The sequence below is a fragment of the Lygodium microphyllum genome, chromosome 2 (genome assembly GCF_053477565.2).
Source record: "Lygodium microphyllum isolate KBCC chromosome 2, Lygodium_microphyllum_v1.1.10, whole genome shotgun sequence".
Lineage (NCBI taxonomy): Eukaryota > Viridiplantae > Streptophyta > Polypodiopsida > Schizaeales > Lygodiaceae > Lygodium > Lygodium microphyllum.
In genome coordinates this window covers 175,092,007-175,236,185 of record NC_141136.1, presented here as the reverse complement: position 1 = coordinate 175,236,185, position 144,179 = coordinate 175,092,007, and the positions used below count along the sequence as shown (strand labels likewise).

General features: G+C 38.9%; 1 protein-coding gene across 6 annotated transcripts; it reads left to right on the top strand.

Moving 5' to 3' along the window:
* Positions 1-78,060: 78,060 nt before the first annotated feature.
* LOC148040638 (uncharacterized) lies at positions 78,061-132,126 on the top strand. Of its 6 annotated transcripts, none has more exons than XM_087701563.1 (2): positions 78,061-79,439; positions 131,771-132,126. In XM_087701563.1, exon 1 carries the CDS (start codon positions 78,321-78,323, stop codon positions 79,398-79,400), a length of 1,080 nt encoding a protein of 359 aa, XP_087557689.1. In that variant the 5' UTR covers positions 78,061-78,320; the 3' UTR covers positions 79,401-79,439; positions 131,771-132,126. The 6 variants fall into 6 exon arrangements, with proteins under 6 accessions (XP_087557689.1, XP_087557673.1, XP_087557703.1 ...); XM_087701547.1 differs by having other exon boundaries at positions 131,725-132,126; XM_087701577.1 differs by lacking the exon at positions 131,771-132,126 and adding an exon at positions 130,508-131,701.
* The last annotated feature ends 12,053 nt before the right edge of the window (positions 132,127-144,179 follow it).

Genomic DNA, 144,179 nt, shown 5'->3' with positions numbered 1-144,179 from the left:
TTGCATGCACAGCTATGGTGGATGGAGGTTGTTGATGAAGGAGGCTTGAGGATGCTTGAGCTAGCATCTAGGATCGTGGAGCTACCAGTGTGTGTGCGAGAGAGAAGGCAACTCATGTCGGCATCAAGGTAAGCTCACTTCACTTGTAGGATCGGCACGTCGGCTATATGAGAGGTAGCCATTAGAGCTCACTTGGAACGCTTGAAACAATAGGTGCTCAGTGGGTCTTAGCGGTTGAGCGAGAGCTCCCATATTTTGGTTCAGTTGCCGGGACAACGGATTCAAGCTTGAGCGCTTGTGCACCTCATATCGAGTATCAAAGTAAGGGGTTTATCCCCGAAACGGAGCTTGAGATAGGTAGGAAGTTTGGGTGTTTTGATCTTCGACACAAGTAAGTATTTTGGGTTAGTTAGTTTGTTTGATGATTGGAAAATAGGGAGAAATAATTTCAATTTGTTGCTTTCAATTCTTGTTGCATTTAGTGTAGGATAGGATTAGAAAATCGAATCGGAAAAGGGTAGGGTTTACTGTTGCAAAACACGGCATAAACCATGCAAGAAGTGGCAAAAAGCTTGCTTGGGATGCTTAATGTCAGAAAGCGAGTGATTGGGAGCATCAAAACCTTACTCGAGAGGGGGTTCAAGAGCCAAGAGGCCAAGGGAGAGCTCATTTGCAACCATTGCAGTGAGAGAGAGAGAGAGAGAGAGAGAGAGAGAGAGAGAGAGAGCCCGTGCAAAGATTTGATTCAATCTCGTCATGAGTCTACCGCTCACCTTAGGTATACCAATCACTTCCCTTGGTACCTTAGTTAGGATCTGGAAGTTTGTGCTTGGAGTGATTGCCTAAATCGGGAGATTTGATCAAAATCGTCGTTGCCCAGCATTCATCGCGTCACTTTTGGCCCGTCCAAGCTGCTATTTTTGAGTCTCAAACTCGGCCCTCGACCCTGCCATTCAGTCGGCTCAACCCAGAAACCATAATCGGCTCTCAGCCCATAGTCTTATACTCGGCCGTCCGAGTGGCGGCACTCAGTCCCTTGACCGACTCCGCACTCGGTCCGTAGTCCACTTCGCCCCATTTACTAGTTCGACCCTCAACCCAAGACCCGACTCGGCCCTCGGCCCAAGACCTGACTCGGCCCGTCCAAGTAACGGCACTCAGCCCTCGGCCCGCGAAGAGTTGTGTCCTTGGACCAGTGTGATTCGGCCCGTCCGAATCACCCACTTGGCCCCTGCAATTTGGACTAGTTGGGCCCAGTGTGAATTTGCCTCAACTTCTCAAAAATTTGACCTGACTCGGCTGGAGCTCAGTAGCGTAAATTGTCACAAGCCCTCCTGATGCTCAGAACTTGATTCTGAGGTGCGGAATAGACAAAATCATAAGGCACAGCCACTTCGCAGCTTGAGTGGGCTGTCGCGAGACCTAGAGACCTAAAGACCAAGAGGCAACCCGTTGAGCCGTAAAACCTTGATTGGACCCAAAAACGGGCAAGGCAACGTAACTGAAAATCTCTAAATCCCATCAAAACGGCTAGAGAATTGATCGACAAAGTCTATCAGGCCCAAAACGAAGCGAAGGTGCGTAAGACGCTTAGAGACTCTTTGCCGCACTCACCTTGAATTTCCGCACTTGAAGTTCACTTAAGAAAAACTGAAAGCTTGATTGAGCACAAGTGCAGTAGAAATAACAAATGCACTGAGTGGAGAAGAATTGAGAAATGTATTTAAATAAGTTAAGAAACTCACTCAGATAAGCCACTCAAGGAACCCACCAATAACCCACAGACGGAGACATGCGAAGTAGGACCAAGCAAGCGGCGCCAATGAAGTGGATCTGACAAACCTACTCAACCTGATCGATAGCTTGGTGGAGCACGAGAACTCGACTATGGCAGAAGAAAGTTCAGACCACAGGTCTAACAAGGAACTCAACTTAGGCGTCTTCCCAGAGGCTATTCAACAATTGGTCAGCAGCTACGATGTGCACGCTCTGTATGAGCACCGCGATCTGACAACAGATGCTATCATCGCAGACTTAGAAGAAGAGAGAAAGCTAGCCCACAAAGCATTGCAAAGCATAGTTGAATACAATAGAGACAAGCAGGCCACGAGCTAGAGGCAAAGCACGGAGTTATGAGAGGTGTAGCGAGTGCTGAACTTAGCCGGTAGAAACCGAACGGATCATGAGAGAGCCCTAAAAGGAGACCTAACGCTGAGCGAGCTTCTCATGAAGCGGTTGCTAGACAACACCGCAACAGAGTAGAGTGCCACGGCATTGGCAACATCACTGTTGGTAGGATTAGGAGCAACCCAAGGCTCTAAGAGCCAATCTAAAATCTCAGTGGGTCGCAAAGGAGCTCGACAAGTACCAACCCCACGACGATCCATACAGCTTTGTAGAGCAGTTCGAGCAAGTCTGTGAAGCCAACGGCCTTAACAACCTAACTCAGTTCTCTCAAGTGTTTGGGCTCTGCTTAGGTGACAAGGGGAGGACTTGGTATACAAGCTTAGAGATGTAGAGCGAGCAAATTTCAATGGCCTCAAGAATCTCTTCATCAAGAGATTTTTCGAGTGTGGATACTCCGACAATCTGCTTGTACGACTGATGAATGTCAAGCAGAAAGAGAAGGAGGACATTCGTGATTACGTAACCCACGTGAGGAATCTCTTCAAGAGAATCCCTACGAGCGAACGACCGACTGAAAGAGCAATTTGAATTGTGTTCATCAGTGGAATTCGAAATGAGGAACTATATAAAGCTTCGGCAGCCAAGTCGAGCTTGCAGCCAGGCGTGGTAGCTAGGGTTTTTGAGGAAGCCATCAGAGTTGATGATCAGCTGAAAGATTGGAGCTCCAGGAGATCCAACTTAGAAGAAGCCAACTCATGAAGTTTAGAAAAAGTGTCAACCTCTAGTCTACAACTAGCCCCATCATCCCAAGCTAAGGGGAAAGCCACCGAGACAAACCAAGTCTTGGCTGATGTCAAGATGGAGATAGCCAAGCTGCAAGACATGTGGAGACGACCAACACACCCACACATCCAATGTGTGTACTGTGGCAGAAACCATTTGCCGGCCAAGTGTCAAGACCCTCGGTTGAGACCTTGCGCTAACTGCGATAGGTTCAGTCACGACATCGTACATTGCAGATTACCCAGAAGACTTCCGTACTCCCAAACATATGGTCACCCTTACCTAGCGAACAGGCCACAACCACTCTTCGAAAGGGGAGCCCCATTGGCCCTTCTGCGCCTAACGACACTAAGCTGGTTGTCCCTAGGTTGGACATAAACCCTATAGGCATACCTAGACCGCCTGGTCCCTATGTGACCTATCCACCGAGTGATGCTCCAGTCCACTACGTGGAAGAGCCAAATGAGGAAGAGGCTTATTTATACCCTTATGTCTGTCATGACGCCGAGGAAAACACAGTCCTTATGGATTATGGACCAGTACTGGTGATGGCATTGGGGAGAGGATGAGATAGAGGCCTAGGAGGGCAGACGCAGGATCCAATCATCTGTTGGACTTGTGGTCACCCAGGTCATGTCTCATCACGTTGCCCCAAGAGAGAGCAGCAGAATAGAGACAAAACTGACCTAAGGAGCGTTGAGTGCAGAATCACCCATCTCTTCATCGATTGTCCAAAGCAGAAACCTTCTTCAAGTTCAGCCAATGTACCATCTGTCTCATTGGGGCTATTCGGTGTCAAGAACCTCGATGGGGAGGCCACACCTATCCCATTGCGGGTCATGACCCATGCCCAGATGAAGCAGGCTGGCATATCAATACCAGGACCTAGCAACCTTGATGCAGTCTCGATAGGGAAGAAGAGCCACATGCGGAGGAAGAATAGGTCGGAAGCTAAGTTCACACTGAAAATTGAGAGTGCTACGACTCTGCTTGTTGGAAAGAAGGTTACGGACGTAGAGGCAGAAACTTCAGTCCCCAAGACGGCCAAAAAGGGAAATGCCAAGGTAGGGGAATACTCGCATCGAAAGCGCCAACTCGAGGCCATATAGAAAGTGAAGGACTAGGTGAAAGAGACCCAAGAACACTTAAGGGACGATGAGCCCATCCTAGAGGACGAGATCGATGATCTCCCCAACATAAGCACACCGCTCTCACCCCCTCGACAAAAGTCAGGAGATGCAACCGCACCGCAGACAGCACCGCTTCGGCCAAGCCTTGATGATGCAGGCCCACAAATCAATCATGGCCGTTGGCCAGGACAACCTGGTTTAGGAGAGAGACGAGCGGCCAACAGCCTCCTTACCACGCTAGTGACCACCCCTATGACGTTGAGCTTGGGAGATTTGCTTAAGCAGCATTCTACCCTGTGGCAAGACCTCAAGCAATGGGTTGAGGGGTCACGAGAACAAGCTGCAAATCTGCACGATCATGATGTAAAAATACAAATACCAAGTCTAATGCTGTACTCTGTGCCAAAATCCTTGCATGTGAATTCCTTTTGGGAAGGCACCGAGGCGCATGCAGTATTACGAGTCCTAGCCTTAGGTGACACAACGAGAAAGGGGATCGTGGATGCGGGAGTCGAGGTTAGTGTGTTGAGCCAGGCAGTAATTCAGACTTGGGGAAACCCACCGGTTGAGACCACTCGGTTTAATGTCACATTAGCAAACGACATGAGAGTGAAGCCATTCGGGATACTTAAAAAGTGGCCAGTGAAAATCGCAAGTGTCCAGTTCTCTGTCGACGTTATAGTCATAAAGGGGGTGGACTACGATATCCTTTTAGGCCGACCCTAGATGCGCAATGCTAGAGTTATCGAAGATTGGGGTAATGGCTTGATCTTCCTAGGCAACAAATCAGAAGCTGTGAGGGTAGAGATAAACACTTGGAAGACCTCACCAGTCGATTTGGACACCATCTCCGTGATGCTCAAGGGTGACGCTCAAGTCAAGAAGTCTTATGGGACCTTGACCAACTATATCCAACTATATCCCATGCCCAGAGGATGAGCGGGATTGGATGCATGTCCTTGCTACACTCGATCTGCCATTGTCGGATCATGAGGCATATGAACAAGCCATCAAGATGAGGGGCAAGCCTGATGGCACGGCTGCCACACTAGTTTGCATGATGGTAGAAACCCTTCATGGGAGACCTAAGCCCGTCACCTTCCAAGTGCCAACCAACAAAAGGGAGCTCCAAGAGATTTTGGAATACTTAATGGATAAACTAGCTGACAACCCAGCAGCAAACTTCAAACCACTTCAGGATCTCTTAGGTGAATCCAAGTGGCAATGGACCAGGGTGCATGACTTAAACCTTACTTACAACTAGGCTCTAGTCCCTGATCCACGACAAGAGATATACCAAGCCCTAGGAGACGACGAGCAGTCTGACGTAGAGGACTCTGATAACGAGTAGAAGACTGCCAATCCTTCAGTGATGAAAGTGAGGATGGGATAGACACGGTAGAATACGACACTAAGGAACATGAGATAGAACATATAACCAAAGGCTTTACAAATAGATTGTCACTAGTGATGCTAAAATGCATCAACAAATTTGGGGTCTATCAAATATATAATGCTACTAGACAATGTCCTTAATGACATCACACTATCTGAATGGGCTAAAATCTCAGGTCATAAGTTAGTTTTCCTACAATAATTCACATTGTCAAATGCTCTTTCAACATCCAAGCATAGTTAATATCCAATCTCAAATTGAATGGTTAAAATACCTCGACATCTTGGATCATGAATTAACTATATCAAAGATAAAAGTAGCCATTCCAAAACAATGTAATTGTTGGGGCTTCGATCGACTGGCCCAGCTTCTAACCCCCTAGCTCTTTTTTGCTCCCCCACTTCATGCTTAGGGCCCATCAAGGACAGGAAATACCTAAGGGGGTACCACTCATCTATGGTTAGACCTGTCACCCTAAGCTCCTTGCACTGCACCTCCCTTTGCACGAATGGGGTCCTCAAGTGTGGGACATCACCCAGGTTAGCCTGTGGTTAACACAATACACTAACAATAAGATCGACACCCCCTTAGGTAGAGCACTGCACATTTTCCTTCTAGGCATCACAAAGGCGATAAACCACCAACTTCGGAGGCCCCTGTCATCCACTTGCTATCCATTTGGCTTCTCCAACAAAACTTATTACCAAGCTTCCACGAGCACCTGGGTTTACACGTTGCGCTACCCTCACACCACTACTTCGCCAATGGCCTCTTAAACCCCAACAGTAGCGAAGAGTGCCATGGGACTGGCACTCGTCTCTTGGAGGGGGGTAATGTTAATCCCAAGTCAAGAAGGCCAAAGAATGAATGAAAAAGTGAAAAAAGAATGGAAAAAGAGCAAAGGCGTAGAGGTGTCCTCTAAAACTAAACTGAGACAAAAAGAGCAATTTTAAGGAAAGGCGCCTCAAAAACTCTAAAAACTCTTGTAAAAGAGCGCCAGGCTCTCTCCGCTGCCACTTGTAAAATAATAGACGGGTATAGGCTTAGGGCATCGAGCAAGAAGAGGAATTTAGAAAAAGGGACCTTGCCACAATGGCCAGTCATGTAAAAAGGGATGGGCGCCCATGGGGGTTTTAGGGTTTGTATATATAAAGTTCAAAAAGTGAATGGAAGCTCATTCTTTGGTGTGTGGCTAACAAGAGCTCTCTTCTTCTTCTTCTCTTCTTCTCTTCTCCTTGCTTGTGTGTGCTCTTGAGAGAGGGAGTGTGAGAGTGTGAGAGAGTGAGTGTGTGGGAGTGAGGGATCAAGAGGTTGAAGCTTTACATCCTCTCCTCTTCTCTTCTTCTCTTCTCTTCTGTTACACGCGCGGCTATGGTGGATAGAGCTTGGAGATGGAGGAGGCTTGAGGATGCTTGAGCTAATATCTAGGATCATGGAGCTAACGTTGTGTGCGAGAGAGAAGGCAACTCATATCGGCATCAAGGTAAGCTCACTACACTCGTAGGATCGATGGCGCGTCGGCTATGTGAGAGCTAGCCATTAGAGCTTGCTTGGAATGCTTGAAACAATAGGCAGTCCGTGGGTCTTGGTGGTTGAGTGAGATCTCCTACTGTCTTCAACAAGCCTGGTGTCACAAAGCCTAATGTCCTTGTGCTTCTTTGTCTCTCACTCACTCTCACACTCTCTCTTTATCAATTTCTCACCGATGGGATGAATAGCAATATGGTTGACATCTCTAATGTCATTTTGTCTTCAACAAATATGGGACATGAAACATAATGTCCTTATGCTTCCTTGTACAATGTGAAGGGATTTCCACTAAGACACGAATTAGCCATCTCAATGAGAGAGGGTTGAATATCAAGCACTCAAATCAGCTTTAGCATATAATTACAAAAATAGATAATCTCCATCCTTGCCAGTAAAGCATATTCCTATTTGAATCTTACTTACCTCGATATATACTCCTCATCTTTTCCGTTCAAATTCTCCAAATTGATTGAAAATTTGAGCACATCAATATCAACAAGCATTTTCTTATAATATTACATCTGTAGTTGCGTCCTCAGGCATTAAGTGTATTGCCTGATCAAAACCACCTAACACAAGTTGATTGAGATGCAGGTTGATCATAATCTTCTACTATTATTCTATGCCTCTCAACCTTCTACCATTTTTCCCATCTCATATCAGCAAGCCCATTACTTTCTAACATATTCAACACATTTGAGACCTAGGTGTGTTAATATAGGGTGATAATCATAGGTAGATATATATCAACCAATTGCAAGTATTTACAAAATTTTGTACAATTATATAATTGCTAAGTGTAGGTACTCATGGATGTGCCAAAGCAAGTACACATGTGGGTACATACACTTCTAAATAGATTTTGTACATGTACGTATATATTTGACATACTAGTCCATATGTCCTATTTTGTCCATAACACCCATCATGACATCCTGAGACACAAAATACTTAATACCTTTGTTGATGAAGTCAGCATGCGTACATGAAGTGAGAACAAAAAGGAATGTGACCTCAACTAGCAGTAAGCCCCCTCCTTGCATCTTCTCCAATGCTTGTAATGTCTCGTCAATAATCCCTTCAGCACAGTGAGTTATAAATATAGTCCATGACAAGACATTAGGTTGAATCACTCTATCAAAAACTTCATGAGCATCAATCATGCTTCCACAACTTCCATAAATATGAATGAAGGTGTCTGACAAAACAATGAATTCATAGCTTTGACATACAATGCCAATATGAAGCTATCTCTACTATTCTCTAAGCTCTGTGCTTCCTTCCATGCTTGTAGAATACATGTGAATGTTACAATCCATATGTATAGCTTCTTGTATTATGGATTTGAACAATTGTATGACTATCTCTCTTTGACTTTTCTCTACATGTGCTGAGGGAATTCCATTCCATGTCACACATTTGGTTTGGAAAAGGCCATTGAATACTAGTTATGCTTCCTTGATACTTCCACACTTTCCATACATACACACAAGGGTGTCACTAATAAAAACATGTCTACTATAGCTGTCCCTACACACATCACTATGCAATGATCTTCCTATCTCAAAAGGCATGAGTTCATGTTTTTTCCATTTTTAGCATATACTCAGAGCATTACACTACATGAGACAACATCATGATTTGGTAAATTCTAAAATACATTCTCTACTTTCACAAGGCTTACCAATTTTCCATACATTGTTATCAAAATGAACTCCCAAGGCACCAAGTGACTCAAATCCTTTCAGTTGTGGCATAGCCATGCAATGCCTTACTAATTTTCACACATCACATATCGAATGAGCACACCTCAGTACAATCTGCTTATCTTTTTTCAAAAGATGACACTAGAGATGATGGAGGGGGGTGAGAGTATCTAATTTACGAAGGCATTGCTTTTGGAATCCACATATGAAGATATAACACTCATACTCATGATGGTAGATCTAAGTCTATGCATTATATGCAACAACATGACCTGCTTGTCATGGGCTCAAGAACCATTCCAGTGTGGGTTCTGTGCATCAAGCTTACCCACAAAAATTTTCCATGATGAAATTTGTAACTCTTACAGTAACTAGCAAGATATGCATCAAGTGGGCTAAGCTTTAAAAGCATGGGAGGTGCAATGTTGCCCATTCTTCCAAAAAATTGTCTTCACTTTGCCATCCTTGTCCTTGAGCATTGTGCTAATGAGAATCATACAACAGTCTATCATTGTCCATATCCGCTTATCATTATATGTGACATCAACATGAGTCATAGGGGACCCAAGAGACAGTAAACTCCACATCCAGGCTTACTTCTATAGTCATGTCTAAAATAATATGCATGTATAAATGTTGAAATAAATTTGTAGGTATATGCAATATTTAAAAAATCCAAAATGCAAAGTGAACCAATGTTTAACTTTTAGTGTAATGTTTACTTTTCTCCATGGCTTTAGAGCTTCATCAACCATTATTGTCCTATATTAGTTTTTTTTTAAATGAAGTAACAATTTGTTGCTAAATATTCCTTCACCATCATCTTTATGAATTTGGTACATATCATTGTGGCATGCTATCCAATATAAAATTTCCATTCCTTGAGTGGATCAAACTCCAATGCTTCATTTGCTACAAAGTATATTCTATACGTACGCTGTGGATTATGCTAAATAAATAGAAAACATGAAAAATGAAAGTATGAAAGTTTAATACACCAAATCAGATGGAGGGTAGAATAGTGGAATCTCCAATGAAAATACAAGAGATCAAAATGCTTAAGATTGGCTTGTAATCTAATCTGCTCATATGGGAAATGACAAGGACCCTTTTGAAGCAATGTTAACAAGACACAACATTTTAGTGTCTTTGTACCGAATGGACTTCTTAAATACTAGTTGGAATTTCATTGTAGCCATTAAAATACTCATGAACTTTTCAATTATTCTAGTTATAAGATTGGCATTTCATATAGATTTTGAACATCAAAAGTGGTTGCTTAGCGAATTGGCATTTATTTTTACTTGTCGAAGAAGAAGCTTTTCTTGAGCACTGCTTTGAAAGTTATTGCAACCATTAAAGTGGGGCATTGCTGTAATGGCATGCCTCAATTGTATTGTTGCTTTCAATGAAGAGTAGGAGGCTTGATCCAATTTAGTCCTGTCCATTGACATAAGCGTCTATTCTATGCGTATATATGCATTGTATCGTGTACATACGATTGTTGTGTGGAGTCACACCCTAGCTGTAGCTATCAAATCAGCTGGGGTTGACGTTTACCCTCCATCTTAAATAACTATCGCTATGGCTCGGTGTCCACTTCGGTGGTAAGAAAACTCCAGACAGAAGCAAGCTCAGGAAACCGACACGTGGCATAGTAAATTTCTCTCTTTCTTTAAACTGTCCTTTGCGGGAGTAAAGGCTGAACAAATCATACGGTGCTGTCTCGAGCTGGCTTGCGCAAATGCAACCTGTAACTGGCGCATAGCATGTGCAACCTTCCCTTTTGTAGGTGTTGTGTACAGTATGTGTGCGCGCGGGCGCGTGATTCCTCTCTCGTTTGTTCCTCAAATGAGAGCCGGATAAATAGACTAATGAGAATCTTTTCATAATTTGGCTAAGTTAGTGATCGTCTCGACCGAATAATCATTGAGCAGTGGGGGGCACTTCAGACGAACAAGAGTTCTTCAACAGGCGTCGAAAAGAGAGATATGCGTGAGTTTGATTACGGGGTTGACCAATCATAAAATCAGGTCCATTCTTTGCGCAGGTTGAAGGTCACTCACAGATGACACACCGCGAGAGAGAGAGAGAGAGAGACAGAGAGAGAAAAGAGACGTGGAAAAAGTTTCTAGACATGGACGTGCAAGCTGTCATGGAAAAAAAAAAGCGACAGAGCTGCTGACCAGCTTTTGTGTAGGTAAACGATTTTGTGCTTGTGAAAAGGAACATCGATGATTGAGAAGCCAGTCGCAATGACACGCATGATTAGTGTGCGTGGCATATATCGGGGAAGGACAACCCGAGATGTGATTAGACAGTGGGTAACCAAAAACCTTTTGGTACTGAGACGTTGATCCGAAAAGCCAAGGCAGTTAAAATTCGTGGTAGAGTCGGTACTGTGGTAAACTCTCTTGTGGATAGGGTGAGACTCAAAAGGTGCTGGTACGTGTGGAAAGGTGACGTTTGCCCGCGCGATAGAGAGAGAGAGAGAGAGAGAGAGAGAGAGAGAGAGGCAGCCAGGCGAGGCAGAACTTATCACGGGCGGGAGTTCAGGACAAGTGGACGTGTAGTCCGCAAATGGCAACAGATCATCGCTAGCAAGGGTTTATGAACTAATCAACGAAATTCTTGTCATAATATGGAGAAGATGCGGGACACTATTTTGGAGCGAACGAGACTAGTGAGCTAAGCAACCACTCCAAAGAACTGACCCGAAACCTTGGCCATAGGAAACGAACTGATCATATCCCCTCAGCATTTCTCCCCTCATAGCGGAGAGTTTGTAAACACAATGCCGAAAAACCCCACTTTGTCCTATACGATTCAGCAGATCATGTCAGCATCTGTTATCGTACTATCACAAACTCAAAACTCAATGTGCCCATTACCTTTCATTAAGTCTTATTTTGCTTCGATCACTGCAGAAATGTGAAAATTAAAACAAGGATGTGGATCTCGATAAATTTTTTAATGAATCAAACTTCATATTCCAAAATTAAACTTAACATTAAAAAGTTAAAACAACGATGTGGATCTTTACAATTTCTTTCATTAATTAAACTTAACATTAAAAATTTATTACCTTATTATTCTCGAGACTTGGTTCACCTTCATATCTATCAATTATGAGAATTAATCCGAACAATATCATGTTGAACTACGGTTTCGTGTATTTCACAGAAGATACACTCTAAAACACCGATTGTATAAGAACCATACAAGTGCATAACTTAGGATTTCATGTTTTAAACAATGTATTTTTACCTTGAATTCTTACATACATTGACATGCATCCCCGTTCAGAGACAAAACATAGCCATTAACTGAGCTTAGATTACAATAGAGCACTCAGAAATCCATTCAACTCATTTGAAACAAGATCTGGGTATTCTTCCTGAGGAAGCAGGGCACTGGATATCTCCACATACTTGGAGATACCCTTGGCCCCTTGCAAAGCTTCCATCTCTACTTTCGATCGCTTTGGAGCTTTGTTTGCTGACAAGATCAACACAATGACTTTTCCTTCCAGGTTTGGTTTCCATTTCAGGCTCTCTTCCAAAGACTATAGGCATTGGATCGGCCCATGTTGGTGCAATAGCAACAATAACACGTACCTTAATCAGACCCTTGGTAACAGCTCGAATAGCTACGCTGGGAAGGCCTGTGCAGAGTGCGGACGGAGACGAGGTGAGAGCAATGCTGTCGTGTGAGGGGGGTGCAGAAAAAAAAAAGCCGCGGTCCTCATACAGAGGAACAAGGTAGCGGGGCGGAGGCTTGCGATATCTTTGATCCGATCCCATCGAAATCCCTCCCAACCATCGCTTCTTTCCTCACCTGCAATCCCACAGCGGCTGCTGCATGTGCAATAGCAAGGGAAGCAGCAGCCGAGCCAACTGCAACAATTAGCTTCTCGTGCCTCTCTGCTCGTGTGTCTCTACTAGCAGCTCACAATATCGGCACGCGCTTGCAATTGCTCGTCTAGGGCCTCCCTTCCAAAAATTAGAGTCAATCAAGGGTGGCTAGATCGATGGGGGTTCGTGCACAGGCCGTGGTTGTTGAGACACAGGTCCCAAAGCCTAAAACAGGAACTTGGATATGGAAGCACAGCGAATACGATGTGAAGGTGTTTTTTTAGGAGTACACAGTTGCAAGCTTTGATACCATGTTGGAAACTGCGAGGAAGACGAGAGACGAAAGGAAGAGAGGAGAGAAGAGAGATATGAGACATCAGAAGTGGAACCCCAAAAGTGTGTCAAGCAAGCACACATGTTAGGAATATATAGAGGGGACCTAGGGCGCTATATATAGACAGACTATATATAGCTAACAGCATGTCCATTGTGTGGGCCATAGTTAGACTCCCAAAGGTCACGAACCATAAAGAATATGGTATATCAAGGACACACCGCTTTCTTGCCAGAGGGTCATGAACTCAGGGAAGGTTTTCTTGGATGACCTCCAGTGCGTATGAATGCCCAAAGCTAGTACGAGCTGAAAATGGTCCACACGGAGTCACATACGAACAAAATGGGATAGTTCTCAGTTCTCTACGAGTTGCCATATTGGACCAACTTACAGATCAACCACTTGTTGGATCCCATGCGTATTTTCAAGAATGTGGACAGCTTGCTATGGGACCATATCATAGGAAAGAGAGACGTTGTAGGGGCACGAATGGATTTGAAGAAGGTAGGCAAGATGGAGACGCTTTGGCCACAGTCAAGTGCTAATGGTTGCTTGCAGCTACCTCGCGCTCCTTGGGTTTTGTCCACTAAATAAGAACGCATTGTGAAGCAAATAGTCAAGTCTATCCGCACTCCGACGGGTATGATGTGTTCTCTCTGATCTGCGTTATCTAAAGACGATCAATTATCAAGGCTAAAATCCCATGATTGGCATAAGATATGTCAAGTTTGTACTACAAATGGATTGTAAGTGGCATGTGTATTTTGCTATTTGGAGTGTAGTTGTTATTTATAATTCTTTATCCTTTGTGGCAGTTTGTACTACCGATCGCGATCATAGGATGCCTTACTCTAGAAATATCCAGAGTGATTTACAGGTTGTTGACTTTAGTGCAATGGATGTCACTGAAGGAGATTAAGACGTCCTGTATTGAATACGCGAGACGGGCAGCAATGGAGACGGTCTGTCTCTTTGAGAAATACCTGCCTACCAGCATGCTCGCGATACAAATCCACCTTCTTATGCATCTTGTAGATGAAGTGGAGATTGTTGGACCTGTCCATACATGATGGATGTTCTTCTTGGAGTACTTCATGAAAACCCTAAAAGGCTTTGTGCGACAACGAGCTCGGCCAGAAGGTAGTATGGTTGAAGGTTGGTTGGTGTCTGAGGCGCTAATGGATATTTCACAATGGCTACCAACGATGGATTCAGAAAACCGTATGTTATGGTCGCTGAAGGACGATGATAGACTGACCAAAGATGTGGTCGTTGGAAATGGGGTAAAAAAAGAATGGAGCTGCAATGGAGGAGAAAGTGAATCGCTTTTGTATGTTGCACCATGCCTTTATGGAGACGTGGCTCACTAGGTACTAGCAAGCTAGGAAATACCAAGAGGAAGCGCGATCTAAATTTCGACGTAGTACATGCCATCGACCGATTCGATATCACAAGGGCATGGAGGAGATGCCCTGGTTTATGTCAACGCGATGGTTGTATGGAGCTCTGATCACAGTGTCTTGCGAAGGGACGGAGGTCTCAACTGAGGAGTGGGAATTCTCGAGGAGATGTAGTCCAAAGGTGATAATGTGTTTAGGGTTTGTTGTATCTATATTTTATATGCGAAAACTAATTGAGTGTTTCAATGTACAGTACAAAATATATAGTACAGTATGATCGCGCGGATGGCATTTTCATGTGGAGCATATTGATAAAATGCGCTCCACAATAGATTGTGGTATCATGGCAAGGTTCGAGCAAGAGAGCCGACGACGAGAAACGGATCCAAACACAGTTATAGATGAGATGAAGTATTTTGGGAACTTGCAAAGTATTGTTACGGTGGATTACCGTAGCTTCTCCATAATCCTATTCTATGTGCACTGGTTTAAAGTGATACTTGAAGGATCTAGAGCAACAGGTCGATGAGATCCATCTGGATTTCTCAAAATAGATTTTGAAAAGAAAGAGACGGATTTGCGTGATATGTTTGTGTTGCCGGCCCATTGTGAACAGGTGCATGAACGCATGTGTTTGTTTTTATTACGACATGGTGCATGTCACAATAGTTAAATCTCTCTTGTACGTAATTGTGAACATGTAATTTTCTATCCAAACCCCCGACAACCTCGATGGTGGTATGTTATACCTTTAGCTCCCCAAAGTGCGAGAGTATATGATCAAAGCGATATTCCGAGCATAGATGAGGATAATATGTAATCAGAGGGGTCGATATCGCAAGGGGTGGAGGCAACCGAAAGCTTGGAGCATATAGAGAAGCCAGCATCAGGTAACAATGATGTAAATACAAGAGTCCAAGAATTCTTTGAGAATGAGGTAGACTCATCCTTTTGTGGTGACATGTCTATCGATCTTCCAGTGTATGCGGAGTTGTGTCAAGAGATTGACATGGGACCATAGGGTACATAAGATATGTATTTTAAGTAAGATCATTTTTTAAAGATTTATATTACCGTACTTTGTATGATTTATATTGATTATGGTAACATCGTTTTTTGTCTATGCAGGTGACCTTTGTGGATATTTAGATCATCAAGATGAGTCAAGGGATTAGCGATGAGGAGCTACAAAGAGATCTTCATGCGTATGTCTCCAGATCAGATAGCGAGATTTAGAGATATGGAGGACCAAGAGCTGTCTCAGACACAGTCAAGCCGCTCTATTAGATCTACTTTGGCGCGCTCTAAGGCTTCAGTTTCTAGCAGACAAGGTTGATGCTCCAGACTTGGGCTAGACGGAGGGAGTGGTTCAGGGGGATGCTGCAGAGATCCGGATGCAATGAGCCTATGGTCGGCTCGGGATACAGGTGCTACTCCTCGCTCTCGTGGCAGTTTGAGAGAGTGTGGCTCAGGTGGTTACTATGGAGGTACGGACGCAGTGTCTCCGTCTCGTCCGTCTGTTAGATTTGCATCACCTCCAAGATTTGTCACACCTATGGGGACGTCTACTCCAATCACTCCGGCTTTTGCTCAGCCGTCCGCTGGTTGCACCCCTATGGGTGCTACTTCGAGAGATACTACCCCGGTAGGTACACCAGATGTACAGGGGTCTCTTGGATATGCCTAGGAGCGTGGTCGCAGGCAAGGGAGAGGACCCATCTTAGGCATACCCCTAAGGGGTATGCCTACCTTGTAGATGATAGGTCAAGAGCCATCATCATGAATGATGAGGGGAGAAGGGTGATGGCTCCCATGAGAGAGTTGTGCCAACAAGTTTTTCGACACAACGTCTTTTGGATCATTTGAACAACATACTGGAGGAGAGCAAGGACTACATAGTCACATCCTTGCATGAGGAGTTTCCGGTACCAGTCGTAGCATATAGGTTTTCTACGGACTGGATAATGGAGTGCATGCATGCATACATGTCACACAGACGATTGGACGTATGCAAGGCCCTCAAGAGTGGGGCTCAAAGCTCGAGTGGCTAGATACAAACGACTGGCGCCGACTGAGGGAGGAGGCTACAAATTCTCCAAGATGTTGGAGACAACAGCGCGAGGCGGCAAGGGCACGACTAGAGGCCGGAGTGGTCCATCATCTTGGGAGTGGCGGCCACAAGACATATCTGGAGGATTTTGTAAGTTTTTCTTTTATTTTGCTTGATTATTTTTTTTGCAATATCCTTATACGAACAATCGTGTTTCTAACAGTTATATATTTTTTTCTTTGTAGCACTCCATTACAAATCGCGATCCCACCGGCCTTGAGACTCGATATGCAGAGAGGCATGGTCTCACTATATTGATCGATCGATTGTATGGACACAATGGCCCTGTAAGTCACTCATCTTTCTTGTCCGTAGTTCCTATGTTTAATTAGAATACGTTATTATATGGTGGAATGATGTGTGGTTGTTTCCTTTTTTGCAAAGTTCGTGCGATGGTCCTTTGCGACGTGATAAGGTTTCCGATGGCGAGGATCTATAACTCGCCCTTGGCTCCTTGGAGCTCACATATCCTTCTTTTTTTATCACATGATCTATGTAGACATTTTCTATGTAATAGTAGTATCTTGCCATGATTGTACCAATCGATTTTATTATGTGATCATGTATTTATTTAATGTATCAATGCCATGATTTAAGTACACTTTGCCTTTATTTACACAAGCATTGTACACATTACTTAAACTATTGCTTCCCTGCCCCACAAAAAAAAATCCGTGTTACTATCGCTATTAGCATCGTAAATTTACTATACGTGTCGCTATTAGCGTTGCAAAATGCATCGCTTTTATCAACATCGCTATTTGCATCGGTATCAGCATCACAAATGCGACATTGATACTGATGCAAATAGCAACGCTGATAACGACACAGATACCGACTATTCTATGGCATCATCAATAACGATGCTTTTTGCGACGATGGGGGAAAATTTCTTTATGAACATTTCGTTGCTTTCAACGTTGGTATAAGGCCTATATCTTGTAGTGTTTGTGATCTCATATTTCACGTATTCTCTCATCTAGATATATCAAATTCTATAATTATCAATGGATTTCCTTCTGGACAACATTTTGTCCCACACTTTTAAGGACAAGGACTCATTGGAGTAAAGATGTTGCTAATTCTTGAAGGTGATGAGTTGCATGATATTGTTCTTAGTAATAATGAATGTCTGTCTCAACCAATTGACTAGACTCATGATAATGCCCTTGTAACTGAAGGACTTACCTTTGAAGAATGGAAAACTACTTATAATGAGGGGGTTAGGCATGACAAAGAAGCTCGTTAGTATATTCTTTCTTCTCTTCAAGAATCTCTTATGCTTGATGTATGCTATTTTTGTAATAGATTTCTTCTTAAAATTTGTATGCAAATTTTAAGAAATCTATTACAAAAATACTTTATCTTTGTAGCTAGCTCACCGAGTTACAATACAACATCGAAACTTCTATAACAATACATATTGAATCGTTCAAGAAAATTATCAATCAGCTTGCTACTCTACTAGTAATCCGTTTCCACAAGTAATCCCTTTCCACAAAAGCAATTGGTAACATAGCTTCTTGACACAATAAAGGATCATGCTTATGATAATAGTGTTACCCTATAATCTAACAAAGATTGCACCAATTTTGATCAAGATTTTTTATCTTTGATTGAATATTCACAATGACATGAACAACAACACACAAATCAATAAACGGCTATGATCTCACAAGAGGACACACAGTCAAAACAAATCAATTAAGCTTTACTTGCTTGAAGGTGACCCTTTTCACGCTTTATATATAGGATTCATTCTGGTTGTAGCTTCTTTCATCTTAAGTTTCCTAATAGATATTATTCTTATTGCAATAGAGATTGTCACACTATAGATGATTGATGGGAAAAACAATATGATGAAGAATATGGTATTACAAATAAACAATCACATTTATCCAAAGATTATTCTCCTCGTGACTATTGCAAAAAGAGTTATTATTCAACCCATCTATGTTTCAAGTGATATTTTGATTCAAATCATAAAAGAGTATATGTTACTACACATGACAACACTACAAAAGAAGCAAATTGTGTGAGTTGTTCTATCTCTCTAGAAAGGATGTTTCATGTTCATGATAGATCTCTTTTTATTATTGATTTTGGTGCTATGCGAAACACGACATATCAGTCCCAATGCTTACATAATTATCATTCTATTCCTATAAAGAAATTGGTTTATCTTGTTGATTACACAACCTATCAAGTCAAAGATATAGGTGATTTGTATCTCAGATATTCTTTCTTCAACAAGAATTTTTCACAGAGTTTTACATGTCCCAGATCTATAAAGGAATCTTTTTTTAGTTGTAACACTTGTGGATCTATCAAAAAGTCTCATTTTTATAGAATGATGGACAATTAGCATTACATCAACCTTATACTAATCTTGTTGGAGGTCTTTAATTTGTTGGCTCAAATTCTCACCTTGACATTCTTTTTAGTACAAATTTTCTTGGACAACATCTTACTACTCCATATCTTAAACATTGGTCTGCATAACTAAACAAGTTTTGAAGTATTTAAAATGCACTAAAGATTTTAGGTTGGTTTATCGATGCCAAGAAAACTATGATTCTCTGCATTCACTTCAACTTTTGGGTTATATAGATGTAAATTGGGCAAGCTCTCATTTATCTCTGCGCTCTACAAGTGAAAATTGCTTCTTAATCAATGGTTGACTTGTTTTTTGCACTAGCAAGAAATAACACTGTGTTGTTGTTTGCACTATAGATGCTAAATATGTAGCTGCATCTTTAGTAGCTCAAGAGTTAGTATGGATTTGACAAGTTCTATCAGATATTGGCCATCGTCCTCTCTCTAGCACCCCACTTTGATGTGATAACCAAAGTGCTATTAGTCTTGCTAAAGACTATATTCAATATAACAAATCTAAACATGTTGCAATGCATTATCATTATGTTTGATATGAAGTAAAGAAAGGGATGTTCATGATTGAACATTGTCCAAGTGATTAGATGACTATAGATATAATCAACAAAGGACTCAATGAAGCACGCTTCACTCTGTTGTGCTCAAAACTTGTAGTTATCTCAACTTCAATCTTTGGAAATTAAACTACTATGACATTGTAGTGTCATTGTATATACTCCTTGTAGGCACCATACACTTCACACATGCACACACACCTCAGACCTCTTGGTCATCTTTATACATATATATTCAGTTTAACTTCACATGCAAGAATTCACTTTACGTGCACACAATAATCCTTCTTGATCATGTTTGTATGTTTGTATATAGGAGATTGTGTTTTTCCCTTTTGCTCCCCAAGCATTTTTTCATCCACAACTAGAGACCTTTGTTTGAGTGGGGGTGCTGGAGCTATATATAGCTCACCCTATCTAGACTAGGTCTTACCTATATATATGTAGATTGTGATCAACATGAAATAGTCCTTGGGAGTATACATGGTGTGTCTCTTCTGTCTCTCTCACATCTCTACATATCTTCTCTCTCTACATCTCAATAACTATAGCCCATTGCTCAAAGCTATCCAAGTGCTCATACCTAAACTCAAACTGTGTGATAGTTGAGACAAATTGTTTACCTTTACTTAGTGTGATAACAAGCTATGCTACTCCAAATATTGTCATGTTAATATGGATTACATGTATCAAGTCTTTATTAAGGTAGGTGCAGTCCTCATCAACTTCTCTAATTTTTTCATGACCTTAGTGTGTTTTTTGTCCCATTGGAATTTCTCGCCCTTACACAATACTTGATAAAGATCATCAACCGCATGTGCAAAATTCACTATCCAAATGGCATAGAATACGCACGTGCCTAGAAATCATCTTACCTCTGAAACGAAAGTGCAAGTCTCCTACATATTGTCAATCCCATCAACCTTCACTTGAGATGGCCTTCTGCCATAAGGCCCACAGATATAACCAACAATCAACTTTTCATCAACTCCAAATACAACCTTTTGACCAGAAAGAGTCTGATGAATCTCTTCTAATTTATCCAAAATGTAGTCAAAGTCAATAATGTGACTAGCAACAAAATTCATGGAACCTTCCTTAGTCAGCTCTTTATCTTTCTCAGCCTTTGCACACCCATTAACATGCACATCATGCTAGAATGGCATACTCAAATGTGAGATATATTCCATTTATACCATGTTCATAATTGCCATCATGTCTGCCATCGAATTTGTTGCTCCCTAAAGAAGAGTATACACATGTACTAAACCAAAGGGTGTCTTCATAGTGGTAATATGCCTACTTTCCAACACTATTGTTGAAATTGATCATAGTTTGAATAGAAGTCTTTCAAAGAATAGATGTCTCTACTACAGAAAATGCTTTTGCAAGTACATCAACCATAGAACCTACACCAACATTCCGAATGTGACCTTGTTAGCTCGCTATATATATTGGATAAATCTCAAACTACCATTCTTGTTTGGTGAGACAAACCATTGATTCCAGTAAGGAGTTGATGAAGGCTCCAAAATATTCATTCTAATATTCTGTTTCAACAAATTCATATGCTTAGGCAAGCAAGCTTTTAGCATAGGTATCCATCACAAGTTCGATGGTATGTGAAGGATGGTAAAAATAATCATTGGAGACACAACACTTGGATCAACATAGCCTATTTTAGATGGTTAAAATGCAAAAGATTTGCCATATCTAGCTATCATTTCTTCAATTCATTTCCTATCTCAAAGTAGGACAAATCCATTACAACCAATCTTAAGCTCTTTCAATGATACCACAATAAATTTGTGTCCAACCTCCTCTCGATCTGTTAAACTAGATTACTTAGATACATTTCATTACTATTTTGTGGTAGTCATGCTACAACCAATTTCACTTTTGTGTCCATTTTTTTTACGTTATTTGCAATAATGCTTTGTTTTGAACCCTTCATTTAGATTCTTTTGTGTCTTATGGCAATATATTATACCTTAATGTATCTCTTTCATGGGATGATTCACATATAGCTCTTATTCCATATTTGCTTGGAATTCAAGTATCCGTCATCGAATACTTTGTTTCCATATGAGCAAAAATGGTATATGGCTATCCCAAAAGAACTCGATAAGAAGAATTGTCTTATAGAGAGAAATGTTGATCATCTTGTACCCTCTCTTCTACATCACCAATAGTTACCCTCACCTTTGGGCAAGATGCAAAAAAATTCCCTAGAGAGTTGTTTGTTGCTTGCATCCTCCATCCATGATCACAATCAACTAGCTATGTGCCATTTTGATATAATCTTTAATAGTTAGAGCTTTGGCCACTAAACACAGTACTTGGACTCTCAAGCTCCCCAATTTCACAGTTTTTATATCATTTCTCGAGCCCAATGATTGTTGAAAGGTGAGAAGGATCAAAGCTTGCACGCGAGCTATGGCGGGAGACTAAGAGCAAGAAAGAGAGAGACAAGAAATGGGAACTCCAACAATCACAATGTGTGACCGGGCCTTCCTTTATTTACTAGTCACTAAAATGAATGTAAAGAATAAAGTGACGTGACGGGCGCCCGCCACGTGCGGTGTGCAATGGTGGGTACTGTCAGTATAGTAATACACGGGGCGGCACGACGGAGATGCCTTTACCCCAACAATCTCCCACTTAAAGGCGAATCTGCCCCAGTGAGAGAGAAAAGGAAAGAAAAAAAGACAGTACAACTGTACATAGGTACAAGGGATGAGAAAAGGCAACATCTCATCCAACGCCCATCAATCGCCTGAGGAAGGCAAAGCGCTCAGTAGTGAGGCTTTTCGTGAGCAAATCTGCAGGATTCTCATCAGTGGATATCTTGACAAGGTCAAGAGACTTGTCCTCCACGACAATGCGTATGAAGTGATACCTCACCTCAATGTGTTTCATCTTCGCATGGAAGACCGGATTCTTAGCCAACTGAATGGCACTCATAGAATCCAAATGCAGTGTAGGTACAGCATCAATCCCAAGGTTAGCAACTAGACAGCCTAGCCATATGGCCTCCTTGCAAGCCTCAGTGTGGCTGCAACATACTCGGCCTCAGTGGTAGACAAAGTCGTACACTTCTGAACCCGGGACATCCAAGAGACATCACCTCTAGCATAGGTGAATACATAGCCAGAAGTGGACTTCCTACTATTTGCATGTCCTGCGTAATCAGAGTCAGTGTACCCCACGACCCCTGTATCCTAGTTGCCATAGTAAGTACACATATCTGTTGTGCCCTTCAGGTACCTCATGATACCCTTCACGGCATCCCAATGTTTCTTGCGAGGTGTAGCCATATAACGTGCCACAACACCAACTGCAAAGGCAATATCTGGACGAGTGGCTATCATGGCATACATCAAACTGCCCATAGCTGAAGCGTAAGGGATCTGGGCCATCTCGGCCCTCTGCTCATCTGTCTGCGGACAATCGGCCTGTGATACCTTCACATAAGAAGGCAATGGACAACCAATAGGCTTTACGTCCTGCATGCAGAAGCGCTCAAGGACTTTATGAATATACTCCCTCTGTGACAAGTAGAGGAGTCCCTGATGCCTGTCGCGTCTAATACGCATACCAAGTATGTGAGAGGCCTGTCCCAAATCCTTCATCTCAAAGCTCTTCTTCAGCTGAGATTTAAGAGCATCTAGCTCATCATGAGCTTTCCCTGCTATCAGCATATTATCCACATAGAGTACCAAAATAAGCAATGAACCATCACGGGCTTTCTTCGTGTAAAGACACGGATCCATAGCACTCTTGCTGTAGCCCTGTGACTGCATAAAGGCATCAAATTTATGATACCATTCCCTAGGTGCTTGCTTCAAGCCATAAAGACTTTTCTTCAACTTGCACACTAGGTGCTCTCTGCCAGGTTTTGCAAAGCCCTTAGACTACTCCATATAGATCTCATCATGCAAATCCCCATGTAAGAAAGCCGTCTTGACATCCATCTGATATAGATCTAAGTCAAGCTGAGCAACCAAAGCCAAGACCAAGCGCAGGGTGGTCATCTTAACCACAGGAGAAAAGACCTCATCAAAGTCTACACCACGCTCCTGCTTAAAACCCTTTGCTACCAATCTAGCCTTGTATGCTGGCTTGCAGTGTCTAGGGGTACTTTTCAGCTTGTACACCCACTTGCATGGCAAAGCCTTCTTGCCCTTAGGCAAGGCAACCAAATCCCAAGTCTCATTTTTATGCAAGGAGTCAATCTCAGACTGCATAGCCCTCTCCCAGGAGTGACTGTCACCCCTGCACATAGCCTCATCATAAGTGAAAGGCTCTCCTGCAACTGTAACCAAAACATAATGCATAGAGGGCTGAAATCTATCAGGCAGACATCTGTCTCTAGCAGACCGTCTCACTGCAAGCTTTGCTGCCTGCCCAGCTGCCTGTCCAACACCCTGACCATGAGCATCTGCTGACAGCTGTAGGCTGTCCAACTGGTTGTGCAGGAGCTCTAGGCTCCTCCTTAAAGATCACTCTACGAATCTCAACCACCTTCTCAGGCTGCCTGTGCATCTTGTCTTCATGGAAGACTACATCATGGCTACGTACTATTTTCTGCACCTGCGGATCCCATAGGCAATAGCCCATCTCTCCTGAATCACCATAACCAAGAAAGATGCATTTAATGCTCTTTGGATCCAACTTACTCCTCTTGTCCTTGGGCACATGGCAGAATGCCTCACATCCAAAGACACGGAGATGCGCATAAGAGGGTGGCTTACCAGCCCAAACTTCCTCTATGGTAGCCGGGATGGAGACCCAATGCGTGAAGGGAGTCGATGCGAAGGTAGAGAAGCACCGAGTCGAGCTCGAGCAAGAGGAAGGCAAGCTCTGATACCAGTTGAAAGGTGAGAAGGATCGAAGCTTGCATGCGAGCTATGGCGGGAGAGCAAGAGCAAGAAAGAGAGAGACAAGAAATGGGAACTCCAACAGTCACAATGTGTGACCGGGCCTTCCTTTATTTACTAGTCACTAAAATGAATGTAAAGAATAAAGTCACGTGACGGGCGCCCACCACCTGCAGTGTGCAGTGGCGGGTACTGTCAGTGTAGTAATACACGGGGCGGCACGGTGGAGATGCCTTTACCCCAACAATTATAGGTGTAATGACATCTAGGAATCAAACTTGAAGTCTCATCACTAGCATAATGCATCAGTCTCACTCCCATTTGTGTAATCCAATACTTCTTTGACCATTGTTTCAACTTTAGTATCATCAATCATTACTTTTTTAGCATAAAAATTTTCCAAAAACAAAACAATATCATCCTCATAGTCTCTATGTATGCCCTGCAAACCAAGCTTTTTTTTCTTCTACACCATAACAATTGTTGCTTCACCAAAGGACATTGTTATTTTCTCTTTATGATATTGACAAGTTTATTATGGACTTATTTTCTACAATACCAAGCACATTCCCAAAAGTAAAATCAACCTTGCTATTTAAGATGCACTATTATGGACTTATTTTCTACAATACCAAGCACTTTCGCAAAAGTAAAATCAACCTTGCTATTTAAGATGCACTACTCAACCACTTTCATCAAGTTGGTTGTAGTGTCAGTGTCCAACTGCGGTTTGTATTATAGTCGGTTTCCCTTTTTCTTCCATCTTGCTTTTTTTGTTGAGATACATCTTTCATCACATGTTCCAAAGTAGACCTAGTAAAAGCCTTAGGCTAATCCAATTTTCCTTAAGCCACTCTCTTAAAAGAATGTGCATTGCACTCATTCATTTCACTTTTCTCTTCCACACCCACATATGTGTTTTGCAACTTGGACAAATAAGCATATACTAAAAAGCAATCAATCGATGAGCTCCATCCGATTATCTCACAAATATCTATTGGTACACCAACGAATTTAGCCCTAGATACAATTTCAGATGTCTTTACAATTTGCAACCCAGTGTTGTGAGTCTCATCATGTCATCTAATATTTCTTTGTTTATGCGTACTAGTTAGCTCATCCCTAGACACCTTGTCCCTTTTACTTGTGCGCATCACATGAGCCCAAATCTTTGCTTCACCACTAAAATATTACTTCAAGGAGCCTTTCCAATTTGTAGTCCAAACATGGCAATTCTCACATCTACAAATGTATTCCTGCCAACGATATCATCAAGTGTTTTTTGCATTTCACCTTTCTTGAATTTCGGGATAAGTGAAGACCACGTCTTCCTTGAATGAGTTTTTCCCTCTTTATAAAAAAATAGATTTCTTTCTAATGCATCATCATATCATACTCTTGTTGTTCATGAAAAGGGCTATCATAGTAAATGCACCCATGCAAAGATCCTAAGGGGCTACAACTCACCCTTCTTCATCAAGCTTTGTAACCCTAAGTTGCAATTCACACATCCATTTAAGTACCTCATCCATAACATCATCCTTTATAAGAGGTATAGCCATAGGCATACATTATTTTTGCATGCATATTCATTGTCTCTTAACAAGAACAAAAACATCATCTTGTACATTCTACCAGTACATTTTTGGTCCTACAATTGATATAAATAGCTCAAACTCTGCCTACTGGGATAATATTAGTGCTACTTAATGTGTTTTACTCTATTTACAACAATGAACTCTTGTTATTCAATCCACAAAAAACCTCATATACATCAAAGATAGGGCTCAACCTTTTGTCATAGAAGGTTCCCTAGTGTATCCACCGTGTCTTGCCCCCCACTTTGCTTCCTTCTTTCCCCCTTCTTCCACAAAGCAAGGAATCCTAAATCAACCAATTTGCACCTATTTTTTCCACATCCACATACTCTCTTCTATATGTTCAAATCAACCCTCATTAAAACTTTTTAGAGCCACTACAAGTCTCTTCTTAAGTCTCCTACTCCAAGTCACAAGAAAACTTGACTTACCTAAAATTCCAATATACCTTACTACTTATCCCTTTTTATGACAAGCGCAAATCTTGTATTTTCCACACACAGATTACTTCCTAAAGTGGGTAAATTTCTCATAAAGCCATGTAATTTGTATCCCTCATGCATATCACCAAGTTCTTTAAGAAAAGGCTCTTTTGGTGATTTCAACTATTGGATGTCTAATTGTACAATACCACTCCCTTGTCAGTGAGAGCATCAACAACATGTTCTCTTCTTGCAACAAGTTTGACCCTGAGATAGTTAGAAAGTAATATCTCATTGTCTTGTGGATCTAGGTCTATAACAATCATGGAAAATAAACTTCTTATTTTATGAGTTTTTTGTAGCTTATAAGACTAAGGAAGTATATCATAGAATCATGTAACAGATATTATAGAAAGTACTATAATAATAATATGATATTAGATGTATTTATTTATTGATTCCCATTGTCTATTTATCACATGATTACAAACTTATTACGAAGTCAAGGTTAATCTATGTGTGATCAAGCTCTTGATAGCACACTACATGGAAATGTTGGTAAGTTATTTTATTAACAAAGAGAAGAGTCATGATCATGTTATTAAAAGCTAGCAGATGCATGAGGTATCTTTGAATAAGGATAAAATTGAATTTTACTTTCAAAGACATTTATTTTAGAGTAATACAACTAATAGCATGCATTGTTTTCTTATAATGGTAGTCCATATTTTCAATGTTCATATTTCATGATTATGATCTCCTTCAATGGAATTCCAACCTTGAAATTTAGGTTATATTATTATGTTATACATTATAAGGTATTAATTGCATTCAATAAAAAAGTAAGAGGCTCCATAAAATTTATTTCTAATCCATTGACTTCAACATGTCTTTCACATGTGTGTGTGTATGCATGTAGACATTTGATATGTGCATAGAAACATACATGCATACACATAACATGTACACATAGGTATCTATGTGTTGGAGGGGGGTGTTGGGTCTGGTGGTGGTAAATGTAGTGGTAAATGTATGCGTTCTATTGCGTACATACAAATTGTTCGTCATACTAGCCAGCTATCATATCGCTCGGGGTTGATGTTTCCCTTCAAATTAAATAACTATCGCTATATCCCAGGGTCGACTTCGGTGGTAAGAAAACTCCAGAGCATGAAGCAAGATCATATAGCCAGGTAAATTGCTTGCTATATTGTTCTCTTCAAACTGTCCTTGTGGAAGTCAAGGATGACAAATCATACGGTGTTATTTCGAGCTGTCTTCGCGAATGCAAGCATCTGGCGCATGGCATGTGCGACGTTCGCTTTTGTATATGGTGTGTAGTACCTGTGTGCGTGACTCCCCTCTCGCTTGTTCGTCAGCTGAGAACTGATAACCGGAGACTTTTTGATACTTAAGCGAAATTAGGCGTTGGCTCGACCTATGAATAATAATCATTGAACGCTTCAACCTAAAACGAGACATATGCGTGAGTTGAATGACGACATTGACCAATCGCTTAATCGGGTCCGTTCTCTGCACAGGGTGGTCACTCACCAATGACACTGACACAGAGAGAGAGAGAGAGAGAGAGAGATAGAGAGAGGTGGTAAAAGTTTCTAGACTTGGACGTCCAACCTGTGAGCAAAAAGCGACAGAGCTGACAAGCTTTTGTGTAGGTAAACGATTTCGTGCTTGTGAAAAGGAGGGCTGATGATTGATTAGCCAATCGCACGATTAGTTGATGGTGTGCGTGGCGTGTGTGTGGGGAGGGCAAACCGGGACTTCATTAGATAGTGGGTAGCCTGGAAGCTTTTGGTACTCAGAGGTTGATCCAAAAAGGCGAGAGTTAAAAGTTCCTGGTAGAATCGGTACTGTGGTAAACTCTCTTGTGGACAGAGCGAGTCACTAGAGAGGAGTTAGTCATGTGCCGAATTGACGCGCTTCTGGCGCGCGGAGACTTCTCACGGGCCGAAAGCGGATGCAGGAGTCCGCCAACGGCGAGCGATCCATGGGGTATCATAAACTTACGAGCCTTGCTATTAAAGACTTGAGGTTATAATACGACGCAATGTGTCCATATTTCAGTTAGTTCTATTTTGCTCAATCTCCATCGCCCAAGAATATAGGTGTCACAAAGTTACAATCGTGTAGACTATCTGTGGTTTTATCTAAAGACTAATGTCAAAGGAGTAGTTGCCATGCTATAACTTTGTTTTCCTCCTCTTTTTGTTCCTCCTCTCTCTCTCTCTCGTCATTCTTTCTCTAATTTTTTCTTTCCCCTCACTATCTAATTTCTTCTTTTCTTGCCCTCGATTTTTCCTTTAATAAATATCACCAATTTTTGCTAGTTTTATCTCTCTCTAAAATTTCCTCACTCTCTCTTAAAAATTTTCCCCCCTTTGTCTTTTAAAAATATTTGTTTCTTCTACCTCTCTTGCCTAAATTTTCTCTCTAAGTTTTACCCTCTCTCTTTTTTTTTGGCTCTAAATCTTACTAATTTCTATATTCTCTTGTTCTTTCTCTCACTCCAATTTTCTTTCTCTTTTTCTCTGTCTATCTATCCTAAATTTTCTCCCTCTAAATCAGCCCACATTCTCTCTCTCTAAAATTTCTTTTCACCCCTCACTCTTAAGATTCCCTCTCTCTCTCTCCCTTAATGTTTACTCTCCAAATTTATGTCTCTCTCCCCCCCTTCTCTATGCATACATACATATAAAATTTCTTTTATGACTTGCTTCGAATCATTTCGCTTAGTCACCCTCTAAATTTCTCTCTCTAAGTTCTTCCTTTGTCCAAGCTTTCCTTTGCTCTAAATTTTCTAATTCTTTCTCTAAATTTTGTCTTTCTTTTCCCTCTCCCAAGAAAATCCCCCTAGATCTTAGCAAATTTCTTCTCTCTAAATTTTTGGTATTTTCTTCCTCTTTCCCCCTTAAATTATCTCTCTCTAAACCTCTCCAAATTTACTCAATTACACGCACACACTCTCTCCCCCCCCCCTTGTTTCTTTATTATTCTCTCTTTTTCTCTCTCTCTTTCTCTTTAATTCTCTCTGTAACACATACACACAATCTCTCTCTCCCCTTCATTAGTTATATATCTCTCTCTTATTTGGTTTAGCTCATGACTCTCTCTCCCCTTCCTTAATTATCTCTCTCTCTTATTTGGTTCAGCTTTCTTTCATTTCATAATGACTCTCTCCTCTCTCTCTCTCTCTCTCTCTCTCTCTCTCTCCATGTGCAAAAGCTACCATCCATTGTTGCCAAGCTCATTGTCCCATTCTAGAGCTCCCGTCGATAGTGCTTGACCTCCCACTCTAACCTTCCAACCTCTTGTTGCCTGAGCTCTAGCCCATCCACCACTCACCAAGAGTGAGTTGTGAGTGAGAGATTGGACATGTTGTATAGGTTGAAAAGAAGGTGGAAGAAGTTGAATCAAAAGGCTTAATAATATTGAAAAGAGAAAAGGCCTTTTCAATTCTAAAACTCGCCTAACATGACAACTAATATCTATAGACACTTTTCTTGGACTGGAAAACACATTTTATTAGTACAAAGCTTCTAAAGATAGTAAGTAGATAGATCATGTTTGTCTAAGCTCTTCGAGAAAAATGCATGTGATAGATAGTTGGGTTGATGGATGTCTTGGTGCTTACGATGGGCCATGAAACTGAGCACTTATTGACCTTGGATGGATAAGTCTTGAAAGTTATAGTTTATTTTTATACTTCAAAATCATAGATTTGTTGAAGGTTGATGCCATGCTTGAATGCTTTGAAGACATGGCACTTCAATGTTTTGATGGTTCAAGGGGTTGAGACCTTCAGCACAAGTACATTGTGATGTCTTTTTCTTGACTTACATTTGATATTATTGTCACTGTGAAGTAGAAACAATCTTTATGGGGTCACTTATTGCTACCATTTCAACAACTAAATTGATGTGACTATACCTAAAGTATTATAGAAACTCACAATTGTTTAGGTCTAATGAGACATATCGACGGGATAGTTTAGGATATACCTTTTGGATTGTAGATTGTTGTGAAAATTTTAAAAGATTAGATGTAGGTATCAAGGTAGACCTCTTTAATTGTATAGTCCAATGACATCATTAGTGGATTTCCATGACGATAAGTAATTTTATCATTTCATCAACCAGGAAAGAGAGAGAGATTACCTTGAATCAAAAAGTAGAAAATTACTTGCTTGAAGTGAGCTAGAGAGTTTGTGCTAGTAACTTTTGGTAGTTGTTCCTGAGAACCTAGATAAGATGAAGAAAAATGTTAAGGGAGAAGAGCTCTACTTATTAACACTTCTATCACAAGCTAGAAAACATAGGGGTCATGTGAGTAGACAACCTTGTCACTATGGAGAGGATGATTGTTATCGTTATGGGTCTTTGGGGTTTGTTGTAGAATATTCTCATGATTGTAGTGTCTGAGATCAAGTCAGTTAAGCCTTGCACTAAGTCACTAAAACATTACCAATGCTCCATTAGTATCTAGACCGTGCATGTCTAAGAAAGTTTCCTTTATTAGGCAAGCATGTGTCAATGTATATCAACATGCTGAAAGACACGTATTCCAACATGGACATCCTTGCTTCTAGTCATGTATATTTTGCCACACGTAAACATAGTAAAAACTCCATATTGCATTGGTTTTTGCTTTGGTGACTTTCCTATCTCCTACACACATACACACACACTTCTCTAGATTCTCTTACAAAAAGGGCATAGCATCAAGGTAGGATTTCTTCTTTTTCCACACTAGCATCCATGCTTGTGAAAGCTATAGTTTGAGTGAGTGTGTGTGTAAATATATCAATTTGTTTGAGCTTATGAAAAAAAGGAAAGACATCAATGTTAGATGTTTAACATCATTCTTGGCTTGATGTTAATGTAAGTAGTATAAAAGAGAGAAAAGGGGAGGAGAGAAAGAGAGAAAGCGAGAGAAGAGGAGTGGTTACTAATACTGCTTCTATAGTACATGTCAAACAATGGGAGAGTTATGAAATGGCATTGTGTATGTTATGTTTAGATCTACTACAATTGACAATAGTTATTGCAGGTGAGAATATGTATTCAACCATATCTTGAGCCATTGCTAAGAAAGTCCCTATATCTCCAACATACAACAGAAATTTGAGATTATACTGAATATCAACATTAGATTTGGTCTAAGCAATGATTTATTATTAATGAAATATTTCCGGGTTACTTGTATACTATGAATGCACGGATGTAGTGTGAATAGGTAGTTTATACTAAGCATGGAAAGTTACTGAGATGTAGCTATTATTAAATGATGCCACATATGACTTGTCTATTAGCCCAATTTTATATATATGTGAGTATACAGATGGATTGGATAGTTAATAATTCATTTATCCACCTAAATTGAGCCATATGTATTCAACACGATTTCTCATTTGAGAAAACGTATATGTAGATCATCATCCATATTGCCCAACAAAATATTTTAATTGCAAAAAATATGTTGATATTTCATAAGTTTATTATGTGGAAACTAGCTGTAGACATATTAGATGGTGACTAGGATACAAGTTGTCTCTTCCCTCAAGGGATAAGTCAATGGTGCAACTATATACAACACATGACTCATCCTATGCATCATGTCAAGAGTCACAAAATTTCTTAGCTTGATCTTGAACCTTGTTAGAAAAAGTGCAACAATGGATGCTAATCATATGGTTGCAATGCTAAACATTTTAGTTTGTTAGTTGTTGGAGTGATAGGAACTTATTACATGTCCACTATCTTATAAATGTACTAATACCTTGTATACCATTTCTAACATGCTAGAGGTGAATGAAATGTTCTCAACTAGTTACCTTGGCTTAATCTCAAACTCTATTAGCAAAAATCAAGGAACAACCACCCATATTTTGTTTTAAATGCAACATATTTTTCTTTATTTCTTGCTAAGAATGGTATTATATTGCACTTAAATCAATCTGTTAGTGTATGACATCTTGGCAAGGAATGTCACAAATTCTTAGAGATCAATATTGTATTCTCAAAATATTCTTTCATTTTTATTTCCATTTATAATAGTGTTCCTATGTCCATGGCCATTTCTAGTGCATTTTTCCAATAGTATTTACAACATTCAAAGCCTTTCCTACACATTGCAATGGAGATAGGGACAACATTTGAACACTACAAAATACATGCCTTATACTGATGTTCAAAGTGACAAAAATGTTCATAAAGAAATTTGCCCCCCATCATCGCAAAAAACATTGGTATTAACGACACCATAGAATAATCGCTATCAGCATCGCTATTTGCTTCACTATCAGTGATGCATATTTTCGTCGCTATCAGTGTCGACACAAATAGTGATACTGATAGCGACACGTGTAGTAAATTGGCGACCCTAATAGCGACATAAATATGCAACGCTAATATCGACACAAATAGCGATGTTGATAGCAACATGTATAGTAAATTTACGACATTAATAGCAACGGTAATAGGGAAAAAAATTTGTGGCATAGCACTGTGTTTTATTTGGGCCATATAAAAGAGTTTTAGTAATGTGTACAATGCTCGTTTGAATGAAGGAAAAGTGTACTTGAATCCATAAGACTGATACATAAAATAAATACAAGATCGCATAATGAAAGCGATGGTATAATCATGGCAAGGTACGAAGGATGATAATAACATAGTACATAGAAAATGCCTACATAAATCACATGACCAAAAAAGAAGAGCATGTGTGTTGCACGGATCCAAGGGTGAGCTATAGATCCTCGCCATTTGAAAGCTCATCCCGCGCAAAGGAGCATCGAATGGACTTTGCAAAAAAAAGAAACAAGTACATATGAGTTCACCATACAATAATGCATTTTAATTAAAATTAGTAAGTACAGACAAGAAAGATAAATGACTTACAGGGCCGCCGTGTCCATACAATCGATTGATCAATATAGTGAGACTATGTCTCTTTGCATATTGAATCTCTAGGCCGATGGGATCGTGGTTTGTAATGGAGTGCTGCAAAGAAAACAAAATACAATAGTTAGAAACATGATTGCAAAAAAAAAAAAAGCAAGTAGAACAAAAGAAAAACTTACAAAGTTGTCCAGGTAAATCCTATGGCCGCCACTCCCAAGATGATGGACCATTCCTGCCTCCAGTCGTGGCCTCGCCGCCTCGTGCTTTTGTCTCCAACGTCCTGGAGAATTTGTAGCCTCCTCCCTCAGTCGGCGCCAGTCATCCACGCTAGCCACTCGGGTTTTGAGGCCCCACTCTTAACTGCCTTGCATGCATCCAATCGTACGTGTGACATGTACACATGCATGCACTCCATCATCCAGTTTGTGGAAAATCTATGTGTTATGACGGGTATCGGAAACTCCTCATGTAAGGATGCTACTATTTAGTCCTTGCTCCCCTCCAATATGTTCTTCCAATGATCCAAGACGTTGTGCTAAAAAACATGTTGGCACAATTCTCTCATACGAGCCATCACCCTCCTTCTCTCATCATTCATGATAATGGCTCATGTACTATAATTTACAAGGTATCCATACCCCTTTGGAATATGCCTAGGATGTGTCCTCTCCCACCAACAACCATGCTCCTAGGCATATCCAGGAGACCTCTATACATCTAGTGTACCTACGGGGGTAGTATCTCTTGGAGTAGCACACATGTGCCACCTACGGACAGTTGAGCAAAAGCTGGAGTGACTGGAGTAGATGTCTCCATAGGAGTGACTGGAGTAGATGACTCCAGCAGAACGACGAGACGAAGACACTACGTCGGTACCTCCACAACAACCACCTGAGCCATGTTCTCTCGAACCTGCATGAGAGCGAGAAGTAGCACATGTATCCTGAGCCGACCATCGGCTCATTGCATCCATATCCTCATAGTATTTTTCAGAACCACTCCCTTCATTCGGCCCAAGTCTAAAGCGTTGATCTCATCTACTGGAAACTAAAGCATTAGAGCGCATCGAAGTAGATCTAATAGAACGGATTGATGGTGTGCGAGATAGCTCTTGGTCTATTGTATCTATAAATCAAGTCATCTAATCTGGAGACATACGTGTGAAGATCTCCTATAGCTCCTCATCACTCATTTGTCGACTCATCGTGCTGCTCTAAATATCCACAAATGTCACCTGCAAAGACAAAAATTTATATTAGCATAATCAATATAAATCAAGCAAAGAATGGTAATATAAATCGGCTCATTGCATCCATATCTTCGTAGTATTTTTCAGAACCACTCCCTTCATCCGGCCCAAGTCTAGAGCGTCGATCTCATCTACTGGAAACTAAAGCATCAGAGCGCATCGGAGTAGATCTAATAGAACGGATTGATGGTGTCCAAGATAGCTCCTAGTCTGTTGTATCTATAAATCAAGTCATCTAATCTAGAGACATACGTGTGAAGATCTCCTATAGCTCCTCATCACTCATTTGTCAACTCATCGTGCTGATCTAAATATCCACAAAGGTCACCTGCAAAGACAAAAATTTATGTTAGCATAATCAATATAAATCAAGCAAAGAATGGTAATATAAATCTTTAAAAAATGATCTTACTTAAAAACGCATATCTTATGTACCCTTATCAGCGATTCATCAACGAATTGAATAGGTGGATGCTCCAAGTATGAAGTACTCTATGGTCCCATGTCAATCTCTTGACACAGGTCCGCATATACTAGAAGGTCAATAGATAGGTCACCACAAAAGAATGAGTCCATCTCGTTCTCAAAGAATTCTTGGACTCCTATATTTCCATCATTGTTACTCGATTCTAGCTCCTCTACATGCTCCAAGCTTTCAACGGCCTCCACCCCTTATAATATCGACCCGTTTATTTGCATACTATCATCATCTACACTGGGAACATTGCTTTGATCATATATTCTCGCACTTTGGGAAGTTGAAGGTATAACATACCACCGTCGAGGTTGTCGGGGGTTTGGATAGAAAATTATCTTTTTAAAATCACATATAAGAGAGATTTAACTTTTGTGACATGTACCATGTTGTAATAAAATTTTAAAAAACATGAGTTCATATATTTGTTTACAATGGACTGGCAATAAAAACGTGTAACGCAAATCCATCTATATTTTTTCGAAATCTATTTCGAGAAATCGAGATGGACCTCGTCGAACTGTTGCTCCAGCTCCTTTGAGTAACAATTTGAATCACTGCACATCGAATACGATCGTGGAGAAGCTACAGTAATCCACCGTGATAATACTTTTCAAGTTCTCAAAATACTCCATCTCATCTATAATGATGTTTGGATCTTTTGCTCGTCGTCGGCTCTCTTGCTCGAACTTTGCCATGATACCATAACCTGTTGTGGAGCGTAATTTGTTGATATGCTCCACGCTAAAATGTCGTCCGCACGACCACACTGCACTATATATTTTGTACTCTACATTGAAATAGTCAATTAGTTGTCGCATATAAAATGTCAATATGACAAATCCTAAACATGTCGTCACCTTTGGACTACATCCCCTCAAGAATTTCCACTCCTCAGTTGAGACCTCTGCCCCTTCACAAGACACTACGGTCAAAGGTCCATGCAACCATCGCATTGATATAAACTGCGACATGTCCTCCATGCCCTCGGGATATTGAATTGGTCCATGGCATGCATTATGTCAAAAATTAGATCACACTTCTTCTCGATCTTTCCTAGCTTGCTCGTACCTAGCAAGCCACGTCTCCATGGAGGCATGGCACAACATACAAAATCGATTCACTTTCTCATCCATTGCAACATTCATTCTTTTTTCTACCCCATTTCCAATCACCATATCTCCAGTCAGTCTATCATCATCCTTCAACAACCATAGCATACTGTTGTCTAAATGCACCGTTGGTAGCCACTATGAAATATGCACTAATGCCTCACACACTAACCAACCTTCAGCCATGTTACCTTTTGTCCGAGCTCATTGTCACACAAAGCCTTTCAGGGTTTCCATGAAGCGCTCCAAGAAGAACATCCATCGCATATGGATAGGTCCAGCAATCTCCACTTCATCTACAAGATGCACAAGAAGATGGATTTGTATCGTGAGCATGTTGATAGGCATGTATTTCTCAAAGAGAGAGATCGTCTCCACTGCTACCACCTTGCAGATTCAATAGAGGATGTATTAATCTCCTTCCGTGAGATCCATTGCACTAAAGTTGACAACCTGTAAATCGCCCTGCGTATTTTTGGAGTAAGGCATCCTCTAATGGCGATTGGTAGTACAAATTGCCACAAATGAAGAAGCATTACAAATAATGACGACACTCCAAATAGCAAATATGCAGGCCACTTACAATCCATTCGTAGTAAAAACTTGACATATCTTATGCCAATCATGGGATTTCAGCCCTAATAATTGGTCGTCTTTAGAAAATGTGGACTTGAGAGAATGCACAATACCTATGGGAGTGTGGATAGATTTGATAATTTGCCTCACAATGCGCTCTTCTTTAGTGAATAAATCCCAAGAAGAGGGAGGTAGTTGCAAGCGACCATTAGCACTCAACTACAGCCAAAGCACCTCCATCTTGCCTACCTCCTTCAAATCCATTCGTGCACCTGCAGTGTCTTTCTTTCCTGTGATGTGGTCCCATAGTAAGCTACCCACATTCTTGAAAATATGCATGGGATACAACAACTGGTTGATTTGTAAGCGGATCCAATACGGCAACTTGTAGAAAACTAAGAACCATCACATTCCATTTGGATGTGACTCCGTGTGGACCATTTTCAACTTGTTCCATCTTTGGGCGTTCATACGTGCTAGAGATTGTCCAAGAAAACCTTCCCTCAGTTCATGACTCTCGGGCAAGAAAGCGGCGTGTCCTTGATATACCTTCTTCTTCATGGTCTGTGACCTTCAAGAGTCTAATCGTGGCCCATACAATGGACAAGGGATTTCTTCTCTTATAACTTAACAAAATTAACGTTTGTAAAGTCCGCCCACCTACGGACGGCCTTTTTAGTATGTAAAGTATAATATGCTATGCATGGGGATGAGGGAGTAACTACCCTATGTCGAAGTGTTTCCCATCCCGTGGTATTGCATCGGACCTCACCACCTTTTTTCCTTTGTGTGCACCTTTAACAAAAACTCTCTTTACTACTATTACTACTATTAGTAGTACTTGCCCTCCTAAAGCGTTGAATATACCCAAGATGCATCCTAAACAAAACCTCTCTCTCTCTCTCTTTCTCTCTTTCTACTATTACCACTATTACTACTAGTACTCGCCTTCTCGAACACACCAAAGGTGTACCTTTAATAAAACCTCTCTCTCTCTCTCTCTGTACTACTACCACCACCACCACTGCTATTACAACCACCGCTACTACCACCAAGACTACTACTACTACTACTACTACTACAAACAAGAAAAGAAGAAGTTAAGAACAAGATCTTACCCTCTCTTTGTTTTTTATCCATTCATTCTCCTCTCTCCCTCTCTCTCTCTCTCTTTCTTTATTATGTTTCATGTTTTTTACATCTCTCTCTCATTCCTTCTTTCTTTTTCTCTCTTTCTCTCCCTTTCTCATTCCCTCTCCCTCTCTCATTTCCTCTCTTTCTCTCTCAATACACATCAATTTTAACAAAAACAAGCAAAAGAAAATGAGACAAAACAAAAACAAACCAAGAGGGAACAATGCGTTCACCGCGAAGGCCCGAGGATGGATTCAGCGACTCCTCTTCGCCCTCCATGCACTTCCTCCTCTTCTTCACAAACAGTGCTGGCGATGGCGGCAGTGGTGAGAAGCTCTCCTTCTCTCTCTTTCTCTCTTTCTCTTCCTCTCCCTCTCGAACACAAGATGCAGTTTGCTCTCCCTTTCATTCCCTCATTCGCTCTTTCGCGCAAAATGCCGCGCTCGGGTTTCAGCTCGCTTTTTGTCATCTGAGTACCGTCGCTATTTGCATTGCATTTGCGACGTCGACACAAATAGCGACGCCGCTAATTTGTGTCGAAAATGGTCGTCGCTATACTCCTATATCCTTGTAGTGGAAGTATAAAATTTAAAAACTCATGATAGCTTTAGCATGTCACAAAAATAACTCAAATCTTTGCGTGATGAGTTATACTACTAGTTATATGCTTGCATAGCCTCAAGGGATGCAGTCCAAAATATGTGACTCTATCATGTGGATTCATAGATAAGATTTTAAAATTCTATTTTTAGACATTTTATTGAATACAAAAAGGGTGTGTTTTATTTATAAAATATGCATAGATAAGTTGTTTTTATAATAGACCTTCAATGCACACTTTTGTAATTAATGATGCCAGGAGGCATATTCCACGGTGGATTCTGTGAGGTTTTGCGGTGGATTCTGTAAAATTTTATTATTACCGAGGCTCATACACAAAGTGGATTCTTTATGCGAGAAGTCGATGGGGACGCCTATCCTTTTTGGGTGTTTTGTTAATTTTATGTGTACATGGGTGATTCCATAGCAGGTGATTCCACAAAATACATATTTAAATTAATAAACGTTTATGAGTTTAGAGTGCGCACTCGTGATAAATTAAGGTTAGGATTGATTTCTAACCAATTTATTTATGTAGCTAAAGACTGCTAGGTATTCACTTTTGTCGGTTTAATTGTATTATTTTTCTAACAATTGTGAATGCTTCAGTTGATGTGTAGAGCAAGCAGCGATGGCAGTGGGAAGCATTGGAGGATAGCGTGTATTCAAATTATCGTCAATTTTTTATGGGCGCGTAACTTAGGCATGGTGCCTATATTTTGTCGCACTTATTTATGAAAGCGCTTGATATTTATTTATTATTTTTGTATATGTATGGACACTATTTAAATATTTGTATTGGACATTGTATTTGGGTACCGCCTGACTTCTTGGGTGCCCATTAGCTTTAATTCTTTATTGGCACAAAAGCAAACTCAAAAGCTAAAGCGTGTTATTTTGTAATTTGGGCTATTATTTGAGCTTGAAGATAAATAATATATGAAATACATGCTTTGTGGAGCGCTCACACAAGGCATGGGGGGAGATTGCACCCAATTGGTCTCTTGTTCATGTCGTGCAAGCTTTCTACATTGATTTGTGTACAAAAAGTGGAGTTCTTTTGTTCTTGGGGACCTTCTAACACTCACTACGCACGCATATGGTGACCGATCTGTGCACCAGTGGTATGAGAGCGAGAGCTTCCAATCGCTTACCATCTTACGCGAAGGCGGAGCTTCTAGAACGATCGAGCTCTACAGTCAGTTTCGTCGCAAACGGTCGATACCAGCGTGTTCCTGGCGGTAAAGAACCCCCTTCTGCACCCTCTAATCGCGAAAGACTAGCCTCTGTAGGCGGAGGACCACACGAATATCTCCTTTATTAAGTCATAAGTATACAGATAAGCCTCCATTGCTTTATACCTTCAAAGCTTTAAAAGCTTATTAAGCTTAATAGTAAGCTTATTTAAAAAGCTTATTCAACGAATTCGTCAAACGGCGGCAACGGCATGTCCTAGACGGCGTCAAAACGGTCGAGTACATACTGACGTCTACGAAAATCACTTTGGTGACTTAAGCTTTAAGTCATCTAAGATTTCCAAGTTACCCAAGCTCACTTAATCCTGCAAGTCACAAAGGTCACTTAAGTCATCTCGAACAACTCTCATAGCGGCAGTTCATACGCAGAAGCACATGAATCAGTCTATTACTCTCTGGTAGACCGTGTTCACACTTGCAGACTTGTTGAACTAGTTTCAGCAAGAATAGAAGGCCATACGCAATTTCTACGCAACACTATTCTTTTGGAAGACGGTTGTGACAACGAATACCGCAATTGCAAAGGAGAGGAACTACAAAAGCCAAACAAAATATACAAGCCTTGTATATCCGCCTTTGAGCTACGCTTATCCCACTAATAAGATTTCGAGAGTGTGAGGTCTTTTGAATTTTGCAGGATAACTGAACAAAACATGGACGATTTTATGGCTGAAGGTGATCTACCCGAACCAACAATGGAGCAAAAGTTGAATTTGATTATGATGCAGCTCGAAGAAGAACGAAGAGCTCGACAAGCTTTGCAAGTTCAATTGGCCAATCTGCAACGATCTAACACCGACCAAGATGGATCGCAACCCGAATATCTTATACGACGTACCATCGATGCAACACTTGAAGCCCAATCCATTCGCAAAGAAACAAAGATAAGTAAAAGAAACTTCAAATTTCGTACTTTCAATGTATCACGCAATGAAAAGACTGTACTTGCTTTTATCAGTAAATTTGATGATTACTTCCATGAAAAAACATATGCTGAGAAAGACAAAATTAAATGTGTCACTAACCATTTAGTTGATCGAGCATCCTTATGGTGGATTGTGGTCTGTAAGAGCGTTGATTGTCCCACTACATGGGAGACTTTCCAAAAGAAATTTTTGCAGAATTTCCTTCCTCCTCAATTCCATGAAAAAGCCATCAAGCAATGGGATCTTCTACAACAAAGAGATCGCGAACCTATTTCCCAATACACTGAACGTTTCTGGAATGCCCTACTGCAACTACGTATGCTCGAAGATGTACTTGAAGCAACTCATTAACGCAAGTTTATGTCTGGCCTACTTGGACATTTCTATGCGGAAGTCAATATGTTCAAGCCAACAACACTTGAAGATGCAATTTCCTTGGCTCATGACACTGAAGACAAGATTCACGGAAGAGACAAGCGACCACAATAATTTCCAACTAATGATAACTTTGGTTCCAAAAAATTCAATTCAAATTTTCGAAGATTCAATCAAAGTCATTTTCTTCCATTTTCATTCCATAAATCTTGGACACGACCACCTGTCTTGCCATCAAACACCAATCCAAACCCTAAGCCATCCTCACAGTCAAATCCCAATATTCCTAAACTTTCTGCCATTACCAATAATGTATCCAAAGCAAAACCCATAGTTTGTTACAAATGCCATCAACCTGGACATCTAGCAGCCAATTGTCAAACCAAAATGCCACCTGTCCATATCAATTATCTTGGTTCAATAGAAGAAGAAGAATGTGAGGAAATGCTGGACTTTACGGAAGATGATGACGACATTGGTACTACTTCGGATACTTTGCCAGGTATGCCAACTTCACATTCTTTGTCAACAATTAAATGTTTTGTACACGGTAAAGAAAAGACTATTTTACATGATGATGGGAGCACACATGACTTTATCTCTGCAAAGTTAGTCAAAGAATTGAATTTACAAACCGTTTCTACACATTATCGCATCAAGGCTGCATTCTTAGGAACGAGATATAATGGAACACAAGAAGTGCATAATTTAGAAATTAAAATTGGTGATTATACTGAACAAAGAAAATTTTTAGTTGTACCTTTGCAGTCTAGTGACATTATCTTAGGAATGCCTTGGCGTCATCAATATAATCCTAATATAGTTTATTCTACGCATTTAATTAAAATTATTTTCAAGGAAAATAAATCACATTGCATGGTATGCACGCCTCTAATAATTTTCCACTTCTTACTCATACTCAAGCTAAACGTGCATTATGTAAAAGTAACAAATCTTATTTAATATGGGTGAATGAAATTCAAGCTAAAGAAAAACAGATCCATCCTAGGCATACAAAATTTCTTGCCCAATTTCAAGATTGTTTTGCTGATTTACCACCTAGATTACCACCTTCACGTCCTGAAGATCATAAAATAGATTTAATTCCTGGAACACAACCACCATGTAAAGCACCATATAGACATAACCAAATTAAACAGAAAGAAATTCAAAATGAAATAGAAGAATTGCTTAACAGAGGATTAATTTGACCTAGTAGTTCTCCATTTGGTGCACCTGTCTTATTAGTGAAGAAGAAAAATAATACTTATCGCATGTGCATTGATTATCGTGCCCTAAATAAAATTATTGTTAAGAATAGATATCCGATTCCTAGGGTAGATGATCTTATGGATAAGCTACAAGGATTTGCCATATTCAGTAAGATAGATCTTAAATCTGGATATCATCAAGTAAGATTGGACAAATCTGATATATTCAAAACTGCATTTAGAACACAATTTGGGCACTTTCTAGTTATGCCTTTCGGTTTAACTAATGCATCAACTACATTTAGTCGTATGATGAATCGCATATTTTTGAAACATCAGCATTGTGTCATAGTATTCTTTGATGACATATTAGTATTCAGTAAAAATGAGAATGAGCATTATGAACATTTGTCTTTAGTTTTTAAGTTGTTAAAAGACAATCAATTATATGCTAATCCAGAAAAGAGTGAATTCTTCCAAACAGAAATTGAATATCTAGGACATATTATTTCATCAGAATATATTAAAATCGACCCTAAAAATATAGAAGTAATTTTAAATTGGCCCATACTCTAAAATGTGTATGAGTTACGTGCTTTTCTAGGTCTTGCTAGCTTTTACAGAAAGTTTGTAAGGAATTTCTCACTACTTGTATTACCTTTGACAAAACTTTTAAAGAAGGGTATTATGTATAACTTGTCTGACAATCAACAAAATCCCTTTGATTTATTGAAACATGCTTTAACTCATGCTCCTGTATTATAACTACCTGACTTCAATAGACCATTCTTCTTAGTAGTTACTGATGCTAGTGGATTTGGAATAGGAGCCATCCTTATGCAAGATAATCATCCCATAGACTACTATAGCTGTAAACTCAAACCATCTGAACTTAAATATTCTACATATGATAAGGAATTGCTAGCTATAATACAAGCCTTACGTCAATGGAAACATTATTTAATGGGATCTGAATTTATGATCAAAACTGACCAACAAAGCATTAGACATCTCCTTAGTTAACCACAAATATTTGACCGACACATTAAATGGGCCGATTTTATTCAAAGTTTTCATCCCCTTATACAATATCAACCTGGAAAAGAGAATATTGTAGTTGACGCTTTGAGTAGAAGACCGACAATTCATAATATTTATGTGATATCATTTGATTCCCTTATCCCTATGAAAGATACTTATCATCAGGATCTTACTTTTGAAGCTAATTGGAATAAACTAGTTGCAAATAATTGGATTCCTATTGATTCACTGTCTTACAATAATGGATTCATGTTTTATGAAAAAAGATTATGTGTGACTGTTCCATTTCGATCATTTGTTTTGCATGAAATTCATTGTCCTCCATATCAAGGCCATAGAGGAATTATATCTACTTTGCGTACATTGACTGAAGATTTTTATTGGCCACATATGGACACTGATGTATCTAACTTTGTATCTGAATGTTTAATTTGTCAACGAGTTAAAAGACACCATGGTAAACAATATGGTTTATTAATGCCATTATCTATTCCATCATGACTATGGGAGAAGATTTTAATGGATTTTATCACTGGTTTACCTAACACTAAAGCTAATCATGATATGATTTGGACTGTTGTAGACAGATTTAGCAAACAAGCATATTTTATTCCGTGCAAGAAAACTTTAACTACATCTCAAGCTGCTCAATTGTTTTTTAAAACTGTGTTTACTAACCATGGTTTACCAAAAGTCTAATAATTTTTGGATTACTTTGTTTGCTAACTTAAGAACAAAGATTGATTTTTCATCTGCATTTCATCCTGAAACAAATGGTCAAACAAAAGCTACTAACAATACTATTTTAGATCTTTTGCGTGCTTACACCATTTCAAAACCACACACATGGGATACACATCTACATTTACTTCAGTTTGCATATAATAATATACCACATACAACTACAAAGAAAGTACCATTTGAAGTTATTTATGGATATAGATTGCCTACACCTGTTGCATCATTATCAAACAAAACTCAAACTGCTGATGATATTGCTAATATGCATGCCACTATTTTTTATGAAGTTAAAGATATGATTGCCAAAGCCCAACAATCATATACAAAACAAGCAAATAAGAAAAGATAGGCTATGAATTTTAAAGCTGATGATTATGTTTGGTTACGCATAGAAAAACGAAGATTACAAAGTGTAGATAAGCATGCAATTGTGAAATTAGCACCTAGATTTTATGGACCATTCAAGATCATACACAAAATCAATGACAATGCATTTAAACTATAATTACCACAACATTGGAAAATCCACAACACCTTCCATATCAGTTTACTAGGACCTTTTAGAGGCCAATTACCTGTACATCCTATTTATGAAAACCCTCCTTTACTAGATGATGAAACTCAAATCCTTGAGCTTGAAACTATTATAGATACTGACTTTATGACCACTAGAACTGGTTGTAGATATTCTAGATATTTGGTCAAGTTTAAAAACCATCCTGTTGAAGAGGCCCAATGGATGCACGCTAGAGACTAAAATGCTTTCCCAACTCTGTTAACTCCACATTGAGCTAATAGCAATTGAGGACAATTGCTATCCCATCTCAGGGGTATAATGCTAGGAGGCATATTCCACGGTGGATTCCGTGAGGTTTTGCAGTCGATTCCGTAAAATTTTATTATTACCGGGGCTCATACACAAAGTGGATTCTTTGTGTGAGAAGTCGATGGGGACGCCTATCCTTTTTGGGCATTTTGTTAATTTTATGTGTACATGGGTAATTCCATAGCAGGTGATTCCACAAAATACATATTTAAATTAATAAATGTTTATGAGTTTAGAGTGCGCACTCGTGATAAATTAAGGTTAGCATTGATTTCTAATCAATTTATTTATGTAGCTGAAGACTGCTAGGTATTCACTTTTGTCGGTTTAATTGTATTATTTTTCTAACAATTGTGAATGCTTCAGTTGATGTGTAGAGCAAGCAGCGGTGGTAGTGGGAAGCATTGGAGGATAGCGTGTATTCAAATTATCGTCAATTTTTTATGGGCGTGTATCTTAGGCATGGCACCTATATTTTGTCGCACTTATTTATCAAAGCGCTTGATATTTATTTATTATTTTTTTATGCGTATGGACACACGATTTAAATATTTGTATTGGACATTGTATTTGGGTACCGTCTGACTTCTTGGGCGCCCATTAGCTTTAATTCTTTATTGGCACAAAAGCAAACTCAAAAAAGCTAATGCGTGCTATTTTGTAATTTAGGCTATTATTTGAGCTTGAAGATGAATAAAATATGAAACACATGCTTTGTGGAGCGCTCACACAAGGCATGGGGGGAGATTGCACCCAATTGATCTCTTGTTCATGTCGTGCAAGCTTCCTACATTGATTTGTGTGCAAAAAGTAGAGTTCTTTTGTTCTTGGGGACCTTCCGACGCTCACTACGCGCGCATACGGTGACTGATCTATGCACCAATTAAAGATAGTTTGAATATTTTACCTATCTAATATGCCTCAAGAGAGAAAGAATGCATGGATTTTTATCTATAAAACTTGATTGGCTTTTTCTAGAAGTGTGTCTGGACATAAAAATAGCTTATGTCAAATCTTCAAACCATGGTTGGAAATACATCTTATTCTAAGAAACTTTATTAATCTTGCATGATCCTAGTAGACTTTTGATAGCTCTTCTATTCATGATACAAGTTATCATGCATGCATAAAAGCCATAGTCCACTACAACAAAAAGGCTCCATAGACGCGCTTGTAGACGCAATATTTGAATTGTGAAAAAAAATATCGGACGTGTTTATTACCGTATGTATTTTTGTGTCTACCGTATCGCGTCTAAAAGCACGCTTATAGTAAGAGTTACACGCCCACGTAGATGCACATATAGACGCGTGTATTGACACGCGTATAATTGACGCGCTACGTAAATATATAATCATATTTATAAAAAAGTGGATATATTCATATTGTGCGTCTATTCACGCATGTATCTATGCGTCTAAAAACGCGTTTACTCTGCAAGTTTTTGACAAGAATAGACGTGCATTTATCCTGCAATTTAGACGCGCTGATAGACGTGTAAAACAGAGGTATGAAAAAAAAACCAGAGAGCATGTGGCTTGCATGCTCTCTGGTTTTTTTTCCCCCATCAACATCAAATTGTATGCTTAGGAAAAACAGAGAAAGATTATTTTGCAGATTGGATACTGAAAACAAAACAATGTATGTAGAACACGAAATTTCATATATATAGATGAAACGTTTTTACATTATGAGTTCTAGTGCTTGTGACGTCATGGTTGCAAACACTAGCTAAAAGTAATACATATCAAAAATGAAAATTACAAGCCAAGGGGAGGCATGAATGCATGGGGCTCCTCTATATCTCCTCAGAAGAGGCATCATCATCGCTACCACCACCACTGCCTGTGCCACTGCCGTTGCCGCCAACACTACTGCTAGTCCCCCCTTCGCTATCCTCAACTGCATCAGGGTTCGCCTACACAAAGGATTAAGGTATATAAATACCATTACAAACAATAAATTAGAGTTATCTATACTTTTCATGTAAAAAATAAAACATACCTCTTCTGGTGGTGGAATCCTCATGGCGCAATTATATTGCTCCTCCGTGATGAGTCCCTCCTCGTAGAAATGCTGCCAAGTGGACGCCCGATCATGACCTCGATGGTAGCCTACCTCTCTAGGAGTAGGCATCCTACTAACGATATGATACTACAAAACAATTTGAACATACAACGTATTAAAACACACTACATAATGAAGTGAAACAAATTATAAAATTTAATTTAAAAAAAGAAATCAAATAATACTTACAAACTCAGCCTCCCATGACTCCCTGCCACCCGATCCATAATGCGACGATCCCATGGTTGCCATCTGGATATGTCGTGCCTCTGCATGCTGGCAACTTGTCATTTTCTCCAGTCCTCTCTTCTTGGCCTCTTTCCACTCCTTGCGGTGGCAATTGGGTGGTTGGTTATATCGAGGGCGCCACTGCTCTTGTCTCCGCAATGACTCCTTGGCGCGCATCATAAGGTGAGACCTCTTGTTATGAAGCGTGTCTCTCACCTTTGACCATCCCCAATCATCTAAGAATCGTGAATTCTCGGGATTAGGATACCTTCTACGTACTGCCCACAGCAAAACATGTTTTTCAAAGCATACTCTTACTTACTAAGAAGCAAAAATGGGCAAGTTTGTTTGGTCTTGTTTTGCTCAATGAAGAGACATATGGGTTTTTTGAGGTTGCAAGCCTTATTGAAGATTATGGTGATCACAAGAATTAAATATATATTGGTGAATAAGAAGTACAGGAAGGCAATAATGAATAAAGTCGATATGCTTGAAACACTTCCACACAATAACAAAACAAGTTTCTTGTTGTAATGAGAGAAATTTGGCTCCTAAAAAAGAACGATCTTCCATGAAATACAATACTGTCTGCATTGAAATAATTGCAAGGAGAGAAGAAGACAGTGAGTATTGAGGAGGAGGATGGAAGCGGAGGATGACAGAGCATGGGCATGGCGTAATGACGGCGTTTCGAGGCGGATGGCATTACGAGCAAGTGACGTTTTGATGATACGAATGACACGACCATCGTTAATTACAGGCAAACGACGGTTGTCAGGATTGCGACAGTCTAATATGCTTGAGGACGGCGTTTCAAACACAATTCACTGACGAGATGGAGGCTTGATAGATGAGTGCTGAAGCACAGGCAATCTGAAACGGCATCGAATTGCAGAAGATTTGGCAGCTGACATGGCGTAAGGCCACATTAGACACGTGGCCTGACTGGTGGGTAGTTCGTTGATCATTGATGACGGCGGCATACGCGGAATATGCGGAATGTTCTGAAGAGGCAATAATAGTGAGACCGCAATGATGCCACTGAGACGGTGCTTTTGGAAAAACAAAGAACTAGCTCAAAAAGCTATACGTTTAAATTAAATGCCTTAAGGTTTTGGAAAGCTAAAGGCATAAAAGCCTTAGGCTTTTTAGAAAAGCAAAACACAATGTATGAGAGTATAGAAAACTATATATGAAGATGTGAGTGGAGTACTAAGCCTAGGCCTACCCCATGTATGTTTCTTGTATCTTGTGAGGAGAGTTGAGGGTCGCACGAACAAGTGTGGAGACTTGGTGTGCTATTTGTGGAGAATTGGAACCTGGTTGTAGATATACTAAGTGTCAGCTCAAGGTTATCAAGGTAGGAGATTTTTGTGCTATTGGATTTGTCTTTGAAGTTTGTGTTTGTTTGTTGGGTTTGTATGATGCTCTACGTGGAATTAAGTTTTCAATCATACAATGATATGGATGCCTCTCCTCTCAATGGATGAAATGACTTGGCATCCATGGGCAATAATGCATTGAGATCAATTCCTCTATCTCAACCTTCAAGATTGCAGGAAGGTCCAAAAGGTCCACCATCTCTTCTGGTGCATCGAGGATAGTGGTGTGCTCTCCCAATGGGTTATTAGCTTAGGTACTCCATCCATTGCACCTCCACAAACTCTTCTTACCAGCTTCAATAGGTAATACTAGGAGACATATTCCACGGTGGATTCCGTGAGTTTTTATTCCACGGTGGTTTCCAAGAGGTTTTGTAGTGGATTCTATAAAACTATATTTATTTGCCAGGGCTCGTACACAAGGTGGATTCCTTGTGTGAGAAGTTAACGGGAATGCCTGTCCTTTTCGAGTGTTATGTTAATTTAATGTGTACATGGGTAACTCCACATCGAGTGATTCTGCAAAATATATATTTAAATTAATGAATGTTTATGAGTGTAGAGTGTACTCGTATTAAATTAAGGTTAGGACAGAGTTTCAACCTATTTATTTATTTTACAGTTGAAGACTGCTGGGTATTCACTTTTGTCAGTTTAATTTTATTATTTTCTAACAACTGTGAATGCTTCAGTTGATATGTAGAGCAGGCAACAGTGGCATTGGGAAGCACTGGGCAATAACTTGTATTCAAGAAATTATCATTTTTTATGGACGCGCATCTTATTATTAAAGACGCGGCGCTAATATTTATTTAGGCGCGCTTATTTATTGAAGTGCTTGTAAATATTTATTATTTTGTATGCGCATGGACGCACGGTTCAAAGATTTCATTATTGGACATTGTATTTGGGCATAACCCAGACTTTTAAGCCGCGCAACTGCTATCGCAACGCGTAGGATTGAAGGTCACTATAGGGGTTTGGCAAGAGAAGAATATATTGGGGTTTCAGAGCCTAGACTCCAGAGATGATAGAGATAAGAGAAGGGTTGAAGGTTTCCAGCCAAGTTCTTGAAGATAAGAGACAGTAGGGTGAAGGTAGATTTAGGGAGAGGAGTAGATGGAAGAGAAGGGGTTCAAAGAAATTGAAGACATAGAAGAATACTCAAAATAAATAATTAGAAAATATAGAAGAATACTAACATGGATGAAGCCTGTCAGTTTCTTTCAGCATTATGAGAAGATATAACTCTAATACACAAAAACATGTATAAAATAATACCTTCCTCTATGCTGCTCAGATCGCCAATCTAATGCTTCCATTGGCTCTGAAAGGGGGATAAAATACCAGCACACTTGGCTAGAATTTTGCCAGATCACTCCTTCTTCATTTTTTCCTTTCGAAGTGTTGTTCACTGTGTGAAAATAGCGATCATACGTCGTGCGATTTTTTCAATCTCTCTTTTTACATAAAATCCTCTCAAATTGGCTGAAAGTTACATGCTTTCTTTTACATGTCATCCAAATCTAAAAGTTGCTAATATTTTGAACCATGGACACTAATACTAATACCTAAAGTGGCATTGGCTCTTTAAATCTAAAAGGAAGCCACACTCTAGATTTTTTTACATGGTGTGCGGGTAGCAGCACGACATCCACCCCCTCCTAACCTACACATCCTCTGCATGTGCCAAAGTCTTACGTATTTGTAGTGTCAGAAGAAGTATCTTCTACCATATCAATGTCTTCATCTTCTGCCTCTTCGTCTTCCACTATGTCTTCATGCTCTTGAATTATATTCAAGTCTTTTAACTCATATGTTGAATTTTCTGTTCATTTGAAGAGCTTGATTCTTTTTCCAGCTATGGGTATCTTTATGGTGGTCCCATCCAATTTAGCCAATTAATATGTGGCATTGTCATATTAAGCACTGTATTGATTGATTAGGCTGTTGTCATAAACAAGCACTCAGTCATTTTCTTGAATTTCTATTGGCCGAAGTCGATGTCGCTTATCAAATCTTCTTTTGTTCTTTAGTCTTACTGTCTTTACCTTCTTAATAGCTACTTGAACATCTTCAGGCCTTCTTTCTAGCTGCCATATGCGCAACGTCAGCAACTCTTCTCTACTGATGCATTTCTCCCAAGGTAGAAGACTTCATGTGAGAATAGATTCTTCAATTGGTATAATTGGTTGTTGTCCATGCATAAGTTCAGCTAGCATATAGCTAGTCATTGAACTCTGAGTAGTCCAATCAGCTCATAATGCAAAAGGTAGAATTTTAGGCCATTCTTTGATCTTTCCTCTACAAGACTTTGCTAGAGCTTTGAGAATTGGTTGATGACCTCTCTCACTCTTTCCATTGCCTTCAGGATTGTAGGCTGATGTCAAAGCCAACTTGATACCTAATTGATCAAAGAAGTTACGTACCTCATCAGCATCCAATTCTCCTCTATCTACAATTACTTTACCCACACAACCATATCTACAAAACAAAACTTCAAGCAAAAAACGACAAACAGCTTGAGTGGTCTTGATTGTCAAGACTTTGCCTTCAGCTTGATTAGTTAGATCCTCTCTTGCAAGCACTAAATATTGCATATTTCATATTCCTGTAGGCATAGTTATAAGATCAATAAACCATCTATAATGTATAGACAAGGGATAAGTCGGTTGTAACCCATCTCGATGCTTGACTATAGAATACATCTGACATACATATCAAGTTTCAACAAAATGTGCTATGTCATGATACATGTTTTACCACCACTATTTTTCTTTGACTTTACTAAAGGTTCCCCATATGTCTCTATAGCCAGCCGCACGCTTTCATGAAATTCCTTCATTACCTGTTGTTGCAATATTTTGCTACCTAAAACTTGGACATGCGCTTCTTTCTTCTTCTTTGTGTGCTTGCATAGATGTCATTCTTTAAGAAAAAAGCCATAAGCTTTCCTCTTGATATACTTGAAATCCTTATCAGTCCAAGTCTCCTTCTTCTTCATTTTGCTCAAATATTGACCGATCTTCTTCACAATCTTCTTCAAGGAAATGAACTAGAACTTGAGCAATGCAATGAGCATGTCGGCTTCTAGTTGACCACCATGTTGTTTTCAACTTTGGACTAGTATATGCAGTAACTAAAAATGTATTTTTAACAACCATGGAATGAAATTCAGCAAGTACAGATTCTTCAACTTCATCTTCTTCCATCAGCTCTTCTTCATTGTCATATCTTGAACGTGATAGCATGTCAGCAACAATCCATCTTAGCATAGAAATGTCGGGTGTAGAGCAGTTGGCAATCATGTCCAACAATGGAAGACAATTAGTTTCTACCACTATGCAAGCACCTATGAAGTATTCACAATCACACTTTAATGATGTTACAACTCCCCACAATTTCCTTTTTACTTGTGCATACCTTCTTTGACGTTCATTGAGAACTTTTACTCCAAAACGAATTACATACATGTTACCTTCAAAATCCTCTTGGCCAACGCCCATCCTATCCCAATGGGACTTGTATCCACATTAAGGATGATGGGTTGACCATTTGAATAATCAGCCCTTTTGAAAGTGGGGGCTGGAATTAACAGCTTCTTTAATTTACACATAGTGAGAGTATGCTCACTACCCCAAGAGAATCTTTGGTCTTTTCTTAATAATTGATAAAGATTTTCGACTACATGAGCAAAATGTGGTATCCATATGAGATAGAATATGCATGCGCCAAGAAATCTTCTTACTTCTAAAACATTTGTGCATTTTTCTTGCATTCTGCTGATGGCATCTATCTTGATTGGCGAAGTTTTGCCTCCATAGGGGCCACATAGATGACCGACCACTAGGACTTCTTCTACTCCAAAAATCGACTTAGCTCCAGAAATGGTAAGATGTACCTCTTCTAGCCTTGTTAAAATCCTGTCACAATCATGAATATGGTTAACTACAAATGTCCTGCAACCATCTTCGTCAAGCTCCTCATTCTTTTGATTGAATTCACATCCCTTGATAGGTACATCATCAAGAAATGGAAGAGTAAGTTGTGAAATAAAGTCCCTTAAGACTTTTTGCATGGCATTCATCATATGGGCTACGGAGTTTGTTGCACCTTGTGGTAGAGTGCACATGCCGACCAATCCAAGAGGTTTCTTCATTGTGGTAATGTCTTGGCTTTCTAATGAAAGCTAAAATTGGTCATATCCTGGATATAAATCACCCATAGAATAAATTGCTCTACCTGCAAAAGCTTCAACAAATTCGTCAACAATTGGACCCGAACCAATATTGTGGATTGTGACACGATTAACAGGCTATAGATCTTGAATGAATCGTAAAGATCTATTTTTCTTAGGCACTGTAAACCATCGGTTTGAGTAAAGTACTGTAGAAGGTTCTAAAATCTTCATTCTAATCTTCTCATTTAGAAGTTTCAATAATTTGGGCAAATGCGCCCTTGGAACAGGAATAGACTTGAGGTTCCAAGGCACATGTGGGACCGTAACAATGACCATAGGAGCCACAATATTTGGATCCACACAACCTATTTCACTTGGTTGAAATGCAAAAGCATTTCCATGTTTCATTAGCATTTGTATAAAAGAATGTTTTTTAGACGTTGAAAGGAAAGAATTTTCCCTTATTTTGAGCTCCTTTATACTTTCAGATGTGAACTTGTGACCAATGTTGGAAGGATCACGAAGACTTGGCTGATTTGCTGCCCTATCAGCTAGTCCTTCACTTTCATGAGGCAGTGGGACTACCACAGGCTTGGCTTTCTTATCCACCGTCTTATATTTTGTCTCCACTTGTGCTTTAGCCTTGTTGAGTAAACCAATGTCTTCTTGCTCAAAAAATTCTTGAATTGTTTGATAAAAATCCAATGTACATACTTCTATGGACTGATTTTCTATATGAGCAGCTGCATATATTTTAGCCAATGTGTCAGTAGTAATCAGTCCAAAAAAAATGCATGAAATATCTTCATTTTCAGCCATCATGTCATAAGTTTTCAGCTCCCTTTTTACATGACATAAGTATTTTCTTTCAGCTTTAGTCATGGTTAAAAGAGACTTATAACAACCCATACTATTGGCTGTACATACATACAAATGTTCTAGAGATACAGTTTCTATAGCATAAGGAGGTTCAATCTTTTTACATGATGCCCTACCATAGTCTTCTTTTATAGTAGTGCAGCTCGAAAACCCTTGAATTCTTGGGCATTAGGAGGCACAGGATAATCATGTAGTCGATCTTTGTTTCGATGATGATTAATACATATAGTAAGAAATTGGACAGCTCATTCATTATCCTTGCTTTGGATTCAAGCATAGGAAGAACCATCATCAAGAGCTTTTATTTCCAAGAGGGCTTCAGAAATGTAAGGTTGCCCAAGAATGATAGGGTAACTACAAGAGTCTTGAACAAAAAAGTGAAAATTGTCTTTTATGTCTCTAATAGTTACCTACACATTAGGACGTGTAGCATATAACTCTCCAAAAGAGTTGTTTGCAGCTCTCATTTGCCAACCTGGATCAACATCTATGGGCCATCCACCACTTTCATAGAGACTCCTTGCCATGACATTTATCTTCGAGCCATGGTCTAAGAATGCAATACATGGTGTTTCTTTTTCTACAATTTTGACGACTGTGTCCATTGTTACTCTTGCCCAATGTGTGTATTAGAGTATTGACTACTTGGAATGAACCGAGTCTCTTCCTCCTCATGCATGTGTTGTAGATGGCATTCTTTTTTAGAGGTGGGCCACCCAACTGGTTTGGACCAGCCGACCATTACATTTTCAGCTTTCACTTCTTTAATTTTTGCATTCATGCTTTCTTTATCTTCATCTTCAATTGCTGTAAGTAATTCTTTAACTACTTCAAGATGAATTACTTGTGAAGTCAGCTTCTCTTCATCCTGCACAAAAATTTGAAAAACTTGCAAAAAAGCATGCATTGTTTCTTCATCTTCATCACCAACATATTGTATTTTTCTTTTGATTACATTAATAATTACATCCTGGAATTCACGTTTAGCAATTCCAAGAATTTTACCTAAGCTGAATTTAATTTTACTTCCTAGAATTCGTTCTTCTAAGACTTGTTTGAGATCGGTTTTGCAGATTCTATGTCAGACTACAATTTGTAGCTTGGATGCTTGCCTTTCTTCTTTCTTTCGGTCTTCTTTGTTTGTGGCACGTCTTCCATCTCTTGATCTGGGGTTATATTTTCAGCAAGCTTTGGTTGTTCAAGCGTTCTTCTAGTTACCCGTTTCAGAGGGGCAGAAGAGGAAGGCACTAGTTTATATTCTCTTCTTCTCTTTTCTCTCAAGCAAGACTTCCTTATGATTGACATCAGCCAAGTGTGCAAAGGCAGAAAAGAATATATCGGTTCTTTTCATCCAGTTATTCCTCGAATGCACTCATTAGCATTAGCCAAATCTTCTTTGGTTGCTTTACCACGTTCCATTTGATCTAGTGCATGCATCTATACTTTAGATTACACATTAGCTTTACATGCTTTCAAACTTGATTTAGTTTGCTCAATTTATAGCCCATAGGTAGTTGCATCAATTACTGCATATGCATTCTTTACAACTAAATCTTCTAATTTTTTCTTCATTCCACCATTGCCGAAATTTGGCTCCAGTGGAAAATCAGTTTCAACTGCATGAATTTTTCTATTTTTCCAAAGACAAGCTATGTGCTTTAGCCTCACGGAAGGCAGAATACTCCCTCTTGTCATATTGTTGGCTGTCACACCAAATACACCGCCTCTTAAAGCCTTCTCTCATGGGTCTTTGAGTTTACGAACATCCTCGTTCTTCAAATTTGGCATCTAGATTCTCCACCTTGGAACTAATTTCAGTAAGATTGAGATGAAGGTCACATGCTTTTAATGAGTTTATCCACGATATCAATTTTAGAAGGAACAGAAGAAGAAAGAGTTGGTTGATTAGTCAAAGGAATAGGGGATTTTGAAGGTGGAACAAGATCCATCAATGGAGTTGTTGAAGTTGAAATAGAGAGTCCAATCTTAGTTGCATCCTCTTTCTTCGAGCAATCGTGTTAACTGCATCAGTAACATCTGTCCATGCAGTCTGGACTCCTGATTCGGAGGTAGCATCTTCTAGGCGATCAGCAAGCTTCTCTTGCAAAATGGGATCTATAGCCTTAAGGAATAATTTAATCTTCTGACCTTCCATACTTTGTTGGTCTTCAACATCAAGTTGTCCAAATTTACGTTCAATTTCATGGTATAAAGCAATTACAGCAAAACCTTTGTTTGATTTCTCAACCCAATTAGTGAAACTTTTCTTCGTCATTAGGCCAGAGTCTTCTAAGAAAAATTCTTCACGTAGGGATTTTTTTGAATGCAGCCCAATCCACATCTTGCTAAAAAAGACCATGGATTTTCTCTTGAAGACCATGCCTTGCTGGTTTGGTAAAGTAGCGACTCCATGCATATTGTGGTACACCAAAGAATAGTATTTTTTTCAACATACAAGTGAATAAAAACAAAGAAAATTTGACCATTAAATTGTTTTAATTTTCGCCAACAGAATATTAGTGAGTTTGGAAATCTCCCAATTTTCATTTTTTGAATACCAAAAAGGTGACACCCGGATAACATCCCCATAAGTTTCTCAAAACCATATGATGTGACCTATCATTGGAAAGTGCTTGAAAAATGGAATCTATTGAGTGATAGAGCGCTCAATTTGGAGTTATAGTGTTCAAATTATGACAAATTTAAATATTTGACCACATGTCCCAGACTTTTGGGAAACTCCCCTATTCCCTAGTATGGTATTCGCCCAACTTTCTCTAGGGCTTTGATAGCTGTGGAATCAAACTTCTCTTCGTCTTGCATTTATTGTTGTTGTTGTAACATTTGGATCTGTTGTTGCTGAGTTTGTTGTAGTATACCCACCAATTGTTGTAGAGTATCTCCTAAAGAATCCCCCATCTTGGAGTTCTCTTATACCGATCTTCACATTGGGTTCACCAATGTCACAGCGCGTAGGGTTGAAGGTCACCACACAAGGGTTTGGCAAGAGAAGAATGTATGGGGGTTCAAGAGCTTAGACTCCAGAGATGGTAGAGACAAGAGAAGGATTGAAGGTTTCAAGCCAAGTTCTTAAAGTTAAGAGACAACAGGATAAAGGTAGATTTAGGAACAGGAGTAGACCGAAGAGAAGGGGTTCGAAGAAATTGAAGACGTAGAAGAATACTCAAAAAATAATAATTAGAAAATGTAGAAGAGTACTAATAAAGGTGAAGCATTTCAGTTTATTTCAGCATTATGAGAAGATATAACTCTAATAGACAAAAACGTATATAAAACAATACCTTCCTCTATGCTGCTCAGATCGCAAATCTGATGGTTCCATTGGCTCCAAAAAGGGGGTAAAATACAAGCACACCTGGCTAGAATTCTGCCAGATCACTCCTTCTTCATCTCCCCCTTCGGAGTGCTGTTCACTGCTTGAAAACAACGATCGCGTATCGTGCGATTTCATCAATCTCTCTTTTGATATAAAATCCTCTCAAATTGGCTGAAAGCTACATGCTTTCTTTTACATGTCATCCTAATCTAGAAGTTGTCTATAGTTTTTTAGATTTTTATAAGAGATAATATCTAGAATATCAAAAATTGGCTAAAACCTTGTCCAAAAAAATCTAATATCCTGAACCATGGACACTAACACTAATGCGTAAAGTGGCATTAGCTCTTTAAATCTAAAAGAAACTACACTCTAGATTTTTTTACACAGCATGTGCATAGCGACACGACAACGCTTTATTCTTTATTTGGACAAAAGCAAACACAAAAGCTAATCATCTTTATTGTAAAAATTAGGTTTTTTTGAGCTTTGAGATGAATAAATTAAAAAATACATGCCTTGTGAAGTACTTACACAAGGCATGGGAGATATTGTATCCAATTTTCTCTTTTATTCATGTCCTGCAAGTCTATCTTTTTGCTTTTTGAGCTGAAGTAGAGCTTTTTGTTCTTGAGGACCTTCCAACACTCGCTACGTATGCAGCAGCATCCAATTTGCACACCAATAGGTATAAAGCATTCATGATTGATAACACTTTTCTTATTATAGCTCAAATTTTGAGATTACTTTGTGAATGATCTCCGATTGAAACTTGCCAAAGCATCGTACATGGTCTATAGACAAGCAATGCTTTCATTGAATTTCCAGCTTCAATTGAATCCAAGGACACAAGCCATACTAATTGAGATACGCCTTATGATCTTCGATGTCATGACCATCATTGTTGTCCATTTTATCTATGTTATGACATGCAATATTCTTTTATTTATCTCATTGTTTCTCTTCCTCCATTTTAATCTCTAGTCATATCTCCCTCTATTTCCCTCCATTCCTTTTCTTTCCCTTTGTCTATTTCTCTCCTCACCCCTCTTTCTCTCTCTTTTTCTATTTCATTGCTTGCCTCCCTTCACCTCTCTTTGTTTCTCTCTTCCCTCTCTTTCTCTCTCTCTTATTGTTTCTCTCCTTCCCTCCATCTTCCATCTCTCTCTCTCTCTCTCTCTCTCTTCATCTTTCTATTTTTTATGAAGCCCATCTCTCTCTCCTTTTTAATTTCTCCCATTCTTTTTCTCTTCCTCCCTCGTCCTTCTCTCTATTTGTTTCTCCTTCCCTCCCCACTCTCACTCAATGTCTTTACAAATAAAATTAAAGAGAGAAAATAAGTAGCTTAAAAAAGAAAGGAATGTAAAACATTGTCTCCCCCTCTCTTTATCTCTCTCTCATCTCTCTCCCTCTACCTTTTCTCTCTTTTTCCTCTCTCTTGCTCTATTTTTTTTCTCCATCTTTCTTTTTCTCACCTCTCTATTTTTATCTATCTTCTCTCTCTACTTCCCCCTCCATCTCTCTATTTCTCCCCATTCATTTTCCCTCCGGCCCTCTCTATTTTTATCTATCCCCCTCTTTATTTTTCTCCCCATCCCTCTTCCTCTCTTTCTTTTTGTTTTTTTATTTGCCTTCCTTCACCTCTCATTGTTTCTCTCTCCCCCTCTCTCTCTCATTGTTTCTCTCCCTCCCTCCATCTCTCTATTTGTCTCTATCCATTCTTCTCTCTCTTTCTCTCTCCATCTTTCTATTCTTTATGAAGCATCTCTCTCACACGTTTTTTATTTCTCTCCTCTCTCTTTCTCTCCTTCACTTCTTTCTATTTCTCTCTCTCCTTCCCTCCCGACTCTCACTCAACGCATCTCATTACAAATAAAATTAAAGAGAGAAAATAAGAAACTTAAAAAACAAAGAAATGTAAAGAAATCTCTTCCTACCTCTCTTTATCTATCTTTCCCCTCTCTCTTATTCTCTCATTGTTTTCCTCTCTCTCTCTCTCTCTCTCTCTCTCTTCTTGTCACTCTCCATCCTCTCTTTACCTTGCTCTTCATTTCTACCTCCTCCTTCTCTCTCCGTCTCTATTTTGCTCCCTAGCTCTCTTTCCCTTTCTTTGTTTTCTCTCTGTTTCTCCCTTTCCCTATCTCTCTCATTGTTTCTCTCACTCACCCTTCTCTCTTCCTCCATTCATCTCTCATTTCTCTCTTCCCCTTTCTCTTTCTTTTCTTTGCTCTCCCTCTTTCTCTCTTCCTCTCCCTTTCTTCTTTTCTCTCTCTCCCTCCCTCTCTCCTCTCTTCCAATGCATCTATTTGCAAAAATAAAAGAAAGAAAGAGAAAATAAAAAAACAAAGTAAGAAGAGGTAATATACCTACCTCAAAGGCTCGAAGATGAAACCCTTTGTGCCTCCTTTTTGTAGCTTCCCTCCATTCTCCCTCGCACCCTTCTCCTTCTTCGTGTATGGTGGTAATGGTAGCAGTGGTGATGAGCTCTCTCTCTCTCTCTCTCTCTCTCTCTCTCTCTCTCAAAGCTTTGAGCTCTCTTGCTCTCTCTTTCATTCTCTCTCGTAAATGTTTTCCGGAAATTCTGTGCTCATATTTTGGATGCTCTGTTCTTCTGAGAGTGGCATTGCTATTTACATCGCTATTACCATCATAAAATAGTGACACTAATTTTAATTCACAACACTAATAGTGATGCTATTAGTGAGGCTAATAGCAATGCTACCATTTTGCGTCGCAACACTGGCCATTGCTATTGTTGAATAGTGCGCGAGGGAGACGAGGAACGGGGAAAGAGAGAGGAGAAGAGAGACACAAGACACCGAAAGTGGAACCCCAAAAGTGTGTCAACTGAGCACACACTACAAGATATAGACCTTATAGTGACGTTTAAAGCGACGAAAATACAAACAACAAAATTTGCCCCCTTTGTCGCAAAAAGCGTCGTTATTGACGACGCCATAGAATCGTCGCTATATGCGTCGCTATTTACGTCGCTATATGCGTCGACGTAAATAGCGACGGTTACAGACAATTTGCGACGCTTATAGCGACGCGTGCAGTAAATTTGCGACGCAAATAGCGACGGTAACAGAGAAAAAAAAAATTTGTGGCAGGGCAGCAAGCTGCCCTGCCACATGTAGCACTATGTGCTGTATGAGAGCCATACAAAATAGTTTCTGCACTGCTGCATACAAAGCGTTTGCAAACAAAAAGAATGTATACTGAAATCATAAAACTGATAGATGAAATAAATACATGATATCGCATAAAACGCGATTGGTACAATCATAAAACAATATCACTAATACATAGAAAATGTCTACATAGATCGGGCGACTAAAAACTAAAGGTATGTGAGCTCTAAGGATCCAAGGGCGAGCTACAAATCCTCGTCCCCCGAAAGCTCTTCCCGCTGTAAAGGAGAATCAAACGGATTCTGCAGAAAAAGAAACAACATATCAATCCACCATACAATAATGCATTCAAATATCTCATGGTAACTACGGACAAGAAAGATTATTAACTTACTGGGCCGCCGTGTCTATACAATCAGTTGATCAATGATCTGAGACCGTGCCTCTCTGCATATCGAGTCTCAAGGCCTTGCAGATCGCGATTTGTAATGGAGTCCTGCAAAGAAAACAAAATCCTAACTGTTAGAAACATGATTGTCAGTACAAAGAATATCTCAAAAAAACAAAAAAGCAAAACAAAAGAGAAACTTACAAAGTCCTCCAAATATGTCCTGTGGCCACCACTCCCAAGATGATGTACCGATCCGGCCTCGATTCGTGCCCTCGCCGCCTCCCGCTGCTGACTCCAACGTCCTGGCGAATTTGTAGCCTCCTCCCTCAGTCGGCGCCAGTCGTCTGCATCTAACCACTCGGGCTTTGGAGCCCCACTCTTGATTGCCTTGCGTGCGTCGGATCGTCTATGTGACATGTATGCACGCATGCAATCCATCACCCAGCCTGTAGAGAATCTATCAACTGCGGCTAGCACCGGGAACTCCTCGTGCAAGGATGCTACTATGTACTCCTTGCTCCCCTCCGGTATGTTCCTCCAATGATCCAGGACGTTGTGCCGAAAAACTTGTTGGCACAACTCCCTCATGCGAGCCATCACCCTCCTCCCCTCATCATTCATGATGATGGCTCCTGACCTGCCATCCACTAGGTATCCATAATCCCTAGGAGTGTGCCTTGTATGGGCCCTCTCCCATCTCCGTCCACGCTCCTGGGCATATCCAGGAGACCCCTGTACATCCGGTGTACCAACGGGGGTACCGTCTCCCGGAGTGCTACTCAAAGGGGTGCCACCAAAGGGGGTGCCACCAAAAGGAGTGCCACCAAAAGGCGTGACATCTGCCGACGGCTGCGCAAAAGCCGGAGTAACTGGAGTGGACGTCCCCACAGGTGTGACAAATCCTGGAGGTGACTGAGCTCCAGCTGAACGACGAGACGGAGACACCGCGTCCGTGTCTCCACAGCAACACCCCCCTGATCCTCCTACAGTCGCAGTCCCTCCCTCTGGCCCAAGTCACGAGCGTCGAGATCGTCTACTCAAAGCTGAAGCATCTGATCGTGCTGAAGCTGATCTAGCAGAGCGCCCTGACGAAGAACGAGACAGCTTCTGATCTGCCATCTCTCTGAATCTCGCGAGCTGATCTGGAGACATGCGTGCCATCATCTCCTGAAACTCCTCATCGCTCATCCCTCGACTCATCGTGAAAATGTCGATACTTGCACAGATAAAAAATGATGTTAGAATAATCAATTTAAACTATACAAAGCACATTAATATAAATCATTTTTGAAAAATCCCTCTTAAAATGCATATCTTATCTACCTTTATGGAAGATCTAAACAACGAATTGAGTAATACAATTCTCCAAGAATGAAGTATTCGATGGTCCCATGTTAATCTCCTGACACAACTCTGCATACACTGGAAGGTCGATAGACATGTCACCACAAAAGAACGAGTCTGCCTCGTTCTCAAAAAATTCTACGACTTCTGTATTTCCATCATTGTTAGCCGATGCGGGCTCCAAGCTTGCGGTGGCCTCCACCCCTTGTAATTTCGATCCCTCTATTTGCATATTTTCTTCATCTATGCCTGGAACATCGCTTTGATCATATACTCTCGCACCTCGAGGAGTTGAAGGTATAACATAACACCATCGAGGTTGTCGGGGATTTGGATAGAAGATTACCTGTTCACAAACACTTACAAAGCAGCTTCAAACCATTGTGACATAAACCATGTCGTATTACAATTAGCAAGCAAATGACTAGTTGTACCTGTTCACAATAGGCCAGCAACACAAAGGTGTCGCGCAAATCCATCCATTTTTTTTCGGAATCTATTTCGAGAAATCCAGATAGACCTCATCGAACTGTTGCGCTAGCTCCTCCAAGTACCACTTTGAACCATTGCACATCGAATATTATCATGGAGAAGCTACGGTAATCCACCGTAATAATACTTTGCAAGTTTCCAAAATACTCCATCTCATCCACAACCGTGTTCGAATCCGTTGCTCGTCGCCGGCTCTCTTGCTCAAACCTTGCCATGACACCACAGTCCATTGTGAAGCGCATTTTGTCAATACGCTCCACCCGAAAATGCCGTCCGCGCGACCACACTGCAGTATATATTTTGTACTGCACATTGAAACACTCAAATTAGATGTAGTGAGCAAATTTAGATACGACACATTCTAAACCCCTCATTACCTTTGGACTACATCCCCTCGAGAACTCCCACTCCTCCATTGAGACCTCTGTCCCTTCGCTGGATGCTGCGGTCAAGGCTCCATGCAACCATCGTGTTGACATAAACCGTAGCACTCCTCCATGCCTTTGGGATATCGAATCGGTCGGTGACGCGTACTGCGTCGGAATTCAGCTCGCGCTTCCTCTCGATCTTGCCTTGCAATCTGGTACTTGGCGAGCTATGTCTCCATGGAGGCATGGTGCAACATACAAAAGCGATTCCCTCCCCCTCCCTCTCCCTCCCTCCCCCTCCCTCTCCCTCTCCCTCCCTCTTTCTCCCTCTCCCTCTCCCTCCCTCTCTCTCCCTCCCCCTCCCTCTTTCTCTCCCTCTCTCATTTCCTTCCCCTCCCCCTCCCTCTCCCTCTCCCTCTCCCTCTCTTTCTCTTTCTCTTTTTCTCCCTCTCCCTCTCTATCTCTCTTTCTCTCTCATTTCCTAAACAAGTAAAAAATAAAGTGATTTAAACATCCTCCAAGCAAAAGGGAGAGGGAGAGATACAATGCACTCTCCCTCTCTTTCTCTTTCTATCCCTCTCTCATTTCCTTCCCCTTCCTCTCCCTCTCACTCTCTTTCTCTCTCATTTCCTCTCCTAAACAAGCAAAAAATAAAGTGATTCAAACATTAAACAAGCAAAAGGGAGAGGGAGGGAGAGAGAGAATGCACTCTCCCTCCTTCTCCCTCTCTTTCTCTTTCTCTCCCTCTCCTATTTCCTCCCCCTCCCTCTCCCTCTCCCTCTCCCTCTATTTCTCTTTCTTTCCCTCTCCCTCTCTCTCCCTCTCTTTCTCTCTTACTCTCTCGTTTCCTCTCCTAAACAAGCAAAAAAGAAAGTAATTTAAACATTAAACAAGCAAAAGGGAGAGAGGGAGAGAATGCACTCTCCCTCTCTTTCTCTCCCTCTCTCTCCCTCTTCCTCTCATTCTCTTTTATTTCCTCTCCTAAACAAACAAAAGAGAACGATTTAAACCTTCAACAAGTAAAAGAAAGAGAGAGGGAGACTCACCAATGAGATATGGCGAGCGTGGGCGGCTTCCCTTTGCAACGAGGGCTCCTCCTCTCCTTCGCGAACAACGGCGGTGGCGGCGGCGGCGGCGGCGGCAGCAAGTCTCTTCCTCTTCTTCTCTCACAAAGCCTTGGCTCTCTCCCTCGCTCTCTCCCTCGCTCTCGCTCTCAAAAGGCGAAGAAAAGAAAATGAAAACGGCGCTCTGGTTTCGGCCGGTTTTTTTTTCCTGCGGCGTCGCTATTGGCATCGCTATTGGTGTCGCTATTTGCGACACAAATAGCGACGTCAGTTGCGATGCCAATAGCGATGCCTATAGCGACGCCAATATCCCCCGTCGCTAATCGGCGTCGCTATTGCCCCATTCCCTTGTAGTGACACATGATAGGAATATATAGAGGAGACCTGGGATGCTATATATAGAGAGACTATATATAGCCGGGTGCTATATATAGATAGACTATATATATAGCTAACATCCCTCGCTATATATAGACAAACTATATATAGCTGAGCACTATATATAGATAGACTATATATAACTGAGTGCTATATATAGACAGACTATATATAGCTAACATCCCCCGCTCAAATAAAGGTCCCTTACTATGGATGAAAAAACCCTTGGGGGCTCAAGGGAAAAACCCACAGCTCTATATAGGCCTACCGTTATATTAATATTCAAAATATAAAATTACAAAGTTGAACTTACAAGAGCCTATTCATAGGCATCAAACATCAATGGAGAAGGAGATACATCACTCAGGAGCTACATCACTCCTGAATTACAACAGCCTATTCAGAGGTATCAAAAGAGCTTTATCACTCCTAAATTATATACAACATGTAAAATAAGGATAAACGAACAGCCTATTCAGAGGCATCAAAAGAGCTTTATCACTCCTAAATATACATGTAAAATAATGATAAGCCACATCACTGCAAAAGATAAAATCTCCAAGAAATTCCTTCAACTGAACTTTGGATGTAAGCAGTATATCTGTCACATCAAAACTCAAAGAAAAACGTTACAGTGGCATTAGAACAACACAAGGTCTATAGAGATGGTTCGCGACGCCGCTCTATAGACAACATAACACATGTGGGGCCCCATGAACAGAATATAAATAAAACAATTTATCATCAGCTGGAAAGAATATAAATGAAATAATGTGTCATCAGCTGGAATATAGACCCTCATCAGCTGGAAAGAATATAAATGAAACAATGTATCATCACCTAGAATATAAACGCTCATCAATGGAATAACGAACGAGGACGATCATCATGAAGCATGGCAATATCAACATCCAAAAGTAATGTTGATGTTTGTAAGTATATTATTTTGCTCTATAACCAGGGATAGGATCAATCAGATTGGAGCATACAAGTGGCAGGCCCTTTCAAGTACTTTGCTATAGCCTCCACAAGAAAAGCCATGTTTTACACATGTACACTCTGTAGATAGAACCAAAAATAGTTTCAACATCCATGTCAAACAAGTAAACATTTCAAAATGACATAGCAGCCACCCATGAAAAAATGCATTTCATAGCATCCATTACAATGGAAGTCGTCAAACGTTGTTGGAACAGTCTCTGCACACAAGAACTGCTTGCTTATAAGCATCCAAACAAATTTTAAAATTGTCACCTGCAACAGATATCTATCTTGGCTGGGAAAATTACCATGCAACTGTTCCAGAAACAAACATGCAACTTAATGTGTGTGTAATAAATAATGTTTACATCAGGCGATTAGGTAGTTAAATTCTGTGGTGTGCATGGTTAGGTTCTCGAGTGTTCTCAGGCATCTTACCATGACAAGAATTTCAGAACCAGAAACGTAAAAGCAGACGCACAGAAGCAGGCACGGCACCACGAGGGGGATAAAAAACAAAGAGATCCCTCTTGACACAAAAAATGTATTTTCTTCTTTTATTGCCGGGAGATTCACCCCGTGAGCGTACCCCTAGGGGAAAGATTTGACTGCTCTTACCTTACGTTACTAGTGATACATAGATGTTATAAAGAGGTATAGCGTCGGTCTCGAATGATGTCAAACCCCTGGTTGGCGAAGACTGCCCCGGCGAAGGCTCCTCTCGTCCGTCTGTTGGCGTACTCCGACATGATGGTCACCGAGAGGGGTAGTCCCCGCCGATGCCGAATCCCAGCCAGAAGCAGAAGAATCCCAGCCAGAAGCGGAAGAAGCACAGCGTCCCAATAACCGCCCGCGACCGATGTCCGAAGGAGAGGCTCGAGGCGATGGAGCTGAAGATCATGAGCATGGCCGTGATGCCGTAGACCCTCTTGCGGCCCAGCTTGATGGAGCCGAGGCTCGAGGCGATGGCAGTCAAGGTAACCAATCAAGTAAGCCTAGAGGCTGAATCTTTAATAGTGAAGGCTATCGACGTGCCAGATCAAGGTTTATGCACAAACAAATGTTTGAACCTCCCATAGCGGCAAATCGATACAGTCTGGAGTAGGCAAAAGATCACAAGCCTTCGAGACGATCATCGGCCTAGAATAGGCTGCAACGACAGCAACTCCTGTATTGCTGCTCCGAAAAGAGATGGATCTGGAAACGATCAACACATGAAAAAAGCAGTATATATCTTTGCTGAGCTGGTTGATCACTAGCTACTCATTGAGAAACGATAAGCCATCAACGAAACGCTTCCCGCCAGAAGCTTAGGTTTGCAGTTCTTCACATACAAATGAAAGCGAATAGTCTTAGAAGCTCATGTCCGGCTTAAAACTTGTGACAAGCTTGTCCTCTGTCTCGATCCCTCAAATCCACATTAGCTCTAGGCTGGGCTCGACTGGGCTGAGCACGGCTCAGAGCCTGAGGCTTGGGATGCTGGAAAACTGCGCTCTCGATCATTGGAGTGGTTTACCAGAGCACAACACGCTCGGTCCAGGCAGGTTGAGGAGCAGCATCAGGTAGGGTTTTTTGGTCGGACATCTGGCGTAGAGAGAGGAAGCTCGCTTAGCCCTCAATTGCGACCAATCGGCCCTATTGTCTAGTCTAGCTCCTCGTCATCAGACGATTCTTTCTCATCCGATGTAAGCAGCTCTGATACCATGTTAAATAGTGCGCGAGGGAGACGAGGAACGGAGAAAGAGAGAGGAGAAGAGAGACACGAGACACTGAAAGTGGAACCCCAGAAGTGTGTCAACTGAGCACACATGATAGGAATATATAGAGGAGACCTGGGACGCTATATATAGACAAACTATATATAGCTGGGCGCTATATATAGATAGACTATATATATAGCTAACATCCCCCGCTATATATAGACAAACTATATATAGCTGAGCACTATATATAGACAGACTATATATAGCTGAGTGCTATATATAGACAGACTATATATAGCTAACAGCTATCACCCCAGTCCCTTATGATGTATCTTATATGGGCCCCTATATCTAAGCTTCAAGTTAACAAGATAATTACCAAGCTTTGCACTATAGATTATAATCAATTCTTCCTCTTTAAAAATATTACTCTTAATATGGTGGTTAACCCATGCTTTCCTTCTTATGTATTTGATTTCAAACAAGTAATGTAGAATACTCCAATCTTTTTCCAACTACATTAATTTCTACAATCTATTGTGAATCAATTCTTTGAAATATAATTTATCCCTCACAAAAACCCTTAAGATAGGTACAATCAATTCTATGTGAAACACTTCTTCCACTCCATAAACCAATATGAGTGGGACCAATCCCATTGTCACTTTAAAACTTGTCTAAAGGATCATAGAGAAAAATTCAATTTGCTGTCTCAATCTTTGTAATTCTCACTCACAATTTTCTTGAGAATGTGCAACCGTATCTTATTTAATATTTTTGTCTATCCATTAGTTTCCAAATGGTATGGTGTACATTTCGTATGTACAAGCATAATAGGTACACCTAAAACAGCTTGCTATCTTCTCTTGCATCAAGATAGCTTCTATAGCAATATTAGAGGTATAAAAAAACACATGAAATGATAATCCCATTATGGAGGTGATAGAATTAGATCTAATACCAACATTTATTTCAATAATGTAGTAAATTCTTTTTCCTAATTATCTTTCCAAACAAATTAGATGTCCTTCCTTGGTAGCATAGTTTAGTAGAGTACATATCTAAGATACCTGATATGACCAAAATAGCTCATAACTCCTTATATTGTTGTAGGAATCATAACTTTATAAAGTAATTGAATCTTCAAAGGATCAATGGCCATCCCTTCTTCACAGATTATGTGCCCAATCAATACTCTCCTCTTGGTAGAAAACACCAACTTGAATGGGTTTAGTGACATTCCAAACTTCTTGTATCTGTCAAAGCATAACATGAGATGTTATATAAATTATCTTACTTTTTGTGAGAAGCACAAAATTCATCTATGAGAATCTTCAAATTTGTGTTAAATATGGGTCAAAGGTTTTGTAAGTTGGTCCTTGAAATTCAAGTGGAGCATTCTTAAGCCCAAAATTTATGGCCATACTTACAAATGGCCCCCATTCCTTGATGAATACTATCTTCTCCATGTCATTGGTGCATTTTAATTTGGTTATACTTTGAGAATCCAACAAGAAAATTGTATATCATATCTCTAGTAACATCATATAATAGAGAATCACTAAATGGAAGAGGAGAAAGATCCATTATAGTAGATGCATTTAGCTTACTCTAGTCTACAAAGATCTGAATCTTTACATTCTTCTTTGGAAAAACCCTAATGGATGATAACTATGTAAATTAATTCATAGATTTAATGAATTAAAATCTAAGGAGCTTATCTCATTTTTTACTTTCTTTTCATTGGGATTCACCTCATACCTATTTTTCATTATTAGTATTGCATAATTTTTCAAATTATTTCAGTATTCAAGGTATACCCCCAAGGAGGTCACTCCATAAATATATGTATGTATCACATGGATTCAACATAAGGGAACAATTTATACACTTTTTAACATACAAAATGATTCCATATAAGGGGTTAGTTATAGATTGAATAGAAAAGGTTTATGGTTTATTAAGAAAAAACTCATCGATATAAGGATATTTATAAATAGGTGTTCAATGCGCATGATATAGAGGATATAATTTTAGTGAACTCCCCAAGGGTATACCTTAGTATTGAAGCCTTTCATATCAATGTACTCCAATACAAGTATGTACTAAAACTCTTATACCTACTGCTACTTATAATCTTCATCTACACAAATGCTCATTTTAATTCGTTTTGAACTGATAAACAGAGTCTTAATTCACCTCTTGTACATCATCTTCAAGTACTCTCTTGATAAATTTTTTTATAGAATGTTTGAATTTCAGTTACCCATGAATGATAGCTCATTAATTGGCCTTATCCAAAGCATCAAAAGACTCTACTTGTTATCCTACAATTCGTACAATTTCTCATTAGTCTTTTGACCTACTTACATAAGACTAATGATTACTTCCTCAAAACTATTGCTTTCCTACATGACATTATCACATCCTTATATAGGAGTTGCCATTTTCTATAGATGATTTTTAATTTTCTACAAAGGATATATTCCACTTTAGACACTAGGATGGCAATTAGATTAGCTTACATGTAATATACTATGTCCAATTCAAACACTAGGATCAAGTTAAATGATCTCATCATCAAGTGTTTCTAGTGCTTAATTAATTGTATGGGCTACCAAAGTTGAAACTTAGGTTTCAATTTTACCTGAGTGGTTATTAAAATATTTATCTCATTGAAACCATAAGGAAATATTACTATATTTTATCCCCAATCCTAGTTGTGATTGGACAACCTAAACCAAGTTTCACCTAATAATATATTATAAGAGTCATTAAACCCTTGCATAAGGAGTGCTAAAAAGGTGATTCTTAATTACAAACCTACTACTTTCATTAACTATTATTCAAGATCTCTAGAGGTTGGAGTCTGATGTGGTTCATGAACTTACTTCAAATGGTGCAAGCGCCAAGCCTTATACCTTATGAGTAAGGTAAAGCCTTCTAGGGAGAATGTTCACCTCTAATCCTCTATTTAGTAGAATATTATCAAATTTTCTTTCTAGATACTCCATTGGGATGGTGGGTACCTTATAATCTTGTACCTCTCCTTGCATACGAATCACTCACTAGAATTCTCATGTGCCCTTTGCATCTTTAGCAAACTGCTACCATACTATCCTTGGATGGCCATCATTCTTGATAGCAACTTCTCCTTAAAACATGGAATAAGATCTAGAAGTTTTTCTAAGATTAACTACAAAGAAGGCTTAGCCAATGCTTTAAATAGCTCACAAACGCCATATTTCTCCTCACGATGACTTAAATCTTCATCATTATCATTATTCTATTTGCAAAATCTCTTGTCAACATTATCATTCTTAACCAAATTCATCTCTTTCATGCATTCCTATAGTAGATCTACTGGTCTAAACTAATTTACTCCTCTATTTTTTTGCAATATTTGCATCTCCTTTGATACTACTTTCCTAGTTTTTTCCTAAGCATCCCAATCTATATTTCTCTTGCCTTTAGGTCTAATAATAGTTAGGACTTGTGTCTCCTTTGGATAGTCCTTCACTGAGCAATTATATCCTATATATTCTTCCAGGTTTAAGTGCTAGTTGTTGAAACATTGTGGAATTCTTATTTTTCTTCTTCAAAAGAGGTAAAGGATTGAAACTCAAATATTTCTTTGATGCTACCAGAGAAGTCTACAAGAGGATTGCACTGCCATGCACTAAATGTTATAACCTTTCTACCACTTGATGAGGTGGAGTAGTTTGATCTTGATGGATATGGATTGCTACCTCTTCATCCTTTGAACTATCAAGAGAATGGTACACTGAGGACACTCCTTAGGGATATTTGGATCTTGGTAATCCTTGATGTGATTTCTATACATTTCTATATCCAAGGCTGTAGATTCCCCTATATCTCCTCCATTTTATAGTGACTCATATTATTACTCTCTTGCCTATAATACTCTCAGCTCTTGATTTTCTTCTCATCAAAATGACATTTGATAGGTGAGGATAATTGTATAATATATAACTAGAAAAGAAAAACTAGCCTGTTAATCTACATCACCTTACTAAATAGAGTCTACCACTACTTAGAGACTTCCAAGATGTCAAAAATTTTCCATCGAATAGGTTCTTATTTCCTAAAGTTGGAAACAAAGGTATAGGGCATCATAGGTAGCATCATCAAAGTGTTACAATCAATATTCTATACATAGTGTTTTAAAGGAATGTATCACTATTGAAGGCATTACAACAAAAACTGTATGAGTGCATCAAGAACTAGAAAGATAATACATTAACATCATTGTGACTATATGTAGAGAGTAGACAATGATAATGATAACAAAAAATGAAGAAAAAATAGAGAATCAATAGAAAAGTCAAGGGCACAAATTGTAATTATGACATCAATACTCTCATATTTGATTGAAAGTGTGATCGAGAACCAAGAAGAATGTCTCTCTTTTGCATGCCACACATGTTGCAACCATAAAACTAGCACATTACACATGAAGTATAAAGTCCTTTTACATATATCAATGTTTATGACTAAAGAAGAACTAAGTCTAAAGTATGTTAGTAAATATCATGTGAGTAATGCTAAAGAAAATAACCTCCCATTTATTCAAGTTTTGGATATTCTCAATTTCCTTGAGAAGGGTAAATGAAGTATTTTCATTAATTATGGTCGATTTTTATTTTTTCTATATCTCTATGTCATAAGAAGATTAAATTATGAAATATATAAATGTTCATGTATTGTTCCTAATTACAATTCACGCGTAAAAAATATTACTCTTGTAATTTTGAGACTTTGTGGACCTCTATTTTTTGTAACAATCTATAATTACACTAATACGATTAGTAAGGTGCAACTATGCAATTTTTCATCTCATAAAAGTTGTAAAAATACATTTCTATAGGTATTGTTTTTGCACATCGCTTTGCAATAGCAATAGTAATGCATGTCATGTTTGATGCCAAACATGGCATCTCTCTCTCTCTCTTGATCTCTCACTTTCTCTCTCTCTCTCTCTCTCCCTCCACTCTTCTCTCTCTCTTCAGTCACTCTCTTACTTCTAGCTTGCTTCCTCTCTCCAATCTCTTCTATCCCCTTAGTGAAACAAAGGGGTTCAACAAAATAAACATTAGGAATGTTGGGGCCACTATGTAAGGTGAAGTTGTATAGATCTGTCCATACTGCAAGCAAGATGGAGTTGTGGGGCACCTTCTCAAAGCAAGAGATATGCAAGGTGCTATGGTGGGATATGGTATTCCATGTTAGCAAAGATAAGTATGAGATCTCCATGTGTATGAAACTTAGATGGCATGGGTTTAGAGAACACTTCTAAAAGAGAAATAGTACTAGGGGCATATATGCACATTCATACAACTTTAGAAAGGTAACCTCTTTAAAAACAAATTGGTCTATACATTTTTTGTATGATTACTAAAAACAAACATTGGGGTGGTGGGGAGCCCCATGGTGATAACCATTGAAGGCCAATCAAGGTTAAACCTCCTCGAGGCTCAATGTTTCTTTTATGTGAGAAAGTTGAACTAATGTCAAGCTCCCCTAAAGCAACTTTCATTCGAATAGAATATTAGTGAGTTTGGGAATCTCCCAATTCCCATTTTTTGAATACTAAAAAGGTGGCACCCGGATAACATGCCCATAAGTTTCGCAAAACCATATGATGTGACCTATCATTGGAAAGAACTTGAAAAATGGAATCTATTGAGCTATAGAGCGCTCGATTTGGAGTTATAGTATTCAAGTTATGACAAATCCAAAGATTTGACCACGTGTCCCAAGCTTATGGGAAATTCCCATATTCGCCAATATAGTGCTTTCGGCATTTTTTGTAATGCAAGCCCAGTTTGCATGCTTGCTAATCTTTCTTGATGATGAGAATGCATGTTAGTTGATTTGCTTCCTAGGGACTCCTTATCATTACCATTATCATTATGTTGTTGAAGTTTTGGGGTATACAGTAGCAAAAAATTATTGAGACTTAATTTGATGAATCATGTCAGATTAATTTGAGATTGCGATTTGATGAGTCCAATTAGTCAACCCTTCATGGACTACAAATAACAACTAGATGTGAGTCCTTTGAATATGTTTCATAGTTTAATGCTATTGTTTTAGAAAAAAATATTTGTTTTATTGAGGATTCAAAGTACCAAACTCATTAGCATACTCATGTTGAATAGTAGCTCAATTTTCAACCCATTGGTCAAGGAAGTGCTAATGATGAACTAGCTAATGAGGGATTGTTATTTGGAGGTAAAATAGTTAGTGTATGGTTCTTGAATACTTTAGATGAAAACTAGGGAATATCATACTCATGGTCTGTATGCCAGCATTATGCTACATGTAAGGGTACTAAAGAGTCCCTAGTAGACTGTTACCATCATTCTTTTGTGTGCAATGACTGACTGATCATTCTTGCGACTAAAACCCTCACTAGAGATAACTTGGGTTGAGTGTAGGGAATGATCAATTGACTCTTTGTATGCAACTCTCACTTAGGTTTAGTATTGATTAATCACTTCATTCTCTTCTTCCATTGCAATATGTTTCTTTTCTTCTCTATCCTCAATTCTATTTTTAAAAAAATTCAAAGATGAGCCAATTTGTAAAGTGATAGAAAGCTTTTGACTTCAATTCAAGAAAGTATGCCCATGTCAACATATTGTAATCATCAAATCAACATAAAGTAAAAAAATTGGCTTCAAGAACTATGTCTACTTAGGTCCACACAAATCTATAGAAACATGCTCCTTTCCCTATCATGGAGCCTTGCTTGGACACAAATAGATGTCATTTAAGAAAATGGTCAATGGACTGTATTTAATTTGGTTAAATTGCATCTACAAGGTAAAGTCGTCTATGTAGAAGGAATTGAAACTAAGGCCCTCAGAGACTTGAATGTCAAATCTAGCTTTACAAAAATATATAGTAGCTACTTGAAGTGACCTATTTGAAATGTTCCTTAGAACAAGGGCTTGAGGAATAATTGCTTGACATTTTATTTCCACTTAAGTAACCTAAGCAATGTTCAAGTGACTTGGAACACATGATAAAGTCAAAATAAAAGAGATATATGTAAATTAATATAGTGGTGGTTATTGGCATGCCAATAGCAATGCAATTGGTTGAGGCTATGTTATTGCTTAAAAGAATAGTACTTGAGAGGATGGTGGAAGGTCAATTAATGAATAGGACAACATGAATAATGTATCGATCCATTATGGAGCATAAGGAGCCGAGGGGAACTCTAAGCAATTAGATATCAATCAAAGGTCCTAGGATGGGAATGAGACTTGTCATGTGCCAAAAGAAAAACTCTAGAAGTTGAGAGGACCAATTCTATATGTTGGTTAATTAGAGTCTCAAGTGTTGGTGAAGAGTGTGTGGATGCATTCCCATGAAAAACGATTCATACCAATGGGTGGACCCAATTGGTGGATAGCTTTCCAAATGTCAGATGATAAGATTAATTAATACTAGATAACTCATGAATTTTTTTAAAGCAAAAAGTAGGTGCTAGAATATAGGTTGGAATGACCATGGAGTTATCCACCAATAGTCTCCATGAAAAAGTGTGAGATGTTCATCTCATGTGAGTGGTGTTCATGCCTGAGGATACATCACCCTTTAGATTAGATAATTGTCAAACAAAGGAAGTCTAAAAAACATGATTGATCTCAGTGTTTAGGGCCACATAGAAAAGCTTGTATAAGTTTGAGAAATTCAGGTGGCAATACAGAGAAATATTACAAATTGGTCAACTATCTATATTCACCACCCCTGCCAAGACTAGGTATCTTATACATGAAATTCTTTTCTAGTTGAGTTTATGCAAAATATCTTATTGTACCTATACAAAAAGCCTCAACGTTCGAATACAAAAGTATATATTTGATATCTAAGAAGTATGTGATAATAATTTTCTAGCTTCAAATATGTAATGTCTTGATACTTTGATCTTAATTAATTTTCTAGCTTCAAATATGTAAACAATGGGAAATCATTATCATAGATTCTTCATAAGATCTAGGAATGGTTAAACTATAAGAGAATTTTTTATATAGAAACATCCTTCAATAAATGAGATAATTTTTTTTGTATGTCTTACAAAATAGAGAGGGTATATTATTATGTTAGTATGGTCTACTTAGGTCTTTGCTAGCTTAAGCCTCTTGTATTATGTTTTAGTGCACCTAACCTCTCCTCTCCCTCCACCCCCTCACTATGACATCTCCTCCACCAAACAAAAAGAAAGGATATTCAATGTCAAATCCCAAAGGAGATGCAAAATGAAATATCTTAGACAATTGAAAAGATGTTTGCTTTTACGTGATTAGGGATTTTCTTCTCTTCTCTCCTATTGAGCTTCACTCTAATTACACAATAATTATCGAAGATCTTAGGCATTAAAAATGAAATTTTCTTTTACATGAGTATGGATTTGTTTCTCATCTTCTTGACTATCAACATTCAATGTAGTCTTACAAATCCACCAAAAATTTAAAGGAATGATAGAGAAAGGGACTAAGAGAGACAATAAATGCTTCATTTTGAGTGTTTTTCTTTCTTTGTTTCAATAAGATGCTTAGAATTTTCGCTAAGTCATGAATAATAAATCCAACCTTATAAAAATGATTGTCTTATTGTAAAGCCATAACTCTTACAAAAATAATAGATAATACCATGGACAAGGGCACAAATAAATCCATACAAAAATAGTGACCAACATAAAAATCTTGTACATCAGAGATGCTCCACTAATAAATACAAGAAATAATTACTTCTATATTACTCCAATTACTAATAATGTGCTTGCAAAAATGTAAAAGACATTAATTCACTACTTATCCACCTAGCACAAAATATAATTAGCACTACATGCATACTTAAGGAGTTTACCTATAAGAAACCATCCATATCACATGTGTTCGAAGGGCATGCAAAAGTACCCTTTATTTATATACCATAAGGTAATAAAATGATCCGTTTTTCTTAAGAAAATCACATGTTTTCTTTTAAATATAATTAAAGTTACCTTTCTATAAATGTCATCATTTGATTTTTTTAAATAAAATAGTCCTTCTATTGATTGCATGCCATACGCTTACATTTTCTGAGTTGCATAAAAAGATCGACTAGATAATATGCCTGGAATAATAATCCAATGGAGTGAATGCAGTGTAGTAGTACACAAAGAAATTCTTACAATAAAATTACTCTAGCTACTAATGATTTCCTCACTAGAATCACAAAGACACAATGATTTCTTGTTTGCCAACTCGAGACAATTCGAGTAGTGTGAAAACATATACGTGTAACAAGTCACTATTATGAAGAAATAGAAAATAAAAATTTAAATTCATAAAAACATAAAAAATATTATTCCATGGTAATAGATTGAATATGATAACATTCTCCACCATTAATCTTTGTTTGGCACTATTTGTAGGAAGTTTCTTCTAGTCTCACCTAGGACTATGGATGATGAACTGACTTCAAGACATAAACACAATGAGAGATAATAGAGACAACTGTGTGTCTTTAAGGTAAGAGAAAATTGGATGCTTCTTGCAATGAGAATTTTGGTTCCATAGGATAATACACCAATGTTATTTTGTGTGAGTAGTATGGTTTGTCCTTGGAGCTATGAGTACTATTCTGAAAAAAAGAGAATGTCTTAGGGCCTGGAACTTCAATATTGGAGTTCCAAAAGTAAGGGTATTATCATGAAGGATGATGAGATATTAGAAAGGCATGGACTTGAAATGTTTTGAATATTGGTGATATGGGCTTAGGTATGCCTATCATGAACCAAGACATACTGTGGTACTTGCATAAAAAATCTTATGGATGGCAATGATTATGGGACTAGTTTATAAAGTAAATGATGTTGCACATTGGTTGTAGGATGTGACTAGAGGCTTAGAGGCTAAGTAAAAATCCTATGGTAGCTTTTGAAGAGAATAAATATATGCTTTTATGGAACATTTATAATGTGTATTGTGGGCTACCATCTTCCTCGTGAGTGGATCTTGATACTCGTAATAAGTTGCCAAACTTTTTTTTAATGGTGGCAAGGTCTTTGATTATTCATGCCAAAATATGATTTTTAAAAGCTTGATAAAGCTACATCAGCACGATGATAGCAAAGAAGAATGACCAAAGTATCATAATATATGGTCAACTATACATGGATGCTTTTATGATGGTGCTTTTTGTGTTAGTGGAAAGTCGCTTATTACCATAAGCCAAGAATACTATCTCACGAGAAAGTGATTCATGGAGGAGGCAACAGAACCTAGAGAGTCGTTACCCCACTACTAAGGAGATTCGTGGAGTATGAGAGAAGCATGAAGCTGCTATCTTATTGTGTTCACCTTCAAAGAGGATGAGATTTCTAGAGTATCAAGACCATCCTACATGCAAAGTAGGTGTTCTTGTGCTTCTAGCTTGTGGCTAGGTCATCAAAGTTGGAAGTCGATTGCCTAGAATTAGAGTTTGGAGATTTAGAATGTTGTTGTTGTTTATCACAAGGTTGAATACAAAGATAGTGTGTATGGAGTTCTCAAGTGTTCGAGCTAAGGGTGCTCTTTGACAATCTACTAATCTACATGCTAGAGTGTTGAGGATATCCAAGTATCTTCATCTCAACCCAATCACTACCTAGCATCAAGCTACCGTTCTCAAAATTTGAACCGTGTGACATCAATGGGCACAATGTCATCACCATAATGAGTTAAGTTGTTGCTTTATTGGAATTCCGAGGCTCACATAGTTGACACTTGAAAAGCTTCTTCAAAAACCAAAATGTGTGGAGCCTTAGTCTTTAGAGGTTTGCCAACCTTCATAAAGTCTAACGAAGCATTTGCCACTTTGTGATTGATGGAACAGTCAAATGTAGTTTATAACTTCGGTTCGAGATTTTATGACAATGCTATTATCTATTTGCTGGGACAATTTCACATTTCTGCGTTTTATGAAACACCGCTATTTTTCTTAAAACATCCACGTGCAGTCACATTGACGCGGGACTGTTAGGCAATTATGGTGACGCGACTGTTCGATAACCCGTCAATCCGACATACAGTGCCTTAAACATGCAGTCGACACACAACCCTGCGGCAACGCATGCGGCTTAGGAAATGCGCGTGGTAGATATTCATTAATCATATGCGTATCCTCTAGCTGAGCTTATCGCTCTCGTAGACGGTAGGGGGTCTCACGTCCACGTTCTGTGGTTAGGGCCACCCGCTCCGTAAGACTTTTTATCACTTATATTACCGTAGCTGCATGGACTTTCGAGGCGCTTTTCACCTTCGTTCTTTTCGTCCCATCTGTCGCTGTCAGTACTCTACTTTCCTCTCCAGGCCTAGTGGTACTCTCGTTTCCACTCCCTTCCATCGCACTGCGCGTCACGAGCTTGATATTGAGGGTGGCGTCGCTGGCGTGGCCTCGTGGGCCAGCTTCATCGAAGGTCTGATTCTCCTCTCCTTTTCAGAGCTTGGCCGCAAGGTGAGCGGCAGAAGCAGGACAACATTATCGGCACATCAAAGTTGCTGTAGGGCCGAAAAAAAGGGTTTCCTCCATGTCTCTGCGGCGGCCATCTCTTCCACATATAAGGAAACCTAACCTACCTTCGCCCATGGTGAACAGCGCTGTGCAAATGTGTTTGTGTGGTTGATCGTCATTATTGGCCGGTATCGACCGGTAGGTGTGAGAGAAGAAGCATGGCCGCAGAAGGCCACCATGGAAGTAATCGTGATCATTATCATCGACAGTATGATCATGAGCTGCGGCCACAGGTGGAGCATCGAGGTCCGCCTCAGGATTCGAGAGCTCCGGGTTGGTCAGAGACGCGAATAACTGCTGGCTGGGGTGGCAGCGATGGCGGTGGCGCGGTCCTCTGGCATCCCAGATCCTATTCCTGCAGTTTCTGCAAGCGCGAGTTCAGGTCCGCCCAGGCCTTGGGCGGCCACATGAACGTGCACCGCCGCGACCGGGCTCGCCTGCGCGAAACCTCCCCTCCCACCACCTCTTCTTCTTCTAACAATTCCTCGGCCACCCACAGTACCGCAATACACGTACCTGATCATCAAGAGCATCACTCTTCCTTCAACATTAATCCTTCTGCCCCGCTTCCTCCTCCGCAATGTCCGAATACAAGACCGCCCCACGTCAGTCCACCAGGCGGCATTGACTCGTACAACCAATGCGGCACTGCCCTCTCCTCCTCACCAACGCGCAGCACGAGCTCAGTCGGAAACCTCTCAGCCTCCTCTAGTCTCTTCAAACCGGTACTGCAGCCTAACCGTATTCGTAATTACGATTACGGCGCAGCCCAGACTTCGACAGCAGCTTATAATAGCTCCAGCAGCTCTGCACACCTCGGTACATGTGTGCAGCTCATGAGCTCCTGTCCAGCGGTAATGATGGACACTGTATTGCTGTCGACCCGAAAAATTTCCCCTCTTGAAGATCAAATTTCGTCGCTGAGCCCAGCTGTCCGGCGAGATCATCATCGCAGCCCGGAGGCCGACGCAGCTAGTGAATTGTTTCAGCTGCCGCCAACAATTGCAACATGCAACCCGCACTCTTCACTTCCCGGCGAGAAGCGTGAGATTTTCTGGAAGAGTAGTGCGGCGACGGGTTTTCAGCCCTACCAGCAGCTGCAGGCCCGCCCTGAGTTTAACAAGCTGGGCTTCCACGAGATTGCCCAAAGTGTAAACGCCGTTGACGAGACCTTAATCCTAAGTCCCGTGGCTGGGTTGGACCTGGACTTGGAGCTACGCCTGGGCCAAAGACTATAATCAAATCCTCGACAACGACGCGGGAGGCCGCATCAATAAGTAGGCCTCTGAAACTGGTCTCATCGCATCTTGTAACTGTATTTATACACCAATCTTTCAGTTCATTCATTCTTTCAGAAAAAAGACACAGCAGCAGTTATTATTCATCTTATACGATAAACTTCGGGCTAGCTAGAAGCTTTTAACTTAGGTTATGCGAAGGATGTAGTCTTTTTAATGCGAAACTGTAACATCCAAATGTCAAACAGATGAGGCCAATTATAGCAGATCAACTAGCCAGAGTTCAGGAGTTCTCTTATGACTTTTAGTCGAATCATATAGGACCAATAGCTCAAACATACCTTCTCCCAAGATAGGATGTTATCAATATTGTCAGGCTTCTCTAGTTTCTGTGTCTTGACACGATGCATGTTTCGGGTCACGTCTTGTAGTGTAATTGTGCTAAAACAGCTTTGGCCAACTGATGTGACTAGACACATCAACTAGTCACAATCTAAGTCAACTTAAGTCTTACCATCATGATCTTAGTGAATCGGACTCTCAATTACCAATTGCCTAAAAATGTATATATTTTAAGCTTAAGTAGGTAAAGATCGAAACACGATCATTAGGGAGAGACATTTGAGGGAAAAGACACAATAGTGCTTATTATTCATCTTATATGAATAGCTTTGGAGAATTTCTAAACTTGCGGCTAGCTCAAAGCTTTTAACTTTGGTGATGAGAAGGATTTAGTATTTCTAATGCGAAACTGTAACATCCAAATGTCAAACAGATGAGGCCAATTATAGTAGGTCGACTAACTATAGTTCAAGACTTCTCTTATGATTTTTAGTTGAATTAGATAGGTCCAATATCTCAACCTACACCTTCTCCCAAGATAGGATGTTATTAGTATTATCAGGTTCTCTAGTTTCTGTGACTTTAATTGGATGCATGTCTTGGGTCACATCTTGTAGTGTTGTGCTAAAATAGCTTTGGCCAATTGATGATCGGAAAGATCAATTAGTCACAATCTAAGTCAACTTAAGTCCTACCATAGTGCAATGACACTCCTACAACCAAGTACTAAGTAGCTTCCTTACTATCTTAGTCGAACATACAACATTAGTAAAACTATTATGAACTTAAACCATTTCAAATCCTAACTATATACTTGTTAGGGAAAGGCATTATAGTAAATTGGACTCTTAAGTAGTGATTGCCAAAAAATGTATATATTTTAAGCTTAAGTAGACAGATCTAAACATGATCCTCGAGTAAAGGTGGTTGAGTTCAGTTGTCTATAGCTTTCCATACATTACATCTTTCAATGTTTCTTCAATGCCCAACAAAAATGATCGACATTGGTCAATTAGTTAGTAGGCAATTCTATATAAGTATTAGTCAAAAATCTTCATGAGGCACAAAAATTGTACATAGGAGATAATAGGTCAGATTCTAGGATAAAGGAGCTCAAAATGATAATTAAAAAACTTGTTAAAGCTCATTGATTGCATTTGTAGAATGATACTTTCTATAGATGCCTCCCATGATTCCACTTTGATTTGTATGATTGATAGGCGACATTGTTAAGATACGGTCTTAAAGTAAAAGAGAATAAGTTTTTGTATGCTTACCTTGTTTCCATTACTAGTGGTAGAAAGCTTATAGGGACAAAAAAATGTACATCTTTTCATATAAACTGTCATCCTTACTTCACTTCGAATTTGGTAGAGTTTTTGGTGATGTTTAGCAATGCTTGTTAAGTAAATAATCCTTACTAGGTCGATCAACTCTAGTGCCTTTTTTAATACCTTGTTGTATATAGAGATTCTAAGCTCAAGGATAATGAGATTCATACTTCAATGTTGGGGAGTCCATCTTTTCTTAGGATCTTCGCCATGGTAGGTGCATCAAATATATCAATGGGTTCTATTTATATCATTTTACTATCTAGGAACTTAGCCATGTTCATGGGGACCAATCTCTCTCTAACCCTTCTTATCTTCTCTTTTGCCATGGTAACTTAAGGATTTTCAAGGGAGGGGGTAGGGGGACTAAACATTGAAGCATATAAGTTTCTAGATGCTATTTCTAGGTTTTTAGTGTAGCTCATAACTTTGTTGTCATAGCTTCTTTTATTGTTCTTGATAATAGACAGCATTTCCTTTGTGGGCATATCCACTTTATTCACCCACCAAGCTCTTGTGCAAACATGAATTATCTTAGATTCCTTTTCTTTTAGATTTCTAAGTTCTTACTTAGTTTTAATTAGCTCTTCCCAAAGTTCAACTTTACTCTTTTGATTCTCATTCTAAATTTGGATACAAATCAAGTATATATGGCTCGTAATTTTTCTTTTCTTTTGGCCATTGAAATTCTTAATGTTTGTCATAGGAATTCTTGGGAATTTCTTCTGATTGCTTTTACTTTTTGGGCTTTCCTTGCAACTATGCATTAATGTTCTCCAATTTACCCAAGTAGTTTTTTCTACTCCTAATATCACTTGACATTTGTTTTGAAATTTTTCCTCAATATCATCTTGCATATTGAAATTCGTCTACCATTGTGGTTTGTTGAGTGCTAGGCACAATTGTTCTTTCTTTCATTTAGATTTTTCTTTCATGTATATCAATTGCTTTGTCACTTCTAGCCATTAAATATCATGACTTGTCAGGTTGTTGTTCACCCAATTCCTAAATATTTTAGCATTTTTGGGATCTACAACTCCCTTGTATTGAATGTGAAAATCTTAATTGACTTAGTCTTCACTGATTCTATTTCTTAGCTAATTTCCTTTCTATTTGGGTTTCCATGTTTTTGCCAAAGTGGTTGTAAATAGACAAGGTAACTTTGGAAAAATGTTGGTGGATGTGGCACGTCTTTTGACACCCTTGAAGTCCCTATATACCTATGGCCCTAAGTTTCAACATAAGCAAAGAGATAATAGGCCTCATACTAATTCAACAAGTGGTGGTAAGAAATTTATAACTATGGATCTCTTTGGAGAATGAAAAGAGAATCACCTATGCTTTAAATGTGGAAAAAATTATACAATTGGCTACACTTCGCAATGTAGTTTTGAGAATGCTAAGACCAAGAATTATAGCATAATTGTCATTCAAGATGTAGAACAAGAAGAAGTTGAGGATCAAAACTATGTTAGGCATATTACAAATGAAGATCATAATGGGGACTTTAATTAGGGATAGTCTTATGACCCATGTGATGGCTTTTCTTTTGACCTAGGTGAGAATGTACCATTTGGTCAAGGGGGGATTGATTTACATATTTTTTCCTACACTACGCTTTTCTTTTTTCTATGGATGTCTTTATATGTTCTAAGAGCCCCAATACACTTTCTATGCAGGGTAGCATCCATGGAAAACATGTTTTCATTTTGATAAACATCAGTACTACCCATAGTTTTCTCAATAAGTCAACAATTAACAAGTTGAAATGTCTTCATCTAGATGTATTTCATCCCATAAAGGTCTAAGTAGCCAGTGGTGAATAAAATATCATTGCCCAAATGTGTTCACAAGTTCACATACCACTGGTAGAAAATTATGAGGTAAAGGTGAACTTGATTGCTTTGGAAATGGGTTCCATAGATGCAATACTAGAATATGATTCACTGATGATATTGGGTAAGATTACTCTTATTTTTTCATAGTTATACATGGAGTTTGTTAGTGATGCACAACATATCCCTTTATAGGGAATCCATAGCAAATATAATTATTAGCTTATCATTACAAAGCCACTAAAGAAGGAGTTCAAAAAGCACTAACAAATTTTTGAATTGCACCTAAATAAGAGATAGCACATCAGTTCAATGATTCACTAGATAGTTCAACATTAGAGGCTCTTCTTGAGGAGTATATAGATTTGTTCTAGGTGCTGATGCCACAACCTCCTTAGAGGGGAGCTAATCACCCCATTGAGTTTGAGTGCTACACAGAAAGACTCAACAAGTAGTTGGAGACTTGTCTTATACACTTCCATTATCATATAGAGCATGCATAGAATTCTTGGCTAAATTTGGTGGAGTTTGCATACAATAATATTTGAGTTTCTCCCAAGCCCTATATGGCTATAAAGTGTCCCTTCCCACAATTCTCTTTAGTGAGAAGATTAACCCTCATGGAAAAGAAGATTTACAATGGATGTAGACCCTCATTCAATAGTGCAAAGTGAATCTTAAGAAAGCTCAAGAGCAAATGAAGATGAACATTGATGAGAAGAGGCCTCTTATGAAGTCCCTGGAAGGACTTTTGATCTTGTTGAAAGTGTCCAAGTCTTGCTACTTCACTTTGAAAAATGGCTTAACCAAGAAGCTTGCTCAGAGGTTCTATAGGCTATCTAGAATTCTTAAGCACATACAAGAGTTGACCTACATATTGAAACTTCCCTCTACTACTAAGATTCAGAAAGTACTCCATGTTAGTCAACTCAAGTCTTTCTTTGTGGTACCAAGGTTAACATAGTGAATGAGTTTCTCCCTCTTGATTAAGAAGGTCTTATACAATATGTCCTCGAGTAGATCATATGTTAACCTAAGAAGAAGCATTGCTCAAGGTCTGTTATTGAGTATCTGATTAAGTGAAAAGGATTGCCACTTGAGGAGATTTCTTGGAGACTTGTATCTATACTTGATGAGTCTCCCTACCTTCAAGATGCATGATAGGCTAAGGCATAGACATACTTGGGTGTGTTTTATTGCAGATAGTATCCATATAACAAATTGTTATAGAGATAATTTTATTATATCCTATTTTTAGCAAATTAGTGCTACTTACATAGCTTAAAATTACACTTTAAGAGCTTCATTCTAATATGTAGCAGGCCCTATTTGGAGCAACCCTTGAAAAGTTATCTCAGATTTTATCAAATGGGGCCTATTTATATAGCAAGCTATTTAATAAATGCAAACACTCTTCCATGAAAATTTTGTGGCTCAACATTAACACAATTGCAAAGCTTTTGGGTAATATTACATATTAGGACAAACATATGAAATCTTATTAAAGATTCCCTTAAAAATGCCAAAATTCAATACAATTTTGAAGGATCACACTTTTTTGAGTCATCTAGTTTTCAAAATGGCATTAAATCCAAGTAATTTTTGAATGTTCACAACTTTTGAAATTTAAAAAAAGGAAAGTTTTAATACACTCTCATAGTCTACACTTTAAGAAAGATTACATCTCTTGTCTTGAGTAGCTCATACTTTAACTTTAAAAGTATTGTTTGTAAAGCTTAGGAAGACCTTTTTTTAAACATGGAAAATTTATAACTTTGGTGAGAGTATATAATCTGGATAAAAAATACAAGGCCATAAAACTACAATAATTTGATCCTCTTCAAGTTATATAAATTCTCACTTATGGTTTTCTATCACTTTTGAGCCATTTGAGTTGCATTTGAGTTGTTGTTGACCCCATTATCGAACAAGATGATGATACATCATCCTTGATACAACCAATACTAGCATCACCAATGCATTATGCTATATTTTTTCAAATTTTGAACTTGAGTAATGCTTAAATAAATAGTTGAAAGTTAAGAGACACATAGAAATGAGATACATATTGTTTTTCTTTTGGATAAGAGATTAGTTTATGGAACAAGCCTAAATTCAAAAGGAAATGTTATCTTACAACTTATTACTTATATAGACAATGGAGACATTGAAGTGACATTAAGTGCTTAATGTACTTGGGCCATCTTCGCTCATATTATGGACCGTGGAGGAGAGGTGAGAGATAGAGGCAAAACTCCAATCTAGCTAGGTTTGATAAGTCCCCCAAACTAATTTCCCATTATTTTATAAGAAGAAAATTTTAGGATCTTTCAAGTTATTTGTAATCATTTTTTAGTAGGTTATATCAAGAGTAGATTGTTGAAGTATATGTGTGGGTCTTGAAGACTCTATTCATGCATAAATGTTTCGTTCTTGAAAGCACCTTTTCTCAACACATTTGAAATTCATTGACTTAATGACCCACATACTAGCCTTTCGAATGAAATGGTTGAGATACTTAACTCAAAATATTCTAGAAATGAACGGAATTTATTATGTGCGTTGATAAAAGGATCATGGCATGGCGGTGCACTACTACCATGGAAATGGGGTTGAGTTGCAAGCATGATGTGAATAGCATACGAAAGCTAATAGAATCATGAAAGATTACAATTTGCATTTTGAAATAAAAAATTGAATCTCCTCGAGATGCATGATTGCATCTTTTCGCACCTCCAAAACGAGAAACATGGAAAAACTTATGTAGCAATGCTTAGAATGCATATGATGAGGAGTATCTTCAGCAATAATAATAGTGTCACCCATCCCAATAAATGCTTCTTGCAAATGATTCTCCCCGAGGACCATTGCTACTTCTTGCACTAGGGCCTCATAATTGACAAGGTAAAGTCGTAGAAGCTAGTTCACTTCTTCACCTCTTTAGCTCCTCCATTGTGCCCAAAACATTAGGTACATTGGCCTTTGGGGTGTCCTGCACACTACCCTCGCATATGCTTCACTATCAAGAACTCCTATTGCAAACATAGGAAGAGAGGGACACCTCTTTGCAGCTTGTAGTCAAATTTATGTATACTTTTAACACAAATATGATCCAATGCATCAGATTTGCCAAAAAAAATGCATAGAGTTTAGCTCTTTCAATGATATTTTGGAGACTCCTCCAAGTATCTTAGAATCAAATTCGCACATACTTTTCACACAAATCTAGCGGAGTGTATCGGATTTGCCAAAAGGAAGCATAAGTTTCATCTCCTTAGATGCAATGAATCAAAATTGTGTGTTTTTTTTTCCACAAATCCGATGATTGCATTAGATAGGGGTACATTTACACCCATGTTTAAAGCCATTCATGTATTATATGAAAGCTAAGGATTACTAGAAATTTGATTAAATAACTTTTAAGCACAATACTAATTGGAAGTATTGTAGGCACTTGTTTGAGGTAGTAAAATAAATATACATAAAATAATATACTAATTCTAGTGGAATAGTACATACCTTCTTCTCTCATTTGAATAGCATAAAATATGAATATCGTAAAAAATATAAATTTTCAAAAGAGAGGATTAAGAAATCAAACATAGATTGGGAGAGTGCAAGATTATGTGCCTAGCATGTAAAAGGCCTTAAAGCATCTTTGCCATGTATATGTTATGCACATGACTGTTATTGTGTATACCATGCTAACATGGAATAAGGAATATATGGCAATCGTTGTTCAAAAGAGAAAGCACTCTAAAGTTCATCCTAAATGTAGTTAGAAACACATTTGTAAGAACCCCTTATGTATGTTTAGAATATTGTTTCCCATAATGGAATTGTCTCTAGGGAAAAGAAACCTCATTACTCTAACTCTGACTTCATACTACAAACATAAAGGCCTAGAATATGTGTACAAATATATTTTTTCCAATATAGCATAGCTATGAATCACTATAGGTTACAAAACATGCTAATTGTCAATGGAAACTTACATGGTTATATTGGAAAAAGTTCTTTAATCATAATTGTTATGTTGTTTCCTCTTGATAAGGGTCTTGATGTTGATCATAGCCACCTGATAACTAATAATGGATTTTTTTAAAAATGTTGGAAATTTTGTGATATATTATAAGACTTTACAGTAACAGCAACAAGATTAACGTAGAATTATTTACAATGCTAGTAGTGCCATATGACTAGATTTGAAAACAAACATGTGACGTACAAGCTTTTTTGTATGATTTGCATAACCACAAAAGATTCTCAATTGGCAATCATTGCTTAAGCTTGCAACTATTCACACTCACTTCCATATGAGAGCAATTTAAAAAATGGTTAATTTTTTATGTGCTACCAATTTCAAAGTGCCACAAGTTTAGAAAATGGTTAATTTTTTATATGCTACAAACTTCAAAGTGCTAGATTTTAAGATAAATATTATATTCTTACAAATAATATTCACTTTAAATAAACGTGATATTTGAATTATGAATATTTATTTAAAAATCTAGAAATTTTGAAAAGTCTTGTATGCTATATCACTCATTTTTTTATATGATCTCAAAACATATAAATTTTTGAGGGAATATTGAGGAATCTTCATAGGAGAAACATACAACTTACCCAAAAGATTTTCAACTATGTTCATTCTTTTTTAATATATTTGAATGCTATATATTATAGAGACTTCTATTTTTGTCTTTATTTTAGTAAATTTTAAAAAATTGCAAGTATTTGTGTATCATTTATAAGGTTATAGAAATAGTGTTACTTTATTGTGTTAATTTTTTCCGTCATTATAATAGCTTCATATTTTGCAAAAAAACCTTTCAACAGGGATGGAATGTAAAAATTTGGGAAAATATTTTTGTCAAAGAGAGAACTAGAGAGAGAGAGAGAGAAAGAGGAGATAGAAGACTACAGAAGAGAGAGAAAGAGAGTGACGAGGAGAGAGAAAGACTAGATTTGGAGAGAGAAAGACAGGAAAGAGAGAGAAGCCATGGAAGTTGTGAGCAAGATGGGAGAGAAGGACAATAATTGTATTAATGTGTCAAAAGATATGAAAAATTACATGTCCTCTCCTTTTATACCAATGTGAGTGTGACATGGCATAATATCAATATTATTTTTACACTAAGTTCTAATCCACAGCTTCTTACAATCCATCCCTTCCCAAAAAAAATTGTCCTAAAAAACAAACTTGAATGACTAGAAAAGGATGGATGAACAAAGTACTACTCTGTTTTGCAGCTTTAAAAATGAAAAAATAAATGAAGAATGATCAACATATGGACTAAATTTAAAGAACAATAGTAGGCCTCAACTATATACATGATCTAGAATACTTCAAAAGTATATGGAGCCATAAAATCTTCAACACATAATCTCAAAATGAAGTAGATAGCTTGCTGTGTAAACAGACCCTGCTGGACCAAATTAGCCATAACTTCTAGTAGAAGTGTCCAAATGAGGCATGCCATATATTAAAACGGAGCTCTTCAAGAGTACTTTAAGTCGATGTAGATAGATTAATTTTGAAAACTAGGCACAATAAAAACTATTCTAAAACAACGTGCTGTCCGAATCCTGTCTACATCATCACTAGCTCCATAATCAATATGCTTCATCCACCAATGTATCCCTTAAGAAAGAAAACTTATCCAATATAGAATCAGGCCTCCCAGAAGCTTCCTCAGGTGGTAAACCTCTCCATTTGATCAAATATTCCACGATAGAATGAGATCGAAGCTTCTTCTCACGCTGACCTATAACAACCTCTAGGATGTACTCAATAAGACCTTCTTCATCAATAGGTGGTAGCTCATCAACTTTATCCACTGGATCACCATAAAAAGGCTTGAGCCGACTAACATGTAAGACATTGTAAATCTTGGTGGAAGAGGAAAGCTGTAATTTGTATGCCAAGTCTCCAATATGCTTAAGGATCCGGTAAGGACCATAAAACCTATGAGCAAGCTTATTACTAGATCCATCTTTTAATGTAGAGTACCTAGACTTGGGCACCTTCAGTAAGACCAACTTTCCTTGTTGGAACTCTAAAGGCTGCCTTTTCTCATCAGCATACATCTTCATTTGGTCTTGAGCTTTCCTAATATTTATCTTGCATTGCTGAAAAAGGGTTTGCATTCTTTCTAACTCTTCCTTCCCATGAGGATTGATCCTTTCATTAAAGATGGCTGTGGGTAAGGGCACCTTGTAACCATACAAAGCCTCAAAGGTTGAAACTCCAATAGTAGCAAGGGTAGAATTTTTATAAGCAAACTCAGCCAAGTGTAACCAAGAATCCCATGAGGTTTGGACATCATAGCAGAAATGGCAAAGATAAGTCTCCAACCATTTATTGACTCTTTGTGTCTATCCATCAGTTTGTGGATGATACGCCGTAGATGGAGCCAATTTAGTGCCTATAGATATAAATACCACCTACCAAAAGTTACTCATAAACTTTGAGTCTCTATCATGAATAATTACCTACGGTAATCCATGTAGTCTAAAAATCTGCTCCATAAACTGACTAGCCACTTGAGAGGCATTAAACTTGATCTTGGTTGGAATAAAATGGGCTGCCTTGGTGAGTCTATCTACCACCACATATATACTATTCTATCCCTTCTTGGTAGTACGCAAACCAGTAATAAAATCCATAGTAATATAAGTCCATTTACCTGTAAAAATAGGTAATGGTTGTAACAAACCTCTTGGCTTATGGGTGCTGTCCTTATTCTACTGACAAGGCATACACTTCATGACAAAGTCCTTGACATCTTTCCATAGTCCTTTCCAATAGAAACTTTTGATGATCCTATCATAGGTCTTGAAAACTCCTAAATGTCCAGCTAAAGGTGAAGAATATAGTTCGTCCATAATTTTCCGTGTAAAAGAAGAGGTAGAAGGAATAACAATCTTGCCTTTCAACCAAATAAGGCCATTTTTGAATTGATAATATGAGTTTTCTTTGATAAGACCTTGCTGTAATTTCTGAAAAATATGGTTGAATTCTTCATCCAAAATATAAGCGTCCTGTAGTTCTTCGATCCAATCATTATGCAACTCAGTCATAGCTAAAACTTTGCAAGCCCACATACGAGAAAGAGAATTAGCCACTATATTGTCTTTGCCCCTCATATGAGTGATGTCAAAATCATAATTTTATAGTGTAGCTACCCATCGACTAAGAAAATACTTAAGAACCCTGTGATCACTGTGTACTTTGAAAGTGTACTCTGAATCGGCTGCCATACAAGTAATGGTGCCACTTCTTAATTGCATGCAAGATAGCCAACATCTCCTAGTCATAAGCATTCATGGCCATTTCTTTATTTGTAAGCTTACGGATCTCAAAGGCAATCACTCCATGCTCCTGTAACAAAAAAGCCCCAATGCCACGGCCACTAGCATCACACAGTATGGTAAATTCTTCGAAAAAGTCTAGGCATACTAAGATAGGAGCAGAGGTGAGGAGTCCCTTTAACTGTTTGAAGCTACTATCTGCAAGAGCATCCCAAAAGAAAGCCTCCTTCTTCAAGCTATCAGTTAAAGGAGTTGCAATGGCTGCATAATGCTTGATGAATCGACGATAGAATGAAGATAAACCAAGGAATCCTCTAAGAGAAGTAGTAGTAGTGGGTGTTGACTAATCTTTTATACATTGCATCTTCTTGGGATCAGCCTGTATTCCTTTATCACTGACAATATATCCCAAATATTCCACTTCAGTCTGCATGAAAGAACACTTCTTCTTCTTAGCAAAAAGCATGTGATGTCTCAATATATCAAAAACTCTCCTCATATGTGCCAAGTGATCTTGTAAAGTCTTACAGTAGATCAGAATGTCATCAAAGAACACCAAGGCCAACTAAAAGAGGAAAGACTACAATATTATTCATCAGGCTCTGGAAGGTAGCTGGAGCATTTATAAGCCCAAATGGCATCACTAAGAAATGATAGAGCCCTCGATCAATCCTGAAAGCAATCTTGACTTCATCACCCTCTCGCATGCGAATCTGATGATACCCTGACTTCAAATCAATCTTCGTAAAGAATCAAGCCCCCTTGAGCTCTTCCAGCAAAGCATCAATCCTGGGTATCGGATACATGTTCTTCAGTGTGATCTTATTAAGATTCTTGTAGTCAATGCACATTCTGAAAGATTCATCTTTCTTTTTTGACTAATAGAACTAGAGATGCATACGGTGAAGAACTTTGTTCAATGAATCCCATCTCAAGAAGTTCCTTGATCTGCTTGGCTACTTCCTCTCCTTCACACTTAGATAATCTATAAGGTGGCTTATTGATTGTCTTTGAGTGAGGCTCCAAATCAATAGGGTGATCTACTACTCTCTTGGGAGGCAATGAAGTAGGCACCTCAAACAAATCCCTATACTCCTCAAGAAGAGCTGTCAAGGCTGGATGGTTTGCTGAATTATTGGGCTGATCTTGCATCTCTTTATTCAAATGCAAAACAAATATTTGTGAGCGCCTCTTGTACTCCCTTTTGAGTTGTTGAATGGTAATAAACTGAAAATCTAATCTACTAGGAATTCCTTGTAAATGGATGAGCTGTCAATTGAAGATAAACTCCATATACAACTGTGAGAAATCCATAGTGATCCTACCTAATGGCATCAGCTAATCACAACCAAGTACGATGTCTATAGGCCCCATTTCCAAAGTAATCAGGTTTACTTTTGCTTCAAAATTTTCAGCCAGATGTAAAGAAACTTGTGGGCATATTTGTGTGCTGATTTCCTCTTCACCATTGGCCACTTGAACTCTAATGTGCTATTGTAAATCTATGGGAATACAATTAAGCTTGTCCATGATGGACTTATTCACAAAACTATGGGTACTACCACTATCTATCAGAATGAACACTGGCTTTCCATGAATGTTACCCTTCATACGAAGTGTATTAGGGCTCTTAGATCCTGTCCAAGCATCCATGGAAATAGAACAACTAGTGGCAGCAAGTGTGTCATTACAAGTCCCACCTGGATCAAAAGGTACACTTCCAGCTCGATCAAAAGGAAAGGAGTTAGCTGGATCATAGAAATACTCTTGCCCGACCTCTTCCTCAAGATCTTCAATTTCAACATTGAGTGCAATTGCATTGGCTTCATTCAGTTCATCTTCAAGATCATCAAAGACTAATTAACATACTTTGAAGCTTGGGTTTGACATTTTTATATACACACTTTGAGACATGATCAGGTGTATACTTTTCCCCACACTTGAAACATAAGCCTTTCTCTTTTCTTTATTTGTAAAGATCCATAGGAATGGATTTAGGATTCATGTTTGGCTGAATTGGATTTAGGCTTGTTGTCCCCTTGTTCGAAGTCAACTCTAGGACTGTTTGCTGTCCTGAAATTAGTTTGAGGTCTAGAAGCATTGAATGGTGGATAAGTTGGCACCTGTAAGCTCCCATTTGGCACATGATTGCTGCCATACGTGTTACCAACTTGCCCTTTTTTAAAAACAGTCCTCAGCTGTCCAAAACCAGGCTGAAAGGAAGATTCTCTTCTATATTTTCTTCCATAGCGCTCCCCAAGCTCAATAGTCTTAAAGAGGAAATTAGGGTTTTGTGCCATGACATCAACTGATAAAGATGGCTCTAAACCATACATGTACTTGTGGAGCTTAGCCTCATCACTGATGCTTTCTACATACATGGTTAGGTTGAGAAATTCATTAGTGTACTCTCTTACACTTAGGCCTCTTTGTTTCAAACCATACTATCTCCATGCCAATTTCTCTTTTTCAAGAGGGGAGACAAATACTTCAGCCATAAGTGCCTTTAAAGCTTCCCAATTCTCTACAAGTATGTTTTCCTTTTTTATATACCTCCACCAAGTATGGGCAAATCCCTCCAAATACAAAGAAGAAAAATGAATCTTCATGTCATCAGTTTTAGGGAATATGTTAAAGTAGGATTCCATCTTAGAGGTCCACTCCTCTAAATGAGATGGTGAAGATGACTGACCATTATATTTGGCTAAAACAATCTTGTCCTTTAGCTCTCTTTCATGGAATGGTTACTGTCCTAAAATAGACTGACCATGCATACTAGGCATTGAACCCCCAAACTGAGATGAAAATTTTCCAATAGGTAGCTGAGAACCACTATGCAATCTTCATGTTGGTAGAGGACCCCTAGGAATTGAAGTATTCAGCCCAAAAGCTTGAGAGTTAGCTCCATTCAAATTGCCCAAATAGTCATCATGCCTTTGTAAAGCCTCACCTACTTCATATTGGCTATTTGGGATGCCTCTTCTTCCAATAATCCCATGATCATGACCATTTTGATTAGATGGCTGAAGTAGGACTGAAGGCTCACTATTTGAATAGGCTTTCTCCTTAGCTTCTTTAGATCCCATTTGCATCTGCATCCATTGGGAAAATTGTGCCATAATTTGAGCATTAGATTCTACCAACTTGTCAATAGAAGCCTTTGTTTGAGTCATTGAATCTAATAACTTCTCAACGGAAGACTTTGTTTGATCAGTATAACAAAACCATTTGCTCCATTCTTGATAATAGGGCCTCATGACGTTCTCTATGTCTTTGTTCATGTACACATAGGGTATTATTGAGTATACTAACTTCTTCTTGTTTTTTAGGCTCTTTAGGGCTCTCTTGAGGTGCATTATCCAACATAGAATCTCTGATTTGCTGAGCATAATCATCCTGGACCTTATTTTTACCCTTATGTCTTGCCATAATAGTGTTGTCCTATAGTACCCCCTATCAAAAAAATGGCTATAACTTTTGCTTGGAGCTTCGATTTCAAAACTTTTTAGTTCAAATCGAAGCCAAGAATGCCTTGTTCAAGATAAGCTATAGCATACTATAATAGATTTAGGGCAGAAAATTCTACAACTCAATTTCTGAGTTTGAACTGTCTAGGCATGCACCCTGCTTGAACCTGTAAGTGTCCTATAAGGTAAAATAGTAACCCCAAATGGTTACCAGACCATGTAGAAGGCTAAGTAGGACCTATGGATACCCTATAGTACTTGCACTTGTACTTTAGTAATGAAGGGTGTACCTGTAACAACCTTTAAATGCCCTATAGTGCCCTTAAAATCCATGTTTTAACCTGTTTTAATCCTGAAGATACTTGAGTCTTTGAAAACTCTTCAATCTTCAATTCTCCACTCGGTGTATATGTGTGAGGGATAAAACGGCATGACAGGCTCCCTACACGCGCTCCAAATCACCGGGAGGTGAGAAAAGTTCCCCTCGGGTTGGTTGGTTGCACCCCTTCGGGATCTTTGATAGTGAGGGAGGGTCATCTCTCTTTTGTCCCACTATCTTCCCCGGCATCCACCTTTTTCCTGGATGGGTATATCAACATGGCAATGGCTTTCTATTCTAATCAATCAGTATGAAATGCATTGCTGGAATATTCATTCAGCCCTTTTCATGAGATGCAATTTGAATGAAATCTTGAAAGTTTGGATAGTGAAAGGGTCTTACCAATGCAATTCGGTGACTCACTGATTGCATTAGTACTTACCCTTGTACAATATTTCAGCTTGGGAAAAATAATTCAACCAAAAGAAGTCAAGTTTATGCATCAAGCTTGGCAAATGATATCTATGATGAAGTAATAATTGAATTAAGACTGAAATTCGATGGAATAGGCTAAGATTAATGAGGAATAACACTAATCTCTGATCTATTGATCAATTTAAAAAATTAATTAATCAATAATCTCCCATCAACAAGTGGAAAAGCATTAGCAAGTGGATTATTGAGAGATTTCAGAGATTAAGTGAAAGAAATATCTCAATTAAGCTTGAAGAAGATGATAGATGTCAGCTCCAATCCCATTGATGGAAGAATTCTTCAAAATCCACCATAAATCCATCGTAAATCCACCATGAATCCACCATGGAGTTTGAAATATCCACTAAATCAGTCCATATGAGCTCCAATGTGCTCAAATCCTTGAAGAGTCAATGCATGCCTCGAGCTTGCTTGAACACTTGAATACCAAAGATTCCAGCCTCTTGAAGAAAAGCCCCAAAATAAACCTTCAATATGAGCTCCAATGTCCTCCACGAGTTGAAATCTTTGCAATTTGTTGAAGAATCCTCACTGAGATGATACCACGAGCTGAATTGATGAAGAATCCTCAAGAAATTGCTAAAGAATGAGAGCTTGGGCTGAAGCTTTCATGGCTGCCATGGACTGTTCATCTAGGGTTTACAGGAGAGCTGAAGGTTCTGAAATAGAGTTCAATCCTCCATTTTCACTGATGATTTTCACTTGCCAAAGATTAGAGAGAGTGCCAAGGCTGGAGATGAAGCATCAGATGCAAGATACAGGCTGGAATCAACCCAAAAATTGCACCGTAATTTTCAGGGCTGTTCCTGGCTTCATTGTTGAGCCAATCTAAAGCAAGTGAGTGGTCATCCTGAAGGTATTGAAGCAAGGAAGCTATTCCAGGTGGTGCTTAGCCAAGAAGATTAGAGTTCTGAGAGATATGAGCACATCTTGCTGATGAACTTCCATGAAACCTGCAGGAAACTCCAAGAAAGAGGAAATAAAACTCCCTCTTTTCAAAGTAACCATAGTTTGTTCCCAAACTAAGCCCGGTTAACTCTCCTTTACCCTAATTACCTCCAATTTTGTATGAAATTTGATGACGACCTGCTACTATAGCCATCCTTTGCCATATATAACCTTGCAAATCTACAGATGTAGTCTCTTACTAATTGTAAATACAGCACTCCACTAGTCACTATCTTGTACAATACTTGTCTGAAATTGATTTTGATGGAAGAAAATAGTACTAAAAAATAGAAGGGAAAAATGGATCAAAGATCAATGTTCTAATACCACTTGTTAGAGAGAGAGCTAGAGAGAGAGAAAGAGGAGAGAGAAAATTGCAAAAGAGAGAGAAATAGAGTGATGAGGAGAGAGAAAGACTAGATTTGGAGAGAGAAAGATAGGAAAGAGAGAAGCCATGGAAGCTGTGAGGAAGATGGGAGAGAAGGACAGTAATTATATTAATGTGTCAAAAGATATGAAAAATTACATGTCCTCTCCTTTCATACCAATGTGAGTGTGACATGGCATAATATCAATATTATTTTTACACTAAGTCCTAATTCCCAACTTCTTACAATTCATATACTTATTATATTTGAAAACTAATTCCATGCCACATTGACATAGATATAGAGATGTAAGAGACTTGTAAAATTTCACTATTTAGTAATATACAAAACAATCTCTTCATCTCTTTAATTTCTCTAAGCTTTCATGGCTTTTCTCATCTTTTTTTTCCATTCTAATTATTCTCTCTCCTCTTTTCTCTCTCATCTGTACTCTTCTCTCTCCTCCCTAGATGCTTAATATCTAGTTTGGATTTGGTAAACAAACTCTTACTTATGAAAATATAAAACTTGAACACTACAACATATAGGACCAATATTGAGATTTAAAGCAATGGAATTATTCATGGAAAAAATTGCCCCTATCATTGTTATTCGCATCGCTATTCATGACACTACAAAATTATCACTATTTGCTTCGCTATATATGTTGCTATTTGCATCCCTCCCTGTGATGCAAATAGCGATGGTTGTACAGTAAATTTTCAATGTAAATAGCAAAGGTTACAAAGGAAAAGAAAAAGAAAAAGGTGGCAGGGCATGATGTAGGCTTGCCAGCCTTCTAGCTATGTATACTAAATATTCTTGCATAATTCATTTACCAATGTCACACACACCTAATGTCCAGAAATTGTACATCACGATTTGCTAAAAACAAGAAACCCCTTGATTGCCAAAGCTAGATATAGTCAATCTAAAAAAGTATTACTCAAGAAGCTTTTTTATCACTTAAGTTTGAGAAGAAGAGCTTCACTTGAAGCTTTCATGGTAATTAGACCATTAGATATATGTCTGTCCCATTGATCTTTTGCTTACTCTAGCTCTCAGAGGGCTCACTCTATATATATCCTCTATATCGTGTGCGTTCAAAGCGTGTTTATAAATATTATTATCTATGAGTTTTTCTTGAATAAAATACAACCCTTTTTCATTCAATTTGTAAGTAACCTCTTTATATGACACCCTTGTGAATATAAAATATGTATAAAAATAATTTTTAAAAATCTCTTATTTTGAACTCACATGATAGGTACATATATTTATGAGTAAACCCCCTAAGCTCCACCAGCTTATTCCAAACTTGTTCGAGTCTTTCTAGGGAAGCCGTTGGGCATTTGTAAGAGTGCCATTGTGCCTCACTCCATCAGCCACATTAGTTGAAGCCCCATGATAGCCAATGTGATGGCCCCATTCTACAACAGGAATACACCAATCAAGGAGGATATAGAAACTACCAAACCCCATGCCAATGATGGACACCTAGTAAGCTCCTTGAGCCGGGAGGATAAACAAACAACCATCTTTAAAGAGATCACAATGCACATCAATGAGATGAATAATTCCTTAGGCCATAATTCTAAAGAAATGGCCACCTACCATTTTGAAGAGAAAAAGAGTTGTGTAGCAGAAGACTTGCAATGCCAGAGGAGTATAAAGAAATGAACACCACCTATGCAAATGAAGGATATCTAGCAATCTCCTTATGCCTAGAGAATAAAGAAATGACCAACGCAGCATAAAAGTATAAAGGAGCAAAAGTTAGCTCCATGGAGAGAAAGAAGATGAAGGCCCAAGCTTATGCATAGGCAAAATGTGAGAAAATAACACAATCTCCTGAAGCAAAGGATGAGACTTCCACTTTGATTCCTAAGCCTCGACAATTTAAGTCTACGAATATGAGAAAGCGGGTGATATTGTTGAGCAAGAGACCATCCACTCCTATGAGTGCGATGACGAGTTAACTATCTATACTCAAATGGCTGATTTAGAGGGGAATAATCCCTCATATAGTAAGGCTAAGGCAAAATGTTGCAATGCCTCTCGTGTGGACCAATCACAATGAATGGATCTTTTGGAATGGATCCCAATTGGCTAAGCTATGCAATGACACTAAGTCCATGCTTACCATGAAGATGAACTTCAAGTAGATTCCTTTGGTTGAGAAGCTCACTCATGCATTCAAGGCCATTCTTATATCTAGATTGAAAGGATGTAATATTCTGGGAAAAATCAGGGTAGTTGGTTAGCTACATGATCAAGCCAAGTTTGTTCCAAGAATGCTTCACCCTCTAGGTCTCTCATGATGGATACAACAAATCAGAGATAGGTTGGAATGAGCTAGGTGTGAAGACTTAGCTTGCGTATGTATCTCAATGACTAATCTGAACATGACAATGTTCCCAATGAAAGTGGCTTTTGACTTCTATTGGGGCACAATGCTAGCCCACACCCAACCTCCTCCAACTTCTCATATTATGTGTTCGTGAAAGGGTCAAGCAAAGTAGTCACAACACAAGTAATGGCCCCTCTCCTTCCCCCCCTCTCTCTCTATTACTCTCTCTCTCTCTCCCCCCCTTTATTTCTCCCTCTGCCTTTCTCCTCTTTATCACTTTTCCTCTTCTCTTTTTATTTTTTCTTTGCCTCTATATATTCTTTATTCTTCTCTTTCTTTTTCTCTCTCTATTTATTTTTATCTCCTTTTTCCTAGCCTCTCTCTACGTCTCTTTTCCTTCCTATCTCTATTTCTCTCTTTCTTCCTCTCTATTTTTTCGTCCTCTTTATTTTTCTCATTTTTTTATTTCTCTCTCTCTCTCTCTCTATTTATCTCTCACTCTTTCTATTTCTCTATTTCTATCTTTCTCTCTATTTCTCTCTCTCTCTCTCTCTCTATACACACACACACACACACACATATATTCTCTCTCTATTTCTTGTTCTCCCTTCCTCCTCTTTTTGTTTTTTATTTTCTCCCTCAATTTTTCTTACTTTTCTCTTTCCCACTCTCTCTACATTTTTATCTCTCCATCTCTCTATTTCTCTATCCCTATTCCTCTCTCTCTCTCTCTCTCTTTGTTTCTCTCTTTCTCCCTCTCTTTCTCTCTCTCTCACTCTCTCTCTATGCATCTCTTCATAAACAAAAAGAAAGAGAGAGAAAAAAAAGAAAGGGAGAGAAAAAATATTAAAATAAATAGAGAAGAGAGTGCATTTACCTCAAAGCTTGAAGAAGAATCCCTTTGTGCTTCCCTCCTTTTTCTTCTCTTTCACACGTTTCCTCCTCCTTCACATCTATCTCCTCTCTCTTTATGAATGGCAGTGGAGGTGACAGTCTCTCTTTGTCTCTCTCTCTCAACCTCCCTTACTTTGAGCTCTTTCTAGCACTCTTTTGCTCTCTTGCTCTCGCTCATTTACAAACTTGCAAAATGTTGCGAGCCTTGGGTTTTGACACTTTTTTTTGCTTAGTACACCATCTCTATTTATGTATTGCTATTTGTATTGTTATATGCATCGCTAGATGCATCACTAATTGTGTTAGCAATGCAAATAATAAGCTAATAGTGATGCACACAATGAAGCATATGGTGATACCAATAGCGACACCACCTGATTATGTGAGAAACAATCATTATGGCAATACCACCTAATCATGTCAGAAACAACCATCACTATGCTTTCATTTCCTTGTGGTGTAAGTAACCTTAATAAACAAGTAGCCATCTAAGAACTCTTGATTCCCATCCTCCTTTTATCTAATTACCACTACTAGATACAGGCCTCATATCGACATTCAAAGCAACATAAATGTTCATTAAAAATATTACATTGTCGTCACTAAAAGCATCAGTGTAAACATCTCTACAAAATCATCATAGAAACCATCAATTTTTACCTCAGCGATGCAAATAGCGATGTAGATAAAGTGATGGTTTGTGACATACATAGGAATGACAATAGCGATGCATGTAGAGAAATCAATGATGCTAATAGTGACATTTATAGAGAAAAAAATTTGTGGCAGCCCTACCACATATAGCACCATGTGATGTATAATATTCTGCAAAGTAATTACATATTGGGTATGTAAGGTCATCAAGATGAGCACAAAAACTACATAAACCCACAAGATTGATCACTCATAGAATAAGTATAAGACTAGTGATGACAACTCATGATATTACATGGAACCACGGAGAGAGGGGAAAGCCAACAAAAATATAAAATTTTGTTAGTAACTATCGCAAGATATGATTTTATACAAAGGATGATAACTACATCCAAGGAATAGTACATGAAAGTTGCATGCACATATCACAAGACCAAAAGAAAGAGGGTGTGTGCTCCATGAATCTAAGTGTGTGCTACAAATCCTCGCCATCAGAAAGCTTATCCTTACGCAAAGGAGCATCAAATAGACTCTACAAAATGAACAACTACACATCAACCCACCATACATAATCCATTAAAAAAAAGTGACTATAGACGAGAAAGATGATTGACTTAATGGGCTATCGTGTGTGCATAATCTATTGATGAGTGTAGTGAGATCATGTCTCTCTCCATATCGAGTCTCCAAACTTGTGGAATTGCAGTTTCTGATGGAGTGCTGCAAAGAGAACATAATATAATTGTTAGAAACACAAGTTAGTACAATTGATATTGTAAATAAGAAAGTGAAAAGAACCAAAAGAAAACTTACAACGTCCTCCAGATAAGTCTTGTGGCCACCACTCCCCATATGATACACGATCCTTGCCTCCAATCTTGCCCTCCCTACCTCCTGCTATTTTCACATCATCTTGGAGAATCTGTGATCTCCTCCATGAGTCTCTGTCAATCATTTGCATCTCGCCACTCAGTCTTTAAAATGCCACTCTTGAGTACCTTGTGTGCATTTGATCGTCTATGTGACATTATGCACACATACACTCCATCATCCACCGAATGAAAAACCTCTGTGCCACAATAGGTATTGGAAACTTCTCATGCAAAGTATAGTCCTTGCTCCCCTCCAATATATTCTATCAATGGTCAAAACCTGAGTCTCCATCAGTCATCTGCGTCTCACCACCTTGGGCTTTGAATGCGCCACTCTTGATGAGTACCTTGGGTGTGTTCGATCATCTATGTGACATGTATGCATGCACTCACTCTATTATCCACCCAATGAAAAACCTCTCTACCATAGTAGGTACTAGAAACTTCTCATGTAAAGATACCACTATATAGTCCTTGCTCCCCTCTGGTATATTCTTCCAATCATCCAAAATGTTGTGCCTAAATACTTGTTGGTATAACTCTCTCATGCAAGACATCACCCTTCTCTCCTTATTGTTTATGATCACAACACCTATCATGTCATCTATGATGTATCTATACCCTATTGGGATATGTCTAAGGTGTGTTCTCTCCCACTTGTGATTGCGCTCTTGGGTATAACCAGGAAACCCTTGTATATCTTGCGTATCCATGGAGGTAGTATCTATCGGAGTAATACCCATGGGGATAATATCTCTCTAATAGTACCCATAGGGATGCCACCTGCAAATGGCTGAGCAAAACCTAGAGTCATTGGAGTAGATGTCCCTACAGGTATGACAAAACTTAGAGGTGATAAGTATCCACTAGATCGATGAGACAGAGACAACACATCAATGCCTCCACAATATCCACTTGTGTCACCCTCCCTAAAACCTTTATGAGAGCAAGGAGTAGCACCTCTACTTGGAACTGATTGTAGTTTCACAGTATCCACATCTCCACAGCACCCATGAGAACCACTCCCTCCGTTCGAGGCTAGTCTAGAGCATTGACCTTGTCTACTAGAAATCAAAGCATGAGAGCATGCCAATGTAGATCTCATAAAATGTCCTAATGGTGTCCGAGACAACTCTTGGTCCATGCCATATCTCTAAATACCCACTTGAGCCACCATCCCTAGAACCTTTATGAGTGCAAGGAGTAGCACCCCTATCTAAAACTGATCGCAGTCTCATAACATCCATATCTCCGCAGCACCCCCAAGAACCACTCTCTCTGTCCGGGACTAGTCTAGAGTATTGACCTTATCTATTAGAAATTGAAGAATCATAGCATGCCAAAGTAGATCTCACAGAATATCCTGATGGTGTCCAAGACAGCTTCTGGTTTACCATATCTCTAAATCAAGCCATTTGATCTAGAGACATATGTGTGAATATCTCTTGCAACTCCTCATCACTCATCTCTCAACTCATCCTACTCTCCATGTATCGTCAAATGTAACCTGCACAGATATAAATTGATGTTAGCATAATCAATATAAAGATATATTAAAGCATGATAATATAACTTTGAAATTAATGATGCTAATTAAAATGCACATTCTAGAGTATCCTTAAAAGTGAATCATCAACTAATTGAGTAGACAAATGCAAATATGACCCGGTCTATGGCTCCATGTGAATCTCATGGCACAAGATAGTCCACCATAGAAGGAGGAGTCCACTTCATTCTCAAAAAATTCTTGGCCTCTTGTCTCTTTGTCTACCTGTATTTGCCTTCTCTACATGCCATGAGCCCTCTTTGGCCTCCACCCTTCGCAATATCAACCCCTCCACATTCACTCTCCTCATCTACACTAGGAGAATTACTTTCATCATACACTCTCACACTCCGAGAAGCTCATGGAATAACATGTCACCATCGAGATTGTTAGAGATTTGGATAGAAGATTACCTATTAAATATCACATATAAGAGTGAATCAACATTTGAGATTATTTCCTATCGTGAATTTCTTTTATAAAAAATGATCATGCACTTGTTCACAATGGGCCGGCAAGACAAATGTATCATGTAGATCCATCCATATTTTCTCAAAATCAATTTCTAGAAATCCAAATGGACCTTACTGCACAATTTCTCCAGCTCTTTCCAATACCACTCTGAACTACTCTACATTAAATATGATCATGGAGAAGCTATGGTACTCCACTAAGATAATACTTTGCAAGCTCCCAAAATACTCCATCCCATCTACAATGGTATTCCAATCTGTGATATGCTATCGGCTCTCTTGCTCGAACTTTGCCATGACACCACAATCCATTCTCAAGCGCATTTTGTCTATGCACTTAATATGAAAATGTGGCCCACGTGACCATGCTGCACTGTAGATTTTGTACTATATAGTGAAATGGTTAGATTAGTTATCGCATATAAAATCTAGATACGATAACTTATAAACAATGCGGTCACCTTCAGACTACATCCCCTCGAGAATTTCTAGTCCTCAATAGAGACCTCTACCCCTTCTTAAGAAATTGCAATCAAAGATTCATGTAACCACTGCATAGACATAAACCGTGGCATCTCTTCCATGCCCTTAGGACATCGAATCGGTCAATAGCTTGTATTACATCAAAATTCTGATCGCACTTCTTCTTGATCTTTTCTGGCCCGCTTGTATCTAGCAAGCCACTTCTCTATGGATGTGTGATGCAACATAAAAAATGATTCACTTTCTTCTCTATTGCAATATCCATCCCTTTTTCTATTCCATTTCCAAGCACCGCATCTTTGATTAGTCTATCATCGTTCTTCAGTGACCATAGCGTATTGTTATCTAAATCCACTGTTGGTAGCCATTCTAAAATATGTACTAATGCCTTCGATACTAACCAACCTTCAGCCATGCTATCTTTTGGTCGAGCCCATTATTACACAAAGCCCTTCATAGTTTTCATGAAGTGCTCGAAGAAGAACATCCATTGCGTATGGATGGGTCCCACAATCTCCACTTCATCTATGACATACACTAGGAGATGAGTTTGTATCATGAGCATGCTAGCGGATAAGTACTTCTCAAAGAGATAGACCGTCTCTGCCGCTCCCCACCTTGCAGATTCAATAGAGGATATCTTGATCTCCTTCTATGAGATCCATTACACTAAATTTGATAACATATAAATCATCTTATGTATTTTTGAAGTGAAACATCCTCCAATCACAATCGGTAGTACAAACTGCCACAAATGAAAAAGCATTATAAATACTGAGTACAACCCTCCAGAGTTTTCATGAAGTGCTCCAAGAAGAACATCCATTTTGTATGGATGGGTCTCGTAATCTCCACTTCATCTACGAGATACACCAGAAGGTGAGTTTGTATCGTGAGCATACTAGTGCATAGGTATTTCTCAAAGAGATAGATCCTCTCCACTATTCCCCGCCTTGTGGATTCAATAGAGGATGTCTTGATCTCCTTTTAGTGAGATCAATTGGACTAAATTTGACAATTTGTAAATCACCTTGTGTATTTTTAGAGTGACACATCCCGTGATCGCGATTGGTAGTACAATTTTCCAAAAATGAAGAAGTATTACAAACACCCAGTAGACAGTAAATCGCAAAATATGCACGCTACTTGCAACCAAGGTCAAGAAAAACCCGACATATCTTATGTCAATCATGAGACAGTCCTGATAGTTGGTCGTCTTTAGAGAAAGCGAACCTAAGGAAACCTGATAATTTTCTTCACAATTCGCTCTTCTTTAGTGGACAAGACCTAAGGAGCAGGAGGTAGTTGTGCTCGACTCTAGGGGCTAAAGCACCTCCATCTTGTCTACCTCCTTGAAATCCATTTTTGTCCCTCCAGTGTCTCTCTTTCATGTGATACAGTCTCAGAATAAGTTACCCACATTCTTGAAAAATATGCATGGAATCAAAAAAATGGTTGATGTGTAAGTGGGTCCAATATGGCAACTCGTAGAACCGTCACATTCTGTTTGGATGTGACTCCTTGTGGACCATATTCAACTTGTACCAGCTTTGAGCATTCATTCATGCTAGAGGTCATCCATGAAAACCTCGCCTTAGTTCATGACCCTCTGACAAGAAAGTGGCGTGTCCTTGATATACATCTTCTTCATGGTTCGTGACCTTTAGGAATCTAATTGTGGCCCACACAATGGATATGCATGATAACCTGAGGTAACCAGACTTGTCACACAATACCCATATTTAGTCAATACAAACTTGAATGAGCTGTGCTAGATATCACCAATGAGAACGAAAGCGCACTGACCTAAGCACTCACCGAATCCTAGAAAGTCATGCATGGTCTATATGAGGATGGCTCACATATTGGTGGACTGTCGACCATCGTGCTTGCTCATGTCTTCCACAGTGACCTGTTCCGCCCACAAAATCTTGAGCTCATCAATTGATGGACAGAGATAGACGTCCATGTTCTTGATTTTGTAGTGCCTAGAACGAGCAACCAAAGGATCATGTGTCCTTTCTTCTTAGAAAGCCATATGTGTGAAAAGACGTTGGATCTAGAGCATGGCAGTGGCTATGGTGGATCAAAGATGAAGATTAAGCTCATGATGTCATAGACAAGACTTGACTTATTACATAAGTGAATTAGGTTCCAAGATTGAGACTTGGACTCATAAACACAATCTTATGTATAAGAGTGACAATGACCAAGACACTAACTGATATAGGAAAGCATCATGATATTGCATTCATCATATATTCAAAAGTGGTAGTCAAGTACAATGTTTTATAGTTTTTGGATGGGTAGCAGTTTCCCTTTCTACACCTATGGGATTCAATGTGCCTGCATGTCCTAAGCCCAGAACTACCTCATGCATGTTAGATATGATCAACGCCCCACCCTCATTAGGTGCCACCAATGATCCATGGTGCTCAAAGTTGTAAGGCCCCCACTATGAGGAGAAGCCAAATGTGAGCCTGGACATTGGTTGAGTCCTGACTTGTATATCAGATGAGGTCTATGTGACCGGATGGCAAAAAGGTGACCATTGTGGGTCTAATCTTTGGGTTAGACGGAGTGGTTAAGCTGGTAGCAACTCGAGGTGCATTGCATGGAGTTGCGGGGTAAGGGAGTTAAAAGGGGCCCCTATTTTGGGGTCCGATGGTAAAGGGAATATTCCCTGGCCGACTAGTGGAGGCTCATATGGTAGGTCGGTCAGGCCGACCTAAAAGCCTTCGCGGGCTATAAAAGCTAAACCCCTTCACAGCCATTGATCATTCATCTTTCACCCAGTCAGAGTTGTTGTTCCAGCTAGCCTTAAGCTCTTCACCGATCTTCTGTCTAGATCGCCATCTAAGCTTCACACAGTGGAAGCGCACGGGTGGACAGAGCCATCTTTGTATCAGTTGTTTGGAGCTAAAGAATTTACTAATTCTCCTCTTATCCGTTGTGTACTCTCTATCTCTTTCTCAGATTGTGTTCACTGCGCCGTGTAATATTTTACAATACAAAGAGGCCACAGTGGGGGTGTGATTGTAAATCTCGACACCCCTCCTCAATCACAACTAGAAAGTACAAAGCGTATAGAGTCTTTAGTGAAAGCAACACCTGCAAAGTGTGGGCACACAATAAACATGGCAAAACACCAGAGGCTGTCATAGAAAAATGCTAAGTGTGGGTACTACAAACATGGTGGTCATCTAGAGGCTCTAACAGGAGCCTCACAAAGTGTACAGAGGGTGTAGTACAAGGCTACATGAGGAATTTACAAGCTTATGTCAGAAGCATTATGGCTAGGCATTACAAGGCTTAAAAAGTCTAGTGAAAAATTGGGTCAAGGACCGTCAAGCCCTTGCAATTTTCACCATTTCTTTTGACATAAATATTCAATTCATTGCAGGTCTTCTTTTCGATGTAATCTTGCACTTATTCTTCACTTTGCTTGCAGCTTCAGTGTCCACCACTTTGATCTTTTTGTCCTCTTCTTCTAGATTCTCCTGGTCTTTTTCTTTATTGACTTTGCTTGCATTGGTTGCATTAGTCTTCATGTTCATGTCCCTCTCAAGCTAAGGTATCATCTTTGAAATTTGCATGATTATCAAGGAATCTTGAATGTCTTCAAAAGATTCAAATGAGATCATTGATTGCACTTTAGAACAAGTCTATACATTCCTGCAAGTGGAATAAACAAGTCTTCTATGTAGTTGAAATGAGCAGCAAGAGTAATGCTACTCTTCATGAGAAGCATCCACTTAAAGATCTTCATGTTTGGCGTTAGTATGACCAGGAATCAGCTTCAAATGGCTGAGAATAACCATCAATCCAGATAATCTTGAATGTGTTTTTAAAAAAACATGCAAAGAAGCACTAGACTAGTATCAAGGGATACTATGTAATTCAAGCACTTGATGTTGATTCTTGAGCTTTGATTTCTCACTTCCCTTGTGCTAATTTGGATGGGGAACTAAGTAGATCATAGTTGCAATTGTTGATTGAGCCCAAAGAAATGAGAAATTGAATAGGCTTATGAACTTTGAGCTCAAGGGCTATGGCTACCCTTTTTTTAGGGTTCCCAGGCGACTGGTTTCTTTATGACAGCAGTGTGTATAAGTGATCATTGTGGGAGATATCTGGTGGGTAGAAAGCTTATGAGTGGATTCAAAATACCTATGTGTGTAGGGAAGGTTGCGGCATGTGCACACAACAACAACAGTACCTGTTTAGTGCCTTTTTGAGACAATGATGATGAATTCAGGCAATGTCGGGCTCTGCAACGAGTAATGTCAAGCTTTAGATGAGGAGATCAAGAAGCTCCAATATAGAGGTATGTGTTATTTTTTGGCTATGGTAGACTCAAGGTCAAGATGAAGATGGAGTTGAAAATGAGGGCCTGAGCTGGATGTGAGCTGAGCAGAGATAATCATAGGTCAAAAGAGATCAAAGAGGTTGTGCCATGCTCAAACGAGCTCTAATACCATGTGAAAAGATGCAGGATCTAGAGCATGACAATGGTTATGGTGGATCAAAGATGAAGATTAAGCTCATGATGACATAGACAAGATTTGACCTGTTACATAAGTGAATTAGGTTTCAAGATTGAGACTTAGACTCATAAACACAATCTTGTGCATAATACTGACAATGACCAAGGTTGCACTAATTGATATAGGAAAGCATCATGATATTGCATTCATCGTATATTCAAAAGTGGTAGTCAAGTACAATGTTTTATAGTTCTTGGATGGGTAGCAGTTTCCCTTTCTGCACCTATGGGATTCAATGTGCCTGCATGTCCTAAGCCCAAAACAACCTCATAAAAAGAGGCCATAGTGGGTGTGATTGAAAATCTCAATAATATGGCGAGATGTTGTAGTTAAGAAGGACTACATGCCACACACTATAAGAAGTTGAGTGGAGACCAAATGGATTTACACCATCCATAGCAAGACCGAGCCGTCGAAGATTCCTTGGCTCTCGTGCAAATCCTCGAAAGGTATAGTCAATGTGGCTCCATGCATGTGAATCTACTGATATTTTTTGGACTCCATCTATGGATCTATTCTGTGCATGCCACATTGTCAAGCTCACCATGCCCAACCTATGAAACATGTGACGTATACGCAGTATAAGTGAAAAGTGTCTAAGAAGTTTTTGGGGGATGGTTTGTCGTTGCAAGTCTTGTCAATACCTATGAGTACCACACTTTGGACATGTCTCCATAGTCACATAGTCTTCTCAAAAGAGTACACAATCATTGATACATGCATGGATATTGTTATAGTCTATGCCAACCTTTTGTAACACCAATCATGCATTATCATGAGACTCGCAATCTTGAATATCACGATCATCATTATTCTCCATTTGGTCTACTTTATCACAAACAATATTTTTTTTTTCTCTCATTGATGATCTTCCTTCCATTTTTTCTTCTCTTTCTCTCCCTTTCCCTTTATTTGTTTACCTCCCTCCATCTCTCTTTATCCATTACTTTTCTCTCCATGTCTCTCTGTCTTTATCTATACCCCTTTTTATTTCTCTCCCTGCCCCTCTTTCTCTCTCTCTTTACTTTTTTTATTTACCTTCCTTCATCCTTCTTTATTTCTCTTTCCACCTTTCAAATTCTCCCTCTTTCTCTTTTTTTATTTGCCTCCCTTCATCCTTCTTTTTTCTCTCTCTCTCATTCTCTCTTGCTCTCTTTACTTGTTACCTTTCCTCTTTTTCTCTCTCTCATTCTCTCTTCCTCTTTCTTCCTTTTTCTCCCTCTCTCCTTTCCTATCATTATATCTCTCTCTCAATGCATCTCATTACAAATAAAAATATACAAAAGAATAGAAAAAAACACAAGAACAAAGTGAGAAGAGGCAGTGTACCTACCACAAAGGTTGGAGGATGGATTCTTCGCCTCCTCTTCGCAATGTCCCTTCTTTCTCCCTTGCACACTTCTCTCTCTTATTTGTATATGCCGACGATGATGAGAAGCTCTCCTTTTCCCTCTCAAGACGATGATCTCTCTTGCTCTCTCTTTCATTCTCTGTTGAAAATGTTTGCGGCAAACGCCCCGCTTGGGTTTTGAAGTTTTTTCTTTATCAGACCGACGTCACTTTGTGATGTTGTTTGCGACGCAAATAGTGATGCCACTATTTTACATCTCAAACCACTATCTCACTATTTGCCCATTCCAATAAAGTATGCATGGCTGCTACCATGGCTAGGCATCCATATTTTCCGAAGATGAGAGCACTATAGAGATTTGTACTATAGCTTCTTATTAGGAAAGCATTGAGAAATATGCTGAGGTCTCCACAATACAAACATAATGTAAGTGCATGTCCTCGTTGCTTCTCATGAGCTAGCAACAAGGTAAATTGAGCTTCATCAATATATATAGGCTAAAGATTGGTTTCCTATTTCCCGTAGGAGGCTATTAATATCATGATATATAGACCTAATGAAGCCTCATGCTACTTTTAGCATCCCTCAAACAATTGATTGTCATTATAATTCTAGAGAAATAAAGTCACTCAATATGTGAACCTATGACATTGTCAACATGAGATCCTTAACATCATAATTTTATCTCAAACCAAATTGTCAAGAGGGGATCTTTCATATCATTATTCAATCCCAAAAGAGATTTTCTAATTAAATAATCCTCATGCCAATTCAAATTGCAAATGAGATATTAGAATTTAGATGTATATACTAATGTCGATCTAAATTCTTGTCATGGACTTCATAGTCTAGTATCAACAACTCTATCTCTATCAATATTTCCAAAGATAGTTGATATTTCTCAAATGAAAGCTTTGAGATCTTGAAATTGAGCAGATTTCCTTTCAAGCAAGGGTGTAACCCAAGAGAGGGATATACCTAAGATAAGTATGCTAATAATTCCCATCAAGAAGCATCATCAAGATAACACTCGAGATGCATGTAGATGAATAACTACACCTACTACAAATAGCCTTCAAACTATGCCAACTAACTTTTTAGGTAGACTATCCTTTGTCTCCTTCTCATACCTAGTAAGGTGGCTACAAGATGTTGAAGAGTCTTCTTTTGTTATGCAGTCTATCATAGCATATTTACATGCTTCCATTGTTGCACCCACTTTTGACATGGTATTAGACATTCATATTTGGGATCTTGATGTTGTTATTAATAGAGAAAAGTTTACCCTCACACTTTTTCATTACGAATCCACCTTTTGTTGACTACAGCTACCTAGTCAACCCTTATCTACTACTACTCATCTAGTTTTTAGCACTCTAAGCTCATGTTCTACTATCAGCTACTTATGTTTTATATTTATGTAGTATTCTCTTTGGAACTACTTAAATTTGATGCTTTTATTGACTGCATTTTATGTGATAACATTGATGTTTTCAATTTTTCTCCTCACTAGTTTTGTAAGGCATTATTGGTTGTGTGTGTTATGATCTTTAGTGTTCTAGTGATCCTTTTTAATTTATTATCTTCACATTGAGTTTGAACTCTTGATATTGTAATATCTACTATGTTTCTACTATACTCTCTCTCGATTTCTCTTCTTTACTTTATCTTCTTATTCTATCCTCACAAAATGGCACCTCCATTGCTACTACACTATCGATAAACTTCTTTGCCTTGATTGCCTAGTCTAGGATGTTGTTATCAAAGCATGTTTTCATGTAATTACCCATGATATGTTGTTTCACTATATGTTATATAGCCACATGTTCCATCTCTTTTAGATGATTGGGACTAAATAACTAGGAGGAAGTTTTCTTACATGGACATAGATCATATTGGTGTCTACTATTCTCTTCTTCAATGCATTTCTAAACAGATTCTATCGGTGATCATTTATTGTCAAACCACTCCAAAGGTAATGTTGTGGGAGAAGCTAGCATTCTTTACAATGCTTCATCAACCATGTGAGGTGTGATCATCTATGGTTAACTCTAGTAGATAAAGTTTGAGCCTAAAGACAATATTGATTCCTTCTTAGTTCACATGATACATGTGTAGGATTAACTTCAACACATGTAATCCCTTCGAATGCCTCATCTTGTGGAAATTGTTCTCTATAAGTACCCTCTAATATGTGATGGAGTTTCCAATGCTTTACAATCCCATACATCATCGACACTAGTGGTCATAACTAGGTAGATCTTCTAACAAAATGTGTAACTCATGAAAAATTTCACCCCACATGTAGTAGCCTTTATTTGTATTGAAATCCCATTTCTTGCACTTAGCTACAACAATAATCACGTTTCTTGCACTTGTTTACTTACAAATTTCTTTTTCTTTGGTCCTTTTTAGCTTAAGGGGGATGTTGGAAGACGATATAGTCCTCTCATGTGTAAGTCTCTGAAAGCCAACAAACTTTATCCATCTACTTTTTCTTTTCCACCGCATCTCATTATGGATCTCCCCATCCTCTTATCCACTTTGTACCTACCAAATCGGCACTTTTCCCACCTACCATCCACTTATCACATTGACCTCATAATGAGACACTTTAATATAAACTATACTTATGAATACAATGACACATCAAGTATCTAATCAACCCTTTTGCTTTCTCACACTCTAGCGTTATTGCTATCTATTTTCCAACATGAACTATATACTCTTTGGGGCATACTACAATTTAGAGTGGTAGAAATTTGATGCTATTTTACTTTGTGTTTGGATAGATGCTTTGCTTCTTATTGAACGAAAAAATCCCCCTTTGAATTCATTAGTAAATACCTACAATGATAGGCTTTTATAGCTACAATAAAAGTTAAGGAAACTAAAAAGGAGATTTAATGATGAGATGTAATGCTAAGTTTGATCACACATTTAAAGAAACTTTTCAAGGTGATCCAAACTATGATAATGAGACTTATCACCTTTCAAATTGGAATGGTTTTAAGGTGAGTAAATTCATGCAATTTGAAGAATGATGAAGCTAGGATACTAACAATGGTCAAAGGGGTATGGTTTAGTTATATAATATTTGGACATAATAGTATAGTATTTGTAAAATAGTTTAAAGCACCATATTAGTGAATTTGGAAATTTCCCAAGTCCCAATTTCAAATAAGTGATAAATATTTGACCACATGGCTAAATCTTGATCCATATTTGAAAGTGGGATTTGGAAAGATAGCTTACATAGTAGTTAGGGTAAACTCCACCTTTAAGTAAGATAACAAGATTTGACCATGTGGTCAAATAATAAAGGTATTGGGGGTTTCCAAAGTGCATGGAAATTCTCAAATTCCCTAATATATTGTTTAAAAATTTTTCTCTCTTGATACATCAATTATCTACCCAGTGTCTTTTTGCAAAATAGGACTTACCTCTTACACATACGATGATAACTAAATTCCTTCTAAGGTTCTCCTAGATATATCTACATTTGTAATTGCGCACATTAGCATTTTGAATCCTCTCATTATATATTTAGTCCCTTATTGTCTTATTAGGGAGGGCTAGGTCCTTCATGGTTTAGTTCATGTTGTCTTGTTAGGAAGGAGGACTATGTCCTTCATGGTTTAGTAATTATAATAATTCGGTTACATAAGTAGACATAATAGTATATATTTGTAATAGTAGTTAATATAAAATTTCTCTTAACACATCCATTATCTACTGAGTGCCTTTTGCAAAGTATGGCTCATCTTATACAAAGCAAGATGATTATTCACCTTCTAAGGTTCTTCGAGATATATCTATAGATATCTATATCACTCATTGCAAAAATATATTCTAAGTTCCTACTAGATATAGAAATGATGGTACATTCATATCTAGAAGAATAAATTGTAATGGAAAAGTACCTAGGTAACATGGTTTTTCATGGTTGTGGTATTTGATGAAGTAGCCTTAAATGAACACCCCAACATAGATATAAGTCTCTATGGGTCCATTATCCTTTGCATGTGTAACTCCAAATGATGATGCCCTTGGTGTTAAGTATCCAGTTTCCTTCAGGTGTTGATAGTAGTAAGATATTTTGGTAAAAGATGATAGCACTATTCTTGCAATTTGATTTTTTTTACTTTGGCTTGTGGTGAGACATCCAATGCATTCTTCCACGGAGTAGTATATCCTTCCTTATTTTCATTGGCCTCACCATGTCTTTATTGTATGATTTTTCAAATGCTAAACCTCTTTGAGCTTATTGTGTTTGAATCTTTTGAGAGACTTAGTCCTAGCTAGGCTTGATGATTTATTGATTAAGATAATAGTAGTTACTAACAACTAGTGATAATCCTATGATGACAAGGATCATAATAGTATAATTTATAATATGACATGGATCTTGATAGTATATTCTATAAGCTATCAAGTCTCAAAGAATAATGAGAAGAAGGGAAACATTAGAATACATCATAGGGTAAGGATGATAAAGAGATGGTGATATCAATATAGTAGATAGTGGGAGCATATCTAGATTTGATGCCACACCTGGCATAGAGAGAGAAGGGGGACTTGTCTTGCTAATCGGAGTATAAGATTACCCACAAGTGAAGCTTGTCAAGTTATGCCTGTACTTAGAAAAGGTATCTAAGTGAGTATTATATTGTGTGGCGTGGGTAGGGTTGCATACATTATATGAATACATTGATGGGAGTCGGTAAAGAAACGAGAAAGAAACATAAAATTATTCTTTCTAGCTATTTTCCCTCTGATACAACCATAATTCTCACATAAATTCAAAACTCAAACTACAATGCATATCACAATTTATAAGTAGCACTACAACATATACGCCCCATATTGACACTTAAATTGATAAAATTATTTATGTAAAAAGTTTCCCTCATTGTTACTAAAAACGTTAGTATATATGTCACTAAAGATCCATCACCAATTGTAGCATAGATAATGATGGTTATTGAGTATTTTCTGACACAAATAGCTAACATTGGAAGATATTTTGCAATGTAAATAGCCATAGTTATTTTGCAAAGAGGAAATTTTTTTGGGTTGTAGTGTTGCTCCTTCTAGCCATATGGGCTAAATAATGTTTCATAAATCATTTACAAATTGACTATATAACTATTATCTAAAAACATAGATGATGATTTGCTAGAAATGAGTCCATCAATTTAATTTTCAAATAAGTATAATATTAAGATGAAATTTCATAGAACTACATGGAGTGATAGGGAGGAGGAGCCAAAACACAAAAAACTATCCTTTAATACCACAAAATGCAAGTTTGTATAAAGAAGGAGAAGTGTATCTAAAGAAAGCTACATAGAATCAATGAAACAAGTCTCCTTGGAGCATAGGGTTAGAAAAGGGAGGGTCACATGCTCCATGAATCAAAGTGATTGTTACAACTCATTCGTAATGTAATAGCCCATTGAAAGAACTCTACAACATAAAAGATCAATCTAGAGTACTAAATATTGGAAACATAAAAGATTCATGACTTACCAAACCACCAAGTGCATGCAATCTATTGATGAGTATAATAAGACCATGTCATTTTTCATATCAAGTCTCTAATCCCATAGGGTTGTGATTTGTAATCAAGTGCTTTGGAAAAAAGGAAAAGTAACATTGTTAGAAATAAGGTTATTAATAAAAAAGTATATAAAATAAGAAAATGAACATAACTAATAGTTAACTTTGAACTCCAAGTAAGTCTTGGTGCATGACTCTTATCTCTAGTTATGCCCTCGTTGTCTCCTATTATTGTTGCCAATTGCCCTCGAGAGTTTGCAACCTCCTCTGTAAGTCTCTTTCAATCCTCTTGGTCCAACCACTCGAGCTTTGTATGCCACTCTTCAGTGCCTTGCATACATTTGACAATGTATGGGACATGTAGGCACACATACAACTCTCATCCATCTCTAGTGGAGAACCAATCACTTGATTAATATGACATTTCATAGAACTACATGGAGTGATAGAGAGGAGGACCAAAACATAGAAAAATATCCATAAACACTACAAAATGTGAGTCCATACAAAGAAAGAGAAATTAGAAGAAATGTATCTAAAGAAAGCTACATGAAATTACTAGAAAGAGTCTACATGGAGCATATGGCTAGAAAAGCGAGGATCGCATGCTCGATGAATCCAAGTGACTGCTACAACTCATCATTGTCTGACAACTCATTTGTAACGTAATAGTTCATCAAAAGAACTTTGCAATATAAGCAACTAAAGATCAATCTAGAGTACTAAAAATTGGAAACATGAAAGAGGCATGACTTACCAAATTGCTATATGTATATAATCTATCGATGAGTATAAAAAGACCATGCATTTTTGCATATTGAGTCTCCAATCCCGTAGGGTTCCAATTTGTGATCGAGTGCTGAGGCAAAAAACACAAAGTAGCATTGTTAGAAATAAGTTGATTAGTACAAGAAGTATATAAAATAAGGTTATTAGTCTTATGACTGCCACTCGTGAGATGGTACATGACTGTCATCTCTAGCCATATCCTCATTGTCTCCTGCTACTACTACCATCACCTTGGAGAGTTTACAACCTGCTCTCTGAGTCTCTTTCAATCCTCTTAGTGCAACTACTCAGGCTTTGGTGTACCATTCTTAACTACCTTGAATGTGTTTGACCGATTGTGTAACATCTAGGCACACATGCAATCCTCATCTATTTAATGGAGAATCAATCAGCTGATGTAGGTACTAAAAACTCTTCATGCAAGGATGCTAGCACATAGTCCTTCCTAGCCTCTAGTATATTCTTCCAATGACCAAGTAGGTCATGCCTAAAAACTTGTTGGCATACTTATACATGCATGAAATCACCCTTCTTTCCTCATCATTCATGTGTATGACACTGGTTTTCTCATCCACTAAGGATCTCTATCCTACTAGAGTACATCTAAGGTATGCTCTCTTCCACCTATGATTACCTTCCTTTGCATAACCAAGAGATTCCTATATGTTTTGTGTATTTACAAGGGTGAAATCTCTTGGCGTAACACTCATAGGAGTGCTACCCATAGATGGTTGAGAAAAACCTAGCGTTACAGTAGTGGAAGTTCTTATAGGTCTACCAAATCCGAGAGGTGATAAGTGTCTACTTGTTTGATGGTAGGGGATGGGCATTGTATGAGTTTCTCTATAACATGTACCCAAGCCACCCTCTCTAGAATTAGTACATGAGTGAGGAATAGCAACTAGTTGTGGGATCACAACATTTATATTTCCATAGCATCCCCCTCCACCACACCTAGAATAGGGACAAAAGGAAGTCTCGCTCTCGGAGGTATCCACCACAATCACCATTGCCACTAGTTGACTAAGGCATCCTTGAGTTGCCTCTATGGTGAACCTAGAGTATCGATTCTACCTTCTCAAGATCGATGCGTTGGAGTGTGCTAAGGTAAAATGCATAGATACTAATTGAGACAACTCCTAGACTTAAGACAATATTAGTGAGTTTGGGAAACTCCCAATTCCCATTTTTTGAATACTAAAAAGGTGGCACCTGGATAACATACTCATTATTTTTTTAAAACCATATGATGTGACCTATCATTGGAAAGTTCTTGAAAAATGGAATCAATTGAGCTATAAAGCGCTCGATTTGGAGTTATAGTGTTCAAGTTATGACAAATCCAAAGATTTGACCACGTGTCCCAAACTTATGGGAAATTTCCATATATCCCTAATATGGTGTTTAGTTTGCTATGTCCTTGTTGAAGTATGCCATCTGATTAGGAGACATGTGTGAAGATCTTTTGCACCTCTTCATCTGTGTAGTGTTGGCTCATCATGCTTTGTGAACCATCTATAGTGACATGTACAACCAATAATTAATATTGGTGCATTCAATATTAGGGTAAAAGTAAAGCATGATAACATGTATATGCAAATAAGTATGTAAGTTTAAAAATATATATTAAAGTACTAATATAAGCAAATAGTCAATGAATTTGAGAACAAACGGATACAAATATGAACGATTCTATAGCTCCGTGATAAGCTCTTGACATAGCTTGGCATACATTGAAAGATCTATGTATAGGTCCCCAAAGAAAGAAGATTCCACTTTACTCTTGAAGAATTTTTGTACTCCAATCTCTTCCCTTGGATTGCTCATGCTTATCTCCTCCATATGCCAGAAGTCGTCCTCATCCCCCATCCCCAACAACAATGACTCCTTTACGTAGATACTTTCAAAGTCCACGCTAAGGATATTGCATTCATCATACACTTAAGGTGTCCGAGGTGTTACAGGCACAATATACCACCAGCAAGATTGTTGTGGATTAGGGTAGAAGCTTACTTGTTTGAAACTCATTATAAGCATGCTATAAAAGAAAAATAACATTTATGACTTTTTCATATTGTGAAAAAATTTCTTAACAAGACAATGCTTCTACTCACACTGACTTGGTAAGAAAAATATGTCACGCAAATCATTCCATCTTTTGTCAAAATTTACCTCCAAGAATTTGGATGACCCTCGTTGAACGGTTGCCCCTGCTCCTTCCAACACCACTGTAAACCATTATATATCAAATATAGTCATGGAGAAGCTACAATAATCTATTGAAATAACACTTTATGGTGTCAAAATACTGCATCTCATCTACTATAATATTCTAATTTGTGGGCCTGCCGTTGACCCTCTTGCTCAAACTTCACCATGAAACCATAGTCTAATTTATCAATGCACTCACTTCACTCAAAAATTTCGCCCAAGTGACCATGCCACACTGTAGAATTTATATTACACATTGAAATGCTTGGGTTTTTTATCCCATAGAGTTTCTAAATACAACAACAATGAGAGCACTTGTTTATCTTTGGACTATGTCCCCTCGATAACTCCCACTCCTTCCTAGAGACTTCCTTAGGGAATCATGCAACCACCTCATAGACATGAAATGTGGGATCTGCTCCATGCCCTTGGATATCAAACATGCCACTAACATTCACCATGTCAAAATTCTGATTGTGTTGCCTCTTGTTCTCTTTTGTCATGCTTGTACCTACCTAGCCACTTTTCCAAGAATGCACAATGTAACATACAAAAACAATTCACTTTCTTCTCCATGGCTCCATCCATCCTCTATTATATCCCATTTTCATGTTGAAATGCATTGATCCAAGCATGGCAATGGTGGCTTAAAGGTATGGAGTGAACTCATGAAGACATAGTGTTAAAGGTAGAATGTCACACAATTGAATAAGGTTCCAAGATTGAGCCTTGGACTCATAAACACAGTCTTGTGTGGTTGGACAATGACTCTCAGTCACTTAATTGAAAGGACAAAAGTACCTTCATATATTGCATGAAAATGAAAGGCAAGTACAATGCTTTATAGAAAAGTCTAGGCAGTACATCCTCCTACTATGCTTATGGGATTCTTCTCCTAAGCCCTCATTGCTCCTTCTAAAGATACTAAAGTGTGTGTGATTGCAAATAACTCAACACCCCTCCTCAATCACAACAATAAGTACAAAGTGTGTAGAGGCTTTAGTGAAAACAACACTTGCAAAGTGTGGGCACACCATAAACATGGCAAAATGCCACAGGTTATCATAGAACATGCTAAGTGTGGGTATCACAAACATGGTGGTGGACATCCAGAGGCTATAACAGAGGCCTCACAAAGTGTACATAGGCTGTAGTACAAGGCTACATGAGGATTTTACAAGCTTATGTCAAAAGCATTAGGGCTAGGCAATACAAGGCTATAAAAGTCTATCAGAATAGAAAGACTGACGAGATTTTTCCTTCTCTTGGTGGTCTTCTTCTTATTCTTCTTCTTTTGCTCCATGGTCGTCTTGTTCTTTCGTGCAACAATATAGGCCATCTGAGACCTCTTTCTTGCATGAGAGAACTTCTCGGTGTGTCCTTATTGCCTTTTTGCCTATTGCCAACATATAATACTTGTTCATCTCTAAAGGTGCTTGGTTCTTCCTTAGTTTTTAGCTTATTTTCCTCCTCTAACAGTGATGCTTGGATATCAAAAAGCTTAAGGTTTGGTATATTGATTAAGGTTATTGATAAATTGTTATATTCAGGAGGCAAACTTTTAAGCAGAACACCAATGCAAACATCTTCTTCCATTTTAATGTTGATTCCTGTAACTGACTTAGAAGTCCTTCCATGTAATTTAGATGTGTGGCATGTGATGTGTTGGACTTCATGTCAAGCCTGAAAATTTCAATGAAGAGACCATACTTTGATGACTTAGACTGTGCACCAAACAAAGTGTTAAGTCTTTCCATGTATCATGTGAAGTATCACAGTTATCCACATGGTGGATATAGTTGTCATCTAGCTCCAGTTTGAAAATGGCTCGAGTGTTATTATTATTCTTTTGTCAAGTGACTGCTAGGTCCGCATCATGAGGCTTCTTTTCTTTGCCACTTGTGATGGCCCAAAGACCCTTCTTCATTAGGATAAGCTTGATTCGGGTCTGTCAAGTGTGAAACTCGACCCCCTTAAAGCAAACCATCGGAGAGTCCTTGCCCATTTTTGGAGTTTTAGGAACAACAACAAATCAACTCCAAAATTTTGAGATTTTAGTAGCAAAAGAAATGATCTTGAGTGTGCTAACTAGCACAAGTGCCCAAAAAGCACTAAGTGACTAGTATCAAGGGATACTTGTGGAGCCAAATGCTTGGAAAATCTTCAATAGGTCTTCAAGAACTTCAATGTTGTATTCCTCTCCTTGATTTGATGCTGAAGTAGCCCAAAAAATCTCAGATGTGATGTAAGCCAAAGCTAACATGAGCGACAAGAGTCACTGGATAAGTGTCAAGAGACACTATGTTTGATTCTTCTTGAAATGCTTGCAAATCTGCCAAGAACTCTCCTCCTCAATGATTTGATGCATAAATATGTGGTGGAACTTCAATATTCAGTCACATCAAAGTGAAAATGAATTAATTTAAGTGTTAGAAAAGAGAAAATGAAGTAAAGGATAGGCTTGAGTACCTTTGGCTATGGAGGACTCTATTAGGGTTTCAGACCCGTCTGATAAAAACGACGACAGCCGCTCAATCTGATAGCCATTTGAGATAATATTTGGTGAGAGGATAGCTCATATCATAGGCTTTGAATGCCCCATGATAAGCGTCGACATTGAGGACAGTATGTATGGCGCAGACTATATGACGTAGAGGTGGAACAAAATAGGCATTGGACTGCTCAGATGACAATGCTAAAGCAATAAGATGATAATGTTAGGGATTGACATGATGAAGGGCTGCACCCTGACCTAAGGGAGATATCCCTCAAAGAAAGATTCAAGAGCTATGGCCTAAATAAGGAGATTAAGAAGCTCCAACAGAGGTATGTGTTGTTTGTCTATGGCAGACAAGAGGCTTGAGTGAAGTTGGAGGTGAAAATGGAGTTGATCATGAAGTCATGAGCTCAGGTTGAGCTCGATAAGGGAGATGGAGGATCAATGCCATGCTCAGCATGGCTCTAATACCATGTTGAAATGCATGGATCTTAGCATGGCTATGGTAGCTTGAAGGTATGGAGTGAACTCATGAAGACATAGAGTTGAAGGTAGAATGTCACACAAGTGAATTAGGTTCAAAGATTGAGACTTGGACTCATAAACATAGTCTTGTGTGGTTGGACAATGACTCAGTTACTTAATTGAAAGGACAAAAGTACCTTCAGATATTCATGAAAATGAAAGGCAAGTACAATGCTTTATAGGAAAATTTAGGCAGCACATCCTCCTATTGTGCTCATGGGACTCTTGTCCTGAGCCCTCACCACTCCTTCTAAAGAGAATGAAGTAGGTGTGATTTTAAATATCTCAACATTTCAACTATCACATTTCCTATTAGTTTGCGGTGATCCTTCAGCATTCACAATATCTTGTTATCATAATCCACCATTAACAGTCACTCTAAAATATATACAAATTTCTTTAATACTAGCTAATCTTTAGCCATGTTGTCATCTCAATGAGTCCATTGTCACATAAAATCTTTTAGGGTTTACATGAAGCGCTTCAAGAAAAACATACATTAGGTATGGATTGGTCCAACAATCGTCACTTTATTCACAAACTATACTAAGAAGTGAGTTTGTATCATGAGTATGCTTGTGAAAAAGTATTTCTCAAAGAGACAATTAGTCTCAATTCATCGCTTCCTCTCTATTTGTCTTTAGTTCTCTTTTTGCCTCTCCCTCTCTCTCCCTCTATCCCTATTCCTCTCTCTCTATCACTTTTCCTATTTTTATATATATCTCTCTATATATATCCCTTTTCCTCTTTCTATCTCTCTCTCTATCTCTACCCCTATAACTCTCTCTTTTCCTTTGTCTCTCCCTCTCCCTCTCTCTATATCTCTCTTCTTATCACCATTTCTTTCTCTTTCTATCTCTCTCTCTTTTCCTCCTCCCTATCCCATTCCCTTGCCCTCTCACTCTCTATATTTTTATCTTCCTATTTCCATTTCTCTCCCTCCCTCCCTATCTTCATTTCTCTCTCTCATTTCCCCCTCTATCTCTATTTTTATCTCCCTCCCCTCTGTCTTTACTTCACTCTTCCCCTCTCCCTTTCTCTCCCTCTTTATTTTTATATTTCCTCTCTTTTATCTCCATTCCTTTTCCTATTTTTATATTTGTCTCTATCCATTTTTCTCTCTCTCCCTTGCTCAACTTCTCTCTCCTTATATTCATTTCTCTCTCCCTCCCTTCCTCTCTATCTCTATTTTTATCTCCCTCCCATCTCTCTTTACTTCTCACTTCACCTCTCTCTTTCTATTTTTATTTCTCCCTCTCTCTCCAATTTTCTCTCAATATCTCTTTCCCTCTCCCTTTGTCCATTTTCCTCTCCCTCTCTCTATTTCTCTATCTCTATCTCTCCCTCCCTCACTCTATTTTTGTTATTTTTCTCTCCCCCTCTTTTTGTACTTTCTGTCTTTAAGAGAGGGAGGGAGAGAAAAATAGAGAGAGGCTAGGGAGAAAGAGATAATGGAGAGAGAGGAAGAAAGAAATGGTTTACGAGATAAGGAAATAAATATTTCTCTATTTTTCTCTCCCTCCCTCTCTCTCTTTCTCTCTCTCTCTCTCTCTTTCCTTCTCTCCTCTCTATCCCTCTTTATTTCTCTCTCTATATATGTTTTTCTCTCTCCCTCCCTCTCTTTATTTTCCCTCCTTTTCTTTTATTTCTTCCTCCCTCCTCTTTACCTCTATCCATGTTTCTCTTTCTCTCTCTTTTTTCATTCCCTCTCTCTTTTTTTCTCTTTCTCTCTCTTCACCCCTCTCTCTATTTTCCTTCCTCTTCTTTATTGCTCTCTCTCCTTCTCCCTCCCTCCCTCCCTCTCTTTATTTTATCCTCCCTCTCTCTCTTTATATGTGCATATATATATTTTCTCTCTCTTCCTCTTTCTATTTTCCCTTTAATTATTTTTCTCTTTCTCTCTCTTCCTCTCCCTCTATCTCTATTCCTCTCTCCCTTTTCCCCCTCTCTCTCTCTCTCTCTCTCTCTCTCTCCACAAACTAGAAGAAAGAAGATAAAAAAAGAGAGAAATAAAGAGAGAAGAGAGAATGCACTTACCTCAAAGCTCGAAGAAGAATCTGTGCACAATCTTCTTCTTCTTCTTCTCTTTTGCGACTTCCCTCTCCTACTCCTTCACAGTCATCTCCTTTTTTGCGGATAGTGATGGTGGCCTCTTTCACTCTCTCTCGCAATCTCCGTTGCTTTGAGCTCTCTTCCTCTCTCTTTCATTGTTCATGGTCGTAAAGAAAGATAGAAGATAAGAAAAGAGAGAGACAAAGAGAGAAGAGAGAATGCACTTACCTCAATACTCGAAGAAGAATCCCTTCATGATCTTCTTCTTCTTCTCTTTTGCGACTTCCCTCTCCTACTCCTTTGTAGTCATCTCCTTTTTTGTGGATAGCGATGGTGGCCTCTCTCACTCTCTCTCTCGCAATCTCCGTTGCTTTGAGCTCTCTTCCTCTCTTTCACTGTTCATGGTTATCAAATGCCACATTTTTTTCCGCAGTATGGCATCGATATTTGCATCGCAAAGCGTTGCTATTTGCATCACTAAAAGTATCATTGTTCATTCATGCCACCACTTTTAGCAAGACCACTAAATCTCGTCAAAAATAGACATCACTATGCTTCCATTTCCTTATAGTGTAGTAACCATGAACTTGCCCCTAAAAAGTTCAATCCTCTATATTTTCAAGCATGTACATTTAGGGGTTTCCTTAGGTTGCATTTACAAGGGCTTTTCATCATAACTACGTGCATATACATCACTTCAATATGTACAAATGAGACTCTTCTTCTAAAGCTATGGAAATGCCATTAACTTCCTAAAGTAGATCTTCTTGTGTAATGAAATTTTATCATCACCCCTTCCTAACAAGAACACTCTACCTTCTTGAAAAGTGTTTATCAATGGAAGGACAAGTCTTTTCTTCTTCCATCTTCTTGGCTCCAAAATAGGGCAAAAAAATATTTTTGAGGATTGAGCAAGAAGAATAGAAGTAGGGAACTCTTCAATAAACCATAGACTTGACTTATGAAACTCATGATACATTGGCAACATGCCAATGTACTTGGCTAGTTCATGAGCTATATCAATGTTGAAAATTACCATTTTCAAACTTCGCTGATGCATGAGAAAGCAATACCATTATCACATATGCAAATCGATCATATTTCTTCATATTAGCCTTTATAAGGCTTAGTTAAACCTTCATTTTATTCTTATTGAAACTAGAATTCACAGTCACAAGGGCCAAAAACCTTACAGAGTTCAAAACAATATGTTGTAATGTGAAAAAAAATTCTCTAGACTTCATTGTTTTGATGATGATGTGAGTAATTTTCTGACCACTTTGCCATGAAGCACCCTTTACAATCTCTTCCACCAACCCTTCAGGGTTCCTTGGAGACCTTGATGTGTCAATTTCCTCAAGGACCAAACTTTAATCCTCATCATTTTTTGAGGATTGAATGACATTTGAAATTGGACCAAGATAGCTAGGACATAAAAACCGGGATATTTTTAGCTTCTAGTTGCATACTTCCTGGCTACATCTATATGAGAAAACATAATGTGTTTTTGACTAGGTATGTAGTCTGCCTAAGGCAGCATTAATACTGCATTTGCAAGAGATACAAATTTCATTTGTAGCTTTTGTGGTTACAAAAAATGCCTTCATGGCGTTGTGTGTGGGCTTAATTAGCAGTACTGCGGTTGCTTCATTCAAATTAACTTGAGGTGGAAAGTGGCAGATGCCTTTCCCAGAGGCATTAGAGCGCATGCTACATGACGTGGCATGTTTGGAGGTGCCACAGAATCAGTAAGGTACGTATGCGGAGTGGATATAAATGTGGTTCACAGGCGTTCGTATTGTAAAGTGGTAAACATGACCTTGAATGTACAGCTCGCGAGTATGGTAGTAGGGCGATCCTTAAAGGCACTCATCAAAAATATGTACTGGTGCTTAAATAGTTGGAATCATAGACAAAAAAACCACTGGAAAACTGGGTGGCAGACTTAAATTAGACATGACGTGCAACACAGCTTCAACTTTTTACTTTTACCTTGAGGCGCCTGCAATGGCGCTCTTCCGGAATACGAATTGACAAATGGCCGTGAACCTTATGCTAATAAAGCATAAGCTAGGAAAGCTTAAACACTTTCAATTTGTTGGAGGGTAGATATCCAGCTTAGCTCACCCTTCAAAAGTATACAGGCCGGGATCGCTCTCATTCCATAGGAGAAGCAGGGAAGAGCGGGAGAATATATGCGTCGAGGAGTCCTAGGAGCGCAGAGAAGAGCGCGTGCCAATAGGAGTGGAAGGGGATATGACAAGAGGGAGGAAGAGAGCATATGTCTGAGCTGGGGTTTTGGTCCACCTAGAAGTATGGAGACAAGGCTAGAGTGAGAGGACTATGACATTGAAGTTGGAAGAGTAGTGCCTATAACAGATTAGGTCTACACAGCGTTCCTCACGACAAGGGTTGGTATGGTATTAGAAGGCTTGTTTATTAGACCAGTTTCCTTGGGGGCCTATTTCATTATGGTCGTGGAGGTGTATATCATCAGTATGAATTGTGGCGTCGATATGTTGTTGTTCGATGTAAATTAACTTGGGTTAGAATGTCATTACGTTTGGTCTCTCATGTGTATATGACGGTCACAGTAGGACAGTTCCTATTCACGGTTCGAGAACTGGAGATCCTTCCAAAGACCTATCATAAAGTTTGTGAGAGAGACACAGTTTTGGAAGAATTGCCGAATGGCATGACAGCACGCCCATATATGTCGTTCGTCACTCTTTCTTCTCCCTGATTTGAGTACTTGATTTTGTGACCCCAAAAACATAAACACATTGCATGCTCTTGATTTATAGTGTAATCTTTGGCTCTTCCTTTGTTCTCTGGGAATGCAAAAGGGCTTCATTGAGTGAGGTGATGTTTTTTATCTGCGCTTTCTATAACGGCATAGGCAACGATAGTACGGTGAGCATGAAGATGCCGGAATTGGGCCTAGTAGTGACAGGAATTGTTGAAAATGTCAATGGAGGAAAAAGACGTGGCCTCATGGTGCCACGTTGCACGATTATGTTGCACTCGCTTGCTTCATTTAGGAAGGTGAGGTAGGATCATAGATGGATAGAGAGCTGCAGAGAATGCCATTCGGATGGTGTCAAGCATGGGGCACTTAATGCACAACGCTATTGACGTCAAACAACACGGTGGCCGGAAACAGTGCTTGAATACGTCAAGACGAGGAGTACCAGATGATAAGACGTGGGTGGTGGGCTGTCAGCGCTGAAGGACAACACATGTTTCTAAAATAAGTGCTCAGCACAAGCACGCACGAGTGGTGGGATTGATGATACCATGTAGTAAAACAAGATGAGCCTTAGCCATGCTGGAATTGCCAGGGCTGCAATCTCTTTAGAGAGCTACAACAAGCGACACGTGAAGCTGCCAAAGCAAGATTTCACCTCTTTTGACTCCCATGCAGCTCCTGCTAAACCCTGGCAGCTATGGTGGACATCAGGGCAGCCAAATCTGTGTTTTTTACAGCAGCTGCAGCGAGAATAGAGAGTTCTGTTAGTAGCAATATGGTAGTCATTGAACTGTCTGTGCCAGGCTTGAATTCGAGCTTTCGACAGACTCCTCAACCATCCAACAAGTGGTGTTGATTTCAGAGACCATCTCATACTTTTATGGTGCAACGTTATTGCAATCACGATGGACTGCATCAGTAAACTTTGGCTTTGGCTTTGCCTTTCAAGCATAATGCTAAGATTCTCCACACAACTCGCATTGATTCTGGCAACACTGCCAAGGTATAAAGAGAGCGCAAGAGATGAATGAAGAGATGGTGCAGTGCGCGCGAATCAGCCCATTTGCATAGACCTATATTATTTGTGTAGTTATGTACATAGTGTTATACCCGTTTCGTTGTATCCTTTTGGCTAAGGGCAACACACATTAAGGATGAACGAACAGATGATGTACGAAGAATGCGAATGGATGCGCTTTGAATCGACTCGTATATTTTTGAACATATGTCGTTTTATTGAGGACAATGCACATTGTTAGAGCGCCTTCCCACCAGCATGTTCGCATGTGAGGGTTATGTGAGCCAAACACGGAGTGAATCTTCCATTTGCGAGCATGTTCTGTGCACTCCAAAACTTAGCAAAAAGTTACAGAACTTTCTCAGACGTTTACATTCGCAAAAGTTACCGAACTTTGTTAGACGTTCACAAGATTTACTTGCTGCAATCGGTGATAGCCCATGCACTTTCTGTGGGAGGCCATGGCCAGGAGGGCTCCCATTATCAAAGTCAGGCAGAGAAAGCATGACAGAGAGAGGATCAGAGATTAGACGCAGAACACAGAGATAGGTAAAGCGATTATTGTATTGATATTGATGTACATAGAGGTGCTATAAATATCAAATTGATTGCATGATATGAAGGCGTGCGTGCCTCTTCAGTTCTCGAGGCATGAGGCTCGATTCGGACCGACACCCCCCCTCAGTTGAATGCCGAGAGGATTTTATTTCATTACGTTGAGCTTATTACAAGAGCATGGTCGTGCCTATATGGAATAAGACAGTGCTCTTTTTTTTAATCCATCAAGTGATGGAAGTGCTGAAATAGAAAAGGATTCCAGTCTATAGCTTTATACTTGGAGCTTATAGACTATTACATTGATTATCCGGGATCAATAACAAATTGATGAACATGAAAATAAAAAAATTAAATCAGAATGCTTCAGCTTGATGCGTGCTCCCTTGAATCTATTGCATCCGCGAACTCTGTCTTGCACTTGCGATAAGATTTTTGAGGTCGATATAGTACAACTCCCCCCCTTTGATCGAAACTGGGCACGTTCACTGTGGTTCCTGGTTGGAAACGCTGACGAGTTTGCATAGGCATTGGTAGGCATTGCAAGATAGACATGGAAGGTCAGATCTACAATAGGGCCGATAAGAGTGGGGGGTGGGGCGGGGGGATCATCGGTAGTGTCTTTTTTAGCCTCATTGACCTGCTATTTGGGGCTTGAGATTTTGTCTTGAACAGGGAAATCAACAACATAAAAAATTCCATCTGCTTGATTGATAGGGGTGTCAAATGCAACATCAAAAGATCCACTATAAACATCAGACACATCAAGAATATAATCAAAGTGCTTAGTATGAGAATCAACAGGAGCAACAACAACAATTCTAGAATTGATCCTTCGTCTTGATCCGAGCTAGCATCCATCCTTAGTGTGATGGGTATCAAACTAAGAAATGTCGCTGGAAAAAACATCTGTGGCACATGCATCAATGATTGCAAGATCTTTTGCACCAACATCGACTAGCATGGCAAAGGGCATCATCCACCATGGCCTTGTTGGGCATCAAATGAAAGGTGTCTCTAGAGATGGCTATTACTTGGGCTACTTTTAGCGCTTCGTTCACAAGATCATGACTTGCTAGAGGAAAGGCTTTGATTTCTTCATTTGTGATGTTGGTTGTATCATGACCATTGTGAGGTGTGTCATCGGCTACTACAGGTTGTGCTGATCCTTCTTTGTCTTCGACATCTTCTTGAGTTCCTTCATTTTCTGCTTCCAGTAAGTCAAGGCCTTGAGCAATAAGAATGGCTTGTACACATGCTACCTCTATATCATTGGGCGTAGGAGGAATGACTTCTCCATCAAGAAGAGGCGGTACCAGACAACGAAGGAAGTTATTAATAATAGAATATTCTTATGCGGCAACACAAGCTTCTTCGTTGGCTTCTTTTTTTGTGTGTGCAGGGAGAGCAGACCCAACATCATCTATGGTAGATAAAATTTCCAATTTATTATCCTCATCTTCAACCATCGTATCATGGTTAGCATTCACCATGTCAGAGGTGGGCATTGGCCCCTCTAGAGTGTGCTGGGGCAATTACAGAATTTTGCACAGGCTATTGATATTATTCTTCCTCTTGATCTATGGTGGGCATCAGGTCCCAGGGTAGAGCTTGGCAAAAGATACCATGTGGGAGGCCATGGTCAAGAGGCCTCCCATTATTAGAGTCAAGTAGAGAAAACATAATAGAGAGAGGATCAAAGATTAGACATGCAGAACATAGAGAGAGATAAAAACAAAATACTAGTGAGTTTGGGAATTTCCCAATTCCCATTTTTTGAATACTAAAAAGGTGGCACCCAGATAACATGCCCATAAGTTTCTCCAAACCATATTATGTGACTTATCATTGGAAAACATTTGAAAAATGGAATCTATTGAGCTATAAGAGCACTCAATTTGGAGTTATATTGTTCAAGTTATGACAAATCCAAAGATTTGACCATAGGTCCTAAACTTATGGAAAATTTTCATATTCCTCAATATGGTGTTTAAAGAGATTATTGGATTGATATTAATGTACATAGAGGTGCTATAAATAGCAAGTTGATTGCATGATATGATCAAAGGGTGTGTGCCTCTTCAGTTCTCGAGGCATGAGGTTGGATTTAGACCAACACTTTCCTTCGACCTTGGTAGTTCAAAACTCATTGCGTCAGTACCCTCTGGTATGCCTCCACATGGAGCCATGTCTACATCATCATGCTCTGTATCCATCATAAATAGTCACATAGGTAGGTGCCACCTCAGTCATTGCAATAGCATCAAGTTGTGTGTTTTGTCTAATGATGAGTTTATCATCACTTGGACATGTACCATTTCCAACTAGAGCTACCATCTTACCCACGGACACAATTGACATCAAGGAATTGTCATGAAGGGTTCATATTTTCTACTTGATTTAAAAAATCCCCGTTGCCAATCGAACCCTCGCTAGTGGATGGTGCATGTGCCCTTTCAAACGTGAGCTACCATCTCACCAATGCACACAACTTCATTAAGTATTCATACTTTTTATTGCATCAAAAGACCCTTTACATGAGCTTTGGTTAGTGCCAACTAGTAGACATTTGGATATTGCAAATCAACACTAGGCCGTGTACCAAAATCTACTTCTAGTCATGTGTTTTGCTACTTTGGCTACCCATCATACCATCTTACCGCATCTTATGCATTCAAATTGCAAAAACCATGAAACATACACTATATGTGCTTTTGATGGCACATCACATATGCTCCATACATTTGTAAATATACCTATAACAATTTAATCATGATCTATCGTTAGAGTCCACTAAAAGTAGGAACCAAAGTAGTCCATCATTAAATGTTAAAATCTTGTTCAAGTTTCCTTATACACACTGTGCAAGCAAGCCACTAGAATACAAGGCCTAAGGCACTGAATTTAAAGATTCATCCCTCTACAAATGCCATGTTGATGACTTTAAAACTATGAAACAAATACAATCATGTCCTAGATTAGATATGAAAAATTAAGCTTTTGCACAAGCTTTAACACCTACAATTCAAAACCAACATGTAATTAATTCCTAACGAAAGTGCTTGTCATCTTATGCATAGAAGATGCACTCGTGGTTTAGGAGAATGGTCTTATGCTAGGAGGTTTAAAAATCCCTACTTATATGCCACACTTAAGGACCTACTCTATATATAGGTTCTAGTTGAAATTATATGTGAGTGGCACAGATATGTCCATAGGCTAATATATAGTTATAGGAGACATCTTCTCTAGTTACTTTCATTGAAGGTAATCATAACAAAAATAATCATCTCCATGGTTAAGGGATATGAAAATCTATTGAGGTTGAGAAAAAAAAGCTATTGATATTAGGGAATATTATCCATCGTAACACAACGACTAGTTGAGATGGTGGTTGGATCATGAGGAATCCTCTTATTTGGAATTGACGTTTCTATAGCATCATTAGTTTGTTTGTTCCATGGAATTAAGATAGAAAAAAAACTATAGAGAAATATGACATAATGATGTAAGGATCACATCTAACACTATTCTCCATTCAACCAATCTCATCTTTGCAGTCTATATGTGCCAAAACTTTGTTTTCTGCACTCCATTTGCAATGGCTATCTCAGATGGAGTTGTCCATCATCATCAACCATCATCTAATGCTTGCTACTCAACCTTCCATTTCTATTTTGGAGTCCACACACCCTGCCAACTAGTGCTCATGTTTGAGTGGTTGTTGTTCCAACCTCGCAACTACTATCCTATCAATATTTACCCTATTTCACATGTCTAGGAGTTGCCAAATAGTCATAAATGTTGTTGTATTGGTTTGTCCACATCTACAATAAGTGCATTTTCAATTATAAACCAATTTGCACCTATAACCACATTCCTACAATGTTGCATTTCTAGCTTCTACTATTGCCTAAACTATTGCCGTGTCATCAACATTTGTATTTGTAGTTTGTTGTTTTGTCTCTTCTATTTAATATTGATCGAGATTCTCTCCATTGTGTTTATTGTTGCCACACACATTCAGAGGCTACCTTGTTTCATTTTAAGATGCATTAGAGTAGGACACACTCTCTAGCTCATATGATCTACCATAGTTCTTGAGACAAGAAGTTTAAGGGTCATTATTCACACTACATAGTGTGTTTGTTACATTGAGCATTTTATTGTATTCTAGTTCATTCATTTCATGATTCATTGTGTTTTTTTTCTCTTAGCTACCCTAACTATATTTTATTATCAGTATGTGTTTTTTGGTACCATTGTATTTGAGTTTCAGTGTTAGAGTTTTGCACTAGCAAGCAATCAAAGCTCCTTTATCTCCATCAAACTCTAATAGAGCTCATGATTAGGAGATGAAAAACTAATAGAATTAATGGCATGCTAATAGGCTAGCCATAAATGCTATAAACAAATGAGTTATGAATACCCTACCCACAAATGAACATGCCTAGACCCACTTGTAAGCTAACTAGAGTACTAACACTAGCCGAGCTTAGCATTCTATGAGCTAGAAAAAGCTTGCTATATATGTCCTTCCCTTGGTGTTCTCAAAGTACAAATGAGGTGAAAGATCTGGGGTTAAGAGGTTAAGTTGTGGAGCAAGCCAATCAATGCTATCAAGCATATCTAATATGAAAACACCTATGTGTGATGTTTGGTGATTTTGCATATTTTTCTTCTTTGTTTGCTCTTTGTTCACTTTCTCTTTTTTTTCTTCAATGAGTTACAACATCATTAATTCAATCTTTCAAAATTTTCTACATGAAAATTGAAGTCAAAAGGACGATGGAGATTTATCATTTGGCTGTCAATCAAACTAGATCTACATGAGGACATATAAGTCAATGAGGATCAAAAGGAAAATGGTTTATATTAGAAGCTTAATGATGATATTATGGAAAAAGGGAAAGAAAACTCATGAAAAACTATCACTAAAAATTCTTGAGTTGATTTGAGAAAAGCATTGAATAACTCTTATTGAAGAAGATCGACATTCGAGGAGGTGGATTATGAATATACTCTTTGCTTGGAGGATTTAGGGGTAAGCAAGTAGGTCATGAGTTTTGATGGCTTTCTCCTTCAAAAAAAAAAAAGAGGATGTAACTATGGTTGGATTTTCCCTTTGTTAGCTCAAACTTGGCATTGAATCAACTATGAGGGTCAACCCTTAATTTCTTTTTGAGTATCTCTAAGCTCTCTTTCCTGAAAATTTATCGCTTCTCCTATTCATCACATCAATTATTAAATATAAATGTAAGTATAGAATATTATTACTTAGAAAGTTAATAAGTCTAGAGATAATTCTACATTTTCTATTTGTCTAGTTTACTATTTGTGTTGTGTACCAATAATTTTTGTCAATTTTATTCTTTTTATACCCATGATATATGCACCTAAAAGCATCTAAGCATATCACATTTACTCAATAGAAGGTTTATACTATTTGATAAAATTTAGAAAAATTTATAGCACTTCACTAACATAAGGGGTATTTTTATTGCAATTTGAAAGAAATTCATCAAAATTTGGAGGAAAAACCATCATTTTCCTACCTTATAGTATGAAGAAAAGGGAAATGTTAAATACCCTTTTCATGCGCATGATATCAATATTTTTTCAAAGGTGCAATCCCAATTTTATAGATATAGAGAAAGGCCGGATTAATTGTTTATATACAAAAATGAATTTCTTACTTAAGTAAATAAAGGCTTGATTAAATTTTTATGTACAAAAAAATGAATTTCTTACTTAAATAAATAGTTCTAGGATTTCTCCAGTGCTATACATACGCAATTTATGTAACTATAGTTGCAAAACTTGGCATTATAAACTATAATTCCAATCGTTTGAGTATGAAGGATGCAATGTACATTGTAACATAAGCTACAACGTGAAATCTACGGAGTTGATAACATGAATTTTCTATCATATGATAAGGTCATTTACATATCATGTGTGAGAGATTTTGAGGTAAACTAAAATTTATGAATGATGACATTTCTTTCATAGTACATACATAGTCTCTTCTCTACTTTGCATTTGTCTTTATTCAACTTAATATGCATTTTGCAATGGCCCTAACCATGTATCAATTCCACAAGACTTGGGCATTAGATTTATCATTTTGCTTCTACGAGAATGTATCAAAGTTGCCCTAAGTGTGTATCCCTTCTACAAAAATGGAGAATCAATTTTATATTTGTTCTTCTAATACAACAATCTATTGTTTCCTAGCTTTCATATGCTAGTTTGGTAAGAGATGAAGAATCACTTGTCTTTACGTACATAAATTTGGCAAGCATCTTTGTGAGCTCCTTAGGAGTCTTGTCGCCATACAGATTGTGGTGTTGATTAAGTTAAAAATATATTCTAACTTATCATTTTGTCTAGGATGATCTAGACTTCATGACCCTTTTCTATTCAACTTGTAAATAACCCCTTTATATTACAGTCTTCTATATGTAAAAATTATATAAAAATAGTATTCTAAAAATACATTATTTTGAACCCACGTGATGCACACATATATCCATGAGTAACTTACCTCAGTCTGCTAAAGGACGATGATAGAGTGACCGGAGATGTGGTGGTTGGAAATGGAGTAGAAAGAAGGATGGATGCTTCAATGGAGGAGAAAGTGAATCATTTGTGTATGTTACATCATGTATCGATGGAGAAGTGGCTTTTTAGGTAGAAGCAGGCCAAAAAAGAATGGGAAGAAGTGTGATTAGAATTTCGACGCACTACATGACATTGACCAATTGGATATCCTAAAGGCTTGGAGGAGATGCCGCGGTTTATGTCTTTTTAGGGGTTACATAGAGCTTTGATCGCAGCTTCTCGTGAAGGGGCAAAGGTCTATATCGAGGAGTGGGAATTGTCGAGAGGATGTAGTCCGAAGGTGACTGCATGTTTTATAACCTGTCGTATCTTGATTTTATATACAACAACTAATCTGACTATTTTACTATATAGTACAATAGCTACAATGTGGCATGGTTGCAAAGGTGACATTTCCATATTGAGCGCATCAAACAAATGTGCTCCATAATACATTGTGGTGTCATGGCAAAGTTCGAGCAAGAGAACTGACGAGGGGCCACGGATCTGAATACCATTCTAGATGAGATGGAGTATTTTGGAAACTTACAAAGTGTTATCTCAGTGGATTGCCATAGCTTCACCATGATCATATTCGATGTACATTGGTTCAAAGTGGTATTAGAAGGAGATGGGAAAACCACTCGATAAGGTCTATTTGGATTTTTGAAATTAGATTCTGAGAAAAGATAGACGGATCTGCGTGACACGTTTTTCCTGTCCGCCCATTGTGAATAGGTACATGGCCTATTTTTAAAAAATTTATTAACGACATGAAACAATCACAAATGTTGGTTCACTCTTATATGTGCCCATTAAATAGGTAATCTTTTATCCAAATCCTGGATACCCTTGATGGTGGTATGTTGTGACGTCAATTCCTTGCTGTGCGAGAGTATATGATGAAAGCAATGTTCCCAACATAGACGAGGAGGGTATGTAGGTGGAGGGGTCAATGTTGTAGAGAGTCAAGACTAAAGAGGGCTTAGAGCATGTAGAGGAGGTAGGCACATGTACCGTAGACGAAGAGACAGGAGGCTTAAACAAAATATTAGTGAGTTTGGGAATTCCCAATTCCCATTGTTTTAATTACTAAAAAGGTGACACCCAGATAACATGCCCATAAGTTTCTTGAAACCATATGATGTAACCTATCATTGGAAAACGCTTGAAAAATGGAACCTATTGAGCTATAGAGCGCTCGATTTGGAGTTATACTGTTCAAGTTATGACAAATCCAAAGATTTGACCACGTGTCTCAAACTTATGGGAAATTCCCATGTTTCCGAATATTGTTCTTAGGAAATTTTGAGAATGAAGTGGACTCCTCCTTCTGTGGTTACCTATCTTTAGGCCTTCCAGTGTATGCAAAGTTATGCTAGGAGAATGACATGGGATCATACGCTAGGTCATATTTGCATCCGCCTGCTCAATTCATTGATGATTTTCTTTTAAAGGTACTTAAGAATATGCATTCTAATTAGCATCATTTTTTTCATAGTTATTATTGTGTTTACCTAAATCTTTATATTGATTATGTTAGCATCATTTTCTGTTTGTGCAAGTTATCTTTGAGGATACTTGGACAGTAGGATGAGTTGAGGGATAAGCGATGAGGAGTTGCAGGAGATATTCACATGTATGTCTCTAGATCAAATGGCCGAATTTAGGGATATGGCATACTAGGATCTATCTCAAACATCATCAGGCCATTTTGTGCACGCTCTGATGCTTTGGTTTCCAATAGACAAAGTCAATGCCCTAGACTAGCCCCAAACAAAGGAAGTGGTTCTAGGGGGTGCTGTAAAGATGTGGATGTTGTGAGATTGCAATCAGTTCCAAAGAAGGGTTCTACTCCTTGCTCTCATGCAGAGCTTTCAGAGAGGGTGGCTCAAGTGGGTGTTGTGGAGGCACCGATATAGTGTCTTTGTCTCATCAATCTAGTGGATACTTGTCACCTCTAGGATTTGTCACACTTGTAGAGATATCTACTCCAATTACTCTGCATTTTACTTAGTTGTTTGCAGATGGCATCCCTATGGGTGCTACTCCGAGAGATACTACCCCTATGGGTACATCATATATACAAGGGTCTCATGGTTATGCCCAAGAGCACAATTGTAGGTGGGAGAGGACACACCTTAGAAGTACCCAAGTAAGGTATGGATACCTTGTAGATGACAGTACATGTGCTGTGATCATGAATGATAGGGAAGAAGGGTGATGTCTCGCATGAGAGAGTTGTTTCAATAAGTATTTAGGCACAACATTTTGGACCATTGGAAGAATATATCAGAGGGGAGAAAGGAATATACAGTGACATCTTTGCATAAGGAGTTTTTAGTACTGTGGCAAATAGGTTTTTTTATTGGGTGGATGATGGAGTGTATGCGTGCAAACATGTCACATAGATGATCAGATGCATGCAAGGCACTCTAAGAATGGCGCCTCAAAGCCTGAGTGGCTAGATGTAGATGATTGGCAAAGACTCAAGAAGGAGGCTATAGATTCTCTAAGATGATGGCCATAGCAATAGTGTTAAGAGAGAGAGAGAGTACGAGAGAGATACACAAGACATGCTCCCAAAAGAATAATTCATATTGATGTAGAGTTAGTGTATAGGTGAGACCCAAGTCAAGTAAGAGATGATATATATAGTTGTAACATCCCCACTCAAACAAAGGTCTCTGGCTGCGAGTGAAAAAACCCTTGGGGAGAACAAGGGAAAAACCCGAGCCCCTACACATATCTATGATACAAAAATGATTTACTATAAAGTTTTCTTGAATACAATGATACATGCCTCAATCAGTGAGACAAGTACTTGGAACAATACCAAGTGCATGTCCTTGGTAAGACTAATAGCACTTTGGTTGTTGCATCGAAGAGGTTTATTAGAGGATGAAGGATGTCCCAAATCTGCAAGTAGTTGTCGAAGCCAAACTAGCTCGCGAGCTGCTAATGATGTAGCAACATATTCGGCCTTAGTTGTAGAAATCGCAACACATCATTGTTTCTTGCTAGACCAAGAAACCAAACATCCATTTACAAAGAAACAATTCCCACTTGTAGATGGCATGGATAAATGTAAACTTGCCTAATCAGCATCTGTATATCCAATAAGGTCAAGAAAAGTTGAAGAAGATAAAGAAGAATCCTCTCGATGACGATAAATAAGACCAAGCTCCTTAGTACCCTTGAGCTACTTAAGAATATGTTTTGCAACACTCCAATGAATAGTGGAAGGGGAAGAAAGATACTGTCCCAAAACGTTAGCTACAAATAAAATATCTGGTCTTGTGTTTAAACTAATAAATTTAAGACAACCAACAAGATTAGCAAAAGGTTGATGAATGGGTGATTCTTCATTGCGTGTTGTAGATGTACCCTTGGTAGAGCTCGAAAGAATGGGAGTGTTGGCAGAGCGCATTTGTCAACCCAAACTTCTTAACAATATCATTAATAAACTTTGTCTGGTGAAGAAGAAGAATGCCTTGTTGTCGGTGTCGTTGAACATGAATACCCAAACAAGAATGTATCTCACCAAGATCCACCATTTCAAATGCAATCGATAAAAGCTTCTTCATAGCATCCAAGAAAGCAATATTATTTGACACAAGAATAGTATCATCAACATATATAGCAAGAATAATAAAAAATTTGTCCTCCCTTTTGATGTAAAGATTTGGGTCAGCAAAACATGCAACAAAACCTTTAGATGTGAGGAACTGATCAATCTTAATATACCAAGCACGAGAGGCTTGCTTCAATCCATATAATGCACGATGAAGCTGGCATACAAGATGCTCCTTTCCTGCAATCATAAAACCTTCAGGTTGCTCCATATAGATTTCTTCTTCAAGATCTCCATTGAGAAAAGCCGTTTTAACATCCATTTGGTGAATTTCTAGATCAAATAGTGTTGCAAAAGCCAAAAGCATATGAACAGTTGTGGAACGCACAATGGGAGAAAATGTTTCTTGATAATCTACTCCTGCAATCTACGAGTAACCTTTTGCAACAAGTCGTGCTTTGAACTTATCAAATGAGCCATCAGCTTTGGTCTTGGTTTTATAAATCCATTTACATTTGATAGGAACACGATTTGGGGGGAGTTCAGTAAGAATCCATGTACCTTTGGAGATTAAAGAATTGTACTGAGCTTGCATAGCTTCTTGCCATTGATCTATTTGAGACAAATTAATAGCTTCCATATACGATATCGGATCCTCTTGGACAGACATAGCATCATCAAAGGCATCATATTCAATAGAATAGAATCCATGCTCTATCTCAATAGGAAGATCGACATATATCTCCAAATTTTCATCAATCTTCTTTGGAGGTGAAGGAGGTTTATGATCATCAGAATTAGTAGACTCACAAAGCAAGTAAGGAAATGCACTAAGCAAAAACTGTGTACCATCTGAAACATCTGACGACCATATGCCACCCATAGTCTTCTCATCAAATATAGCATCATGACTAATGATAACCTTTTGAGACGACCAAACTGCTTGATAATGTCTTTAAAAGCCTCGATATGAGAGTGCATAGAAGTACCAACTTTATATTGAAGATTCTTCAAACGAGTTTGGAGATATAAAATTTCGGTGACCGATTTCGTCTCAAATGTTGAGATAAGATACTCCCAAACAGCATGAGAGGTTTCTAGATGAAAGACATCCAACATAAGTGAGTCAGGAAGTGCAGACAATATATAATGACGAGCCCCTTTATCACGACAAATCCAATCAATATGATTAATTTTCCATTGTTCAAATAACGGACCATCAGTAATCAGAGAATTGCCATTCATCACATCAATAGGTTGAACTGGGCAAGATAGGTCGCCCAAAACAATATCAAATAATTTGTCACCTTCAAGAATTAGCATCATCTTTGCTTTCCACCCAAGAAAGCCTTGTCCTTGGAAGAAGGGAACCAAACGTTGGCCAGACGGATATTCGTTAACAATTACGCAATTGGCCATGCCTGTATCTCGAGAGAAAACAAATAAGATGAGATCGCAGAATCTGCAAACCATGAACAAGATGAGTGTAGTTGACATGTGTGACAATCAAAATAGGGAGATGCACGTAAGAACGACGAAAATTATTGAGTGACTAAAAAGAAAGCCCGAAATAGAGAGACGTAACGTGCAAGACGAGATGAGGCGTATAAGAAAAGTGCTATTTTGGTCGAACAAAGAACGTGAACGAGAATAAAACATCACTAAAAATAGCAAGATGTTCGCTTGTCATAATCAACGTCATTAACAAAGATAAGCGATTAAGGAAATGTAATTGGGGATTAACGAACTGTAATTAGAATTATAGTTTTAAATAAAGAATCGCTTATTCGAGTAGAATTGTTGTCTTGAACCCTGAATTGTCATAACTTTTGATCTAGAACTCCGATTGACAAGCGATTTTGAGAGGATTCGACAAAATTAACTAATACTTCTAATTTGAACAAGTTCATGTATCAAATCATCACTTGTGCAAAGAATTCAATCAAGTATAAACAATGAAACAACTTATCTTCCTTGTTGTTGCTACGCATCCATAGCTCTGATACCATGTTGAGAGAGAGAGAGAGTACGAGAGAGATACACAAGACATGCTCCCAAAGAATCATTCATATTGATGTAGAGTTAGTATATATAGGTGAGACCCAAGTCAAGTGAGAGATGATATATAGTTGTAACAAAGGAGACACGATAGTAGCACCCAAAATTCATACAAGAAATGCTACTGCAGAACAAATAAAGGCTAGGAAAGATTGTGAGAAAACATAAAGTAAAGTCACGTATTGATTGTTTATCAATATTACAGATAACATAATGGGCTATTTGTAGAAATGTAATACCCCCACCATCGTATGAAGAATATAGATAAATTATTCAAAGTAAATAGAAAAACAAGGAAACTTTAGCTCAAGTCAGAGTTGAGTATAACGTGTCCACTTGTATCTTCAGGACACGTCTTAGCACTCCATTGGAAAGGGTGTCTAGAAAGCTCCGCCCGGCACTCCCATGGAATGTTACGGGGTTTGCGATCTAGGGCTTTCCGCGTCTACCACGTAGCGGAAGTATTCCGGCCATTCCCACTTAGGATCGACCTGAACTGGGGTTTTCCTCATTGGTCATTTCCTAATGACAACTAGCGTCGGACCCAAGCAAACTAGTTTACGCAGAAATGCTAGGTCCGAAGTGGATTCACGCTGCACTTAGTTCAAGGAGAATGGGAAACGAGAGGGATGCAAAGCTCAACCTCTCTGCCTTAAGGCATAGTACCATTCCGTTCCCCTAAAACAGCGTAAATCGGGTTCAATCATAACTCTAGGTCAACGCTTTTGTTGCTCATGTTCTTTGGCGATCTTCCTGCTGTCGATCGTGATTTGAGAAAAGTTTCCGGCCAACCAGGACCACCCATCTGTAGGACGGACCTATGGCCTATCCTCCGCACTTTCCTCGGGTTGTTTTAGTTATTTAATTACCTAACACATTAGTTGGACATGTAACAACCATCTTCTTTAATTAACCCATTAGGCACTAGTTCTCTCACATAATCTTATCACTTGACATAGAAAAACAATATCAGACAAGTTCTTTATTAACAGGTCATCATATTTATATTTGAAATACAAAGAGTCCAGCCCGTAGGCTTATCCACAATCCGCCCGAAGGCTATCCAGCAATCCACAGGGATCACTAATCCAAGTTTCCGCCTGTAGACTAGTCCAATCCCGAGCCATGTTAGCCTCTTGTGCAGGGCCCGAAAGGGGAGGGATTTATGGCCAGAGCCCACCTTGGCACCCAAGCGTCCTCGTGCTCCAAGTAGCACTCAATGGAGAGACCTCTCATGGCGGGTTAGATCTACTTTCCTGGCACGATCAACAACCCCCTTGGTTAGGGTTAGGCAGGCAGTCGGGGGTAACTGAATGTAACGTGTCCACTAGAATCATTCCGGACACGTCTTAGCAGTCCATCGGAAAGGATGTCTAGAAAGCTCCACCCGGCACTCCCAAGGAATGTTATGGGACTTGCGATCTAGGTCTTTCCGCGTCTGCCACGTAGCGGAAGTATCCTGGCCGTTCCCACTTAGGATCGGCCTGAATTTGGGTTTTCCTGTTTGGTCATTAGCTAGCAGCAACTAGCGTCAGACCCGAGAGAACTACTTTACGCAGAAACGCCAGGTCAGAAGCGGATTCACGCTACACTTGGTTCAAGGAGAATGGGAACGAGAGGGATGCAAAACTCAACCTCTCTGCCATAAGGCATAGTCCCATTCAGTTCCCCTAAAACAGCGCAAATTGGGTAAAACATAATTCTAGGTCATTGCTTTCGATGAACCTCCCGCTGCTCTTTGAGATTTTTGAGAAAAGTTCCCGGCTAACCAGGACCACCCATCCGTAGGACGGACCCATGGTCCATCCTCCGCACTTTCCTCGGTTTGTTTTAGTTATGTAATTATCTAACACATTAATTTGACATATAACAATCAGCTTATTTAATTAACCCTGTTAGGCACTAGTTCCTTCACGTAATTTTATCACGTGACATAGAAAAACAATATCAAACAACTTCTTTATTATCATTTCATCATTTTATCTTTGAAATACAAGGAGTTCCGCCCGTAGGCTTGTCCATAATCCGCCCGAAGGCTTATCCAGTAATCTGCTAGGGATCACTATTCCAAGCTTCTGCCCGTTGACTAGTATGCGGGCCTCGAGATCCAATCCCGAGTCACGTTAGCCTCTTGTGCAGGACCCGGAAGGCGAGGGATTTACGGCTAGAGCCCCCCCTGGCACCCAAGCGTCCTCCTGCTCCAAGTAGAGCTCAACGGAAAGACCTCTTGCGGCGGGTTCAGTCCACCTTCCCGGCGCAGTCAACAACCCCCTTGGTTAGGGTCAGGCAGGCAGTCGGGGGTAACTGAAGCTGCCACTCCCTTCAGGCCTTCAACCTGAAGCATTTAGATATCTTTTCATCCTTTAGTTCCTTGAGCAAACAATGCAAACAGTGCTTTCTAAACTAATACAAGCACAATCAATTTCCAGTGGTCGTTTATTTGGCAAACTGTTAAGGAGTGAATCCTTCTCTCCGAATGCATCCAGCATTCGATCTGGAATCAATTGTAACTTGGCAAGATTCCTATTGTCCTTGGGTTAGGGCCATACCCTGTTAACCCAACTTAACCAATACCTTAGGTTTTATTAATAGTAAATCCTAGCGACCATGTCGCTTTAATTTATTGATTGATCATTTGCTTCCAAGCAAATACCTAACTTCCCTTAACTTGGCAAATTTTCCCAATAAGGGTGATGTAACAGGATGACTACTCATCCTTTTGCAAGTTAAACTTGCGCAAGAACCTGCCAACCTCATTCCAAGGAATGGCAAAGCTTTCTTGTGATCAAACCACAAGGCTATGCGACGTTTGCAACTTGTTGCACAAGTGTCACCTCTATTCCAAGGGATCATTTCACCCATTGAACGGTGTTTTCTGGTCAAGGAATTTTGATTAGACTAGAAGTAGGGTTTAGGGTGTCTTCTTACTCAACCCAATCCTAATTGCACTAGGCCGACAACGTTCGGTCCTAGGGATCCCAACTCAATCCAAGTTCTAGCATTAGGCCGAATGATCCTTAGGGTAGAAACCCTAGATCATTATTTGCGTGAGCGTCCAATTGACTCAACATTCCGGGAAGGTGGGTAGGACCTTTGGGTTTGAGGCCTTCGACTTGGTGTCCAAGTACGATACTTGGCTGCATTTCTAACGTGCCAAGCCCTAGCTAGTACTTGAGGTTTTTATTGAATCGGCTAATTATACCTATACGAATCCCTTGCGGATTAGGTGATTTAGATAAATTGATCTACTGTCTTGCGACAAGGGCAATCCTTTCCTAGAGATTCTAACCTTATTCTAACGGTGTAAACAGATGCTAGATACCACATTTTGTGCAAGTATACGATTTGTTACATCTATGTTCATTAAGGTATGCAATAACCCTTTACTTTTCTTACTAAGGTCACGACGAATGATAACTTGCATGAAACTTACTAGGGTTTACATAAAAAAAATCATGCCTACAACCCTTTTGTCTAAGCTTTAGAATTTCATGCTTTGATAAGCCATGCAATCTTTTCCAAATGCAACTCGATTAAATGAAATTTACGCATGACAAATATGTAACATGTGACCCTTAGATACAACATCGTTAATGTTCATGTAACATGCAACCTTCAATCCGTTTGACAAACATCTTTGCATGCAACGTGCAATGTCCATAGTTTCATTTTCATGCCGTGCAATGGAAGTTAACAATTTCCTCATGCAAGTCATAACAAAGGAAGTTATTAACTAAATGCAAGATACTCTTTTCCTTCACGGCCAATGCACTTAACAATTTCATCTTTAACCCTAGGCAATATGTGTTTTAGACTTCCACTTTGAAAATGCACGACAAGGCAATTTGCGACTAAGTTCATAGGGCGCGTAAGTGATTTACATTCATAACTTTGGAGATGCAAATGATCCAATTGCATGGTATGCACCAATCCTTATCCATCGTTTACAGAGATACTTTCTCAAAGTTACTTTTATCACTACTACATGAATTAACAATAAGCGTAAAATGCATTCTCCCTATGGAATTAAGCGTGCTTAAAGCATTTCTTTATGTGGAAATAAATTCATGGAACCTGGGCTTGTGGATCCGCGGTGATGTCCACGTGTAAGTTCGGGGAGGAACCTCCCGCGGGTGCGCCTTGCGTCTTCTTGGGAGCCATCGTTGATGACTTGAACTCCGCGGATTCCTCCTATCTTTGGCAAAACAACCTCCAAGTCTATCCGCTTCTCCCTTACGCCGGAATACCCGTCACAAGGTGTGGGATTTTAAGCCCCACTGGGTAAAGACCGTGTGCATAGGGCTTAAGGGCCTTTCCTTTAGAAGCTTCTAAGAAGCTTCTATCCTTTTCAGAAAACGTGGGAGGGAAAAGTAATGATTGGGGGGGAAAATTGACGACGACAGGGGGAAAAAAAACTATGATGAAGACCCCTATGATCGTGGCGGCAGCCTGGCGGAAATCTGGTGCAGCACGGCAGCGTTTTCTCTGCAGATCTCCCTCACGGCTGGCGGTAGCCTTTTCTTCTCTCCATGGTAGCGTTTCCCTTCTCCTCCATCCTTCAACACGGCGATGGTAGCAGCCGTCTGTCCTTCCACCCACCCCTGTTCAACACCTTAGTGGGTGTTTATATAGGACAAGGGGGGGGAGAGAAGGGCTCCACCACGTGACCCCTTGCATGGGTCCCCCCCTCCCCATGCAGCCCACGACTCCTCCAAGTCCCATCCCCCCACACTCCCTCTCCTCCAGCCGTGCATCGGCTGGGGAAAAGGGATAAAAATAAAAAAAATTGCCTTGATAATATTCAATTTTCCCCTCCCAAGAGGGTGTTTACGTGTGATTTGCGGGTTTGAACTCTCGGGTTTGCCTTGCCAATGCGGAGGTCCTGATTTCTCGCGTGCAGGTCACAGATCACACTGCCGGCAATTCCAACAAGAAGGATAACCTTTGCACGAGGTTTACGCGGTGTGTGGGAAGTCAATATTCACGGGTGGGAATAT

Excerpts from the sequence above, each read along its gene's own strand:
- LOC148040638 (XM_087701563.1), top strand. The coding sequence starts at position 78,321 with ATGGCCGCAGAAGGCCACCATGGAAGTAATCGTGATCATTATCATCGA.